This window comes from Euleptes europaea, chromosome 9 (assembly GCF_029931775.1).
Source record: "Euleptes europaea isolate rEulEur1 chromosome 9, rEulEur1.hap1, whole genome shotgun sequence".
NCBI lineage: Eukaryota > Metazoa > Chordata > Lepidosauria > Squamata > Sphaerodactylidae > Euleptes > Euleptes europaea.
In genome coordinates, this window is record NC_079320.1 from 26,668,988 (window position 1) to 26,805,968 (window position 136,981).

A 136,981-nucleotide genomic window follows, 5' to 3' on the forward strand; every position below is an offset into this window, starting at 1 on the left:
CTGACCTACAGAGACTTTAGGCTGCATCCCTAAGAACACTTTCCTGGAATACCGTAAGACTTACAGTGCAATCCTAAAGAGAGTTACTCCGGTCTAGGCCTATTAAAATGAATGGGCTTAGACTGGAGTAACTCTTTTTAGGATTGCACTGTACTTACAAGTAAACCTACTTGGGGTGCCAGCCTCCAGGTGAGGCCTGGAGTTCACCTGGAATTGCCACTGATCTCCAGACTTCAGGGATCAGATCCCCTGGAGAAAGTGGTAACTTTGGATAGTAGATTCTATACCATCACATCTCTGCTTTGCTCCCTCCCTAGGCATTACCCCAAACTCCAGGAACTTCCCAAGTTAGCTATCGTAGGTTGCTTCCATAATTTCCTACAGGGGTATGTTGGCCGTTAAGGCCACTAGGGCAGCCCCACACCACCCTATCAAACAGTAGCAGGGGACAAAGATGCCCACTAGGGTTGCCAACCTCCAGGTAATAGCTGGAGATCTCCTGCTACTACAACTGATCTCCAGCTGATAAAGATCAGATCCCCTGGAGAAAATGGCTGCTTTGGCAATTAGACTCTATGGCATTGAAGTCCCCCCTCCCCAAACCACACCCTCCTTGGGCTCCGCCCCCAAAACCTCCCGCTGGTGGCAAAGAGGGACCTGGCAACCCTAATGTCCACCAAAGCATGTACGGGGAAATGCACATTAAGTGGCCATTCTGGCCACCCTACTGATAGGGCTGGAATGGAATGCAGAGGACATGATGTCTTTGTAATGTCTAGTCAGGCCCTGAGTCTACACATTCTATAAGCATCCACATCATATATTAACAGCCTGGTCTTTCTCAGTTACAAGAACCTGAGACTACTGGTGTTTCTGTTTACCTAATTCTGCACATAACAAGCCTGTAATACTCTGCAATCTGTATGGGACTGGGACACCTTATTTACATAGATGCAGGGAGGGGGTTGTTTGTTATTTTTAAGTCCGGGTCTCTTGATACACTCAGACTCTAGCATACTCTCCAACATTTCAAAGGTAAAAATAAAAACATGCCTCTAACTTCCCTCCTATCATAGCCCGTATCTATATCCTACACTTGTTTCTTCTACAATAGTTTAAACTTTACTGACTTAAAAGCCAAGATGTTCAGATTTTGTTTCAATTTGTTTAAAAATCTATTAACTGTTGTCTGTGTTTCAAAACAGAAACTGCAACAAGCAAAGCATCAGACCATGTACTGCAAAAGGGACTTGAGCATTCATGCACGTTAATGCACATGTGTAGCACAGACAAGAAGTATCCCTCCCATACTGGGAGATTTAACTTCTAGAGCTCAGAGACGAAACTCGAAGCATGACCATACGAGCGAGTAACATTAATGTATGCTCCAGTGCTTAATACAGTTACTTGGAAGCAATATTCACTGCAATTCACAAGATTTGGTGCTATGTTCAGGTTTAAGCAAAAGAAGTTCTTTTCCTGAAGTGCATACAAATTACATCAGAAAGGAAACCACCTGCATTCTTCCAGAGTTTCCTGATAGAATCATGCAATAAACTGTCATGCAATAAAGTATGTTATTGATAGTAAGAATAAAAGCCAATTTGTATTACTTGTTCTGCTAAGACATACATACTCCTGTGATTTATTTTGAATGATGTATTTGTAGTTGTTTACAGATAGACTTGGAGGTGGGCTGAAAATCTGTTGTTTACAGATGGAGTTGGGCTGAAATCATCAAGATGGCGTCCAAATTCCTGCTGATTTTAGCATTAGTTCTTGGGATTTTGCTGGGCAGAAATGATACAACTTTTATCAGTAGGCTTTTATCGAGCCCACACATCATTAATTTGGCAAGCCCTAAATTGTAATGAAAAGGAAAGATGGCTAGCACTCAACACTAATTTACTGTTCACTTCCTTGTTCACCAAACATCAGTGACAGGGGGAATTATTGAGAAATCAGCTGACTTGTTCTAAAGAAAACACAACCACACTGTTTCAGGTCTTTTGTAAGCATACTAGGGTTGCAATATTATGCAAATAGTGTGGGACTGGGAATCAGTTCCATGGAAGGGTTGTGCCCAGGTAACAGAAGTAAATATAATTCAGGTTGCCCTTTAATCCTTATTCAGAGCACACTTCCATGCAGGAATTTTGTACCCAGTGAAATCAACCATTGGGAGATCCACGATCCAAATTAGGACCAAGCATTTTTTACACCTTGGGCAAATCACTTTGCTCCCCTGCTGCTGTGGGGAAGGCAGCACCCCCCTACACACCCTGGGGAAGTCACCCCCACTCATGCTGCCCTCACTGGGGCTGGGGCTTGTTAACTGTCATGGGCAGCCCATTCCTAAAGGGGGTTAGATCTGTGGCAACAGGGAGCAGTGCACTTGCGCCGCCTCCTCTGAGGCTTCCTGGCTGCTGTAGAGAGAAAAAAGTATTAAAAAAATCAAAAAAAGAAAGAAAGAAAAACGGGGGGAAATTCTCCATTGAAAACAGTGAGGCTGTGCCACTAAAAAAGGTGGCGCAGCCCCGCTGCCAATCAAGGGGGTCTTCCCCGGGGCGAACTGAGTTAGGAAGCTGCCCAAAGGCAGCTCCGCCCTTGGGAATGCCTCCCCCATGCCGGCGCAGCTGTTCTCTTCTGGGTTTTAGTTCCTGGACTGACTGCACTGGTGGCAGGGGCAGCAGAGCTCTGTTGCTCCCGGACGCTGCCATGTTTGCCACTTTATCCTGTGATAAAGTGGCACCTATGCCAGCGCGGGATCACGCCGGCTCCTATGGAGATTCGGCCACCCCCCTCAGGATTGCAGTCAAACTCACTGATTCATGAACATTTATGCTGTAAGATGCCAAAATACAATAGCCACACTAAGGCGATCGTATTTTGGGCACATTATGAGAAGACAAGAGTAACTGGAAAAGACAATAATGCTAGGAAAAGTTGAAGACAGCAGTAAAAGAGGAGACCCAACATGAGATGGATTGACTCAATCAAGGAAGCCACGGCCTTCAGTTTGCAAGACCTGAACAAGGCTGTTAACGACAGGACGTTTTGGAGGTCATTAATTCATAGGGTCGCTGTAAGTCGGAAGCTACTTGATGGCACTTAACACACACACAGTGCCAGTGGACTCCTGCTTTCATTTCTAAAACCCTTTTTCGCAATTGCTTTTTAACCATGTTGGTAATTATAATAAATACATAACAAGATATAGCAATATTCCAAGTATACTCTCTTGACACTCTTGGAGAAAGTAATCCAACAGTGCAATCCAAAAGAGTTACATCCTGCTAAATCAACTGAAGTTAATAGGCTCTCATTAAACTGAAACCTTTTTCTTTCCCCCTACCCCAAAGATGAATTAGTGGGGCTTAGTTAAAGCTGTTTTCAGTCTCTCTCTCCCTCCCATCTTCGTGTGTACATGTGAAAATCAGAAATGCAGATTTCCAATGTTTGAAAAACAGGAAACTTCATAGGCAGGTTGTACAAAGTTTCTGAACTGATGGAACAGAATCATTTCTGAATCAAAATTATGTATCTCTTTACTGTATTCATAGTCTCCCTTCCTCACTGAGTCTCTAAGCATCTAACAAGAAACATCTAACAAGCACAGGCTGATACAATCAACATGAAGAGCCATTGAATGAGCAATATATTACCACTAGGATTATTGAAATCTGAGAGAACATAGCAGGTTTTGTGCTTTAGCCCCAACAGTGTCAAGTTCAGATTTAAAGGGCTCTGCTCAGGAGAGAAAGAATCCACCCGATTTCTGATTGGTTAATCATCTACACAAAATAACTTCGTAAGACTAAATGGGTTTTTTTTTGAACGCACATAAGCAAACCTATCTATTTCTTATACCTGGGCTCTGGGCGGTGTAAATGATGGCCTATCCTGACCCTGGGAAGTGGGTTGCCAGCCTCCAGGTACTAGCTGGAAATCTCCTGCTATTACAACTGATCTCCATCCGATAGAGATTAATTCACCTGGGAGAAATGGCCGCTTTGGCAATTGGTCTCTATGGCATTGAAGTCCCCTCTCCAAACCCCACCCTCCTGAGGCTCTGCCCTAAAAACCTCCCACCGGTGGCAGAGGGACCTGGCTACTAGGGTTGCCAACCTCCAGGTAGTGGAGGAGAAAATAAGACACCTCTGTACAAGTATCTGGAGGATAAGGAAATCAATGACCTTCAACATACAAACATGCAACTTGTGTCAGACGCAAAGATTATGTAATAAGATAAGGTGAGTACAATTATCAATCTTTCTTTTTTTCACAGAAGCAGGTATGCATGGACGAGAGGATGTCAATGGACGAGAGTTCATCAAGAGGATACGATCGTTTCGAAGTCAAAAAGTTCAAATCTTCATCAGTCCTTCCTGCACATTATATATCCAAAATTGCTATTTCCTGCTACATCATTTAAAAATTAATAAATACATATTCTAATACTATACTTACATCCCAAAGTCTCATGATTTCATTTGTCATCCTCCATATCATAAAATCCCCATAGGGTAAGCATTCAAATATTGCAATATCCAATATATCCCAAGAAGGGTAAGATCCAGAGTTCCTTCCACCCAGGGTAAGGTCTGAAAAACGGCATTATTTCCATTGCAACAAACATTAGGTAAATACTGCCGACCCAGTGGGTTATTTGAACTGGCGCTTTCACACATGCCGAATAATGCTCTTCCAACCCACTTCCAATGCACTTTGCAGCTGGATTTTACTGTGTGAAAGGGCAAAATCCACCTGCAAACAATCCCTAAAGTGCATTGAAAGTGGATCGAAAGTGCATTATTTAGTATGTGTGAAAGTGCCTCTAGTTCGGCATTGTAACCACCAGGCCACACGAGAACTGGCACTCATCATTACACGGGACGACTCGTCACCCTAAGAGGCAATGTGGGCCACCACAGAAATGAAAGGCTAGAGCGGCATCCCCCGCCGTCGCCTAACACCAAGGCCGATAACAGCTTCCGGTTTAATACCGGAAGTTCAGCCTGCGCGCCTTTATCGACGCAAGAAAAAAAAGGCGACGGCGACCATCGACCGAAACGTGCCGCAATGACTGAAAGCGGCCGTTGAAATCTCCATTGGTTTGCAAGGGAACAATTCAGTGGCCATTACGAGTCCTTTTCCCCCCCTTCTTCCAACGCGGTCTGATCTCGACGATCAGCAAAGCCTCCGTTCGCAACTGTCGTGAAACACAAGCCGCGTGCTTTACGGCAGGCTCCTGACACCCGCGGTCGGCGTTGCGCCTGCGTCTGGAGGCAAGCGAAGGGCGCCGTTTGTGGACGTCATCAGACGTGGCCGGTGCGCGTCCCTGTGGAAGTCCACGTGGGGAAGAGCAGAGGAGTGTTTTATCGGTGAGCGCAGTTGTAGGGGCTTTGGCGGGCGGGCGGTCGCAGGTATTTCGCGCTTCTTCGCCGTGATCCCGGCGGCTTTTTTTTGCCGACTCTGCTTATGAATGGCGTGGGCGAGAGAATTCTCCGTGCCTGTCCGCTCAGAAGTAACTCCCAGCCGGGTCCATGGAAATAAATGGGCGTAGGATTGCAATCCTGGGATATTTCCCTTGACGTTGAGTGGGGTATATTTCTGAGTTAAAAATACAGCGCAGTTCTGTGTGTAGTTACATCAAAGAAAGTAAGGCTTTGTGGGGCATGCTTTCAAGTAAGTGCGCACATGAGCACTGCCTGTCTTGCTTTTGCATCGCCTGGGTGAAGGTAGCTCCCTCTAGGAAAAAAACGACAGTCTGGTCAGATATTAGAGGCACAAAATTTGGATCGTGATTGAATCTGACAATGTTACGTGCCACGATATTTTAAGCTGAGACAAAATACTGCTGGTCTTCCTAACAATAAATGCCCATGCATTTAGGACTGTTTTCACACATTACCTCTAAAAACGTTCTGTGCACAGTAGAAGCTTGTTTGTGATATATATGCAAACTACGTGTCAGAGTTAGACTAATATTCTAGGGATAGGAAATACTGTGAGGGAGATAATGGGCAGGAGATGTTCATCTTCCTCCTTTTAAAAAAAGCCAGGTATATGCTTCCATTCAAGCCTCTTGTAACATTCCTTTAATGCCTGACTTTTCATTCTCTGTATTGAACAAAAGAGAAAGTGCCAAAGCAGCACTACAGCTGAACATCAAGAAAACAAAAGTAATGACTACAGGAGAATTACACAACTTTAAGGTTGACAATGAGGAAACTGAAATTGTCCAAGACTTTCTATTCCTTGGCTCCACCATCAACCAAAAGGGAGACTGCAGCCAAGAAATCAGAAGGAGATTGAGACTGGGAAGGGCAGCCATGAAGAAGCTAGAAAATATTTTAAAGTGTAAGGATGTGTCACTGGCCACCAAGACTAGTGTATGTATGGGTGTGAAAGCTGGACAGTGAAGAAAGCTGATAGGAAGAAAATAGATTCCTTTGAAATGTGGTGTTGGAGGAGAATGTTACAGATACCATGGACTGCCAAAAAAACAAATCAGTGGGTTATAGATCAAATCAAGCCTGAACTGGCCCTAGAAGCTAAAATGACTAAACTGCGGCTCTCGTATTTTGGTCACGCCATGAGACGACAAGAGTCACTGGAAAAGACAGTCATGCTAGGAAAAGTTGAGGGCAGCAGGAAAAGAGCAAGACCCAACAAGAGATGGATTGACTCAATAAAGGAAGCCACAGCCTTCAATTTGCAAGATCTGAGCAAGGCTGTCAAAGATAGGACATTTTGGAGGACTTTCATTCATAGGGTCGCCATGAGTCGGAAACGACTTGACGGCACTTAACACACACACATTGAACAGTATCCCCTTTCTTCCTGAACTCCTCTACTTTTGCTGTTACGCTGAACAGTGTTACACTGAATAATTGAATGGAAAAGCAGAAAGATTTTTTTACTAGTTTTCTTAGCCTCGTGGTGGTCTTTGTAAGTAGATTGTATTATTTATTTGGAAAATGTCCATGCTGCTTCTCCAGGGAATGTGCCTGAGATGGCTTAGAAATAATAATAAAATCTAATAACACAAGAAAAATAAAAGCTATGTTATTAGAACCCAGTGTTCAAAAACAGCAAGAGGATGAAACATGGAGCAGCTTAAAATGGATATTCGACATTTCTTAGGCTAAAAACAGACTAACATGCTGTTTCCAAAAACTCAATCTCTGAACTAAGCCTGGGTAAACAGAAGTGTTTTGGCCTGTCATCAGAATACAGCAGTATAGGTACAGGTGAGTCTCAAACGGGAATGGTGAGGTGCCACCACTTAAAAAGCCCTCTCTCTGGTCTCCACCTATCTTCATGCTTTTTAGGCAAAAGTCATTGCTCCCATACAAACACTGTGCTAGATCCATGTGCCACTCCAGCAGGCACACTTTTTCTCCATCAGGAGAAGTTATTCTGTATTGGAGGAAGCCTTTCTCCCTTAAAGAAAAACTTAGCAGAAGAGAGTCATGGGATCTAATCCAGTGTTAACCTCTCTCCTTTGAACACACATGAAACGCTTATACCAAATCAGACCCTCGGCCCATCAAGGTCAGTATTTAAGGAAACAAATGGCTAGCAATGGCTCTCCAGGGTCTCAGGCAGAGAAAAGTCTTCCACATCACTTCCTACCTGATTCTTTTAACTGTTGATGCTGGGGATTGAACCTGGGAACTTCTGCATGAAAAGCAGTCTCTTCCACTGAGCCACAGCCCCTCCCCTTTGTATCTGGAGGGTGAATGTAAGATGTTGAATTATTTCTATAAATAAGCCCTAAGACATTACTCCAGGCAACTGAACTTCTGAAGCGCCTCCAGGTTTCTTCCACTTTACAGATGTAAAAATTTCTGGAAATTTTGAAGCCATGTTAAAAATAGAAATTTTGGGTAAAATTTGAAATAGTTTTTTTCCAGAAAAAGATGGAAATTTAAATATATGCAATACTTATTTTCCTTTTCTATCAAATCTAAACCTATCTTGCTGTGTTTACAATTGTATTAATTGGCATCTTTATGGAATTTTAAAGGATACATGCCTTAGTTTTCTACAAGCAAAACTGCAGACTGCTGCACTTTATGCTGTTTTAACACATTTTACTAATTCCAGAAAGAAAGAAAAAAGCTTTCATAGGAGATTTTCTTTTCAGTGCTCCCAATATTTCCCTTGGAAAAATTGAAGGGAAAAAAAACCTTCAGACTTCTTAATGCTATACATATTGTGTGAATAATATCTTGGATTAAAAAGCATTTCAGAAAGTCAGCATGGTGTAGTGGTTAAGAGTGGTGGACTCTAATCTGGAGAAATAGGTTTGATTCCCCCTCCTCCACATGACTAATTTAGAGAACCAGGTTGATTTCCCAACTCCAGTTACATGCAGACAGCTCGGTGACCTTGGGCTAGTCACAGTTCTCTCTGAACTATCTCAGCCTCACCTACCTCTCAAGGTGTCTGTTGTGGGGAGAGGAAGGGAAGGTGATTGTAAGCCAGTTTTGACTCCTTAAAGGTAGAAAAAAACAATATAAAAACCAACTCTTTTTCTTCATTCCAAAGAAAAACACCCATAAGCAGTTTTTTTCAGTTCTGCCCAAAATTTCTTAATTTTTCCGTTAAAAACCTGGGGTTTTCCCAGGCTTTCATATCTCTGCTCTGCTTAATAGCCAGTGTGGTGTAGTGGTTAAGAGCGGTGGTTTGGAGCGCTGGACTCTAATCCGGTGAACTGGGTTGGTTTCCCCACTCCTCCACATGAAGCTAGCTGGGTGACCTTTGGCTAGTCACTTTCTCTAAACCTCACCCACCTCACAGGGTGTCTTTTGTGGGGAGGGGGAAGGGAAGGTGATTGTAAGCCGGTTTGATTCTCCCTTAAGTGGTAGAGAAAGTCGGCATATAAAAACCAGCTCTTCTTCTAACTCTTTGATATATTGACTGTCACTAGTATATGGTGTGGTGCAAGCTCCTGACAGTTGTTGGGAAGGCCAGAAGAGCTGTTAATTCCAATGTACACTTTCTGTATTGAACAGAAGAGATGTCATTTCGAGGAAGAGGTGGTGGTAATCGGGGTGGAGGCTTCAATCGTGGTGGTGGTTTCAACAGAGGAGGACGAGGTGGTGGAAGAGGTGGATTTAGCCGAGGAGGCGGCCGAGGGGGCTTCAACAGATATGATCAAGGACCCCCAGAAAGTGTTGTTAGTAAGTATTAATTCTGGATGGATTTTTTGTAAAAAAAATGCTTACATTCGGACCGATTGCGAGATATTAATAAACTTCTCTTCTTATTTATAGTCCTGGGAGAATTTATGCACCCGTGTGAAGATGACATTGTTTGCAAATGTATAACTCAGGAAAACAAAGTACCTTATTTCAATGCACCAGTCTACTTAGAAAATAAAGAGCAGATTGGGAAAGTGGATGAAATATTTGGGCAACTCAGGGACTTTGTATCCTTTAATAGTGTACTTTTGAATGTTTGCAGAACATTTTTTGAATGTTTGCATTAAAAAAAGAGTGGTTAATGCTAAGATCTAAAATAGAGCCGAGCGGTGTAGACTTTAAAGGGACCTTGCAGTTTCTTTTTCTCCTTTGACAAGCTGCAGGATAAGCTGGCGGGTGGTTGGTATTTCATTCTAGCAGGCTAATGGATTGGAACTTTGCATTAGTTCAAAGCCTGGGAGCGTGCTGTGGTAGCTCACTTATCCTTTACTTAATACAGTTGTGCTTGATTTTAAAGTTGGCCATTGGTGTTTTTTTTAATGCTTTGCATTTCTAAGCTTTATTACCCCCTCCTTGCCTTTTTATTTGGTGTGAAAAGAACTGCATTGATTGCCCTTACTTGGACAATGAGACACTGTAGATGGGTTGGAGGGTATTTTGGATACATCTTGAATGTTAGTTACAAGATTCATTTGATTGAATTCTGGCTCTTGACTGTGAATTCTGGCTCTTGACTGTGGAAATCTGTATTCAGGGACCAATATCCAATCCTTTCTGTCCTGTGGACGTTGAGCTGTTATTTGGACAGTTAAAGAATCGGAAAGATGGTCATAGATACGAAATACCATCATATGGTGGCACAATATCCGGGAAAAGAAAAGAAATGTGTAAGTTGAGGTTCAGGCAACAGCATTTAATTCTGATGGTCATGTTTGTTTGTACACTCACAATTCCATGGTACCATGTAAAGTTTTCTAAGATAATTCTGTCTGAATTCTGTCTGGTACAAGCACATGGCTGTCAGTTACTATCATGAATGATAGATGGGGCTACTTATCAGCAGAGATGTGGGATTGGATCCTGCTAGCTCTTGTACTAGTGCAAGAGGGAGAACAAACAATCTTGTCTGATTCCCCTTCTCATTGCAGTCCCACACTATGTGGCTTTTGCCCACATCCCGTTTAGCTAGCCCTTTCAGAAATCCAAAGGGACCCCTTCTTCCTCTCACAGCAGAAAAGCCGGTAGCAGCCAGCCCTGGGTCAAGTACGGCCGACAGTTCCTGTGTATCATCCTCAATGCGGCAAAAGTTGCGTTTGATCAGGAGCAAATAGATGGATTTTAATGATGGATTCTTTCATTAGGTGGCTTCTTTTGAGTACACGTTTTGTGCGCAGGTGTTAAAGTGACATCCTGTTTGAATGGCTGAAGCTCAGTTTTCTGATAGAACTTCCAGACTCTTTAGTGCAGGAACTCCTCAATTTTATTGTCACAGGGGATTTTGACTTAAACTCTTTGTAGACTTTCCGGGGACCTTCCTGGTCAGCTTGAAAGGACAGTTTATCATGGTCTCTTGACTGCGGTCTAGCTCTTCCTCTCTTAGCCAAGGGGATTTGGTTTGAATGACTTCGCAAAGAAATTGATTGGCTCCAGTTGGACTTGGAAAGTCTCTTAAGGATTAAGCAAGAAGTATTTCCAACCTAGTGGAATATAATTACCAAATAAAAATCTGAGCTAAGTGGGTTCTGCAGCCGACTTTCTCAGAGAGGGTTTCTCAAGTGCAACTGGGTTTTGTTACGCTTAATGCTTCTAAAGGGCAGCTGTTCCCATGGTGGCGCTTATTGCCGTTACGTTTTATGATACGACTATACCTTTTCTGTATTAAACTGTAAGAATTGGGACTACTGGCTGAGAATACTAATCCTACCCGAAATGTAAACTGGAAAATGGATTATGGAATAACACATTCCTCTACAGAAACTGTACGGTTTTCTAATATAAATACTAAAAGGACATCCATGTAACTTATGCATTGCATAAATCAAGCAACGGTTACTTTCTTTATTGAGGGAGTTATTCTTGTGATATATATAATCCTTAAATTTCGAACAGTATTTTTCAGTCAAATTGTCAGAAAACATGAAAGCGTCTTCCTTCAAAAAGCTACAGAAGGTGAGTTTGTCTTAATGAACATCACATGCAGCTCTTCCTATGAGAAATTTAGCAAGCAAACTAGTATGCATACACTAAATACTTGTGTATGGCATTAAACACATTGTACTGTAACATAGTCTAGTTGTAATAAGGCTCAGACTGCATGCTACAAGAGGATTTGTGACTGAATTTTCCATTGGGCTGTTTAATCTTGCAAAAGGGTTGGTTAAAACCATGGCTTTGGTGGAGGGTGTTCGGTTCCCTCCCCCCAGCACACAGAGTTTCCTAGATAGAAATATCCCCCCGCTCCCTGCCTCCTATTCCCTCAGCCCATATTTGTCCAGTAGAGGGGAAAGACAGGGCAGTGTGGATGCTAGTCTTTTAAAAATTTCTCCATCTAGGGTAAATAGCAACTGGAAAGGGAAGTATGGGGTTGACTTAGCCTGAGGAAACAGTGTGGGGGAGTATGGTTAACCTCTTCCCTTGGTCCAGCATGGGGCCGGGGGTGTCTCTCACATACGTACATGCACACCATGTTGCTTTTTCATTTTAAGTCATATGTTGGCAAACCCTGTGAAGGATCGACATAATATAAACTTTAGCCCTTAGTCATGGCTAAGGCTTGTAGAAATTGAATGCCACCTTTGTTTGTTCTACTGGAACATAGTTATGACTGTCTTTTTCGTTTGATCAAGATGCAGGGTTGGTAAAGTTGAACTTTTCCTTTTTTCCCCCCTGCAGTTTTTTATTGATCCAGCAAAATTGCTTCCTCTGCAAAGGTTTTTGCCAAGGCCTCCTGGTGAGAAAGGACCTCCAAGAGGTGGAAGAGGAGGGCGTGGAGGAGGGAGAGGTGGCGGCAGAGGTGGCAGCAGAGGAAGAGGTGGAGGTAGGCTGCATTCTTTCAGTGTTTTCAGATGCGTATTGTGAAGCAAGTGAGATTTTTTTGGGGGGAAGTGGAACAGCCAGTTCTGAAAACAAGACGATTTTGGAGACTGCAAATATTTTTCTGTGAAGTTCTCTAAACCATATAGTTTTCTTACCTGTTTGCTGCCCGTAAAATCTAAACTGTCTTCCTATTTACCTACCTGCAGGTGGTTTCCGGGGTGGCAGAGGTGGTGGTGGCGGATTCAGAGGTGGACGTGGTGGAGGTGGTGGCCGTGGATTTAGAGGTAAGGATATTTGTATAGCTGGACATTCAAGTTAATGATGCTGATTGCAAGAATGAATTAAGTAATGTCACATACACACCCTTTTTTGCCACTGTCCCATCCACAGCAGACATTCAAAGCAGTATTCTGGTTTTTGATTTATGGATTTCCAACTGTGTTCCTGGAAACTTAAACTTTCTTAAGCTTATCAGAATGCTTCAGTGGGAACATTGGTAGCAAAAGATAGTCTTCTTTAAAGTGCAGCTTGTCTACTAGCTCTGATCACCTGCAATCTGCAGCCACAGAGGTGTGTTGTGTACTTTGGCACACACTGTGATCACAAAGGGCAGTGGTGAGCAGTTTTTGTAGCCTGATTTTCTCTACCTTTAAGGAGTCTCAAATGGTATTACAATTGCCTTCCCTTCCCCTCCCCACAACAGACACTTTATGAGGTAGGTGGGGCTGAGAGAGTTCGGAGAGAACTGTGTCTAGCCCAAGGTCACCCAGCAGGCTTCATGTGGAGGAGTGAGGAAACCAACCCGGTTCTTCAGATTAGAGTCCACCACTCTTAACTACTACACCATGCTGGCTCCAGAATGCTTAGGGCTTTTTTGGCAGATGCATCAGTAAGCCTGAGCAGTTAGGGCAGTGTAGAAAAGGTCCCTTCTAGTGGATGGTTTGAAGAGTATTATATAGTAGAGCACCCAGCCCAATTCTTACAGTGTTTCGAATTCTCCAGTGCAAATAGTAAAGACACTGCAGGTACTGCTTCAACAGTCTCTTTATAAGGAATTATGCGTTCTTTCCAAGCATCAGGCATAAAGGATTTAATTTGTGTTGTTGATGTTGTTTTCTCTTTCAAATTAGGTAGAGGGCGTTAAATGAAGATCTGGAAAACTCTGAGCTTCTGGCTTCATCTACAGGATGCCACGAGAGGATTTCTTGTAAATCTGAATGCTGTAAATGGGCTTTTTCAGCATTCCAATTGACTAAAAGAGTAGAGTGCTATCTTACCTCTGGCTCATGGATAACTATTAAGAGAGGACCGTTTTTGAAGAACTGCAAAGATCTTACAATTCTGACCTTGAAATATATGTGGACTTCCATGTTTTTATCAGACATGAAATGGAATGTTATTTTTTTTAAAAACAAAAAAACATTAATGATTTCTTTTTTTTAAACTGAAGATCTTATCTTGAAGAGGGAAACTAAATAAAATAGCTTGCAGGTTCGAAATACCATGCACAATGTTTTGTACTTCCCTCCCCCTTTCCCCCAAACTCTGTGTTATGTTTTTTCTGTCAGTCTTAAAATCGTGTTTCATGAACTTGTGAAAATGTGTATGTCAAACTACTTGAATGCATTTTCACAATTATATTTATAACATTCCTAAATGTTGTTTTTGAATGTCTTTTTATACTAGTGTTGAACTTGTATTACATGGGGTGTATGTATGTTTCTCCCATGTCTGATTCTCTCCTCTCATATTGTAATGACGCATACATGAACAATATGCTGTTAAGGGGTGTTTTAACCCTGCACCTGTAAGAGTGTGGGCTAAGAAATCATGCTGTGCCTATGGGCTCCCAATAAACTTAGTGGGTTGGATTCAGTGCAAAATGTCCACTTGTGCTAGAGCTTTTGTGCAAGCGGAAACACAAGAAAAAGACCACATTGTTTCTTGTGCTGAGTCAAGCATTGTAACCCCACTTGCATTTCCACTTGTGCAAGATCTTGTGCAACCAATTTCTGGCCACTATAATATATAGGGAGAAAAGCACTAGGGTCTTGTGCAAGCAGAACTGCATTAAGTTTGTAGTTGTTACCACTTGAACATCACTGGGTCCAACTCTGTTTGCTAGGAAGTTGACCTTGAATTGACCATATCCAATCAGTATTTTCACCACTGCACTGCACAGGTTGCAGATGATACATTACTGTTGGCAGGTTCACATGTGCAGCGTGTATGGCAATCTTGAGAATGCTCACAGCATTTCTCATGATTGTGGTCATTTTAAGAAGTGCATCTGATCACAGAAATGGCTTCAGTCCTAGGCATACTGCTTGCAAGTAAGAGCAATTGAACTTTGTGAGGGTTACTTTTGAGCTCAAGGTGTGATGGTTGGTATTCAAACATTTCTATACATGGTCATTCCTATCTGGGTATAGAGTGAAAGAGGCTTGCATGAGTGAAGCAGCCCAAAAGCTAATGAAGATAATATGCTAACAGCCCAAGTGGGGAGGAAGGGGACTCAGGTTTGTGCAGAACTTCCTGAAGGACCCCCGTCCCTACAGTTTTGGCACTGCCGCAATGGAAGTGTACAGTAACAATGTCTTGAGAGGTTTCTGCTTATCCTACACATTGCTCAGTGCTTCTCCTTAAGCAGGCACGTTGAAGATAATTCCAGTTGAGATTTCACATTAAGATGTCAATCTGGAAAACTCTCTGTATGAGCCACATTGACAAGGTGACATTTGCAACAAAGCTACATGTAAAACTGAAGATCTGTGATCAGCATTGGGGCCACCCTGTTGGTGGAGGAAGGCTTCGTTTTTTCAAACTTGCTTGATTTCTAGTGCAAACCCCCTGTCCTCATGGGGGGAAATGGATAGGAAATGTATGGAGTATACCTGGAGAAACAGCAGTGTCTGTGCATGTGTGGCATTAAGAAAGTGTGGGGGGAAAGGGGTTGTTTTTGCTCCTGACTCTTAGATTTTGACCTGTGTCTTTAAATAGTTGTGTGTGTGTTTGGGGGGGGGGGAGCTTGACTGCACATTGTGAGCATCTTGGCAGTTTTGACAATCCTGACCAAAGCCAAAATCCAGTCTTTGCCTCTTTTTTGTAACATTTTAGAGGGGAAAATCAGTTGCGGTACAAATTGTGAGGACTCTGCAGCTTCTAATCTCTTTAGTAATAATGCCATGACGCATAAGAATCTTGTTAAAAAAACCTGCCCGGCTCTGTGCTGGTCTTTGTCGAGCTAACAAGCCTTTGCCTTTCATAGGCTGGGAATGTAAACCCCTTTGCTCTTTCGTCTAAATCCTGTTGGGAGCCTTTCAGTGCAGAAGGACTGCTCCAGTTTTGCAGAGGGAAGGAATTTGTCTGGAAAGGCTTGCTGTGTCCTTTGAATGGCCTCTTGCAAACTTGATCTGGAGGGGAATTCCCAACTTTCTTTTCCTCGCAATGTTTCTGAATGATTCCGCTAACTCTTCAGAAAAGGAACATGAACCTCATTCAGCTTTTACTCAGACTGAGCACAACATAGTTGCGGCTTATTTGATAACAGCAGGTATGAATGTTTGAATGGGATTTAGGACTTGGATTGAGGCATTCTGTGCTAACGTTGGCACAGTCCTCCCTGTGAAAAACCTGTCAAGATCGCTTTTCCTTTTTATAAAATTTTAAAAACATATGAAGTTGCAAAATATAAAGCTATAAACTCTTTTAACAGCTGTTGGTCACGCATTTTTAGAAAGATGAATTTGTCAGCAGTGTAGAAAGTAATGCAGGATATTCAGAGGGGCTTACATAAAAAGTGCGTATTCCTTACTGCTCCAGTATTAGGGATGTGACACCATATGAATGGTTGAAATTGGCTTAGGCTCACCTTCTGAAGTTGGGATGGCCAGAGAAGGGGTTTGATGGATGAGCAAAGTTCTCAGCCTTATTCATACTGACGGTGGTGGTTCTTAAAGTACCCTGGTCCCAGACCATTTGGGAATTTAAACACAATCAGCATTTTGAGCTTTCCAGAAGCGAACAGATAACCAGTGTTGCTGTTTCAATAACTGAGGTTTGTTCCTGATAGTTCATACCTCTTGGTGGTCTAGTTACTACATTCTGAGGCTTTGAACAGTCTTCAGAGGTGACCCCCTTGTAGAGCACATTACAGGAGTCCAGTCTGGATGTGACGAGAGCCTCAGATAACTAGAGTCAAATTCTGTCTATCAAGTTACACCTGTAGATGCACCCCCCCCAAGCTGCGCAAAGCCACTGCGTATCAGAAGAGGTGAGGTTCCATCTATTAGTGTGCCTTGGTTATGAACCTGCTACTTCCCTGCCCAGAACAGGCTGCCCTCTCTTGTGTAGGAGGGGACCACATGTGGGATATCTCCTTATGATTTGAACCAATTGTGAGAAAAAGGGTCCAGTTATGTGAAAAACAGCTTTTTGCTAAATTTTCTTCAGTGTTGTGCTAGGAATGAAACGATCTCTGCACTGGTCTTCCAGAGCAACATTTTTGTTTATACCCCACAGCAAATCACAAATGAATGGTGTTTTTTTTTTGTTTTTTTTTTGTAATTGCCTATTTATGAATGTGGCACAGGCAATCAATGGCAAACCAGGTCTGTTTGTCTCTTGCCTTGAAAACCCTACGGGATCGCCCCTCTGCTATGACTTGACGGGACTTTCCACCACCGTTTATGAATGTACAGGCTGAGGAGGCATTATAGGAGAACACCAGTAACACGGAACACTGCTACACTTACAGGGATGCCAATGCAAGCTTTCACAGCATAATCCCAAATAAAGTTTCTGGGCATGGTCCAAAGACACAGGTTAATATCCAGAGCCCATACCGCAAAGGGCTTTAAAAATCCAAATGAGCACTTGAATTAGTGGAACGAATTGGTAACCTGCAGAGCACTTTAAAGATGTAGTTCCTCATATGGCTATTGTGTTCCAAACTAATGCTGTTTCTGAAAACTTTCCAAAGTAGATAGGGGCTTTGGTTTGGATAGTACCGTGCAGGTTTCATAAGAAGGGTCCAGCCTGTTGAAAGACCTCTTGCAAGGTGTTAAGAGGACTTTGAGGTGTTGATGCCAGTCACAGAAAATATTGAACTGACGGAATCAGCATGCTGCAGCTTCTTCTGTTCAAAGGTCCAGCTTATTACAGTAATCAGCTTTCAGAGTAATTATTGCATGACCAGCTATAAGTGACCAGAATCTTTGTACGTGCTTCTCATCTCAGGACTTTTGCATTTTTCAGAGTTGAAAGTGTTGAGGAAAATCTGGGTCTGGAAGATCTGTCCATCTGCAAAACCAAAGGCTAACGTAGAAAAGATGTACATATGATAGCAAGATCAGCATCAGTATAAAACCAAGATTGTGTATGTGATGTAACTTGTAATTATAAAGGTAAAGGTACCCTATGCGAGCACTGGGTCATTCCTGACCCATGGAGTGACGTCACATCCCGACGTTTACTAGGCAGACTTTTGTTTTACAGGGTGGTTTGCCAGTGCCTTCCCCAGTCATCTTCCCTTTACCCCCAGCAAGCTGGGTACTCATTTTACCGACCACGGAAGGATGGGAGGCTGAGTCAGCCTTGAGCCGGCTACCTGAAAGCGACTTCCGTCGGGATCGAACTCAGGTTGTGAGCAGAGCTTTGGACTGCAGTACTGCAGCTTAACACTCTGCGCCACGGGGCTCTTAACTTGTAATTATTTTTAAGGAAAAGAATGGCCTTTGATAGCCTTTGTGATGTAGCAGCTAGCCAATGGGACTAGGCCTGGAAAGACCAAGGTTCAAGTTTACATGTGCCATGAAATTTAAAGGATGGCCCTAGGCCAGTCATTCTCTTTCAGCCTAACCTACCTCACAGGATTGTTGAGAGGATGAAATGAAGGGACCACTGAGTTGTTTAGAAGTACTAAACTTGTACATTAATTGTTGATTAATGACTTGATCTGTATGAGAGAAATCAGGCCAGACTGATATTTTCTGAATAAAAAATATCCAGTATTAAATGCTCCTCTGCCCTTTTCTGTCTCTTGACAGGAGTCATAAGCCTCCTGAGCAACTTTGTCGTACTGGGCATCTTTGTCAAATACAGGGAACTTCGGACAGCAACCAATGCCATTATTATCAACCTGGCTTTTACTGACATTGGAGTGAGCGGGATTGGTTACCCCATGTCAGCAGCTTCAGATCTGCATGGGAGCTGGAAATTTGGCCACGCAGGCTGCCAGGTACTGGGGCACTGGAAATCAGGCTTCACCTGTGCAGCTGTATAGGGAGGCTTTAGACCAGTTGGTTTTCTTTCAGCTTAGCCTTCCTCACAGGGTTGTTGGGAGAATAAAATGAGGGAGGGGAGAACCATATATACCACCCTGAGCTCCTTAAAGGAGTTGTGAGAGAAAAAGATGAACAATACTAGGAGGTACCCATTAAACTCCTTGAATGATTGGTTAATATGCCTGTTAGCGGTGGGATCCTCCTAGCAGCCCAATGTGAAAATCACACTGACCTGTGACCTTTTGCTTCTCATTGGAAAACGAACACTGAAAAGCTACAATTATTAATAATGTATGGGTCAATGTTCTTGCAAAGCGTAAGGATAACACACAGGATTTTTTTTGGCTGTATTTAGGTATGCTGATTTCAAGCACACCAGACTGCTGCAAGGCGTACAATGGACTAGGAGGTCTCCTTATGAATATTTATTAATACAGCACAAGCCATACAACAATATATATAAACTCTTATAAAATGCAAAATTAAAAGATGCCTGGGATACTTATAAAAATTCTACCTTGTTATAACAATATAAAATTCCATGCATGGCGAGATGTTAAAAGATTAGTGTTGGGGGGTCTCCATATAGTTTTTTTTTTGGGGGGGACATCTCCAATGTTGTACTATGGAGTTCCATGAACCAGCAATGCAGGAAGCAGGGGATGAGCTCCTCTCAGTTAATCGATGCACAGGGCTCCTTCCATTTCTCAAACTTAGTTAAATACATAAGATTAAGGCAAACCAGCATTCAGCTGATCAGCAGGGTGCTATGTAAGGTTAGGAAGCCCTGCACACAAGAGAAGATCTTCTCTGTCCAGAAGCCACCTGTAGAAAGTCTGGTTAGCCCTTTGCATCACACTTTTGATAGCAATGGTGAGAGGAACAAAAATAAATCTTTCCAACGCTAGGATGTGATTGTCCTCTGAATGAAACAATTGGCCCTAAAGGGACTTTGAAGATAAGCAAAATGCACAGAGTTAGTCTTACCACTAGAGGGTCCCCTAGGGTAGCATTCTTACTGCAGGAAAATGCAGAAAGGATTTTCGCTTCTAGCACTGTGTTGTACTTACACCTGTGAGGGTTATTAAGGTAAAGGTAGTCCCCTGTGCAAGCACTGGGTCATGGGTGATGTCACATCACGGCATTTACTAGGCAGGCTATGTTTATGGAATGGTTTGCCATTGCCTGCACTTGACCCCTAGCAAGCTGGGTACTCATTTTACCAATGACCAGAGGCCCTGATGCTGCCAGAAAAGGGGTTAGACTGGAGCTTGCGAATGACAACGTTAGTGGGTGAATTACAAGGAATTAGGGCTTGATGAGAAGTATGAAGCAGGAGGTCATCCGGAAGATGACTGAATGATACAACTATGGGATATGAAGGAAAAAGGAGAGAGTGATGGTAAAGAAGGGCTTGGGACAAAGGAGACAAAGAAGGCGAAGGCAGTCCAGGCAGGGAAGCTGCCTGGCTTCAGAACTCTTGGATCTAACTGAAGTGAGAGAACATTTTGTTTGGGATGGCAAAAGAAGCCCCCTGATCATTAATATAAATGGCATCTTGGCAACTTTATTCTTGAAAACATTTCTCTCGTAAGTGCAGTGATGGTAAAAATATAAACCTACTGATCTTGGAATACACAGCTGTGGACAGCAGTGCTTGCTTTGTAACAGCGAAGGGAGCAGGATTCCAGACCTTCAGAAATAACATGAATAACACAAATGGCTTAACAATCGTAATATTATCTTCTCAAATTTCAGATCTATGCGGCTTTAAATATCTTTTTTGGAATGGCGAGTATCGGTTTGCTGACTGTGGTAGCAATTGATCGCTACCTGACAATCTGCAAGCCCCATATAGGTACTGTAGTCCTTTTCCTTGCACAGATATGCATTTGTTTCATTTACAAAACTGAATAGAGGTTTAGACCATTTCTTCTCAAGTAAAGCCATTACTTGCTTTTCCATATTCTCTGACTTTGCATACTGCTTGTATATAGTGGCACTAGCCATCCAAGAATTTGTCGTTTATGCTGTCTTTTAGAGTTGTGCACCAGAAAGGAGGTTGCACCATAGCTGCAATACCTATATTGCATTTCCCCGCCTCCAACAATTCCCTCCAGTTGCCAACACTGTCCACCTGTCAGCCCTTGGCCCACAGAACCAGAAATCACCACAAAGTCATATAGAGTCCAAACAGATGGCTTTTACTGGTCAAATAGGCATACAGTGCAAATGAATAAAATGACAGCTATGAGAGACTCACTAGCTGGGAGATAATATAAGGCAGAAAAGGCGGGAGATTACAAGCATAGGCTGAATACAGTTTCCCAGGAGCTGAGTTCCCAGGCCTAGGTATGCGACCTTGAGGGCCAGACAGTACAACGCAGAGACAGAGGCAATAACGAAACCGAGATAGCAGCCTGACATTCTGCTCCCCTCAAGGCCCCCTCCCAGTTCGCAAGGGGGCTGGCTTATCCGGGTAAGCAATGTGAAAGGCGTTGACGAGGTCGGGGGCGGAGACATCCCGTGCGCGCACCCATTCGTCATAGGCAGGGGGGAAATGTTTCCAACGGACTAAATACTGCAGGTTGCCATGGTGAACACGGGAGTCAAGGATCTTGGAGACTTCGAAGTGTTCCTCCCCCCCCACCATGATGGGTTGCGCAGGAGGTGGATCCGGATGCCACTGTGGAGAAGCAACATGGGGTTTGAGGAGGCTAATGTGGAAAACAGGGTGCACACGCCTCAAGGATTTGGGGAGAGCCAGTTCCACCGTGACAGGGTTTATGACCCGGGTGATGGGGAAAGGGCCAATGAATTTAGCACTGAGCTTATGGCACGGACGGGTGGAACGGAGATTTTTGGTGGAAAGGTAAACCAAAGCACCCACTTGCAGATCACCCCCGGGGGAGCGATGTTTGTCAGCTTGCGCTTTGTATTTACACTTGGCCCGGTCGAGGTTGCTAACGAGCCAGGGCCAAGTGGTACGGAGGGCGTGTGCCCAGGAGGCAATGTCGGGGTTCCCCTCCCCCTCTACATCATCTGCAGGAGCAATAGGACTGAAATCTTGTCCATACACAGCAAAAAATGGGCTAAAACCTGTGGATTGATGCATGGCATTATTGTAGGCATATTCTGCTAAAGGTAACAGTTCCACCCAGTCATCCTGGTGGTAGTTAACATAACAGCGTAAATAACATTCAAGTACAGCATTGACACGTTCAGTTTGACCATCAGTTTGAGGATGGTATGCACTAGACAACCCTTGTTCCACTCCCACCAACTTGAGGAAAGCTTTCCAAAACTTAGAAACGAAACCACTTCCGCGGTCACAAATTATCTTACGCGGAAACGAATGTAAACGAAAGATATGCGTCACGAAGAGGTGGGCCAGTTTCTGAGCAGAGGGGATCCTTGCGCATGGAATCAAATGTATTTGTTTAGAAAACAAATCAGTAACAACCCACAACACAGTTTTACCCCCACTGAGAGGGAGATCAGTCATAAAGTCCATAGCAATCACTTCCCAAGGTTTGCTGGGCGTTTCAAGAGGTTGTAGCAGTCCCGGGGGTTTGCCCTGCGATCGTTTCGCAGCGGCACAAACGGGACAGCTGCGGATGAAGGAGTCAATGTCGGAACGCATTCCCCCCCACCAGAACTGTCTGCGCAATAAGTGAAGGGTTTTCAGAAACCCAAAGTGCCCAGCTGTTTTGGCTCCATGAGCTAAATGTAAAACGTCCTTCCGGAGAGCTTTGGGTACATACAATTTCGAGTCCTTGTACCAGGACCCTCCCTGTTCCAAAACACCAGGAGGTAGGGTATGAGCGGAGCGTTCTAAAAGGCACTGGTCCCGAAGGACATTTAAAAAGGACTCGGAGATGGGGATTTTGGAGGGGGCCCCCCCGTCGGCCATGGAGATCTTAGAAACAGTTATGGGGCTAGTGCTTACGTGCGGCGGCGCGCAGACTGCAGGCGGCTGGGCGGCCGGAGGGGTAGGAAGGGCGGGAACGCCGGTCTGTTGCGGTGGCGGCTGGGCAGCCGGTTGGGCTGGCGGAGCTTGTAAGTTGGGTAAGGCGTGCTGATGCTGGGATCGAGTTTGCACAGCCAGCATAGGTAGGGCCCCACGTTGCATAGGGGTGAACAGAGAGTTGGTGGGTCTCTCGAGTTTTACCGGATATTGTGGTAAACGGGAGAGGGCATCCGCGAGAACGTTCTGCTTCCCAGGGACGTGCTTCAGGGTGAAACGGAACTGAGCAAAGAACTCCGCCCACCGTTGTTGTTTCGCCGATAGCTTATGGGACCCCGTGAGGGCAGCTAGATTTTTGTGATCGGTCCAAACCTCAAAGGGGACTTTAGACCCTTCCAAGAATTGTCGCCATAGAGTCAGTGCATGATGAACTGCTGAGGCCTCTTTCTCCCAGATGGGCCAGTTTAATTGAGCGTGCGCAAATTTTTTTGAAAAGTAAGCGCAAGGGTGAAGAAGACCATCCGGTCCTTGCTGGAGGAGAGCCCCTCCCATGGCTACATCGGAAGCATCGACTTGCACAATGAACATTTGATTTGGGTCTGGGTGCCGTAGCACCGGCTCCGAAGTGAAGAGGCGTTTGAGGGCCAGAAAAGCGGCTTGGCATTGCTCAGTCCATAGGATTTTTGCGGAGGGCAAGGCAGCCGAGCTTACTTTTCCCTTAGTTTTCAGTAGGTCCGTAATGGGTAGAGCCACCTGGGCGAAGTTAGGGATGAATCCCCGATAGAAGTTTGCAAATCCCAGAAATTGTTGTACTTGCTTACGGTTGGTGGGGGGAGTCCAATCGAGGACGGCTTGGACTTTGGCGGGGTCCATGCGAAGACCTTGGTGGGAGATGATGTATCCCAAAAACGTGAGTTTGCTTTGATGAAATTCGCACTTAGCTAGTTTTGCGAAAAGTTGATGGTCACGCAGGCGTTGCAGAACTTCCCGGACCAGAGCCACATGCTCGTTCATAGTTTTCGAATAAATGAGAATGTCATCTAAATAGACCACCACCCCACGATATAGAAGGTCATGTAGGATTTCATTGATGAGTTGCATGAAGACCCCCGGGGCCCCTTTTAATCCGAACGGCATCACAAGGAATTCATACATTCCGAAACAGCTAGAGAAGGCAGTGAGGTGCTCATCCCCTTCGCGGATACGGACTCGGTAGTAAGCTTCCACCAAGTCTAATTTAGAGAACACACGGCCTTCCTGTCCCAAAATATCCGATATTAATGGGATAGGATAGGCGTTGGTCTGGGTAACCGCATTGAGCTTTCTGAAGTCAATGCACAGGCGAAGGTCGCCCTCTTTTTTCCGGACGAAAAACGCGGGGGCCGAGTTTGGGGCATTCGAAGGGCGAATGAACCCTCTGGCGAGGTTTTTGTCCAAAAAGTCCCGGAGGACAGTGCGCTCGGAAGCGCTCATAGGGTAAATCTTACTCTTGGTTAATGTGCAGTCCTTTACCACTTCAATCGCACAGTCTGAGGCCCGGTGGGGGGGTAAGGCATCACATTCCCTAAGGTCGAAGACATCTTCAAAGTCCCGGTATACAGCAGGTAGAACCGGTGGTGCTGGGGCAGTAGAGGTTAATGCTGGAACGGGCGGATATAGCAGAGCAAAGTTCTGCCGATGCTGGTCGCAGGTGGGACTAGCGAAGGAGATAGTGTTTGTTTCCCAATCAATACTGGGACTATGTCCTTTAATCCAGTTAATTCCCAAGACCACTTCAAATCGGATAGGGGCTATAGTGAAGTCTATTTGTTCCCAGTGGGAACCAATTCCCATTGCCACCCCTATGGTGCGGTGATCAACTGGACCCCCCTGGAAATGGCTTCCGTCCATTTGGGCAAATTGGACGGGGGCAGGTAAAGCCTCAGAGTCGGCTCTGAGTGCAGCAAAAGTGGCTTCGCTTATGAGAGTGCGACAGCAACCGGAGTCAATTAGTGCTTTGACGGGGAGTTGTGGGCCACCGTTAAGGTGTTGTAAAACTGCATCCACGTAGACGGTGGAGTCCACTTCTTTGATTTTGGTAGGAGCATTCGGTTTGATAGGAAGATCCTGAGAGGTCTGTGGAGACGCTCCATTCACCACAGACCGGAGCCGTTTTTTGACAAGTCGAGGGGAGATTCCAGGTTTAAGGCTGGAGAAATCCAAGGATTTTCCTCATCCGAAGAGGGAAAGTTGTCCCCCAATGGGGCACTTGTAATCCGAGACCCGGCGGGGTCGTTGGTAGTAGGCAGGGAGGCTGGGTCCCCGGCATGGAGTGCAGAGGGTGTGGGTCTTCCCGGAGCTGCGCTGCGGGTGGCCGCGGTGCCTCTGCGTGGTGGACGACCTCGGGCGCGGGTTGTCGTGCTGGGACGAAATAATTCCTGGCGGCGCGGGCAAACGGCTGCAAAGTGGCCCATTTCTCCGCAAGTAAGACAGGCACCCCTCTGAAATCGGGCTTCACGTTCCTGGGGCGGACGTGGGGGATTTCGTGGGACGAGCAGTGGTGCCTTGGGTTGAGGCTTTTGGGTGCCTTTTTCCTTGTGCTTTTGACGGACGAGAGAAATAAAGCGTCGGCGGCTTTCCACTTCCTCGGCTAATAGGATCCAGTCTTCGAGGGTATCAGGATCGCCCCGCATGTAAGACCAGTTCAGAATGTCAGGATGCAAGGCTTCCCTGAAATGATGGATCAGGGTGGTCTCGGGCCAACCTACAATTTTACTTGCCAGTCGTTGAAATTCATCGGCAAATTCTCGAACTGTAGCAGAGCCTTGTTTTAATTGTAAGAGTTCCGTTTTGGCTCTTTCCCCCAGGAAGGGGTCCTCAAACCTCCTTCTCAGGGCAGTCATGAAGTTGTTGAGGGAACGAATAGCACGAGAGCGGGTGTCAAACTGGAGGACCATCCAGTCAGCCGCTTTACCTGTCAGAAGGGAAGCTACGTAACGCACCCGGCTATCTTCCGTGGGGAAAAGTTGTCCTTGTTCTCGCATATAACTGTCCACTTGATGCAAGAAACAAGGCAAAGTCTCGAGAGATCCGTCGTACGTAGTCCTCAATTTGAGTTGCTTCCAAGGGCCGGGCGCAGGTTGGCCCGGTTGCACGGGTGGTCCGGGCGGAGGAACAACAGGAGCTCCAGGAGGCAAGGGTGGAGCAGGCACATTAGCGGGTGGTTGGGGTGGCTGTACGGGTACCCCCTGACCCAGTATCGGAACGGGCTGTCTCTGAGCTATCAGGGTTTGTTGTAATTGCCTGTTCTCCTGAAGCATACGTTCCATTAGTTCCTGGAGTTGATCAACACGGTCGGAGAGCTCCCGATTCTGGGCTCGTAAGAGATGAACCTCCTCACTTGGGCCACCAGTAAGATGAGGTTTACTGGTCCGGAAGCTTGTGGCCCATTGAGAGCTATCCCCATATAGAGCCTCGTCTTCAGACTCTCCTGAGTCTCGACGTCGGTCAGCCAAACGGCGTGCGCGTTGGGTCGCGCGCGACGGGACAAACGCCGGGGAAAAAGACAGACCTGATAGCCCTTGTACATTGTCCTTGGGGCGCGTGTCCACGTTCGCCCGATCCCTAATCCTTGCTGCAGCCGCCCTGGCTGCTTCCGCAGCTTCTCTCTCTCTTGCGACCTTAGCCGCTTCGGCGGCTTGCTGATCCGCAAGAACTTTGGCGTTCTCAAGTCTTAGGGCAGCCTCTGCCGTAATGCGCGGCAAAAGTTCTGTCTCCAGGAGTGAGAGTATGGGGTCGGGTTCCCCGCCCAGCAGAGGTTGTACTCGAACCGCCAGTGCGGGTGCCTCGGCTCCAAAAGTCGAGGTCAAAACTTGAGCCAAGGTGGCTACCGGGGTGTCCTTTGTACATTCCACAAGGAGAAGAGCGGTGCTAATAGCGACTCGCTTGGCCTCAGCCTGACAGCTGGCTGCGTCCGGGATCAGGGAAAAACCCTCCGGCGGGGCTCCCGCCATGGTAGAAAGAGTTTCTCGAGAAATAAGATTATCCAAAAGTCCAGTTAATATTTGTAAATCCTCAGTTGCCAACCGGGCATCGTCCAGTAATTGATCCAAGTCTTGAAGATCTAAACGAGTATCAGTATCCTCCGACGTCAACATCCAGAGAGTTCCTTTAAGAGATTGCCACTGTTCCTGTACCAGTCCCCTCAAGCGGCAAACCTCTCGGGTAGTCCGGAAAAGTTCAGCGATTAAGTCTTGTAACAGAGTAGGATCCTCAGAGAAGGGCTCCAGGGTAGTAGATCACCTGGAGAGCTGCACAGCTCCCATCCAAGTGGCAGGCGAACCCCCCTGGGCTCCAGCCTGGCTAGTAGAATGGTGAAGAGATAGCTGTCATAATGTCAGCCCTTGGCCCACAGAACCAGAAATCACCACAAAGTCATATAGAGTCCAAACAGATGGCTTTTACTGGTCAAATAGGCATACAGTGCAAACGAATAAAATGACAGCTATGAGAGACTCACTAGCTGGGAGATAATATAAGGCAGAAAAGGCGGGAGATTACAAGCATAGGCTGAATACAGTTTCCCAGGAGCTGAGTTCCCAGGCCTAGGTATGCGACCTTGAGGGCCAGACAGTACAACGCAGAGACAGAGGCAATAACGAAACCGAGATAGCAGCCTGACACCACCCTACCTGTATAAAAAAGCAGCCACCCCAAACGTCAGCTCTATAAGGACTCACAACTCACCAGAGGGTTCCCATTCACAAGTTGAAGGCTTAGGGCAAGGTTTGTGGTAACCATGTTCCTTTACTCCCCCCTTTTAGTCAAGTATTAAAGCTTTAAATGTGGATTAAACTTTGTTCTGAATTTTAAAAGTTACATGTGAATAAACGGAGGTAATGCTGTGTATTTTACAATAGGTAGAAGCCTCTCTGCTCGCAGCTATACATTCCTGATTCTTGCTGCCTGGATTAATGCAGTTTTTTGGGCCTCAATGCCTGTAGTGGGTTGGGCAAGCTACGCCCCTGATCCAACTGGAGCCACCTGTACTGTAAACTGGAGAAAAAATGACAAGTATGTTTTGAAGTGTGGGATAGTGTCTCTGTTTGCATTGCTTCATAATTCTTGTAGTGTGCCTTATCTTGGGGAACATCACATTTGCTGGGAGGAGGGGGAGGAAAGAGATGAGAGAAGCAAATGAAAGATACCTCTGTCCTCTGCCTTCCCCTCCAAAAATGCACAGGCCAGATTCTCATTCAGAGGTTCATGTGCTTTTTCTGTCTTGTGGGGGAGAGAGGAGGAGTCAGAGAAAGAGCATAGGTCACCCCACTGACTTCATCTGTTTTGGAGAGAAGAAGCTTACCAATAAGGCAATGGAAAGGATAGTTATGAGTCTATCCCAACATAAAGAGGCATGTTGCCTCTCCCAACATAAAACTGAAATCATGTGGCCATGTGGGTTGTATCTGTTATCTGTATTCCATTTGAATAGATAATTAGGGTTGCCAGCCTCCAGATACTAGCTGGAGATCTCCTGATATTACAACTGATCTCCAGCCTATAGAGGTCAATTCACCTGGAGAAAATGCCGCTTTGGCTTTTGTGGGGAACATTCTCCCTTGTTGGCCTAGTTCAGACATCCCATCACTACCTAGTTGCCAAAGATCGTTGGACATCCAGGAACTCAGACTTTCTTCCTCCATCCAGTTTGGGCTTGCATGCTTCCCTTTCCAATTAGGTTTATCTATGGGGTTGCCAGGTTCCTCTTGGCAATGGGCAGGAGGTTTTTGGGGTGGAGCCTGAGGAGGGCAAGGGTTGGGGGAGGGGAGGGACTTAAATGCCATAGAGTCCAATTGCCAAAGCGGCCATTTTCTGCAGGTGAACTGATCTCTATCAGCTGGAGATCAGTTGTAATAGCAGGAGATCTCCAGCTAGTCCCTGGGAGTTGGCAACCCTATTTACATATTCTGTGGAACAATAGGAGCATGGGAGCCTGCCTGGCCTCCTCAGGATGGCCATTCCACCAGGTGGGAACCACATTAGAAAATGATCAGGTACGGGCAGCTGTCAATGTTGCCCTTTTGTAGGGTGGCACCTTCAGAAGGCTTTATACAGATGGTTGCAGCTGTCACAGTGCGGCGCCACCGGGTACACAATTCAGACATTCATCAGCCCCATGTGGGAGAGGTCCCCTGCATGGAGCTGCTGGGCCACACAGTTCATCTCTTGATGTGATCTCAGATGGGTTGCATACCCTGCGGCAGCCAAATGGAGCCGAATGGGTGTCTGAACTAGACCCTTTAAAATGCTGGTGGTGTTGTGGGTTGTGTGGTATCAAAAGGTCAAAATTCTGTCAGAACATCTGACATGTCAGTTCTAAACTTACAATAAAACCAGATTGGACAGCGTTTTCCAGTTACTTCCATCTTGTTCGTATTTTTCAACTTTCAGATCCTTTGTTTCCTACACAATGACAGTAATTGCTGTAAATTTTGTCATCCCCTTATCGGTCATGTTTTACTGTTACTACAATGTTTCACACACCATGAAGCAGTATGCCAGAAGCAATTGTCTGGAAAGCATCGACGCAGACTGGTCTGATCAAGCTGATGTAACTAAGGTATGGTCATTTGGACAGTTCCTGGGTAGGGCATTCCTGCATGGATATACCTGCATCGAGCCTCACACACCTGTAAGGTCACTGACTCCCCTCAGTCTCCCTCTGAAAATTATTCTTATCATCCCTGCCTTCCTCCCTCTTGTATTTCTGACAGAGTTTATAAGCCCTGTGTTCTTGTGGCGTGATGCTTCTATGATTTGTACCATTCCCAGCTGACTGAATAGAAACATTACAGCGGAGGACAGACTTGTTCTATCCTGGGGTCCATAAGGCTGCCACTGACCTCAGAGCACCTGAAAAATGATCCCAAATAAACCTTGAATAGATTCCCCCCCCCCATTCAAACTATATTTTAGATCAAATACATGACAGCCTTTTCTTGTTGAATTTTGGCAAACCAGCAAATTGCATTTGACTACAATGCAAACCAGCAAATTTGGTATATATGTTAGACTTTGTCAGCATTCTAGTAAATTATATAAATTCTGAAAAGCTGTCAAAGAGAAAAAATATTAAATTTAATATGGCCTGTTCAAGCACAGATGATAATAAGTATCTGAAACTGCTGGACCTCTTAAACTCATGCTAGAATTTAATGTGAATAATTCCATTCTCTTTTTAAAGTTCTACATAAAGGCTCAAATGCTTAAGTATTTCTATATCCCAAATCCTAAAAAACCTCAATTCTTAATATGTTCCATTGAAATTAATGCTAATTTAAGAGCAAATAAAGGGGATTAGAAATAAAAGGGATTAGAGATGAGGAATGAGGAACTGATTTAAATATATATTAAAAAAGCAATACAAATATCTGTGACATTATAACAAACTCACTTTCTCTTCTACAGATGTCTGTTGTTATGATTTTAATGTTTCTTCTGGCTTGGTCTCCATATTCTATTGTGTGTTTATGGGCATCTTTTGGAGACCCCCAAAAAATTTCTCCGGTCATGGCGATCATAGCACCGCTCTTTGCCAAGTCATCCACATTTTATAATCCCTGTATTTATGTCATTGCAAACAAAAAGTAAGTGGTTCCTTTGACTAGATAGTTCATGACAGATGGTGGAAATCTTGCCCCACAACCACAATTTATGTGCTTGTTGATTCTTGGTAGTGTTGCCAATTCTGGATTGGGTTATTCCTAGAGATTTGGGGTGCTGCCAGGAGTGGGTGAAGTTTGGGAGAGGGGAGGGAGCTGAGCAAGGAAGTGATACCATAGAGTCCACCCTCCAAAGCTGCCATTTTCTTCAGGGAAACTGATATCTGAGAGCCAGCATGGTGTAGTGGTTAAGAGCGGTGGTTTGGAGCAGTGGAGTCTGATCTGGAGAACACTGCTGATATTAGGGTTGCCAGGTCCCTCTTCACCATCGGTGGGAGGTTTTTGGGGTGGAGCCTGAAGAGAGCAGGGTTTGGGGAGGGGAGGGACTTCAATGCCATAGAGTCCAATTGCCAAGGTAGCCATTTTCTCCAGGCGAACTGATCTCTCTCAACTGGTCACCAGTTGTAATAGTGGGAGATCCCCAGCTACTACCTGGAGGTTGGCAACCCTAGCTGATATGCACTTCTTACTCAGTGTGGGACTTCTGCAGGAGTAGTTACTACCTCTTTTCACAGGATCCTCAAGTTGTCTTAATTGTTGCCTGTTCTACACCATGCTCCTTCTCCATTATTGCCACATTCTAATCTTAGAATTGTGCAGTTTTACTGCCCTGTCTTTTCTCTCTTCCTCATCCATTTACCATCATAATCTGAGGATCTTTAAATACATCAGTATTCGTAGCACAGTAAGGGACACTGTCTTCAGAGGGCCCCACTGGTAGCTATGGTTTTGTTTGTTTTTTCCCTCCTCTTTTTTTCTCAGTTGAAGGACCCCCTTATTATTCTGAGGAAATATGTAGGATTTATAGTTATACAAATAGGAAGGTCAAGAGTTGCCATTTCTGAGGAACAGCTTAAGCAAATGATCATACGCAGTTCTGAGGGATTGTGTTGGAAATTGTAAGAATGTACCTTAAATTCTTCTGACCACATGAAGTGGCTTTATACGGACTCTGAGCATTGACTACTCTGACTGTTAGCAGCTCTTCAGGGTATCAGGCAGAAGTCTTTCTCATCACGTACTCTCGGAGACTTAGAGTTGGAAGGGGCCATACAGGCCATCTAGTCCAACCCCCTGCTTAATGCAGGATCAGCCTAGATCATCCCTGACAAGTGTTTGTAACTTGTAACTGGAGATGCTGGTGATGGAGCCTAGGACTGTCTGCATGCTAAGCAGATGCTCTACCACTGAGCCATGGCCCTTCCCTTAAACCTCTGAATGGATTTCCATTGTCCAAAACCAAAAAAACATTTCTCCTTGCTGCAGGTTTCGAAGGGCCATCCTTGCAATGGTTCGATGTCAGACTCAACCGGAGATAACCAACAACAACGCTTTGCCAATGAGCGTGTCTCAAAGCACAATCGCATAAGGAAGCTGCTGGAAAACACTTCCGCTCCCTTTACTTGCTCGTATCTTTTGCAAGCAGATTTCCTGGAAAGAAAAGTGGGGCCTGTTTCACAGATAGCTTGGCTTCCCATCAAATGAACAGACTTCATAGATGATCAGATTAAAGTATGAAGCTGCCTTATATGGAGTCAGGCCATTCGTCCATCGTGCTTAGTATTATCACCAGGTTGACTCTTTGGCAGCCGGGGGGATACAAGCATCCCTATCTGTTGCCACACGAGAAGCAGGAGTTCTTGTTGGTGTTGTGCCGGCTGTTACCAATAGTAGCATTACGCCAACAAAGGGACCTTTTCGCTTGACCCTTTGTGCAACTGCTTAGAATTAAGCCATTAGGAGGCATTTCTACTATTAGGATCAATCTGTTAGAATGCCATTTCTAGTCTTTAAATGGCTTCAAAAGGGTTTGGACAAGTCTGTGGAGGATAGGTTCATTATACTGCATTCAAACATGGAGGCTAAATGGAGCCTCCATGTTTGAATGCAGTATATCCTTGAAAATCAGTTGATGTGGGGCAATGACAAGGCAAAGTTTGGCCTCTGCTTGTAGACATTCTACTTGGCAACTATAGGAAACAGGATGCTGAACTAGATGGACCTCTGGTCTGATTCAGCAGGGCTACTGTAATATTCTTAGCATATATAATAAAGCGAAATCTACATTGGTAAGTGCTATTGTTTTACTTTTGTTCTTTCTCACAGTTATTAATATCTAATAGATTTTGTACCTGTCAGGTGAAAGGAATTATGATCAAGGCAGAGAGGAAAGAAAAACGAAGCAAGCATATAAGCTGTACTACAGTAACAAATGTTATTTATTTCTTATAACTTTGGATATTCATGTCTCCTTTTTCTGAACGCAGCCAAATAGTGGCATTGATTATTGCTTTCTGTTGCTGCGTCTTGTTGGTTTCATTGTTACCAAACACACTGATCTCCATCGGAAATAATACTCAGAAATGATGTAATTATAGCTGATAAAGTACTCTGTGCTGAAAAGTAAATGTCTGGTTGTTTTGGAAGAAGAGCAAAGGATAAACTGGTTATGTTTCTGACCAATCAGAGGCAACTTTTTGAGATTATTGTACTCAATTGCTTCTGTGTGCCATCTGCTGCTGATTTTCAGTACACATTAAATGCTTATTTCTACTTATTTAAATGTCATGTGTTATCATTTGTATATTCATAATGCTAATTTGATTCAGCCATTATTTTGAAATAAATAAGGTTTTTGAAAATAATGTGTGCGCAAATCATGCAAATTATTTCTGTATCTGGGTCGCTGATCTTGAGTTTCTGCAGCTACATATATGTGGCTTTGCATTGTATAATTATTCAACCTATAGAACAGATGCTTCAAAGATAGAAAGGATGCTGCTCTCACCATTTTATTTGTTGTATGCCACACTTCTAAAGTACTTTTTATTTCAGTATTTAATTTGCTGTTAAAAGAATCCTGCTTCAAAAGGATGCAATTTAAAGGCGATGTATTCCACTTTGGATACAGTATAGAAGAAGCTGTGTCAACTGATCCACCGCAGTACACATTTGAAGGTTAAGTAACAGCAGATCTCGGCTAATCCGGTGTTATCTGCTCTTACTGAATGGCTGTCTACATTCACCACCATCGCACACAGTGAGTTTAGGAACAGAAGATTTTAGAGTTTTGGAAATATCCACTGTGCTGAAAGGAAGTCATGTATCTGATTGCTGCTGTCTGCCTCATGATGAGCTTTTGGGAAGAAGCAGATAGTTTCTGTCCTTCTCAGTGCACTTGCATTTATCATGGCAGGAGTGACGGCACCGGGACAAGGTAGGTTGTTTTTCATGGCAAGCGTTAGACAGATCAGTTATCTAGCTGACCAGATTTAGAATGGCAAACTCTGAAGTACAAATTGAGCACTTAGTTTGGTTAACAAATTATTCTTGTACTGGACTGGTATATCAGGAGAGGGATTTGCATTTTTGCCGCAACCTTCTTGTGAGCGACGTATGGACCAGGGTAGGTCGGCATGCAATCTTAATTGACAGTATACAGCACTTAAGAGGTCTGAAATGGCAGGGAAAGAAATGTGCCTGCAACACATACCTTTGAACAATGCCAGTACTTTGAAGCCTAGCATCCATAGGCTGATGATGTAGATCAGTGGTTCCAAAAGTGGGCAGTACCACCCTGTGGGGGGCAGTGGTATTACCTAGGGGGACACTTAAGAGGCAAGGGGGCAGCAGGGGGGAACTAGAGGTGGCCCCCTTCAACTGTGTTGTTCACTAATTAACAATAGATCAAGCTATGGCACCATGCTGGCAGATTGGGTGGAAACTATCAGAATTTTTGCCAGACTTTGAAGAGCTGGTACCAGTGGATCAAGTTCATCAGTTTTGTTGAATAAATTTCAACTAAAAAGTTTTAATTTGATTTTGAATAGATGTGCAAATAATTGTTACTGTTTTGAAATTTTATTGTTATTATCTTCTTTAGTGAGTCATGCAAACCCCTATTTTGAGTAATGCTTAGGATAGGGTGGGAGGCGCTGGGGTGGTATTTGTGGAACCAGAGGGGCGGTGGCCCGAAAAGTTTGGGAACCACTGATGTAGATTATGATGATGATGATTACATTTATATGCCACTTTCCCCCAGCCAAAACTGGGCTCAGAGCGGTTCACAGCTTTAAAACAACAGCAGGTAAAAATCAATAGTACATTAATACATAAATTACATTAAAACCATCAATTCCTAATCTAAAATCCAACTTGCACCTGATTCGTAGCACACAGAACATAAGAACATAAGAAAGGCCCTGCTGGATCAGACCAAGGCCCATCAAGTCCAGCAGTCTATTCACACAGTGGCCAACCAGGTTCCTCTAGGAAGCCACTAACAAGACGAGTGCAGCAGCACCATCCTGCCTGTGTTCCACCGCACCCAAAATAATAGGCATGCTCCTCTGATACTAGAGAGAATAGGTATGCAGCACGACTAATATCCATTCTAACTAACAGCCATGAATACCCCTCTCCTCCATGAATATGTCCACTCCCCTCTTAAAGCCCTCCAAGCTGGCAGCCATCAACACATCCTGGGGCTGGGAGTGGCAGTGGCCACCCTGGAGAGGAAGGTCAGGATACCCCAATTAAAACCCAGGCAGAATAAGGAGAAGGAGAGAGGAAAGGAAGACCAGCTACGATGGAAACCGTTGCCTTTGTCAACCATAGGCCTGGTGGAACATCTCAGTGTTACAGGCCCTGTGGTACTGCATAAGGTCCCACAGGGCCCTGATCTCACTAGGCAGAGAGTTCCCCCAAGTTGGGGCCAGGGCCGAGAATGACCTGGTCGAGGACAGCCTGACACTTTTTGGGCAGGGGATTACCAAAAGGTTGTTATTTGATGAGCATAAAGCTTGTTTCTATTGCACATTTTTGTAGAACAATTACATTATCCAGCAAAGTGCAGCATTCAGATGAACCCTAGCTGCTGTACACATGTTGGGACATTGGTGGAGCTCAGCATTTCTTGGCACAACTCTGGGCAGAAATTCTGCCAAAAGAGCCCCAGTATCTAGCCAATTTTTGAGATTTTTTTCTGGCCAGTCATTCAGTAGAGAAGCCTCATTTGACAAGGGGAAAAATGAAGGGGCCATGGCTCAGTGGTAGAGCCTCTGCTTGGCATGCAGAAGGTCCCAGGTTCAATCCTCGGCATCTCCAGTTAAAGGGACTAGGCAAGTAGGTGATGTCAAAGACCTCTGCCTGAGACCCCGGAGAGCTGCTGCCGGTCTGAGAAGACAGTACTGACATTGATAGACCAAGGCAGCTTCATGTGTTCATGTGTTCAATATATTCTGAATTCTGTGGAAGCAGTTATGTTCACTAATGTTGCTATTTCTTCCTTGGAAATGCATAACTGGCAAGAGGAAGAGTGATGTAGCACGGAGTCCCCTGCTGTCAACAAATGAACGGGCGGGTTATTCTCCAGTTTCTGGGTCAGGGCCAATTTTTCTAAATTGGTGCCAGGCAAATTTGGGTGGGTTGATGGGTGGGTTTTGTGTCTTCACAACAGCTAGCTGCAGTTGTGATATGGACAGTTTGCAGAAGCCAATTTCAGCCTGTCGGTTTTCCCTCATTGGAGTCAGTCCAAAGACTTCAATTTTGTTTTTTCCACATTTTTGTTGATGTTCAGTTGATTGTACCCATTTTGTGATTGAAAGGATGGAGGGGTGTAGTTGAGGTTAAAAACCCCCCCACAAAACAGATTTTTCCCATCTGTCAAAAAGAATGCTTTTAAATTCACAGTTCAACACTTGAAGTAAAACTTCCTTGATCCCCCAACTTCAGGGAAATAAATGAGAACATTGCTACTTCCAGAGCATGTGAAAATCATTGCTTTAGGACTCTGTTGCATTTTCTCCCTCTAAAGCCAGCTCTAAAGAATTATGGAAGTTTTGGCTTTATGACTATATTCTTCATTTTTGCACATTGTGTCTCATCTTTCCAAACGCACTGGCTGGAAAGAATAAAATGTGACTTCAAGTCAAAACAGAAGTATGGATATCTTCCTTCCAGAAAATGCTTGTAAATTCATATGCTGTTGTTCCTAATGTACATTTTAAAAGTATGTATTCACATGGCCATAGTTTTTATAGCCATAATTTTTATAGCGGCTCTTGTGTTTGCACAGAACTACTGTTAAGGTTTCATTTCCATCATTTCTTGAAATAATCCTATGGTGACCTTATTAGGATTTCTCTGGAGCAAGTGGGGTGAGGCTCATGTAATTAGTCTTGTACACTGAACCTGGCATGCGTGCAGCTTCCATAGGAAGCTACTATAGCCTCCTAACCTCAGAGACCTATGTGGGAGGCGTACAGCATAATCCTCAGCAATATGTTGAGAAGATAAAATTTAATGCCTAGCTGTTGCTTAAATGTGTGTTTTGTTGCACTAACAACAACAGATGTCCTAAGGATGTGGCATGCAGAGAAACATTTCTATGAAAATTGGATTAAACTGAGCTGCCTTCGCTACTGAATTCCTTGCTGGAACAGCAATCTAAGGCCAGAGTAATAAAGGAAAGTAACAAGCAGATCTGTAGGTTGGGAGTCATGGGAAGACTTGCTCAATTCTGCTTGCCTGCCTGTTTCTCTCTCTGTCTCTCTGTCTGTCTCTCCCTCTCTCCCTATACCCCTCCATCCCTCCATCTTCTGTCTTTCCTCCAAGGAATTTAGGATGGTACATATGATTCTTCTGTTTTGTCCTCATAATTCCTAGCCTGGCTCTAACCACTATACAACACTGGCTCCCTAGGTGCTTTTTCCTGTATCTTGACTCTGCTTTCAGCAGGATAGTCATGCTGTTCTTTTGCTGGAAAACAAAAAAGAGGTCTCATGGGCACCATTAAGGCGGCCTCTGCTTGGGGCATTTGGTAGGCTGAATTTGCACAAATAGTGTACGAACATTTATTTGTTTATTTATTTGTAGTCTGCCTTTCTCAGTGGGACTCAAGGCTGAGTACACAGAGTCAATTCAATCAACAAGATGGGACATTCAATAAACAGTGAATTAGGATTAGAGTTGCCAGACCCCTAGCGGTGGCAGAGGATCCCCCAATTTGAGCCCCCACTTCCCAGCGCCATCCAGCTGGCTGGTGGAGGTCTTAGTGGGCTTAAAATGAGGCCCTGGCAGCGTGATGACATCACTTCCAGGAGTGACGCCATCACATTGGTGACATCGAAGGGGACGCTCTGGTATTTGGGCAAAACTCTACGGTAAAAATAGCCTCTACCATACAGTTTCTGCCCAAATACCAGAGCGTCTCCCTCGACGTTGCTGATGTGATGACATAACTTCCAGAAGTGACGTCAGCGCCAGCCTCCCTCTGCAGCTGTTAAGTCCCTCCATTGGTTTCCGGGGGGACCCAGCAACCCTAATTAGGATTTGGATTGTAGACCCAACCAGAAGTCTAAAAAACAGAACTGAAGCAAAGCATAAGTGTCAACATGACACATTAAATTATGCAAAAATATATAGCAGAATCCATCTTACAGCAAACTATACACAGTAGTATAGACCAAAGCTTCTTAACTGGGGTCGCAACCCCATATGGGGTTGCGTAACTGAATGTAGAGGTCATGAAAAATTTGATTTATTATCAGTAAATATTTGATTAGTATACCTATTTTATATACCCATATACTCGGGGTCGCATAAAAAATTCTCGGCCAAAAATGGGTCACGAGTGAAAAAAGTTTAACAAGCCCTGGTATAGACCACAGTCCCTAATCATTTATCCAAGTAACTCGTGAAGCATTTTGTACAGTGCTACCCTATTACCTGCGCAGAAAATCCCTCTTGAATAGTTCAGTTTTGCATAGTTTATGGAAAGCCAGGAGTGTGGGGGCCTTCCTGACCTCCTTGGGCAGACCATTCCACAAGGTGGGGGGCCATAATGGGAAAGGCATGTGTACGGAAGTTGCCAATTTTGCCCATTTGTAGATGGGCACCTGTAGAAGGCCCTGCTCAGGTGAGTGAAGTTATTGTGATGGAGCATAGGAGAAGAGAGAGTCCTGCTGGATCAGACCAGTGGTCCAGTATCCTGTCTCATCCAGAAACCAACCAGTTACTCTGGAGGGCCAACAACAGGACATAAAAACCAAGGCTTCCCTATGACGTTGCCTTCTAGCACTGGGGTTCAGAGGTTTTCTATGTATGTACACATGAACACATGAAGCTGCCTTATACTGAATCAGATCCTTGGTCCATCAAAGTCAGTATTGTCAACTCAGATTGGCAGCGGATCTCCGGGATCTCAGGCTGAGGTCTTTCACATCACCTACTTGCCTAGTCCCTTTAACTGGAAATGCCAGGGATTGAACCTGGGACCTTCTGCATGCCAAGCAGATGCTCTACCACTGAGCAACAGCCCCTCCCCAAGTGCTGTCAAGTCACATACTCAAGCATATACTCACTTTGTATTTCACATTGTTGTTATGAAAAAAAGTTTATTTTTCTCATTATGTGTATCTCTTCAAACTATCAACTTTCTTGTTGAAAAGATAGTCATAGTGAGGCAAGTTGTTCTTCTAAGAAGATGAAGAGTTGGTTTTAATACCCCTACTTTTCTGTACTGAAAGGAGTCTCAAAGCGGCTTACAATCACCTTCTCCCCCCTAACAGACACTTTGTGAGTAGGTGGGGCTGAGAGTGTTCTGAGAGAACTGTGACTAGCCCAGTATCACCCTGCTGGTTCTCCAGATTAAAGTCCGCTACTCTTAACCACTATACCATGCTGGCTTATATACCTGCCCAATGATATCCCTATGTCTACATCGAATTGTTCTTATTTCATCCTTTGAAAACATATTTTCCTGATTCAGTGTCATTAATCCCGAGGCATTGCTAGCACGATTCCTTAAATGCGTAAAGCCACAGTGTGACCGAGGGACCACATCAGTCCACCAAACATTTCAAAGAGTATTTGTAGGGGAGCTACATATACAGCTATAACCTGTTTATAGATTATGACACAGACCTTCCTGAGGCTAAAGACAAATCCTTTTAAACTGGCTTCTCTCTTCAGCAGTGGCAACTCTTATGAATAACAAACAATGTTGTTTCCTCCCATGCAGGTACATTACTTGTTAGGATCATGGCACCAAGTCTTTACTGCAGGGTTGCTGAACAGATTCAATGTCTTCATTACAGTCCCAGTCTTCTAGGTTCTAAAGGGTTTGGTCAGGATGGAATGCAATATAAGGGCCATATGTTGCTTACCAGCCTTTATTAGTAACGATTAACGGTTCTCTCCTTGTTTGTTATTAGGTCTGTGCTGTGTAATGATCCTGATATGTTTGAGATCCCTGTAAATGTTCCTGTGGACACCATAAAACTACGGATAGAAAAAACAGTGATACGAAAGATTCCAACAGAAGCGTTTTATTACTTGGTGGATCTCAAATACCTGTGGCTTACCTACAACAGTGTGGCTAGCATCGACACCAGCAGCTTTTATAACTTAAAGCAGTTGCATGAGTTGCGTCTTGATGGGAATTTGCTGTCAAGTTTCCCTTGGGAATCTTTGTCTGAAATGCCCAATTTACGAACCCTTGATTTGCACAACAATAAAGTGACCAGCATTCCGGCCGAAGCTGGAAGGTATCTGAGAAACCTCACTTACCTGGACATATCCAGCAACAAATTAACCACCTTGCCATCAGACCTCATGGATATTTGGCCTCCTTTTTCTGAAGCAGCATCGCTCAGAAACATCGACTCAACAACCCAGAGGGTCATTTTAGGTAAGCCTGTGAATACTTTCTTCCTTTGAACTTTGCCAGCTGAAGAGTACCTAGGGGAATCCCTGGCCTATGGGATGATACAACTGCCCATACTCTTCCTCTGTTGAACGACAGTGCTGACTATACTTTTATTATATTTATTTAGTTTTATTGGGGTGGATCCTACCCCTCTCCCACCACTCTAATGAGCCTTCCTCCAGCCTGAGTTTGAAGGCTTCATCCAGCACAAGGAGTCTTCTGTTGGAGAAAGTGCCACTTAAGTTGGATAAAGGGTTCTTGGAGGATGGCTGGATCCACCCCATTTATTGTTATCACTGTTGTTGTTGATGATAATAATTTATTTAGTAAATCTTTATTGTGCCCCTGCTCTAAGGATGGCATATATCTCAGGATAGCATATACTTTTCTCCCTTCACGCTTTTATCCTTGCAACAGTTGAATGAATCTCTAACCACTATACCACACTGGCTCTCAAGCTTCTCTTTGTGCTAATTGGGTGTCTAAACACTACACTGGAAGTATGAATGATGAACATGTACATCATTGCTCTGTAATGTTCTGACATACTCAAGGGAACCCCATGATTCCTACAGTTTATTTTATTTACTTCATTGATATCTAGCCTTTGACTCCAATGGGGACTCAAAAAGGCTTACATCCTTTTCCTCTCCTCCATTTTATCCTCACAACAAGCCTCTGAGAGAGATTATTTATTTTATTTTTTTCCAAATTTATAGCCCACCCTCATTCCCAGTCAAGCCGGGCTCATGGCGGGTGACAACCTCTAAAATCACATAACAACCCTAAAAACATCATGAATTAAAACACAGCATCAAACAACTATAAAACAAGATGGCATTCAAACAAATCAGTAGCCACCATGGAACCGGATTTTGAGCAGAACAAACCCCCACAGAGAACAAGAGTGTGGGGGGAGATGGGGAGGCCTGCAAATGATGGACAATTCATGGCTGCCCTCAGTTATAGGCCTGGCAGAATAGTTCCATTTTGCAGGCCCTGCAGAGCTCCTTAAGGTCCCGCAGGGCCCTGATGTCACTAGGAAGACTATTCCACCAGGCCAGGGCCAAAAAAGCCCTGGCCTGTGTCAAGGACAGCCGCACATTCTTCGGGCCGGGGACCACCAGTAGATAGTTATTTGTAGAGCGCAAAGCTCTCTGGGAGGGCATACCAGGAGAGGCGGTCCCACAGGTACAATGGTCCCAGACCATGTAAGGCTTTAAAGGTCAAAACCATCACCTTGAACCTGATCCTATGCTCCAGCCGGAGCCAGTGCAGTTGTTTCAGCACTGGTGTTATATAGTCTCATGGTGAGGACCCTGTGAGGAGCCTCACCACAGCATTTTGCACCAGCTGGAGCCTCCAGATCAGTCTCAAGGGCAGATTAGGCTGAGCATCTGTGACTGGCCCAAGTTTACCCAGCAAGCTTTCATTGCAGAATGGGGATTTGAACTGGGGTTTCCCAGATTCTAGTCTCTAATCACTCTAAGCACTACACCACACAAATGAAAAGTCAGTAAAGGGCACTGTTCCTTTAGAGTCTGAATTGAACACCAACGTTGACAGTATCCCATGTTTAGAGGACTTTAAATGTCGTCATTTCAATGGTAGCTTGATTATTCTCTCCAGCTGCCTTGTTATAATTTACTGCTGATAATCTGGATTCAATATTAAGTGCAGTCCTTGCAAATTATGTGGCTTTGCATGAACTTTTGGAAATGCTCTTGTCTAGAAAGTTCATTTGTTTCTAGTTCTCAAATAGAGATCAACAGCAGAAGTTTGGGACGTAGCCCATTTCCCATGCAGTATTTCACGTCTTTCAAGGTATTAAGTATTTCAAGGTATTATGGCTAGGGTGGCCAGGTTCCTCTTTGCCACCGGCTGGAGGTTTTTGGGGCAGAGCCTGAGGAGGGCAGGGTTTGGGGAGGGGAGGGACTTCAATGTCATCGAGTCCAATTGCAAAAGTGGCCATTTTCTCCAGGTGAACTGATCGCTATCGGCTGGAGATCAGTTGTAATAGCAGGAGATTTCCAGTTAGTACCTGGAGGTTGGCAACCTCTATTATGGCACACAGTCCCCTGTTAAGAACTCAGTCATTCATTTAATTGGGAATGGCAGGAATTCATGACTAGAGTATCCTATCTCTCTTATTTCCCTTATTGCTTCTGAATTATTCTACCCGGCCCTTTAGCAATACCCTGCCCTGCAAAGATTAAAAGCATTACATGAATGCACTGACTGATGCCAGTTCCTCTTCTTGATTTCTTTACCAAAACCATTTCCTTCAGTGCAAAGGAAAGGAAGGGAGATGTCTCCTCATCTTGTCTTCCTATCATGCACCCCTGGACATTTCAAATTAAGAGGAGAGCAAAGGTAATATGAGGACAGAGCTACGCAACTGCCCTACCAGGCTCTTCTACTGCTTGTAGGCTTTTTAGAAATGTTGGAAGGATTTGTTGGTAGGTGATGCCTTCACATGTCATTCTCCCTCCGTCTGCCTGAGACCCTCATGAAAGTGGTCCCCTGGTAAGGCTAGTTACAGACTACGGGCATAGAATCTGGCTCCATTGCCCTATATCATGCCCCAGCCTGACCATGAACTTACAAACAAGGCAGGATATGAAGTCTTTGAGAGGAATGGTATTTACTTTCCAAACAATTGGAAACATTTTATTTATTTATTTATTTATTTACTGTATTTATAGCCTATCTTTCTCACTGAGATTCAAGACAGGTTACAGAATGAGAGCAATGTACTCATATAGCATAAGACATCCAATGAACAATACTATTTTTTAATTTATTAATGTTATTTATAGTCCGCCTTTCTCACATGGACTCAAGGCAGATTACACATAGTGAGTCAGTACATTCAATAACTAATGCATTAAGACAGGGGGTGTCAGACATACAGCCCGAGGGCTGGATCTGGCCCCTTGAGATAGGGTTGCCAACCTGCAGGTACTAGCTGGAGATCTCCTGCTATTACAACTGATCTCCAGCCAATAGAGATTAGTTCACCTGGAGAAAATGGCAGCTTTGGCAATTGGACTCTATGGCATTGAAGTCCCTCCCCTCCCCAAACCCTGCCCTCCTCAGGCTCTGCCCCAAAAACTTCCCCCCAGTGGCAAAGAGGGACCTGGCAACCCTACCTTGAGAGCTCTTATCTGGCCTGTAAACCAGCCACGGCAACCAGCACCACCTGCAGTCCCAATCTGGGCTGGTGAGGCATGGCCCAGCCCGATCAAGTGATTTGTGTCATATCTGGCCCTCGTAACACATGAGTTCAACACCCCTGCATTAGGATATTAGAAGTCCGGAAACCACCAGAAAGAAACAGAAGAACAGCATAAGTATTAACATGACACACTACTCAGTACAGAAATTACATAATAGGATCCTACTTACACTGTACTATATACACTAGTAAAGATCACAAGTCCCAATAATTTATCCAAGTAAGTTTATGAAACCATCTTGTACTGTGCAGCCTTATTACCTGGGCAGAAAAGCCCTCTTGAATAGTTCAGCTTTACACTGCTTGTGGAAGGCCAGGAGAGTGGGACCTCCTCAGGCAGGCCATTCCACAAGGTGGGAGCCATGGTGGAGAAAACATGCCTACAGGCAGCTGTTGGTTTTGCCCATTTGCAGGTTGGCACCTGTAGACATTTCTGTTGACATGAGCGGAACTGTTGTGGCAGAGCATAGGGAGAGAGATCACGATGGGTTGCTGTGTCCGTCTATCCGTAGCAGTAGAAAAGGGCAAGAGTCTGGTAGCACTTTAAAGACTAACAAAAGTTCTGGTAGGGTATCTGAAGAAGTGAGCTGTGACTCACAAGAGCTCATACCCTACCTGAAATTTTGTAAATAGTGTAAATTAATGACAGTAAAATCAATATAAAATCCTAAAAATATCAGTATCATGTTGGAAGCCCCCCCCCCCCCCCAAAAGGTTAAAAAGTGACGGGGAGAAATAACAAAAGCTGAACAGAGTCTGGCTGATATAAACACAGTCAGATGAAAGTCTGCTGAAAAAGTTCAGTTTTACATGCCCTGCAGAACTTAACTAGTACAGAATTTAAAAGACAATTTGAACAACAAACCACCAGGCAAGGTATCCTATAAACAATGTGGTAAGTGGAATTACAAAGGCAGAGACCAATGCAGGATAATAACAATTGCAATATATCTAATCCAATTCCATTACAAAGGCACCCTTGTGAACTGTTCCATTGTGCTACAATTCTAATCTCTTCTTTAAAATGCCCTCTTGAACATGTTTTGCACATGCTGTGGAATGACAGAGATGTGGGAGCCTTCCTGACCTTGTTCCATAAGGTGAGAGCCACCACTGGTCATTCCACAAGGTAGGAGCTACCACACAGAATGTGTGAGAATGGGTGGCTGCCAGTCTTGCCCCTGGTAGGGTGGCACCTTCAGATAGGGTTGCAAACCTCCAGGTACTAGCAGGAGATCTCCTGCTATTACAACTGATCTCCAGCCGATAGAGATCCGTTCAGCTGTAGAAAATGGCCGCTCTGGCAATCGGACTCTATGGCATTGAAGTCCCTCCCTTTACCAACCCCGCCCTCCTTAGGCTCCGCCCCACAAACCTCCCACCGGTGGAAAAGAGGGACCTGGCAACCCTTCCTTCAGAAGGCTTTGGTCAGATGAGTGAAGGCATTACAGGTGGGTTTTTTTTTGGTCTTTATCTTCTCCTGTTGTAATTGCTGCATGTGTCATGTGTACAGTGGTGCATGCTAAAGATGGATACATGTTGGAAGAAAAGTTATTTTTAGCCTCTTCAGTCCAAACTCCTCAGCATGTTAATAGGCCACAACATAGAGTCTGAGGACAGCTTGCTTATAAATATCAGCGCCATACCCCTTGGTAATAAACACAGATTCTGATAGGATACCGATTACTGGGCAAATGTTTGCTTCCTATCCCAATCAAGCTGCTTCTGACGTGTTGGATCCTAAAACACAAAAATATTCTGCCCCCACCTCACATTATCTTTCCTTTTCTTTTCCTCTCTCATTTAACCCTCCTTATCTCATGTTCTTCGAAGACATGCACATATCCACACAAGTCTCTCATGGACTAGACATGAGTGAGACATGGTTAGGCATTTTAACTACCAAAGATTTTAGTAACTCTTGAATTAGGACTTACCAAAATACATATCTGAAATATTTTGTTTTGACTTGCCATTTGCTTTGATTGCCAACTGCCTTTTAAATTTTCTTTCTGTCTTGCCTTCAATCTATCCATTTATAGTTAATAAAAGTTAACCCCCTTTAAAAAAATTCTGCCGCTGTACTATCTAAGTGCTCAGTGGAAGCGCTGCCAAGACTATGAACGTACTGTTTTTCTGTTTAAGGTTTGCAGGACAATCCATGGTATTGTGACTGTCGGATTTCAAAGCTTATTGAATTTTCCAAAATTATGGATACCACCGTTGTGCTTTTGGATCCTTTTGTGGCTTGTAGCGGACCCGAGAGCCTAGCTGGAATCTTGTTTCAAAGAGCAGAGCTGGAACAATGTTTAAAACCATCAGTTATGACTTCAGCCACAAAGATTACCTCATCTCTGGGAAGCAATGTTCTGCTACGCTGTGACGCGACAGGCTATCCCACTCCTCAACTTACCTGGGTTAAATCAGACAACATACCAGTAAACTATACAGGTATTTAATTGTTCTCAAGGAAAAAAATGGGGGTGGGGCAGAAGTGGTTCTACTTCATGTTTAGAAATGTAAGACCAGCAGTGGAAAACCTGTAAGGCCGTACATTCTTGCCAGAGATGTTCTCGGTTTGGTCCAAAATTTATGAAAACAGATTTATGATATTTTCATCCATAATGCAAAGTAGTTTTGAAATGGAGGGCATTTTCAAAGGAAGTTTGGGACATGGTCTGGGTGGATGGGTGGTCTATTGTCCAAAGTAAACTAGTCAAACATCCCGCATGGCGCACTGGTGCATGGTTGTAAACCACTATTTACAGACTATTGTAAACCACGTTGAGACTCCTTAAAGGTAGAGCAAAAGTGGGTTATAAAACCCTCCTCCTTCTCCTCCTCCTCCTCTCTGCCTGGTTTCTTCACCCCTCAAATTCGGACATGCCCTGACTAAAAAGGGAGTTGCTTGGGGGAAGGGAGGGTTCTCTGGGCCCTATCTAATAAAACCCTAGAACCAGAGTGGTGGCAGATAGTTAAGCCCCTTGCCTGATCCAGCCTGAGGGGAGCAAAGGGCAAGGAAGAGGTGTGTGGGGAGGGAGAGATCCCTGGAAGGGATGACCTGTCTGCATCAACCCTGACAGCTCCACACCATCCTGTGACACCTTATAAATGAAAGTTGATTCTAAACATCTCATTTTCTCTATATTAAATGGGGAGGGGGTTGCCACAGCCTAGGGTGCCCAACACACTTGGGCCAGCCCTGCCTATGAAAAAGATGCTTCCCATTCATTCAAAGCTGATAAATATATGGTGGCTTCTTTGTGTTCAGGTTATCATTCTGTTGTGCATTTCTTTCTTTTCCAGTTATTCAAGAAAGTCCCGGAGACGGTGTCAGATGGTCCATTATTAGTCTGACAGGCATTTCCTACAGGGATGCTGGTGACTACAGGTGTAAGGCCAAAAATTTGGCTGGACAGTCAGAAGCTTCCGTTACTGTCACAGTTGTCGGTGTTGTCACCACCACACTGTCTCCACAAAAGTATGGGAAGAAGACTGAAGCAGAGCCTCAAAATACAACACAGGAAGATGTCGTCCAGGAATCCTTAATTGCAACCACTTTTTCTCCTACGACATCGACTCTTTCCGCCATGACAACAGCAGTGGCTACAACTGAAGGCCTTACCACAGAAAGAGCCACTGACAAAAAACAGCCCAAGTCTACCCCTGATGGAAGAAAGAATTTCAAGGCAGCTATCAATGGAAACAACAAGAAGATGGGTGACTTTGCTAAGAAAGACGATGGTACGGTCACCGAGCAAACTGTTGCAATAAAAAACCTAAGAGTGATCTCTGAAACTGATGAACGAGTAACCTTAACGTGGAAAACCGTCAATGCCACAAGCAGCTCTGCTCTGACTGTCCTGTACTCCAAGTACGGGGAGAAAGACATGCTGCCACTGAGCATAGACCCCAGCAAAAACAAGATCACAATAGACGGTTTGGAGCCCAGTATACAATATATGGCCTGTGTCTGCCCCAAAGGGATCCCGCCCACAAAAGACCAATGCATCATTTTCTCCACTAATGGAACTGGCCTTGAAGATGAGTCTCAGATTTCCATTTTACTGGTGACTGGTGGTGTGGCCTGTGTGGTTATTTTACCGTTGATATTTTTCTTACTATATAAAGTCTTAAAGCTTCACAGGAAGCCAAAATCCACCAGGGAAGCTGATCTTGCTAAAGAGACCTATGTCAAATTTGAAACCCTTTCCCTTAAACCTCGGTCCGTGGGGGCAAGTGGAGAGCTCTGGACTCGTAGGAATACAGGAGAGTCAGAAAGGCTCCTTTGCTCTCGATCAAGTATGGATTCTCAGATGACTTTCAAAAGTGAAGGTTCAAGGTCAGAGTATTTCTGTTGACTCTGGATATTCAGTGAACCTTCTGAAGACCCCTATGGGGGAAAGTATATCTTCAGTTGTGTGTGACGCTGGACCAGTGATAGTTACAGAAAAAAAGAAACAATGAATACAACATAGGGTAGATAGACATCAAAAACTCTTTTGATGTGCCGTGGCAAAAACAACAGCAACAAGGAAAAGATGCCTCTTTCCAAAACTAACATTTTGTGACACTTTGTGATTTTGAAGCAACTCTGCCTGATTTATATTCTAATATCTTTCTATTAATTTGCTATTTTTTGTTTGTTTTAAAAAAGATTTTGTGAGCAAAATGTAACTGTCAATTGCTATGTTTTTATATGCATTAACTTTAGGTAGGGTAGGGTTTAACATCCAGTTTTTGTACAGGTGAAATGCTAGACTGCTATGCTTGAAAATATTAAATCACAAAAGCAGCAATCCTTTGAAACCAGTGGGCCACTCATTGGTTAATTTTGTTCTGGATTGTGGCCCAGATGTTTTGATGACCACATAATAAGAATGTGGTCCAAATGACAGAACACATTTTATGACACCCGACTGCAATATGCAGTTAACCAAGGCTCAACTTACTTACCTAAACTCATGGATGTTTTTATTGCTTGTGAGAAATGATGCATAAGCAGTTTACATGGATATATTTGGAAGAGACTTTATCTACATCACAAGTTTAAGGTAAGGGTTTGAATTGAACATAATTTTTAAGGGTCTTTCACAAGTAAATATGGTACTGTGTAGGAGTATGAGGCAGCCACAACAGGTTTTACCTTCTACACAATGTCTAGAATCCAGGTTAGAAAAAAAAAGAGAGAAGAAGACTACTTGATCTGACCCAAAAGTCAATATATAATTTAGGAGTTGTCTCAGATAATATTTATACAGATTAAATTTTCCCATTGAAACCAATAATCCCTTCTGTTCTTTTGTATAGTGCTGTTGAAGTCTTACATGCTTGAACTTATAATTTTACAGTTCAAAATGGTGTAGCATTGTAATTGCACTGCTGAACCATTCTAGAGTACATCACAGTGATGGAACTCTAAAAGTCCAGGCATAAACCAATCAAGGAAAGGAAGCTTCCAGAACATTCTGCCTTTGGATAGACTCTAGTTTCCAAAGGGTATCCATTCTTCCTTGGAAATGAGTTCTGCATGCATGTGGGGAAGAGCTTATTAAACTTCAGCCTAGAAGGACAGGAGAACTTGAAGGTGTATGGAGATGACAGAGTCTAGTGTCCTTAATGATACCTTCCAGTACCCACTATTTCCAACTTCATCCTTACAGTTATTCATTCTTTATACCAGCTTATAAAACTTTTTTTTCTAATGTAACTGGGTAGGATCCAACACTTCTATAAATGGAGCAAGTTCACAGAAGTTATTTTTGCTGTCTTTCCCTACCTCTAGCACACCACCCCTTCAAAAGGAACAGTATAGAGTCATGGGACTCTCCTGAACAATATTAGGCAAGAAGAGTGACTCAGTATTAATCTTTGCCCCTTGATTCTCGTATGAGAAGCTTACAAGCTTGACTCTGCTCCAAGACTGAAGTCCCATGATTTTGGCTTATTTTCCCCATGATGCAGGCCTCAATTCCACATGACATACCATTCTGTAGAGTCCTTCTACCTCCAGCTTTTTAGAGTGCAGCTGTTGGAGGAAGAAGCCAATAAGTATATTGAACTCAATTTGTAGAACTGTTGGATCCAACTCACTGTCTAGGACCTGATTATGTACACCTTTATGAGTAATGCATTATGCATGTTATGTGTTTATACCTTAGGAGCAGCATAAGACTTTGAAGAAAGAAGCACGGACTTTTGAATGTTACTAACACAGGGGACTCTACTGGCTGTGGTACTAGGCTGACTGAAGTCTTGTAAAGGAATGCTGGGCCAAGAACCTCAGAATATTCTCTTGGGCTGTATCAGTAGAAATGAATATGGTACTTTGGCTGGGATAAATAATAACGTTGTAGTCAAGACATTACTAAGCCTTTCCTTTTGTAAACAATATGAATGCAGAATCATACTTGTGAGGAAGTGGGTGGCTTATGGTTAATATGTGAGGAAGTGGGTGGCTTGTGGTTAATACTTGAAGACCAGGCTAAAAGCTTATAGCAAAACTGCCCAGAGAATGACTTTCAAAGGAAACTTAACCACATGAGGAATCAAGTGACTGCTGGGAACAAAGATGCCAGGTCCTCCTTGGCCACTGGTGGGGGATGGGGGTAAGGTAGCCAGATCCAGGTTGGAAAACTCCTGGAGATTTGGGGATGGAGCCTGGAGAAGACAGAGACCTCAGTGGGGTACATTACCATAGAGCCCATAGGATCCAATCCACAGCTATCCTGGTAGCCTAGGGATCAACCTACTACCTCTTCATATAAGTAGTTAAATATGAACAGGAACACAGTAGTTGCTTATTTATCTGGAGAGATAATAAAGACAATTGTCTGGGCTTGACAATAAAGGAGGAGCCAGTCATTCAGGTACCCTGGTCTCAAGCCATTATTAGGGCTTTAAAAGTAAGAACCGGTACTTTCAGTTGTGCTCAGAAACAGATGGGCAGCTGGTGCAGATCTTTTAGCATAGGAGTGATACAATCTCTGTATCCCATCCTTGACAATAGTCTGGCTGCTGCATTTTGGACCAATCAGAGTTTTTGGACCATTATCAGTGGCAGTCCCACTTAGACCACATCATAGTAATCTGACCTGAATAGAATCACAGCATTGGTCACATTTAAACTTTTACTGCATGTCTGTCAATACATTACCAGAAAGGGATTGTAGCATATATGATAATATCAAATGTTGGCTGCTCCTGCACCCTGGCTTCAGGGATTCCTTCCTGAGTGAGATTCTCATTACAATTGAGTTGCCAACCTCCAGGTGGTCACTGGAGATCTCCTGAAATTACAACTGATCTCTAGTACAAAGAAAAATGGTGGTGGACTGTATAGCAGTATACCTTGCTTAGGGTTGCCAACCTCCAGGTAATAGCTGGAGATCTCCTGCTATTACAACTGATCTCCAGCCGATAGAGTTCAGTTCTCCTAGAGAAAATGGCCGCTTTGGCAATTGGACTCTATGGCATTGAAGTCCCTCCCCTCCCCAAAACCCAACCTCCTCAGGCTCCACCCCAAAAACCTTCCACCGGTGGAGAAGAGGGACCTGGCAACCCTACTGCTGTGGCCTCTCCCTCACGCAAACCCCACCCTCCATCCCCAAATGTCCAGGAATTTCCCAACCTGGAGTTGGCAACCCTACAATCCCATCGGTCTTAATGGCATTTTGCTGCTTGCTAAAGCCAGTCTCTTTTTAAGGGCATTTGTTAACTTTGCTGCTGTTTAGTGGATGGGTTATCTTATGGTTTGAGTGATGGTGGTTTTAAAAGGTGGTAAAAAGGAGAAACTATTGACTGCATTGTTGGCTGATACTTTCGTTTTTCACTCTAATGTTGTGACTTGTGTCTAAACTTGTAACTTACCCTGAGGGTTAATTTTTTTTGGATGGAAGAGGTAGGGTATAAACGTTTTTAATGAATAAATCTTTTAAAATACCTACCCTATGTATCAATTGTCAAGTATTATAAAATGTTGACTGCAATGCGTGTCATATACTGTCAAATCATTCTATTCTGATAGATTTGTCAACTGCTTTTAATACTCGTGTAGTGGAAGTGGAGCCCATAGAGGGGGAGGATCACCCAGAGAGCCCCTTTTCTGGACTGCTATCCTGCTCCCCTTTATGTTTCCTTTCCACCCACCTCACTTAACCACTGGGCAGGCTGAGATTTGTAAACCAGGGCCACCAACCTGACTTCTGAGAGTTTGCCTTTACTTAAGAGGAGCCCAGGTAGGGATGCCATTTGCCCACCTTTGATAGACAAAGTCGAAACAAAGCACCCCCATTCCCTGCTGGCACTTAATGGACTGGTAGGAGGAAAATGAACGGAGACCATGGGTGACGAGACTGTGACATCATTTTCAGCTGTACAACTGGAAATGATGTTACTACATAGCTGAATGTTATAGCATTTTCCCCAAACTCTATGGTTTTACCATAGAGCTTTAGGAAAATACTACAATTTCCCATGACATGGTGACATCAGTTGCATTTATGCAGTAGGAAATAATGTAACTGCATTGCTGGATGCTGTTCAGGTGAGTCTTTGTCCCCCCAAGTCTTCCAGCAACTATTGGTCAAGAACTAGAAACCCTAGGCCTAGTTCACCCCCTTCCCCCTGAATTCCCCTGGTAGCGTTTTGTTTGTTGCCAGGGAGAGCTACCTGTATTTACCACTGAGTCTGAGGTATACAAAGAACCCAGTCCAGTTTTAAAGTGTTTTATTAAAAGATTGCGCTCCAAACAGAAAAAGTCAAAAAGTATAAGGAACTGCTCGTAATTCTTTTCATGAAAAGAAACGCATCCCAAATTGGAGGTTTTGGAAAAAAGCTAACAAATAAGCACTTTTCAAGGTTGCCAGGCAAAGAAAAACAATAAAAGGTTCCCAAGTGCATCAGAACTGAACATATTCCCTAAAACAATTTACATGCACCTTAGGGCCAAGCTATTTTGGGGAGTTTTAATCCCCCAATGTACCTTTTTTATATTTCAGATTTTTCTGCAACCATGGGACTTCTCCTTAAGGTTGTTAGAGAAATCCTACCAGTCTGTCCTGAACTCAATTTTGCATTTTTTGTTTTGGTCCACACACTATGGCCTGGTTCAGAATTAGATATTTGTGAAATCAACGTTGGGTGACATAAGGAAAGCAACAGGGTCCAGTGGATACAATCTGGGGAGACTTGCATTCACAAAGCCATGAATTCACAGGTTCTCATCATGTGTGTAATGAGAAAACTTGCCGGGGGTGATACAATTAATTTCTCTTACTGGCCTTACAGTAATGGAGCAATTAGATGAAGCAAACAGAAGGTCACCATGCACAGATGTAAACACCAAGTCAACAGTTGCATGCAGTTTGCTCTTCCAGGCGAGGGGAGAGAGTGATGCACTTAATCAGTATTTCATGCTGTTTGTTTCTAAAAAGTCAAATCCAGTTGTTTTTGTTAGTTTAGGTAAATAGAGCCAACATTCCCAGAGATGGCTGCCTGTACAGCTGTGGCATCTTCTGGGTGCTGCTGGGGTCACCAGCTGCTGTGTGATTCCAATCTAATTCTCTTCATAGTAAACAACATAGTAACACATTAATTTAACCACCTATTTAGATATAAACAATTCAAGCCAGCCGAGACCTTCAAGTGCTATTCCGGTTTCTGGTGCTATTCCGGTTTCTGGTGGAAAGTTTTATGGATTCTGTTCATGCTCTGGTTTTTAATAGCTCATTTTTTATGCTGTTGCGTTACGATGTTTACTGCACTGTTCTGTTTGTGAGCCGCCTCCAGTGGGTTTCTGGAAAGGCAGCAAAAAAACATTTTCTAAAGAAACACAGGAAGGATCAGGTGTCAATCAGGATACATGGGTTTTCGGAGGCTCAAGTGTATTGTGTGCGTTATGTACCGTCAAGTCGCTTCTGACAAAATGTCCTATCATTCACAGCCTTGCTCAGGTCTTATATTAGTAAAGGGGTATGGAAATCCCTTATATGTTCTTCTCTCTTGGCTGCAGTATGATTTGCCTATAACTCTTTGAGCTACACTCACCACCATTTTTAATGTGACTTATAATACACATATTATATAGCTGTGAGTAAACAGACCACAGCAGAGTTGCAAGGCACATGACTTAGCACTGATAACAAAAGTTTGCCGCATTGCCCACTTCATCCCAAACCTATTGTTTGCTTCAATGGAGAAATATACATATTTTCCCCAGCATTTCCAAGTGGGTGCTTGAGGTCAGGAAAATGGTACAGGGGAGAAAGGTATCTTGCACAGTAAGCCTCATCAAAACTGAGGGTCCAACAGCTGATATTTACAAATAAAATAAGCTCTGGACCATACAGTCACAGATCTTCTGGTGTGTCATCTTATTTAACTCGTGAGTGTGTGTGTGTGTGTGTGTGTGTGTGTGTGTGTGCAAAGTGCCATCAAGACACTGCTGACTTATGGCAACCCTATAGGGTTTTCAAGGCAAGAGATGTGGTTTGCCATTGCCTACTTCTGCATGGGCTGAGAGAGTTCTGAAGGAACTGTGACTGGCCCAAGGTCACCCAGCAGGCTTCATGTGGAAGTGTGAGAAATTGAACCTGGTTCTCCAGATTAGAATCCGCCGTTCTTAACCACTACACCATGCCGGCTCTCTATTTAACACATAGTTAAATTATAGAACTCCCTGCCCCAGGATGTGGTGATGGCTTCCAACTTGGAAGGCTTTAAGAGGGGAGTGGACATGTTCATGGAGGAGAGGGGTATTCATGGCTACTAGTTAAAATGGATACCAGTCATGATGCAAACCTATTCTCCCCAGGGTCAGAGGAGCATGCCGAATATATTAAGTGCCGTGGAACACAGGCGGGATGGTGCTGCTGCAGTCATCTTGTTTGTGGGTTTCCTAGAGGCACCTGGTTGGCCACTGTGTGAACAGACTGCTGGACTTGATGGGCCTTGGTCTGATCCAGCATGGCTTTTCTTATGTTCTTATGTTCTTATTTAACCCTTAGAAATGCTTAAATATTGCTGGAATACTCCCCCCTTCTGCAGGTATCAAATTCTTTTTCTTGCACAGTGTATTTGGGGATTCAGATAATGCAGTGATCACAGGTTCCAATCCCAGTTCATCCAGAGAACTCTCTGGGTAGCCCTGGCCCTATAAATTATCCTACCTCCTAGCCTTCTTAGGATTGATGAGAGCTAAAACACTACTCTACATTTCTATGTAGAATTACCCCTAAGCCACTAACTCTTCCTGTGTGTGTGTGTGTTAAGTGCCGTCAGGTCGCTTCCGACTCATGGCGACCCTATGAATCAATGTCCTCCAAAATGTCCTATCTTTGACAGCCTTGCTCAGGTCTTGCAAATTGAGGGCTGTGGCTTCTTTTATTGAGTCAATCCATCTCGGTCGTTGGGTCTTCCTCTTTTCCTGCTGCCCTCAACTTTTCCTAGCATGTCTTTTCTAGTGACTCTTGCCTTCTCATAATGTGACCACAATATGATAGCCTCAGTTTAGTCATTTTAGCTTCTAGGATCAGTTCAGGCTTGATTTGATCTATAACCCACTGATTTGTTTTTTTGGCAGTCCATGGTATCCATAACACTCCTCCAACACCACATTTCAAAGGAGTCTACTTTCTTCCTGTCAGCTTTCTTCATTGTCCAGCTTTCACACCCATACATAGTAGTAGGGAATACGATGGCATGAATTAATCTAGTCTTGGTGGCCAGTGACACACTCTTACACTTCAGAATCTTTTCTTGCTCCTTCATGGCTGCCCTTCCCAGTCTCAATCTCCTTCTGATTTCTTGGCTGCAGTCTCCCTTTTGGTTGATGATGGAGCCAAGGACTAGAAAGTCTTGAACAATTTCAATTTCCTCATTGTCAACCTTAAAGTTGAGTAATTCTCCTGCAGTCATAACTTTTGTTTTCTTGATGTTCAGCTGTAGTCCTACTTTGGCACTTTCTCTTTTAACTTTCAGCAGTAGTCATTTCAAATCTTTGCTATTTTCTGCCATTAATGTAGTATCATTGGCATATCTCAAATTGTTAATGTTCCTCCCTCCAATTTTCACTCCGCCTTCATCTAAACCTAATCCAGCTTTCCTAATTATATGTTCTGCATATAGGTTGAAGCGATAGGGAGATAAAATACATCCTTGCCTAACACCTTTGCCAATTGGAAACCATTCTGTTTCTCCATGTTCTGTTTTAACTGTGGCCTCTTGTCCAGAGTACAAGTTGCGCATCAGCTGTTGTGGCACACCCATTTCCTTTAAAAACAGCCATAGCTGGTTTAAAACCAGCCATAACTCCTCCTAGGACTGCACTATAAATTCACCTGGAGGCAATACAGAATATATATATATATATATATTTTTGCCATCACGTTATAGCTGATTTATGGTGACCCCATAGGGTTTTCAAGGCAAGAGACGTTCAGACGTGGTTTGCCATTGCCTGCCTCCGCATCAGGACCCTGGTATTCCTTGGAAGTCTCCCATCCAAATATTTGCCGGGGTCGAGGCTGAGAGCATGTGACTGGTCTAAGGTCACCCTGCAAGTTTCCACGGCAGAGTGGGGGTTCAAACCAAAGTTTGCCAGATCCTAGCCTGACACCTTAACCACTACACCATGCTGGCTTTCACAGGATGCATACAATGCAAAGAATACATTACATTGCAGAACATGCAGATTAAATGTTGCTCCAGGTGCTCAAAGGTGTCAGAACGCCCAAAGCATTATGCTGATACTTACAGATATCAGGATTATTTAAAAAAACAGCTGGCTATTAACTAGGGGTGATGAAAGAGCTGTACTCTGGCTGGCTTCCCTGGGAGCCGACAACATTTCTGTTTGCAAACACAAGCTTCACTCAAGCGGCACTAAAGAGGGACTGAAGAGGTGGGGCGAGGAAAGCTGGGGAAAGGGAAGGAACCTTTCTAATACGTATATAAGAAGGGCTCTATGTTTGGGGTTGAGGAAAGTCCCCACTACAGAATGCAAAGCATTATTTTCAAATGTTTCCTGAGGGATTTTAAAATTATTTTTCTTAATTGGCACTCTTTTGTTTTAAGCATTTATTCAACCACTTTGTTTCCTGCATAGTAATTTTGCAGTCAGGCATATAAACTTTGGTTTTAAGCCCTGTTAAAATTGTAACGAGAGGGTCAGGCATTTCATACTTGGCTTCCAAAAAGAAAAAAAACCTTTAAAAAAAGTGTGTAAATGAGCACAGAGGAGATCACCCTGGAATTTCTTCAGAGGTCAGAGATGGGGCCAGTGAGCACCTTGGTGCTTCAGTGGGAAGCAAGTGTGTGACCAAGCCGGGAAGAGATGTCTCTCCGTTGGCTGTTACAGATCCAACTCCAGGATAGCGCACACTTGTTTGGTCCTGACGGTGACTGAAGTCATGCAAGTCATTCTCTTTTAGTGACGCTGAAAATAACCTTCAAGACAATGTTTCACTTACTCACAGCTCTTGTGGTTTTCAAAATCACTTTTGTCAATGTCTCAGCTCTGCAGCACTGGAATTGTCCCAGGGGACCTCAGATTCAGCATGAAGATTCCACTTGTACAGGTAAGTGAATTAGTTTTTCAACATCGGATCAAATTGTTAAATAGTTGGAACTTCTTAATCTGTATTTCTTTCTCTGAACTGTGCCTTTGTTATACGGACAATGTATTAGTCACTATACAATTGGTATACACATATTCGGAAGCTAAAAGCGTATGTTTATTTGTGACCCATTCTTGGTAAATTTCCAGGGGAATAAAAATAAGTGTTTCAAGCATTTACCCAACTGGTAAATTGAAAACTACTGCATATATGATAAATATCTGTGTATTACTTTTCATAAAAAAGTTCTTACTGCACTTAAAAAAATGTGTGAGAATGTTCATGCCTACCCATTACATTTACTAACTATTACTTGAGGGATTGCTCAAACTTCTGAGGCTATAGCTATTCTACAAAGTTATATGGGTTATATAGTCATAGTTCCCCCAAAGAATTCTGGGAACAGTAGTTTGGCAAGGAGATCTCTAACCCACACTCACAGAATACTGTTCCTGGATTTGTTGTGAAGAAGAAATGACTGTTAAACTGGTTTAAGTCTTTTGTGCAAATATAAAAGATGTAGTACCTGAACTCTCCCTAGAAGGTAAAATGACCAAACTGAGGCTATCATACTTTGGTCACATTATGAGAAGACACGAGTTACTGGGAAAGTAATGTTAGGAAAAATTGAAGGCAGCAGGAAAAGAGGAAGACTCAACATGAGATCAATTGACTCAATCAAGGAAGCCACGAGTCTCACTTTGCAAGACCTGAGCAAGGCTGTTAATGATAGGACATTTTGGAGGTCATTAATTCATAGGGTCACCATAAGTCTGAAGTGACTTGATGGCACATGAGACACACACACAGAGAGAGTGCCACCAAGAGTAAGTACACTGATATAATAACAATGTACTAAACAGTTTTCTGGTAGATTGTCCCTACTTCCTTGACATAATTAAGGATGGCAATTGGATATGGCAGAGTGCCAGGCATCATCCCTTTGTAGCTGAATAGGAAATGATCCATCAGCTCCAGTTCCACAGGGAATAGGGCATAACTGCATGGTCCATAGCCCTGTCTCCATTATAGATGTTACACAAGCTCCTTGTGGCTGGGATGTTTTTATGTACTTGGCTGAGTTCAACATCCAAAAACTGGATGGTCCTCAGATTCTGGTGTGGCAAATGAGGTCTAATATATGAGCAAAAAACTGCTTTATCATGTGGGTTAGTGATGGGATTTCCTACTTCCAACTGCAGACCAGTAGTGCAGATCCCAGCCTCATTCCAATCTAGGATTGCCAGGTCCCCTATGTCCACTGATGAGGGATAGGGGAAAGGGTTGCCTGATCCAGGTGGGGAAACTCCTGGAGGTTTGGGGATGGAGCCTGGGGAGGACAGAGACCTCAGTGGGGTACAAAGTCCACTCTACAAATCATCCACTTTCTCCAGAGGAAGTGATTTCTGTAATCTGGAAATGGGCTGTAATTCTGGGGGAATCTCCAGGCCCTATCTAAAGGCTGGCATCCCTATTCCAATCTACCTTCTTCTTTTCCTATCTCCATAGTGGCAATGCTATTTCTGCTGATCATTTCAGTCAACTAATAGTAACCAGGTATCTCTTAATGGGAAATGCCCTGTTTTCCTTAGGAATTTTTTTTTTTGGCCAATGTGAGAAAATTAACAAATATCAGACACCACAAGCAGAAATAACATTAGATCACAAGCAAGGTCATTAAAATTTGATTTGCATGAATGTGACTGGTTGTGTGGAGGTCTGGTTACTAGAAAGCCCTTAGGATTGTTGGTGAAAGAATTTCCATTTCCACTTTCTCTGCTGCAATGTTGGCAGCCCATCTTCATGTGAACACCAGTTTTGGGAACAATACGTTTAATCTGATCCCTGGCCTCTTTTCTTCACACAACGTATAGTTAAATTGTGGAACTCCCTGCCCCAGGATGTGGTGATGGCTGCCAACTTGAAAGGCTTTAAGAGGGGAGTGGACATGTTCATGGAGGAGAGGGGTATGCATGGCTACTAGTTAAAATGGCTATTAGTCATGATGCATACCTATTCTCTCCATGATCAGAGGAGCATGCCGAATATATTAGGTGCTGTGGAACACAGGCAGGATGGTGCTGCTGCAGTTGTCTGTGGGCTTCCTAGAGGCAGCTGGGTGGCCACTGTGTGAACAGACTGCTGGACTTGATGGGCCTTGGTCTGATCCAGCAAGGCTTTTTTTATGTTCTTATGTTCTCTTTTCCAAGTCCTTCCTTTCTAGTTTCTACGTATAATGAATATGATATTTAAAGAGACAACAAATTGTCATTGGTTTCTTTTTACTCAGATTTGTTTTATTATACTATCCAATAATGGAATTGATTCATCCCTAGCATAACAAAAAAATTCCAAGGAACTTCAGTGAGGTAAGACATATATGAAGGCAGACTCTGACTCCAGAATACACTGATTTGGTCTCTGCTTGGCTGCCATGCATGCTAATGTTTTGCTCTCTTTAATCAGGACATTTTTTCGGACTCTCAGTAAAGGAGTCTGCTTGTGTATAATGGCACTAAGAACTAACTGCCAGCATAGCAATGACATGATTCATCGTTTTTACTCATTCTCAAGACAGTCTCTGCTGAGAGGGCATAAAGACATCTTTGAGCCTTCAGCAAAACCTCATTCTTCCATTCAGTGCTGCCTGTCAGGGCATTGTAGAAAGTCTTTGTGTTCCTTAAGAGGATTTATTTAACACAGAGAAAGTTCTCATTACAGGGGAATAGTTGCCAGGGTATGCAGAACAGCTGCAGCAAGATGGCCGCTCCCCTTTACTTTGAGTGTAAAGACAGATGATGACTAAGACTTGGTTGCACCTGATGAACAAAGTACTTTTTAAAAAACTTGTCAGGTATTAAGGGATTGCCTTTTCTTTTTGCCAAGAAATTAAAGGAGCAAACCTAAGCAGATCTACTCAGAAGTAAATCCCATGGCGCTTACTTCCAGGAAAGTGTCTTTAGGATTCAAATCTAAAAAGTTTATTCTGTGCTTTTTTGTGCTGTCTTCTTCTGTTGTTTAAAATTGGTGGCCCTAGGACTGCCTGATCAAATTTGCAAGTAATTCTGCGGGTGTTTGTAGCCTGCAGAATTACATGGAGACCCTTGGGCTGTTCTCACAGCTAATCTATCATAATCAGTATGAGAAGTCTATAAAGGGATCTACATGTTAGATGCTGAAGTTTTCCATGACCGTTGAGTTGGGGGAGAAAGGAGAGACAAGTGGATATAAGGAAGGATTCCTCCCATATCCCAAATGAAGATACCAGACAAATACAAGGATTAATCTATGGTTAATTAATCACAATCTGTACTGTGCAACTAATGAAACTCATCCCACCCATTTTGTGGGTTCCCAAAAAGTCTGGCCCATTGGGTTTGCTAGTGTTTGGGCAACCCTGCCATGGCCCCAGACTGGCCCTTGCTTTTCATTGCCTGCATGAAACAGGTGCACAGAGATACTGCCCAACCCACTCACCATACAGTGTCAGCCCCTGGAACCATTCATTCATGAGTGGCTGGTTTGGGTGCCTCTTCCCATCTGCCAGTGCCTCGGGGAGCTCACCAAGAAGAGTTGGTTTATATATGCCGACTTTCTCTACCACTTAAGGAAGACTCAAACCGGCTTACATTCATCTTCTCTTCCCCTCCCCACAACAGACACCTTGCGAGGTAGGTGGAGCTGAGACAACTGAGTAGCCCAAGGTCATCCAGATGGCTTCATGTGTAGGAGTGGGGAAACCAACCTAGTTCGCCAGATTAGAGTCCACTGTTCCAAACCACCACTCTTAACAGGCTCTCAATCCCTCTGGGCCTGTTTATATAACCCATCCCATCACAAGTGTGAAACAGAAGAACAAGTGTTGCTTTTCCAGGTTGGTCAAATAGTAACCCAACATATTCCTTCTTGGTCTTGAAGCAACTGGCTAATTCAAAAAGAGAGAGAGGTGGGAGCTGTGCACTGCAGTAAAAGTATACCAGGTAAGGAGGGACAGCTCTGAATATTTCCCTTTCCTGGCCCCTTCATTGGCTATACAAGTGGCTGTCACTATTCCTCACCTCAAAGTCTGGCACCTGCCATTCTCTGAGGATGGGCTGCAAAATTATCCTCCAGTACTGAGCAGCAAATGTGTATCTCTTGATGGCAGTAACATCAATTGATAGCTTGCAAGGGTGAACCATTACAGATATAACACCATTGCTAGATCTTAACAACATCTAGTTCCACTTATGACATTGACATAAGTAGACTGCATTGACAACATCTAGAAGAAGAAGAAGAGTTGTTTTTTATATGCCGACTTTCTCTGCCACTTAAGGGAGAAGCAAACTGGCTTACAATCAGTTCCCCTTCCCTCCCATATCATGGTCAAAATTGTGTCAATATTCCAGAATCCTTCTGCTCCCATATGCCAGACTCTAAGTAAGGTAATGACAAGAGGTCTTGCCATGTAAGCAATAAGGTTTTTCTGCTCTATTCACAGTTAAAATATAACTCACAATAATGAGGGAGATTCCCATTGGATGATTACACAATGATGTTGAATCATGCATAATTCAAGTGTAAACTCAGTGCCTGGTAGTAATTTTCTCAATTGAAGATCGTGGTGGTATTTTAGTGTCCTGCTGTAATAAGCTTGGAGGTTTTGTGGTTTGGAAAGGAAGCAGGAATTCCTAAAAAGAGAGTCCTTTCTACTAAACACAGTCCTTCATACTCTGTTGCTGCATTTGCCTGTCCATGGATTTTCTACAGAAGGAAATGAAAACTTTCAATCTTGGGAGCCAGTATAGTATAGTCTCAGTCTAAGGTTCAGGAGACCCAGAATAAAATTCTTGTTCTGTTGTGCAGCTCACTGATTTTGTGCCAGTCAGTCTTTCTCAGCCTAAACTAACTGACAGATTTGTTGTGAGGGGCGGAGAGAATCCTATCTCTTCAACTCCTTAGAAGAAAGGTTGGATAAAAATGTAATAGGTGAAAGAGACAACTAGCACAACTTATTTATTAAAATACATATAGCCTGCTTATCAAAACAAGTCTTCAAAGTGTCTTAATAATCACAGATTTAAAAAAAAAACTACAAGAGAAAAATAGTACAGCAATAAATTAAAACAACACCAAATTCCCTTCTTTTTCAGCAGCCAATGGTTTGATTGACCTTGGGCCAGTCACAAACTACTCAGCCTAAGCTACCTCATAGGAGTGTTGTGAGGATGAAATGGAAGAGAGGAGAACAATGTAAGCCACTTTTAGTCCTCAATGGGGAAAAAGTTGGGTGTGGTCTGTTTTCCTAGTAGCCATTCTAAGGAGGATCCTATCTTCACTCTAGAGCAGATAGGAGAACATGACCAAAGATAAGTACATCTCATCCAGGCCTTAGAGTAGGCTATGCTAGTGGGAAATTCCTTGTCTGGACATCATAGTAGGAAAATGTATGTAAGTGTTTGAAGTAACTTGGAAAAAACAGCAAGTGGAGCAGCTGTCAGATTCCTGGGACAAATCAACTTTGTTGCAGTTCATCTTTAATTTTGCAGCACCAGCCCAAATATTTTGAATATTTTCACATGCAAACAGTGGAAAACAGCTTCTTTGTGAATGCAGAAGTTGCTCCTATAAACTGAACTTTCCGGATATTTTGCAATGTAAATGAAAAGAGTAATCAGCCTCTCTCTTGTATTGTAGCAAATCAAGTATTAGCCACGACTTAAACAGTGCTATCTAATGTGGTATTGATTTACCAAATGAATCAAAACATATCACGGGTATTGAGTTGGAGACAGAACCACATACATCCAGGGACATCACAGGAATTACATGCTTTGAGCTCACATACCTATAGAAAGTGGGTCAAATATCAATCTGTATGAGACCCCATTTATCCTCATATAATTTAATATTTCATTGTGTTCCACTAGGGTTGGATCCAGACCAGGGGTGGATCGAAACCATAGAGTTTTATTGGTGTCCAATCTCCTCATATAACTTGCACATCTGACAAAGTGGATTCTGGCTTATCTATGAACCTACAGTTATGTCTTTGTTAGGGATGCTCTTGGCTGATCTTGCATTAAGTAGGGGGTTGGACTAGATGGCCTGTATGGCTTCTTCCAACTCTATGATTCTATGATTCTTTTGTTCTCTCGCCTTCTCTCTGTGTTTTAGATCTTACACCATTCCTAGTTTTCAGCCAAGGGAATGCAATCTTTAGAATAGATATAGAGGGAACCAATCACAAGAGATTGGTGACCCATGCTGGCTCATCAGCACTGATAGATTTCCATTATGAAGAAGGAGAAGTTTATTGGATTGACATTCAAGAAGGTCTTCTCCAACGAGTACACCTGAATGGCTCGAATCAGCAGGTAATGGCATTCTCAAAATTCTCTGTGGCACAATGACATTCACAATGTCGAATAAAGAGCCCCTCTCTCCCTACTGCTCAGAGGAAAGAGATTTATTTTTACCTGTATTTTGTGTATCCTTGAGGATGATGTTGAAAGAAGTTTTGAGTTATAACTGCTCAGTCTGAAAACTCAGGCAAAGTAGGGTCATCATGGCATGGCAAAGGGTCCAAATTAGTCTTCTCAACATATAACTGGTTAATAATGTATGGCAGATAAATATTGCTGAAGTTCTGCTCAAGAAACATTTCTGCCCCAATAAGATGAGCTTACTTATAAGAAAACATTTATATTTTATAGTGTTTGTGTTTTTATGGTGCTATTCTAAGCATTATTACACACTTCTAAGCCCATTGACTTTGGGGTTATCCACACAGGGACAGGCCTGTGCAGTTTCCCCATTGCTGGCTGCCAATACAGCAAATGACAGTGGGGATTCTTCATGGCAGGATTTCCCATGGTTTCCCTATCCCCGTCCCCCAGCAGTGGCCATTGCCCCCCGCCAGGGCTTTTTTAGTTTTTAAAAAATTAGCAACTGAATATTTTTATGACAATACATGTAAAGGATTCCCTGCTTTCATTTTTTAAAAGTAAACCTCTAACCTATTTTATTGTAGAGATATGCCTTTCCCCTTGTATGCCTTGGGTAGTGCTTAGAGTGTTGGGTGAGAATTTGGGAGACCCATATTCAAGGGTTTGTGCTCTTATGGGTCATACCTATAAGGAATGAACAAGGAAGCCACAACATAAAAACTCAGAAAAAAAAGTTCTTCTAGCATGGGAACATGAAGTACTGGGTTGGATTCCATGTATCAGTTCTGCTGACATTGGCTCCTTCCCAGGGCACAAGACCTAACCTCATCTGTCAGGGGAAGATGCCTTGCACTGGAGCAAGATGCCACCCATTAGCAGAACAGATCTTAAAGGCCATGGTTTCCCTTTTAATGGCGCATGGATCATACAGTCCTTGGACTTGTGAAACTACCTGTGAAGGAGATACACAAATCATTATGTATTGCACATGGCAACCATCTGCCTTATACATATAAAAGATTCTCTATTTCTTCCCTGAACTCAGTGGTGAACATTTAAAGATATAGCAGACTTAAAGGCAGACTCAGAAAGGTTCCATTGTGAGCCATTTGGCTCATCATTTAGTTAAGTACATGAGTTCCAATGCCTTATAACACTCAAAAGAGTGATGCAACCTGCAATACAATATTTTAGTGATATTTCAGTTTAATTTTTTTGTTGTTGTTGTCGCAGACAATTTGCTATACAGGAAAAGATATTTCTGGATTCGCTGTGGATTGGATAAAACGAGGCATTTATTTGGCCCACTACCAGAAGACCACCATTGAGGCAATCAGCTTGGATGGAAACCATTCCCGGATCCTTTTCAAAGATGAACATCATCCCACAAGCATTGCAGTTGATCCAGGCAAAAGGTAACTGAGATGGCTCTCAGACAGATGCTGCTTGGTAAAGAGAGCATTTCAAGGTAATATCTGAATGGTCTGAGACAGGATGTTCATAGCATGGTGTAGTGGTTAAGAGCGGTGGACGTAGGACTGATGATTCGGTTTGGCCCGAACTGAAAAACAGCCGAATTTCTCCTGATTCGGTGGTTTTTAGTTCGGGATGAACCAAACTAAAAAATGGCGGGCAACCGGGGAGCCGAATTCAGCGAGTTCGGGAGTTCACGAATAAATCCAGCCAATTCGGGGCTGTCAGTAAGCAGAATAACCGTCAGTAAGCAGCATTCTCCTTTCCCGGCCAATCGGTGGCCAAGCTGGGTCTTCTTCTGGCCAATCAGTCAGGATTGAGTACTGGAGGAATCAGCTGATGTGCGGCCCGGCTGGGGAGAGAGAGAGAGGGAAATCCTCGTGTGTGTGTGTGTGTGTGGGGGGGTGCTTGTGCACATTCGCTCCTTTCTGTGGCTGCAGGGGGCGTATTTTTTGGGGTACAGACCCCAAACCTTCAGCGGAGATTCAGACAAGCCTTCTTAAGAGACCACCCAAGTTTTGTAAACATTGGGTCAGGGGGTCCCAAGATATGGGCTCCCCCTTTTTTCTTTCCATGGCTGCAGGGGGCGCATTTTTGGGGGTACAGACCCCAAACTTTGAGTGGAGCTTCAGATGAGCCTTCTTAAGATACCCCCAAGTTCTGTAAACATTGGGTCAGGGGGTCTCGAGATATGGGCTCCACCTCTTTTCCCTCCCCCCTTTTCCATTTCCGTGGCTGCAGGGGCGCTTTTTTGGGGATAAAGCCCCCAAACTTTCAGCATAACTTCAGACGATCCTTCTTAAGATACCACCCAAGTTTTGTAAAGATGGGTTCAGTGGGGGCAGAAATATTGGCTCCCCCTTTTCTCTTTCCGTGGCTGCAGGGGGCACATTTTTGGGGGTGCAGATCCCAAACTTTGAGAGGAGCTTCAGACAAGCCTTCTTAAGAGACCACCCAAGTTTTGTAAACATTGGGTCAGGGGGTCCTGAGATATGGGCTTTCCCCTTTTCCCTATTGGGATGAATGGATCAGCCGATCCTGTATGCATCTCCAGAGCAAAACGTCCCGTGCCTAAATGGAATCGTCTTGGATTACCCAGTCCTCCCCAGCCCCTCCTGATGGAACAGAAGACAGCCACAGTAAGACCCCTTTGGGGCTTTAATCTATAATTTTTCTCCTGTGTGTGTGTGTGTGTGGGGAAGCAGAGTCTGTGTGTGTGGGGGGAGGGAACAGTTTCTGTGGGTGGGGGGGAAGCCAAAGGGGGCTTTTGCCGGTTCTGCCTGGGGTATGTGTTCCCCCTCGAGTCTCTCTCTCCCTGGTTTGAGGGGGGGGGGTTCAGTTGTGTGTCTTAAGATCGGTTAGGTCTATTTGGATGCTTGCTCAAAACTGGTTTTCAAATGGTGACTTAAAGAATGCATTTGCCTGGTCCCGAGTCCCATGCAAAAGGGGAAATTCCACCCCTCCTGCTCATTATGCATAGCTAGCTGCCTCTGTCCCTTTCCATGGTTTGCAAACTCCCAGGTGTCAGGTGTTGCTTTGCACAGTTGCAAAGGTGTTGCTTTACAAGGTTGTGTTGCTTTGCAGTCATGTTGCTTTGCAGTTGTGTTGCTTTGCAAACTTCTCAGCTGTTTGTCGGGGCTGGGAGATTTGTGCGTGGGCGGCAAGCTCTGCTCAGAGATGCACATTAAGGGTGGGGGGACCCCTTTCGGGGCCCATATCTCAGCCCCCCCTGACCCAATCTTTACAAAACTTGGGGGGTCTTTCAAGAAACGTCCTTTGAAACTCCGCTGAAAGTTTGGGACCTCTACCCCCAAAAATGCCCCCCCGAGCCACGGAAAGGCGCGGTTGTGTTTTTAATAGCTTTATTTGGCCAATTTTCCCCCCCGAACTTTGAATTCCCACCGAATTGCACGGACCCGAAGTGGGGGAGTTCGGACTTCGGCATATCCCGAATCTAAACGGGCCGAATTCAGCCGAATCCGAACTATACCGAATTTTTTTTAATTCAACAGCCCTATGTGGACGTTAATCTGGTGAACTTGGTTGGTTTTCCCACTCCTACATATGAAGCCTGCTGGGTGACTTGGGCCAGTCACAGTTTTCTCCAAACTCTCTCAGCCTCACCTACCTCACAGGGTGTTTGTTGTGGGGAGGGAAGGGAAGGAGATTCTCCTTAAAAGGTAGAGAAAATCGACATATAAAAACCAACTCCTCCTCCTCCTCCTCTTCCTCTTCCTCTTCTTCTTCTTCTTCTTCTATCTAGAGCAGAATCGTTATTGCCACTTTACAATTTTACAAAAGCACAAGCTGCCTAGAAACCTCCAGAAACTGAGAAAAGCTTTTAAAGGACTATAATAAGGAGTTTACTGGTATTTTTTTTAAGATTGGTGGCCATCATCCTGTGGCAGTCCCCGCCACCCCTGCCCAGCAGAGCAATCCTAAGCAGCGTAACACCCTTTAAGCTCTTTGACCTCAATGGACTTAGAACAGCATGATTCTGATTGGACTGTATTGTAAGTAGGCTTTAAAAGCTCTTCATCATCTAAATGACAGACACCTTTTTTTTGGGTGGGGGGGACCAGTAAACTTTAAAAGCATGACTCAGCAGAAAAAATATTTAGTCTCTTTTTCAGGGTAATTTTCTTCCAGAACAAAATAATGGCCAATCAATTATAAACACTTTTTATTTTAAAATTATTTATTAAAATATATTTTGTATAACCTGCCTTTCTCATTGAGCCTCAAGGCAGATTACCTAATGCAAACCAGTGCGATAACAGGGGGAAAAAATGGGTAAGTGAAGTTATAGGACTAGGTACCAGGATTTATAAAAGATTTAAGTGATCTGTTGGATTGCCATTGAAATAATTTTATTAACAAAAACCATTTTTTCCCTACAGGCTTTTATTTTGGGCTTCCAACGGTGATGTTGGCAGCATCTACAGGGCAGTCTTGAATGGAAAAGAAGCATGGAATGTTTTCAGGAGCATGAGAAAAATCAAAACTATTGCACTGGATTTTATTGACGAGAGGATCTTCTGGATCCAGTATGGTGATGATGTCACTTCCCACATTGGAACCTGTGACTATGACGGTGGTTCTGTCCATTTACTCAAAGAGGCTGGGCGGTATGTTTTAGAAAGCAAGTGTCAAACTTCAAAATTCCCCAGTCCAACTCAGGATGGTATATGCTTGGATTCAAATTTCTGCCCACGTTTCCCTAAATCGGATGAACAACTGTGTGTATAAACACACTATATGTGCGTTCCAACTTCTGATCCAGCTGCCAGAGCTGCTCAGAGAGCCAGTGTGGTGTTGTGGTTAGACTAGGATCTGGGAGACTTAGACCTGAAGCCCCATTCTGCCATGGAAGCTTGCTGGTTGACCTTGGGTCAATCACATACTCTCAGCCTAGCTTACCTCACAGAGTTGTTGTGAAGTTCAAATAGAGAAGAGGAAAACAATGTACACTGTTTTAGTAGTCCATTGGGGAGGAAGGAGGGTATAAATGAAGTAAATAAATACACACATGGTTTCCAGTTTGTAAGAGTGATTCTGTCTCTCCCCACCTTTTTCTCTTTCTCTCTCAAGATAACATTTATTGTTCTGTTTGAAATATAGAATATGGAGGATATTAGAGGGGTTTGGACTACAAGAATGTTCAGGCTCTGTCTACCAAAGTTAGACTTTTCAAAAATTGAGCTGCTATCCCAAAGGCAGTGATTACTGTCAGTGTTGGCCACAACATTAAGAATTTCAATCAGAACTTCAAAAACTTTACAAGCAATGCAGTATAAATTCAGAAGTCATAACACCATATAATGATCTGTACCTTTACTATTTAAAAGAAACGTGTATGAAACACTGCAGTTTTAGAGCAAGTCATGCCCCAAATACTTGCTTTTGTTCATGTAAATCAGCATGATTTTATATATATTGAATGTCAATTGCTATTTGCTTTGATGATGAAATGAAACAACCAGTTCCAGTGTACCTCAAAATGAAGTGTCTCTGATGAAGGGAGCTCTGATTCACAAAAGCATACGCTGAAATAAATTTTGTTAATCTCTAAAGTGTCATTGGACTCCATTTGATTCTAATGGATTTAGGTGTTAACTGTCTCTGGATTGTGGTATAAATACATGGCTAACATATAGGGTTGCCAGGTCCTTCTTCGCAACCGGCGGGAGGTTTTTGGGCCAGAGCCTGAGGAGAGCGAGGTTTGGGGAAGGGAGGGACTTCAATGCCATAGAGGCCAATTGCCAAAGCGGCCATTTTCTCCTGGTGAACTGATCTCTATCGGTTGGAGATCAGTTGTAATAGCAGGAGATCTCCAGCTAGTACCTGGAGGTTGGCAACCCTACTAAAACAACAAATAAAAATAAATAAATTGTGTTCTTTTATGGGCTTAAGTAAATTACAGCCTCACCTATTTGATTTATGTCTCTACAGAAACCAACTCTATGACATATATCTCTTTGCGGACGATATGTACTATTCAGAATCAACTGGTACTGTCTGGAGAGCCAATAAATACACAGGAAAAGACAGAGTTGCAATTAACCTGCAACCATCATTCCCCTCACCTACTGAGATATTGATAGTGCATCCATTAAAACAGCCCAACTTTAGAACAGACCCTAAAGCATTTGGTAAGTTTCCTGGACATGAACATGAACAGCCCTGTTTGGACTATATGCATTTGTCAATTTAGCCATTACATTCATATTACAAATTCTCTGGAGCCTGTTAGTCATTGTAGCCATATTCTTTTTATTTATGTGCTATTGCTATTTGCACAGCTATTTAGATATTCAGGAGTAATTACTGATCATAGTTCCAAATTACTGATCATAGTTCCAAATTAAATCTTTCAAATGCCTTCATAATGTTTTTCTGGGTTTTTTATCATATTAATATCTTTTTTTATTTCTCTAGTTACAAAATCTCTTAGCTATGTATAGTATTATAATATCTGTATTGTTAAACTCACATTTCTAATATCGACTTTCTAGATTTGTAGAGATTTTTATCTGGTGATAAATACCGTTGGTATACCATTTCCCTCTACAGCAGGCCTTTCAGTTTATTATTCTGTATCATTCTGTATTATTCCAACAATCCGATGAACTAGATATTCCCCCCCTTTGTATTTTACGTATTTCAAGAATCTCTTCCTCAAAGGGTGAAAACTTTTGATTAATTGGATATCTCCAGCCACCACCTGTAGGTTGTCAACCCTAGCATCAACCCACTTGGCTGATGCCATCAGTTGACTTACATTTTGAAGTCATTGCATAATTTCACCTCAGCTGGCACTGACAGAACACATTCAGTGTGTGTACACATCTACCAGGAGATAACAACCAGCTCTCTAAATATGGGGGCATTGCTGATAATAGAATGCCTGGGCAGTGGTCCATTAAAGTGCAGGTACATATAAGACCTCTCCTTATTGAATGATTGTCTTGCCTGATAATTTTTCTTCCCCTTCCCACAGTGTTTAGTTTAGCTTTCCTTTTTTTCTTGTTAGCTTTTTAAAGATTCTGCTTGTGGACTCCAGAACTTTCCTTTCGAAGCAGGATAGTCTGAAGAGTAGACTGATTCTAACACATAACTGTTTCCTTCCCGTTTTTTTCCTTCACATGACTTCTTATTAAACATTGAGGTGATGGGAAAGAAGCTTAAACTGCCCAGTCCATATGAACCCTTTGGACTTGGCATGTGCATTGCTTAGTTTATCCAGCACAAGAATCTGGATTAGCCTAAAGTACAAATGAGATTTATAAAGAGATCGTGCACCAAGGGAGATCTGCAAATGAAACCATGCAGGAGCTAATTAAATGCCCTGCAGATGGAAGCTTAAAAGTCCACAGTCTGACGCTGTCTTAAAAAGAATATGGCATCAAAAGTTGCTTTTCATGTACATTACAGAAACTATTTAATTGTTAAATGTTGGCAAAGGTCAGGTTTGGGATATTAGCTACACGCTTGGTCCTTCCACTAGATTAGCGCTCTGATTGCAAGTGCAACAGGTCAAGTCAGGATGCCTCCCACTGCATTACCTGCCCTACCCTCTGTACACAGCCTTATGTTTGCTAAGACTGCTTGATGGTCTACAGAGCATTAAAGTGGTCTCTGAACCCATACAGTGTATTTCCGCAATGTGAACAGCCCAGCTTTGTGATGTAACAATTGTATTCAATGGGCAGTCTCTACCACTGGGCCGTGGCTCAGTGGTAGAGCCTCTGCTTTGCACGCAGAAAGGTTCCAGGTTCAATCCCTGGCATCTCCAGTTAAAGGGACTAGGCAAGTAGGTGATGTGAAAGACCTGAGACCCTGGAGAGCCACTGCCAGTCTGAGTAGATAATACTGACTTTGATGGACCAAGGGTCTGGTTCAGTATAAGGCAGCTTCATGTGTTCATGCATTCAAAACAATTGTATTCAATGGGCAGTCTTCACACAACACAGTTAAACTGAGGAACTCCCTACCCCAGGATGTGGTGATCGCTGCCAACTTGGAAGGCTTTAAGAGGGGAGTGGACATGTTCATGAAGGATAGGGCTATCTGTGACTACTAGTCAAAATGAATACTCGTCACGATACATACCTATCATCTCCAGGATCAGAGGAGCATGCCTATTATATTAGGTGCTGTGGAACACAGACAGGATGCTGCTGAAGTCGTCTTATTTGTGGGCTTCCTAGAGGCATCTGGTTGGCCACGGTGTGAACAGACTGCTGGACTTGATGGACCTTGGTCTAATCCAGCATGGCTTTTCTTATGTTCTTATGTTTTTAAAGCAACTTTCAACCATGCACTTTATTATCTAAAGAACTCAGGAGTAGACTCGCCCTTTTATTTACTGGGGCAGGTCCTGGTGGGCCCCTGCCCTGGAGGGCCACTGGCAGCTTGTCCAATGGATGACCCTACAATTTTTGCCTTTATCTCTGTGTCCCAGGTCCTAGTGGAGTGGACCTTCAGTGCTACCAGTATTACAGGGGTCACTTGCCTCAGGACGTTTTTCATTTCCAAGTCTGCTCCTAAAAGAACTTGATATTTGATAGGTATATTTTTTTGTAGATACTTTTGTCCTCAGCTTGCCTTCATAATGAGGTCTAGGACCATCTTTGCAATTAAAAAATCTTTTTAAAGCAATCCGTAAGGCAATGGGGAATTCATGTGGGACCGGATCATATTATGGACAGATGTTGGAAGCCAGTGTAAATTCAACACACCTAATTTTAAGGGTTTCACAAACTCAGAGATTATCGTTCCAATGCAATTCAGCACCCCACTTGCAATCCAGATTGTGGTTTATGCAGGCCAAGAATTTCCTTTCTGTTGAACAGACACCTAGGGTTGCCAAGCTCCAGGTAAGGCCTGGATTTTCCCTGGAGTAATAGGTTATCTAGAGACTACAGAGTTCAGTTCCCTTGGCAACTTTAAGAGGCCACCTCTGTGCTATATAAGGTTGCCAGCTCTAGATTGAGAAATATCTGGAGATTTAGGGGGTGGACCCTGGGGAGAGTGAGGTTTGCAGAGGGGAGGGACCTCTGCACTATACTACACTACTGCTGCTGCCTGCAATTAAAAACATAGAAAACAGCCCAATTCATACAGGAGATGCCAGTTCTTTTTTTTTTTTTTAATAAATTTTTTATTGGTTTTATATCTTTTCCATTAGACAAGCAACAATTTAAAAATATAACATTTAAATGTCTAGGTTTGTTGCTATTATTCTAAGTACATAATAATAAAAAATTAAAAAAGGAAAAGAAAAAGAAAAGAAATTTTGACTTCCCCTTCACCTCCGTCTGCCTCTTAATAAAATGGTTAAATTCCGTCATGATGAGTTCTGATCCTAATTCTTTCCAGTAAAACCATAACATTTTCACTCCTAAACTATATAATCTATTCAATATTAATTATTAACATTAATATTATCACATGGATCAGATTAATAAGTATTCTTCCATTTTCCCCAGTCCTAATTCGTGTTTACAGTATTTCAACCAAACCTCCCACTCCCCCATAAATTGCTCATTGTCCTTTTGATTTAAAGTAGCTGTAAGTTTCGCCATTTCCACCAGTTCAAACATTTTTATGATCCAGTCTTTTTTTCCAGGAATATCTGCCCCTTTCCATTTAGCTGCATACAGCAGTCTTGCAGCTGTTGAAGCATAGATCAAAAATGTCCTTTGTATTATCACATCATCTGGGATCATGCTGAGTAGCATCAATTCCGGTGTTTTGGGTAAATTTCTTTGAAGAATTATTCTTATTTCATTGTAAATCATATCCCAAAAGTCTTTAGCTTTATCACAAGTCCACCACATATGATAAAAGGAACCAATTTCTTTATTGCATTTCCAACATTTAGGGGAAGTCACCTTATATATCCTTGTAATTTTCTTAGGTGTTAAGTGCCATCTGTACATCATTTTATAAATATTCTCCCAAATTGATTGTGCATTTATTCCTTTCAAATCCTTTGACCATAGTCTCTCCCATTTATTTAAGGCTATATTGTGCCCCACGGTTTGCGCCCAGTAATCATTGTTGGTTTTATTATTTCCTGCTCGCAATAAATTGTCAAAAGAAGACTATACATTTTAGAGATCAGTTGAGTCTTATTATCTAACAAAAGTTTGTGAAACACTGACCTATCCTTAGCAAATCCATTCTTCATATCTTGCAAAAAAACAGATTTAATTTGATAATATTGGAGCCATTGCAAGTCTTCTTTTAAAAGTTGAAAGTCTTTTAATGAATATTTTGTTCCATCCCAAACAATCAAATCTTGATAGGTTAAAAACTTGTCTGGTCTAAGTGGGCGCAAAGTTAACATTTCTTGAGGTGAGATCCATAACGGTGTTACTGGTTCCAAAATATGTTTGTACCTCATCCAGACATGAAATAAGGAGGACTTGATTATATGATTACGAAATGATGCTTGTATCTTAATTTTATTGTACCACAAGTAGCCATGCCATCCACTTATATTGCCGAATCCTTCTAAATCTAACAGTCGTGTATTAGATAAATTAATCCAGTCTTTTAGCCATACTAAAGCAGCCGCTTCAGCATATAATTGAAAGTTTGGTAACGCAAAACCTCCTCTAATTTTAGAGTCCACTAAGTATTTATATGCAATCCTCGGTTTCTTCCCTTGCCAAATGAAATTTAAGATATCTTTCCTCCAAATATTAAAGTATTTGATATGTGAAATTATAGGTAGATTTTGGAACAGGAAGAGTATTCTTGGTAGAATATTCATTTGGACTGTAGCTATACGTCCTAAAAGTGAAAGTTTTTTATTAGACCAGATGATCATATCGGTTTTTATCTTTTCCCATAGCTTAAAATAATTATTGATTATCAGTTCTTTATTCTTTGCCGGGATCCAGATTCCCAAATACTTGACCTTGGTAGTCTTCTCCCATCCTGTGTAAAAAGTAAAGTCTCTCTGTTCCATTTCTGTCAAATTCTTAAATATCGTTTTTGTTTTTTCTCGATGAACTTTAAAACCTGAAACTTTCCCAAAAAATGTCCAAAATCTCCATGAAAACCTTCATTGATTGTGTCGGTTCTTCTAAAATCAACAAGAGGTCATCTGCGAAAGCTCTCAGTTTAAATTCATGTTTCTTAATTCTTAGTCCGCGGATGTCCTCCAGATCTCTTATTTTGCAACATAATGATTCCAACACCAAAATAAAGAGTATCGGAGATAAGGGACATCCCTGTCTAGTCCCTTTTCTTATTGAACAATTATCTGACATTGATTCATTTACTAAAATTTTTGCATATTGGGATGTATATATTGCCGATATGCCTCTCAAAAAACGGTCTCCAAAGTTTAATTTCTCCAATATCTTTTTCATAAAGTCCCAAGAGACCATATCGAAGGCTTTTTCTGCATCCAAAAAAATAAAGGCTGCTTTTTGTTGAGTATTCTGGTCATAATATTCTAACGAATCTAGTAAAATTCTGATATTATCTTTAATTTGCCTTCCTGGAACAAAGCCCGCTTGGTCTTCATGTATTAGGTCTTTAATGAAATGTTTTACTCTGTTCGATAAGACCGAAGTGTAAATTTTGTAATCCACGTTAAGCAATGAGATAGGTCTATAATTGGAGTTTTTTTCCGGGTCTCTTCCTTCCTTAGGTATCAATGATATAAATGCATGGGTCCAAGTCTCTGGGGACTCCCCCTTATCCAAAATTGTGTTACAAAGTGATAAAAAAAATTCCACTAAATTGTCTTTAAATGTTCTATAAAATAACGCGGTTATTCCATCTGGCCCGGGCGTCTTGTCCGTTTTCTGTCTCATTATTGCATCTTGTAATTCATCCTTGGTAATTGGGGCATCTATTATTTGTTGTTGGGCCGTTGAAAGAGATTTCATTTGTATTGAGTAAAAAATTATCCATTTTTCTTATTTGAGATATTATCTCTCTGATATAACTTAGTATAAAATTTGACAAATTCTTTTTGTATATCTGTAGTTGTATACACAGGTCCTTTAGATGATTGAATTTTTGTTATTATCCTTTTTTGAAAAGAATCTTTCAGCTGAGATGCCAAAAACTTCCCGGGTTTATTCGCATGTTCAAAATATTTCTGTTTGGCAAATTTTAAATTTCTATTCATTTCTTCCATCATTACCAGATTCGATTGGTGTTTTGATACAGATATCTTCATTAGAATGTTCTTTTTTTCATCATCTTGTGTTGCTGTAAGAAGATTCTGTTCCAAATTTTGTAAATCCCAAAGAATATTATTAGTAAGTTGTAGTTGAGTTTTTTTCCATATCACATTTTTCTGTATCATAAATCCTCTTAGTACTGCCTTGAATGCATCCCAAGCTGTATTTAGGGATGTTTCTCCATTGAGATTTATTTCAAAAAAGTCTTTGATTAAATCCTGTAATTGTTTTTGAATCTTTACATCCTTTAAAAGTTTGTCATTCAATCGCCATCTAAATGCCTGCTTGTTGTTCCACTCAAATGTAACTGGGTTATGATCAGAAAAAGTTCTAGGCACAATTTGAACTTTACGTAATTGCGTAAAAATTGATTTGCTGGCCCATATCATGTCTATCCTGGAATGTGAGTCATGTCTTGCTGAATAAAAAGTGAATTCTTTGGCTGTAGTGTTCATGGTTCTCCAGATGTCCTGCAATTCCAGTTCAGAAGCCATGGAGAAGAAGGTTTTAGGTAAACATCCTTCATTTTTGTCTTTTGCTTCCGATTTTTTATCCATAGTCGGTAACACAACACCATTAAAGTCTCCCATCAAGAGGATCTGATCATTCGCATATTGAGAAATTACTTCGTGTAATTGTTCATAGAACTTTGCTTTCCCTTCATTGGGTGCATATATTCCCGCCACAATTGTCTTTTGCCCCAATATTTTTGTTTTAATAATTACAATTCTTCCTTCATCATCTTTATACAGTAGTTCAGGGCTCAGGCTAGGATGTGCATATATCACTACTCCCTTCGTTTTTGTTTTAGCTGAAGTAACAAATGCTTGTCCAAGCACTTGCCTGTCCAAATATTTTCTGTTTCTTATTGCAATGTGAGTCTCTTGTAAACAAATTAGGGAGTATTTATATTTCTGTAACTGTTTAAAAATTCTGGCCCTCTTAATTTTTTCATTCAGTCCATTCACGTTCCATGAAATTACTTTTGCCATGTTGTAATATTATACAAAACAAAATGTTAAATTTATTGATCAGCACCACCTTCCGCTCCCTGTAGATCCTCCTCCTCTTCTTCGTCCTCTTCTTTTTGTTCCGAAGTTAAGCCCATAAGTTCTCTCTTATATTTTCTCAAAAATTTCCCAACATCTGTTGGCGATGTGATTGTTGTCTTTATTTCTTTGTAGGTAAAGGCCAAGCCCTGTGGCATTATCCAGCGGTATTTGATACCATTAGCTTTCAGAACAGACACAAATTCTTTGTAATTACTCCTCTGAGAAAGCAGATGTCTTGGTATGTCCTTAAGGAGTATCAAGGAGATGTCTCCTACTGACACTGGGTTATCATAATGGATCTTCATCATCTTGTCTTTAATCCTGGTATCATAGAAGACTATCATAAGATCCCTTGGTTTAGATCTCTTCATTCTTGCCGGTAATGGTATTCTATAAGCTCTGTTTATTGCTTGGCCTAATACTTCTTCCTCCATATTAAATAAGTAAGCCAAATTAGGAAGAAGAGTCTCTTTATTTTCACCCATCGCCTCTGGTAAATTGCATAAACGAAGGTTGGTTTCTCTGACCTTCATCTCCATCATGGCCATTTGGTCCTTGGCAACAACCTGGTTACTTTGTATTACTTCAATCTGTTTTTCTTGAGATTCTATTTTTTTCTTTGTGTCTTTATGCTCATCCATCACCTTTTTAATTGATGTGTCCATAGCCTGCATATCCATCTTCATAGTTGACATTTGGGCTTTAACATCTCTTACATCTTCAGTGGCAACATCCAGTTTCTGATTAATGGCTTGCGTCGATTGACTAAGCGTGGTCATCATAGAAGTCAGTTGTGCCATCTGCGTGGACATCTGTTCAAACTGCTTGGCGTTAGCCTCTGATTGTTTGGCTAACATATCTTGTAATTTCTTATCCATGGTGTTCTGTGTGGTTTCTTTAAGTTTAGTAAAGGCAGGGCTGTGTAATGAACCAGAATGAGGGCGGGATCCAGACATTTACATGTGTTTGTAGCTGGAAAAAAAAGTCACATCCGGCAGGGTCCAACACGCAATCGATAGAAGATGAGCCACTGATTAGCTTTTTAAAAGAAATTTTGGGTCAAATAGAGTAATTTTCCACATAGAAATAGTCTTTTAAAGTTTTAAAATACCAACGAGTTTCCGGACGCTCTAGGTCGGCAAAAGCAGGAAGTGGTCCGGAAGTTCCTTGCACCGCGGACCTTCTACCGCCTCTTCTCGCTGATTGTTTCCATCAGGAACTATAACTGTGTAACGCGAGTGGGACGTGTTTCCGGTCCTGCGGGTTGGTTTCTGTTGTTGCTCAGATGATAGAGAGGGAGTGAACAATACAGAGTGTCTTCCGGTCTTAGATATCCCCTGTTTTACAACGTGGCTGGAGGACTCTTTAAACCAGGAAGTCCATAGGTTATTCTCCCTCCCCTTCCTCTAAAAAATATGCATCTTATTGGCAGAGAATTCAATCCATCACAAGTCTATCCGTCCGGCTCGTTGTTTTGGTTATAGCTGATCAGTTTGATAAGACTCCTGCCGCTTATACTGGTGGATCTTATAAGCCAAATTCATCTGGTTACATTGGGGGGGGGGACCAAGGCTACTGGGAATATTTCTTCTACCCCCTCAGTTATTCGGTACGCCAGTAGGAAGACGAAGAATTCTTATGTACCACTTGGGCGTCTGGAGGTGAGGTGCTTATCTTGATATTATCCTTATGTTGTGAGTGAGGTGGTGGAGGGTAGAGTCTTCAGCCGAAGTTGCGTTTTGGCGATTGTATTCCCTTGGTGCCCACGGGACCGGCATCTAGATCTCTGGGGGACTTAAAGAAGCTCCCTCAGAGTATCTAGGAGGTCAAACCGCTCGGAGGGCTGCAGGGAGTTCCTGCTATCCAACCCACTTGCAAGGGTTGGGTTGGGGTGAAATAAATCACCCCTATTTAACGTCAACTTGGATTCCCCCCAGGAGCTCTGGGGGAACGTGGCACTCACCCCAGCGTCACCACCGGAAGTCAGGAGATGCCAGTTCTGATGAAGGATTTTTATAAGGGAGAAGGACTGAGAGGTTTTTCCAGATTTATCGATCAGTTTGAAAAAGGCACAGAAGTGATAACAAAATTATAACGTTATATGATGCGTTATCACATTATAGCTTCAGCCTTTTGAGCTTTTGTAAGTAAGTGGTTTCAGGACCATGCTCTGTAAATACAAATAAGAACAGAGTACATTTGGAGGCACACTTTATCCTGATCTAATCCTCTTTTCCAGAAGTAAGACCTTGTAGTGCAAACAGAAAAAGCTGCAAGGCGAGACTCTGCAAGCAAGGCTCCCGGACCAATCAGTGCAAATGTAGTAGAGGATTTACCTTAAGTAAAAACAGGCAACACTGTGAAGGTAATGGACACCTCCGGAATTCTGAGAGAGGGTGGGGAGCGCAGCAACAAATTGGCTGCTGTAGGAGGTGGAGCCAACTGCAAAATGTTAGGGAGTAAAGTTGCACATAACTCTAATAGTAAGTCTTCAACATTTCCAACAGAAGCTCTGTTTAACAGGGTCTATTAATTTGCACAGCCAATCAGATCTCCAGTGGCCAGTCAGAAGCCCTGATGGGCAAAATTATCACCTGGCCCTGCCCACTTTCTAAAAACACTTGGCGGGTGCTAGGAAAGGGGTCAGCGGGTGCCATGGCGCCCACAGGCACCATGCTTGGGACACCTGCTCTCATCTATGAAAGCTTATGCTGGAATAAATACTTCCAGTCTTTAGAGGTCACAAGACTCCTGGTTGCTTTCAATGATAAGAAATGAGCATGTGCTTATTTCTTTCTAGGGTTTCCAGGTGGCTTGGATTGCCGTACAATTGCCCACCAATCCATTGCCCGGCTCAGGAGCGGGAATCGCGTGCATGCGTGGCCACTCTGACACAATCACGTCACTTCTGGTTAGCACCCAGAAGCCACGTATCACGACAGGGCTTTTACCACTCAAAGTCCCAGGGTTTGAATGGTAAAAGGCCTGTTGTGATGCGGCACTTCCGGGTGTCAACCAGAAGCGATGTGATTGCTGCCACGCGCACACATGATTCCTGCCACAAAAACCTCCCACCAGAAGAGCAGGGGGACCTGGCAACACTATTTCTTTCCCACTAGGCTATTACACTGCACCAAGTATCTTAAATAGCCAGTATCAGAGATATCACCTTGCTCAGGACATGCAAACTTAATATGATTTGTTGACTTCTGTTCTTAATAATTTTAGCATGCATGCTATGATTTTTCCCTTCATCAGATGTCAATGAATGTGCGCTGTGGAACCATGGGTGTACTTTGGGCTGCACCAATACCCCAGGCTCTTATTATTGTACATGTCCAAGAAATTTTGTTCTACTGCCTGACAAGAAAACTTGCCATGGTAAGTAGTGGGCAAAAACACTTGAACGCTTGTTTCTACTGTCCAGTTTCCCATACACATCTGTGGGACTTTTCCTGCAATACCTCACTTTTCCAACTCCCTTGTTAAGTATGTATGTTCGATGACTGATGTTATCTGCATTTTGTACCATCGAAGTTGCCACCATTAGCACTCGCCATAGCTGATTTCTGCTGTAACTGGGAAGAACGTTGCTCCTCAGCTTGATTCAGTTTGGAAGCTTGTACATGTTGGTTATGTATGTATTTTTAAATCTGGGCAAATTATTTGCCCCACAAGGGAGGCTCACACACACACACAAACCCCCAATTCAAACAAATAAGCAGGAAAAACAAATAAGCAGGAAAAAAAACCCAAAGTTAGCTTTGCCAACCTCTAGGTAGTAGCTGGAGACATCCCGCTATTACAACTGATCTCCAGCTGATATAAATCAGTTCACCTGGAGAAAATGGCCACTTTGGCAATTAGACTCTATAGCACTGAAGTCCCTCCTCTCCCCAAATCCCTGCCTCAGGTTCCGCCCCAAAAATCTGGTATTTCCCAACCCAGAGCTGGCAACCCTATCCAAACTACAATTAACAACAACAAAGGGTACAACGAGGATTGTAAAGACAATAGTAGATTACAATAGACTACATGCTGGACTACATTTGTCCAAAAAAGAGTGAGAATAGAGCCACTGTGAGCTTTGTAGCTATGTACAGCTGTCTCTCCCCCCCCCCACACACACTAAGTTTACATGTCCACTTTCTGAGTTTAACAATCCTGTAATTATGATGTGAATGTCTTTCACCACATGTCATGGATATCAGCATGAGCTGATTTTAGACATCTTTATAGGACCCTGAAGTGATCAGACCTGTTGCCTTGTATTAGGAATATTTACCAATTTTGTTATGCACCGAGGAAGCCAATACCACCATGGATTCCAGGAAACATCTGTAGTCAACCCTAATTAGTTCTACACTTATTCCATCTAAGCAGATGTTTCCATATGGTACTTTGGGTATGAAAGGAAACAGGTGGCAGCATAGAATACAAAGTAGAAGGAGGCTGTCTAAAGCTGCTGTTGTTTCCGACTGCTGAAAAGGCATAGGAATAGATAGTTGTTGTAATATTGACCAGGGGATAAGAAATGAAGGGGGAAAACCCCAATGAAATCCATTAATGGAAAACGTCTGCCATTATAACACCATGAAAACCTTCTAGAGTTATGGAATACTACATCAGGCATTATGGCCTGACAAAGAATTCTTCACACCCCAAAAGTGGTATTAAGTAGAGGTGATTTCACTCATCAGCTGCTATAGTCCCCTTTCAATATTATTCTTAATTAGTACCTGAGCCATGAATCTTCTCTGCGTGGGACATAAGAAACTGAAACATGAAAGGCTAATATAACCTTCCCAGAAATCTGTTGTTGTCATAGCAACCAATTGATGGACCCACTATTCATATTCCTATATGTACAAATTCCCAGACTTTTAAATTTCAATCTTGTTCTGACTAGGAGGTAAGGAGCCCTGACCTAGGTAGCTCCAGGCTAGCCTGATCTCATTAGATCTCAGAAGCTAAGCAGCTTCGGCCCTGGTTAGTATTTGGATAGGAAACCTCCAAGGAATACCAGGGCCATAACACGGAAGCAGGCAAAGTACCCTTGAACGTCTCTTGCTTGAAAACCCTATGGGGTCGCCATAAGTCTGCTGTGACTTGATGGAACAAAAAAACCGGTGGGGTAAGGATGTGCATTTAGAAGCCTTGTGGACTTGAAATAAATGTTAATCTATCACCTGTATCTCTGATAAAGATTTAAAATATTATGCAGTGAACATGGGGGATTTTGCAAGTGTTGCAAAATGGTGCACAGAAAAATGAAATAAAAACATTAAAACAGCAAAGAAACAAAACCAACCACATAGCAATTTAAAAACCAGTGAGAACAGGGTAGGATCAAATAATCACAGTTCTCAGAGTTTGAGGCTTCTCTGAAATGTCTGGATTTTGTGATGGAGGGCAATCTGCTGTTCTTTCTTGCAGCTTTTGGAATTCCTTTAATTAGCGCCTCCAGTTCCTGCCAACCATTTTTTCTTAATCCCTTTTCTACTCATTTTAAATTTTAATTTAGAACTAATTTCCTGTTCAAGCAATTACCTTCACTGCAGCCATGGCTGTGCTGAGACACCTGATGGACCTGTTTGCGTTTGTCCAGAAGGATCTCTTCTCCGACAAGATGGAATAACATGTGTGGGTAAGAAAATAAATATTTTTAAAAGTTTTAACTCTTGGGAAAATAATGTAATTCATATTAATGTTAATTGTTTAAAGAGCAAAGGCTAGATACAGAATAATAGTATTTAGGTAACATTTTAGAGTTTACAAATTACTTCACATACATCAGCAGTCTTTACAAGAATCTTGTGAAGTAGGTTTGAAGAATTATTCTCATATTGCTGAAGGAGAGTAGCTTTTTCAGTGCTGCCTAGTGACTTTTTGTCTGAGGCAAGATTTTTTTTATTTATGTATTTATTTATTTATTTACTTACTTACTTTATTTACCGTATATACCCGTGTATAAGCCGACCCGCGTATAAGCCGAGGTGCCTAATTTCTCCCCCCAAATGGGGAAAAATTAGGCACCCGCGTATAAGCCGAGGGTCGGCTTATAACCCCTCCCCCCCCCGCAGGCTTACCTCAATCCAGGTGCGCAGGCCGGCGCCGGCCGGCAGGATCCTCGCTGTGCCCGGCAGGGGCGGCGCCGGGGCCTCCAGAGGCCTCTGGAGGCCCTTCCAGGCCGGCGCCGGCCGGCAGCAGCCTCGCTGCGCCCGGCAGGGGCGGCGCCGGGGCCTCCAGAGGCCTCTGGAGGCCCTTCCAGGCCGGCGCCGGCCGGCAGCAGCCTCGCTGCGCCCGGCAGGGGCGGCGCCGGGGCCTCCAGAGGCCTCTGGAGGCCCTTCCAGGCCGGCGCCGGCCTGCAGCAGCGTCGCTCCGCCCGGCAGGGGCGGCGCCGGGGCCTCCAGAGGCCTCTGGAGGCCCTTCCAGGGCGCTCCTGGCCGGGGGAAGCCACGCGGGCACGGCAGCAATGGCGGTGGAGGCAGCGATGGCGGCGGCGGTAAGTTCCCCCCTCCCTCCTCTCTCCCTCCCTCCCCTACCGTATTGACCCGCGTATAAGCCGAGGCCGGCTTTTTCAACCCTTTTTTTGGGCTGAAAAACTCGGCTTATACGCGAGTATATACGGTATATCCCTGCCTTTCTCCCTAATTGTGGAAAAGGCAGGTATGAATAATCACTGTAAATAATAATCCCTGTAAATAAATAAATAATAATAATCCCTGTAAATAAATAAATAATCACTGTACAAGAGGAACAGATAAAAGGTTTGGTGGCTGGGAAAGGAAGCACGGAAAGATGAGGATATGGGGGCTGCCAGGGGGAGGAGGGAAAGATGAAACATAGTGGGGAAGGTGAGGAACCTCCACCCAAATCCTTTCAGGTCCCCCACCACACAGCTGGGCCTGGTGCAATCTGCATTGTGAAATGTAGCCGAGTTTTCCTGAGGAGAGGCTGCTTGGGGTTAGGAAGGAGGGAGAGCTGAAGACAAGGGGGCAGATAAAGGTAAGTTGGCTGGTGGGTGGGAAGGAGAGAAGGAGGCAGGAAAAGGGAAGGAGAGACATTCAACGCATTACTTTTGGGGAAGGAAAGAGGGGAAAGAATGAGAGAGGAAAATGAGATGCCCCCGTAAGTCCCTTCAGATTCCGCTCTGTGCTACTGGGCCTGGCTGGGCAGACAACACCACACAACTGGGCCTGGACTGCTGGCCAGCACCATGCAACTGGTCCATAGGGTTTCTAGGTAGAGACTGCCAGGAGAGGGAAAGAGGGAAAGCTGAAGATGAGAGCAGATAAAGGTAGGTTAGCTGGTGGGAGGGTGGGAAGAAGATAAGTAAGCAGGGAATGGTGAGGATAAGGGGGTTGCCAGGAGGAGGAAAATAGTGTTGGGAGGGGGATAGAGGGGAAAAATGAGATTGCTCCCCAAGCTCTTGTGGGTCCCTGCTTGTCAAAGTCTATTAGCCATGATGCCTAAATGAAATCTCTATATTCAGAGGCTGGTAAGCACAAATCACTAGAATGCAGCAGTCTTTGTGTCCTGAACCTCCCAGAGAAATCTGGTTGAGAAACAGAGTTTTGGAATTGATAGACCCTTGTTCTGATCCAGCAGCGGTGCTCTTAGGTTCTTTGGCAACTGCCTTGAACATCAGGCATTCTTTTGTGGCATTAGCGATGTACATTATGGCTGATATAATATTACAGAGAAAAGGGCTGAATTCGAATGGAGTATAAAAGAACCCAAATAAGTCTTAGTTTGTGTCAGACTAGCATCTAGGAACTGCAAGTGCATATCCTCACACTGCCTTGGAGGCTCACTGGGTTACTTTGGGCCAGTTTATCCCCACTGATTAGAAGTTTTTATAATTAATTTAGTTATTCTGATTGATGGTAATTAAAGAACTGAAGAGTACAGAAAAGGGGAGATCCACAGAAGGAAAACTGCCTTTTCCCATGTGTAGTTTCTAAACTACAGATCATTATGGGGACGGGAAGAATTAACATTATATATCTTGCTAACAGGGCCCAAGCCATTTCTGTTGTTTGCAAGCAGCCGAGACATTCGGCGCATTAATTTTGATGGAACTGATTACTCAAGTTTACTCAGCTGGCAGATGGGAGTAGTCTTAACTCTGGACTATGACCCAGTTGAAAATAAGGTAAGGCATTAAAAGAGAGGATTGTAAAGTGTTGCAAGGACACACAGCTTTTGCTTCTTTGCATTTTGTGGTTCTCCATAATACGAACGACGTGCTATCTTTTTGCCAGATGTCCTCAGTATAAGTTGGTTGTTCTTTGTAGAATGGTAAGAATCCCTCAGTGATGAAATGAACTCTCCCCCCCCCCCCCCCGTAGATATTAACATAGTATATCTGTCAGCCTTAAGTGGTACCGGATTTGTTTTGAAGATGTCAGAAGTGCTTATTAAACCTCTCAGATTTCATGCTTCACAACCTGTGTTCCATATGACAAGCTGGCTGCCTAAAAGGGAAAGGCAGGATACTGGGGAGGTGGTATATAGGACAGCTGGGATTTACTTGCTAAGATTTACTTACTGAAGAAATCAGTCTCCTTGAAGGATAAATGTCTGCTTATTTGATCTATAATCATAGACTGCAGTTTTGTAAATAACTCCATTACGTTTCTCTGAAAGAAATTTCATTGCTAGAAGAGCCACTAGATAAGAAAATCCTACTCCCAAAATAAGAGGTGCAGTAATCACCTACAAACCTTCTGTTTCCTCACCACAGATTTATTTTGCCCACACAACACTGAAGCAGATAGAACGAATTAATCTCGATGGCTCAGACTGTGAAAAAGTTATCCACGTTGCAACAGAGAGACCCGAGGGGCTTGCGGTGGACTGGATTAACCGTAAATTGTATTGGACTGACAAGGGGTAGGCTTCTCCCACAGATATTACATGCTGCCTAATGCTGCCATAAGACATTTTGAGAAATAAACAACCCGCCAGACAGAAGCGGTTGAAAAGTTGTTCTAAAATACTAGCGTGTTTTGTATGATTATGGCAAGTCATCGTTGGAATTCAGCAGTAGGAAAGCCAGTTGCTGGATGTCAATGAATCAGAGCGACCTTTCACTTAATAAGATGTCAGATGGGTCATAGAAAGCTAGGTTGACCTGTGAACCTGCTTCTTTTTGGAAAAATAAGAATGGAAATTGGGTTAGAAGAATCATAATGCAACTGTTGCTGTCTTTTGTCTTTGTGTTATTCCTGTTCTCCTCAGTCTTTATAGGTTTCCAGTTCTGGAGAACCATTAAAATAGAAGGAAAAAAAATTAGCATTAAATCTGGAAAATAGAAGTAAGGAATTTTTGTCTTGCTGAGCCAGTAACAAGCTGGTACAACACATTACTGTCAGATAATAATTATGAGGAGAAATGTGGAGAGCTCACAGGAAGTTGGACAGGGCTTCAGGGAAGGGTGATGGTTAACATTCTTGAAGGTACATCCAGGGAAAGCAGCACTGAGGAGGAAAACGACCAGCATTTCCAGGAACAAAAGAAAGAGCCCACATGCAAATGGGGGTGGGTGTACAGATGCAAGACACACATACTATGAATGGCCAAAGGACCAATATTTATACCCCAAAATGGGTCCTGAGGAGGTATGAGGTAACCTGGCAGGAAAGCCAGAGACCAAGAATTGATTGCTTTTCTGGGGTTCCAACAACAGGATAGGAGAGGCTTGATGGGTTGTCAGGACCCAAGATAATGCCTGGGGTAGGAAGGAGAGGTCAAGATAGAGCTTAGGGGGGAGGGGGTGAAACATAAACTAGCAGCAGGGGAGCAGTTAAAATGGACCTAGTTGCTGTCATTCCCTAAAAGACCTGCCATGTGTTTTGACCAAAAGAAATAATTGCGCTGACTGATCCATCTGCATTGCAGGATGTCCCACATTGAAATGAGTGACCTAAATGGACTGCAGAGGAAAATAATCGTCCAAGAGGGTGTGTCTCAGCCTCAAGGGATTGCTGTTCATCCATTTGCTGAGTAAGTCGCCAAGCATAGTTTGAAAGCAACAGTAGGTGGTATAAATTTTCTAAAGAGTAATACCTCTTTTTTACTCAGAGGAAACTAGTGTTCAGAGGATTTATTCATTTATTTAGAATATATTTACGCTGCCTCTCCAGGGAAGCTGACCAAGGTAGATTAAAAAAATAAAACATAATACAAATATAAAACGTTAAAATTTATTAAAACAATCCAGAGTCTGTCTGTCTGTCTGTCTGTCTGTCTGTCTGTCTGTCTGTCTATCTATCTATCTATCTATCTATCTATCTATCTATCTATCTATCTATCTATCTATCTATTATATGTGTGTGTTAAGTGCCGTCAAGTCGCTTCCGACTCATGGCGACCCTATGAATGAAAGTACTCCGAAATGTCCTATCTTTGACAGCCTTGCTCAGATCTTGCAAATTGAAGGCTGTGGCTTCCTTTATTGAGTCAATCCATCTCTTGTTGGGTCTTCCTCTTTTCCTGCTGCTATCTATCATATATCATTATCTATTAACAAAAATCCAGAATCTATCTATCTATCTATCTATCTATCTATCTATCTATCTATCTATCTATCTATCTATCTATCTATCTATCTATCTATCTATCTATCTATCTAATAATTGTCCTGTGATTTAGGATAGGTTTTATCAGTGATCTGCCCACAGTGTGTCTGTCCCACCCTCCCACCTAAGCCCTACTACGTTTTATGCATTCTACTTTGTATTGCTAGGGAACAAAAAAATATGCAATGATTATATTTGTTTTTCTTCACCACCAGGAGACTCTTTTGGACTGAAATAGGGATCCATCCTCAGATTGAAAGTTCTTCCTTGTGTGGCACCAATCGCCTCATTATAGCTGATTCAGACTTAATTTGGCCCAGTGGCATAACGATTGACTACCTAGCTGACAAGTTATACTGGTGTGATGCAAAACAGTCTGTTATTGAAACTGCAAACTTGGATGGATCTGAACGGCAAATACTCACACAGAATGATGTAGGTGAGGCGTTGAGGTTGATAGTTTTATGACTGTAGATGAAAGGGTTTAAGTACTCTGTATGCACATGTGAAAAGTCCAGCTTTTGTGTTAATAAGTGCACTGACAACTCTACAAAGAGACCAACTAAACTGAAACAAAGCAACGAGGACAGCAAAAAGAATCTCAATGTATCTGTGCTTAAGTGAAGATTAAGCTGAGTAGCTTAATGAGCTCGGTGTTGCTGGTATTTTTGTTCCCTGATTATTGTGAGGTTTTATTGATTTTTAAATTGGGATTGTGAACCATCTTGAGAAAACTGGGATAAAGACGGATATAACTTTATAAACTAATAGAAAAGCAAGTTGAAGTTTAACAAAGAAACCTGTGGTAAAATGGAATGGAGTAAAGTTCTCCTTTAAAAAAGAGAACTATTTATTAACTAATAGGTAGACGAGAGAATGATTAGCACAGGTGGTTTCTAGAAAATGGAAATATTTATAAAGAACCTAAACTATCAGTGCAGTCCTAAGCAGAGTTACACCCTTCTAAAACCATTGACTTCAATGGACTTAGATGCAACACTGTTTTGGACAGCACTGCATTTGCACTAATGAATGCGGTGCAAAATCTTGTGAGGTTCACTTTTCATTGCAAAGTGGCCATTAAACTACTTCACAAAACCTTGACTTCCACTCTTATATATTTTTCCCAGTCTTCTTTGCATTTGCGATCTTTGTTTTCCTGACCTGATACTACTTTTGTGCCATTTTTGAACCTTGAAAGGATTCCCCCCCATTGTTTGAACACAGCAATTATTAAATGAACGTAATATTATGGGGCCACATAGCGAACCAGAGTTGGTTCTGTGTTGATGTCACAAAGACTTCTTGCTTTGACTTGGAAAGGTGGGTCAGAGATGATGGAATGCATCACTAATGGCTAGGGTTGCCAACCTCCAGGTACTACCTGGAGATCTCCTGCTATTACAACTGATCTCCAGCCAACAGAAATCAGTTCCCCTGGAAAAAATGGCCACTTTGGAAATTGCACTCTATGGCGTTGAAGTCCCTCTCCTCCCCAAACCCCGCCCTCCTCAGGCTCCGCCCCAGAAACCTCCCACCGATGGTGAAGAGGACCTGGCAACCCTACTAATGGCCAGGCTGCTGGTAGACACAATGCCTGCCAGGATTGTGCAAAGGACTTTAATCCTAATATAGATTTAGTTGAGGGTAGTTATCCATGATTAAATGAGGCAGTGTGTGCTTTCCAATGTACAGAATGCTGTGTGAATGAACAAGACTGACATTGGTGCATAACTGTATGTGGATGTGGCCTATACTTCATTGCTTGCAATACAAGTCACATTTAGATGCACATCCGAATGCACGTCCCCATCCCCATCCCGCCCCATGTAGTCCAATAACATGTGTGGAGCACTGTGAAGCAATGCTGGCACATTGCCTTTCCCCACTGATGCTCATCCTTTGTGTACAGTTTTGCACCCTTTTGAAACAAGCACAAACTCACTCTAAAGAGGAGATTGCAAGGCCAATTAAAACACCGGTATTTTGGTTCTGCCATAGGACTATGTATGTGAGCAAACTTTCTTACTGTACTACTACTGCCACCTAGTGTTACTCCTGCTGCTGATAATCTATGCTTCACAAAAAGGATACTCCAGCATCACTTACAAGAAGTAGAACTGAAATATGACACAACGTTAGAAACCCAGGCTCAGATGAGGAAATTATCAACGCATGGTCTCTTTAGCTTCTTTTATTCCCTGTTTCAGCCAGGATTCAGCCAGGATCGAACGCACATTCGGCAAAACGCATGCGTTCGATCCTGGCTGAATCCTGGCTGAAACAGGGAATAAAGGAGGCTAAAGTGACCATGCGTTTTCGCCCAATATCATCTTGGAATTTGTCCATATAACAAGAGCGCTAAAACCACTGCTGATAATTACAGGGAGATAGCATTGTTTGTCTGTTGTAGGAAAATTACACAAGAAACCAATACCTCCTTAAAGACTAACACACTTTATTCCCACATAAACTTTCATGACTAAGAGTTCATGTATCTGAAAAAGTGAGCCCTGATTCACAAAAGTTTATACTGGAAAATATTTTGGTAGTCTTTAAGGTGTTATTAGATTACTGTTTAGTTTTAGGACAAGTGAATAAACCTCTCAAGAACACCAAAAGAATATGATCATGAATGCCATCCAACTGAACAGTTGTCCCCAAGGCTTAGTTCTGTACATATCACATATTCTTATGATGCAGACGAATCCAGGTAACCTCCATGTCCTGTGGGTAGTACAAGTAGTAACGGTTTCGAGCTGCGGAGAAGCCAATTTAAGCTAAACATTAGCTAGAATTTTTAACTGTCATTTTAAAATGGAACAAGCTGTGCAGGAAATTTGTGGCATCTCATTCCGTGGAAGCATTTAAACATTGAATAAGTATCTCTTGGGAAGGATTGAGGGGTAGGATGACCTCTCTCAGGGCTAGAGGCTGGACTGGGTCAAGAACAGGTTTATTTCAATTCTGTGACAACGGAATAGTCAGCCTATTCATTCAGTTGTGTCCGATTCGACTTCTTACTACATGCTCCCATCCTACCTGGTCTTTGACCATGAGGAGGAGGAAAAGAAGAAGAAGAGTTGGTTTTTTATGCCGACTTACAATCAAACTGGCTTACAATCACCTTCCCTTCCCCTCCCCACGACAGATACCCTGTGAGGTAGGTGGGGCTGAGAGAGTGTGACTAGCCCAAGGTCACCCAGCAGGCTTCATGTGTAGGAGCGGGGAAACAAATCCAGTTCTCCAGATTAGCCTCCGCCACTCATGTGGAGGAGTGGGGAATCAAACCCGGTTCTCCAGATCAGAGTCCACCGCTCCAAGCCACTGCTCTTAACCATGCTGGCTCTCCCCAGTATCACCACTTTGGTGGTCAAAGGGGCTCCCTCTTCCCTTTTTCATTGGAAAACTGGTTGGTCCAACCTTTTGTGTTGTATTTGCATACAACATGCTAGGAATAGATGGTTATATGCATAATAAACCTGTTCATTTAATGTATATTTATGTAAAGGGGTTATAGAGAATATATGTATATTTGTGTAAAGGGGTTATAGAGAATATATGTATGTTTTTAGGACATCCATTTGATATAACAGTATTTGAGGATGACATTTGGTTCTCTGACTGGGCTAAGCATTCATTAATGAGAGTGGACAAGAAGACTGGACAAAATAGGGTACGTCTTGGAGGCAACGTACTGAGGCCGTCCTCACTGGTGGTCATCCATCCCTTAGCAAAACCAGGTATGTTTCAAAAGTCACACAGCTGCTTTCTTATGACATCTCTCTTTGCTAATCTGTTAGGGAATTTTATTTGAATGTCTCAAAAACAGAATTATTGGCCAAGCAGTACGGGGTGCATTGCAAAGCAGGAGAAACTGCTGGCATCAGATTTGGTGAGACAGGAACTGGATGGCTGCACATACAGTCTTTGAATTAAACACTGCAAATGCTATGAGTGTTTACACAGATTTCACTTCGGGTAGATTTGAGGTAATGCAAGTCCCCATGGCCATGAAAGCTATCATTCTGCCACGGGTGTATGCCTTGCTTGCGTCCCCGATGGTAAAGTTTGATACATCTGGAGTTTTTTTAAAAGTAAAAAATTCTATAATGTCACGTTTACATTGTTCAAATGTCTGCTTCTTACGTAATAATTGATCATTTAATTTCCATCTTCTTAGACCTGACCTTCCTTGTATCCAGACCAGTTTAAGTGGATTGTGGTCTGATAGTGTTCTAGGAGCAATGTTCATGGAATCTATTTTTGTCAACATTGACCTGGAGATCCAGCATATGTCAGTTCTGGAGTGCGAGCCATGCCAGTCTGAATAAAATGTGTAGTCTCTTGTTTTGGGATTTTTTGTTCTCCAAACGTCTGTCAGGTTGAGTTCCTTCATATATTTAAAAACATTTCTCAGGTAGCTTTCCTGAGGCACTGTTGTGCGATTTATCTATAGCTGGATTGATAACTGCATTGAAGTCTCCCAACACTACTATTTCTCCTTGATGACAGGCTATTAGATTCGTGAATAGGGTTTCAAAGAAGTTTTCTATTGCTGCATTAGGGGCATAGATGTTTGCCAAGGTAAAACAGACTCCATCCATGCCATGTATTATTAGGATTTGGTATCAACCATCTGGATCTGAGTGGTGGTTTTTAACTGTTAGTATCCTTTCATTGATGTAGGTAACCAACCCTCTCTTCTTTTCTTTGGCTGATACAAAGTAAGGAGTCCCAAGATGTTTAGTTTGAAGAATCTTTTCATTATCTTTTTTGACATGGGTTTCCAGTAGGCAGATAATATCTCTTCCCTGCTTTTTTAAACTATGAAAGACTCTTTTTCTTTTATTGGGTGAATTAAGACCATTTATGTTCAAAGATATAATTTTTAGATGGTCCATACTAAGTCCAAAGGCAGATCTACAGTGCCTAAGCTTGTCCTAGTTTATCTTCTTCAGTTGTTTTCTTCCTCCCCGTGGATCTTGCTTTTTAGGTGAATGTTTTTTGTCCTTCTGTCTTGGGGGTAAGCTGCTTGGACCTTCTCCTGGATCGTCTTCTTGATCCTTGGGAGGAAATTCTGTAGACGTTTTAAGTTCCTCGAGTAATTCTTCTGCTTGTTGTTGGTTATGAATTATTCTTTTTCCTCGTGACAGTGAAATTTCCAGTGAGTACGGGATGAGCTACCTAAACCTGATTTGTCTCTTAATTAGTTCTTGTTTTAAATCTTTGTATTCATTTCTTTTGGGAGATCTGATAGAATTTGTATGGGATTTCCTTCCCAAACTAGTGGATTGTCTCTTTGTGTTCTCAAGAGCAAATCCCTGGTTCTTTTGTGGAAAAATCTCACCAGTATGTCCCTTGGTTTGTGATATTTGCTGGCATAGGCTGAGTTTATTCTGTAGCAATACTCCAGTTCAGTATCGTCTTCGCCAAATTCATAGTGTTCATGAAGAAATGCTCTGATGTCTGATTCTAGGCCAGTTTTTCCAAATTGTTCAGGAATCTCGCGAAATTTAATGTTCTTATCTCTGAGTTTAACTTCATGGGCACCTGATTTAACAGACAGGTCTTGAATTGTTTTGGAGTGTTCCTGTAGTTCCGAGGTATGTTGGCTCACTGTTGTCTCTGTCGTTTCTTGCTTCTGGTTGATTGTGATTATTTCTTGAGAGTTAAATTCTAGTTCCAGGAGAGATAAAGAAAGGAATTATAAGGACCTCCTGATCCAACTAAGAAAATTAGAGAAAGATTATCAGACCGTACCAAATAAAATTATCTTATGTAAAATTAAGCTGACTAAACACAAGATAGACGCCGTGGAGACAGAAGAAGTTCACGAGAAGATCAAATATGCCAAGCAAAGATTCTTTGAGAAAGCTAACAAACCCGGCCGATTTTTAGCTAATTAACTTCGGCAACAAAAAAATGAAGAGAAAGATTTAGGAGCAAAAAGTAATGGAACAACATACAACAAACAAGAGGAAATTGAAATTTTTTTTGCTGACTTTTATACACAACTTTACGCAAAAGACGACCTACAAGAGCAAGGGCTGCAGATGTATCTATCACGGGCTAAACTTCCTAAGCTATCAGAAGGAGAACAAGAAAGTCTTAACCAGAAGATGACTACACAAGAAATCGTAGATGCCATAAATAATTTGAAATCTGATAAAGCACCAGGCCTGGATGGGATTACTCCAAACTTTTATAAGCTCTATGAGCAGCAACTCACACCTGTTTTGTTATCACTGTTTAATGACGTAATAGAAAATGGGAAGATTCCAACATCCTGGCAGGATGCACACATATCTCTATTACTGAAAGAAGGTACTGATCCATGTCTCCCTCAGGCCTATAGACCAATTTCTCTGCTAAATGTTGACTACAAATTATTTGTCTCCATACTAACCAAAAGACTTCAAAGGTGCACCACTAACTTGGTGCATCCAGACCAAACTGGGTTCATCCCCAAAAGACTTATGAGAGACAATGTAACACTTGTTCTCAGTGCAATTAAACATATCAAGTCAAAATCACTGAAGGCTGCCATGATCTTCCTCAATGCAGAAAAAGCCTTTGATAACGTTTCCTGGCGTTTTATCTCAAAGACATTAGAACAAATGGGCTGTGGAGACACTTTCGTTAAAGTATTTAATACAATATATTCAGTCCAAAAGGTACGACTTTTAGTTAATGGTTCTTCGTCAGCAGAATTCAATATTGCAAAAGGCACCAGACAAGGCTGTCCACTTTCACCACTTCTATTTGATTTATCAATGGAGGTCTTAGCGAATTATATAAGAAATGATCCTAATATCAAGGGACTCAAATTTGGAAAAGATGAACACAAAATCAAAAGTTATGCAGATGATGTGGTATTGATCTGCCAAAACCCAAAGGGTACTCTTCCATGCATACATCATATTACAAAATTTGCAAAGTACGCAGGTTATAAATTAAACAAAGCAAAGATGAAGATACTGACATTTAATATTACAAAAATTGATGAAATGCATATCAAAGAAATCACAGGATGCCAAATAACGAAAGACCCACTTAAGTATCTAGGCATCAATATATTGTCACAAAACAAGACACTCTTCAAAATTAACTATACAAAGATCTGGGGAGAAATAGAAAAAGACTTGAGTCGATGGTCAAAGATGAATATTTCCTGGCTAGGAAGAATAGCCACAATAAAGATAAACGTACTTCCAAGAATAACCTTCCTATTCCAGTTTTTACCAATAAGTATACCTGACAAAACAATAGACAACTGGCAGAAGCAAATAAATCGCTTTGTGTGGAATGGCAAGAAGCCAAGAGTTAGGTTTAAAGTACTACAGGACGAGAAGAAAAGAGGCGGGTTAGCGTTACCGAATTTTAAATTATATTATCATGCAGCCTGCCTGACTTGGGTCATAGATTGGATCAAGCATCCTAAGAACAGAAATATCACATTGGAAAGAGCGGACCTCTTGCAAGGCTTTCATAAAGCCTTATGGAACCCTATGACACCATCGCAATTAGGTAAAACCTCCAAAGATTGTGATATCAAGCTGGCGATCTTAAAGGTCTGGAAAAGATGCAAAAAGAGAATCAGTCCTTCTCTGCCATCTATAATGTCTCTGATTGAAGCCTTCCAAGAAGTTATAGTATTAAAAAATGAATCGCCACTAATATACCGTGATATGGTAGATCCTACAGGAGAGATCAAAAGTTTATCAGCACTCCAAGATAAATTCGAAGATATAAACTGGCTGACATATCTCCAACTTAAAAAGAGACTGTTTAAAATCTGGGTTGTTCTGAGAACTAACAGAATTTGAGGCAATTATAACCAAGAATGATGATCATTTGTTAGGAGAAATCTATAAACTACTTCTGAAGTATGATTCAGAAGAAGAACAAGTTAAGATAAACATGATTAAATCGATTCAAAACTTTGGTGAGATGGTCACGATGGAAACATGGGAAAAGCTGCACACTTGAACTAAAATACACCTCAAGTCAAGAAGTGAAGGAAAATTGGTATAAGACATTTTACAGGTGGTACATGACGCCCAACATGATTGCTCAGATGACCACTTCGAAGGGAAAGAAAGGGGCGTGTTGGAAATGCCAACAGACAGATGGCTCTTACTTTCATGTTTGGTGGACTTGCCCGAGGCTACAAATCTACTGGAAGAAGATCCAATGTGAACTACAGAACAAAATAAAAATAAAAATAAGATTGGACACCAAATACTTTTTACTGAGTATAATACCATCTGATTACCTATGAGATTCAAAGATCTGTTCAAATATGCTACAACGGCCGTAAGAACTGTGTTGGCAAGAACCTGGAAGCAGTTGTCTACACCTGACATAGAAGAATGGAAAGACAAAATGCTCGACTATGCAAACATGGCCAGAATGACTTTTATGATGAACACAACCCACGATGAGTCAGTAGAACAGTTTAACGAGAAATGGCAACCATTTTACACTTATATGTTAGTGAACTAACAGATAAATATATTATAAGAAACCAGAAAATATAATCAGTTAAATGTAAATATATTAGATTAATTGAAAATGTTTGGTAACTATACTCTGAAAATGTAAAATGCTTTTGAACTTATCAGACCAAAAAATGTGTTTGTCTACATCAGACGGATTCCCCTTATTCTCTCCCTTTTTTCCCTTTCTGTATCCTGAATTTAAATTAAAAATAAAAACATTTTAAAAAAGTCCCTATGGCCGTTAGACTTTGATTTTTAACTGTACTTTTCTTTTGACAGACTTCTAGGACTACATTTTGATTCCAGTTTTGAAATGCTAGAGTGCAGCAGTCTATCCCCACTCATTTATTCCTTATTGTTTCAGGCCATACGAACAAGACATCAGCACTAGATGTTCCATACCAGCATCCTTTAAGGAACAATGCATGTGGCGACAGAAGTGGAAAGAATCTACAGATGTTGACTGCAGAAATTGTGGTGTCTGGTAAAGACTGCAGTCTCCTATTTCCAGTGGCAGGGGTAGCCAATAGATTCCAAAACAGAGTCCAGACACAGTTTGCCACTCTGATATTCCATGATAAGGTGCTGCCTATGCCAGCTAGGGTTGCCAGGTTCCTCTTTGTCACCGGTGGGAGGTTTTTGGGGGCGGTGCCTGAGGAGGGCGGGGTTTGGGGAGAGTTCAATGCCATAGAGTTCAATTGCCAAAGTGGCCATTTTCTCCAGGGGAACTGATCTCTATTGGCTGGAGATCAGTTGTAATAGTAGGAGATCTGCAGCTAGTACCTGGAGGTTGGCAACCCTAATGCCAGTGTGGGGGTCACACTGGCTCCAAAGGAGCTTCGCCCCTCCCCTTCAGGAATGGGCTACTCGTGTTGTAGGATAGACCTAGATTAACAAATGAACAAATATGATTCGTGGGCTAGAAAAAGGTGTGAAAGAGCTGTAAAGCATACAGAACAGTTTATTGAAAAGATCTGAAAGATGCAGATAACAGTTTTCAGAAACACCACATAGAAAGGCATATATCTGAGGGCATGTTTGTCTGTTGCAAGAAAGTGAGTGGGTGAACATTTTATGCTAGTTGACATCCTGTCTAGTGGGATTATGTTTTGAAAAGTTGATTCTAATTAATTTGTCTCAAGCTATTATTCTGAGTGCATGTGTTATGAGCTTAATTGGAACAATATTTCTTTCTTATGTGCCACAGGCCAGGATGACTGTACATTATTGTGCTGTGATGATGTCAATGCTGAGTGCATTTCAAATGAGGATGGTCCCACTTGCCTGTGTCGGACAGGTTTCACCAAGGAAGACAAATTGTGCTATGGTAAATGTCCCCTGCCAACAATCAGAAATGCCATGCTCAGAGCTCCCAGTGATATTTTAAACTTAATTTTCAGGTGCGTGGAGGCCCGATGCCTCCTCAGTCACCGACAAAATGTCAACCTAAATGCATGTTGTTGGAGCCCCGTGGCGCAGAGTGGCAAGCTGCAGTACTGCAGTCCAAGCTCTGCACACGACCTGAGTTTGATCCCGACAGAAGTCGGTTTCAGGTAGCCCGCTCAAGGTTGACTCATCCTTCCATCCTTCCGAGGTCGGTAAAATGAATACCCAGCTTGCTGGGGGTAAAGGGAAGACGACTGGGGAAGGCAATGGCAAACCACCCCGTAAACATAGTCTGCCTAGTAAACGTCGGGATGTGACGTAACCCCATGGATAAGGAATGACCAGGTGCTTGCACAGGGGACTTTTACCTATACCTAAATGCATGTTGGACATGGTTTTCTCCTCTCCGCTCTGTCTTCACTATGGCCTGTGAGGTGGGTTAGGCTAAGAGAGAACAACATGGATTTGAGTCAGGGTCTCTGTTCCTAGTCTAACAGGCTAACCGCTATACCACAATGGTTCTCCCAGTGCTGTTTTTCCCCCTTCTGTTTAGTTCTGTCAATATATCTTGCCTGAACCTTTCCCCAATTTTCAGCACTGTTTCTCTTGCAGACATCGACGAGTGTGCTTTTAACATGGACCTCTGCAATCAAAGCATGTCAAGGTGTGTCAATACAGAAGGGAGCTACCTTTGCAGGTGCCTTGAGGGGTATACTGAAGATGGGCTTCATTGTTCTGGTGAGCCAGGGAGTTGGAGGCTGCTACTGTTTTCCTCTTGAAATCTTAAATTTGGAATGATTTCATCATACATAAAAGAGCGATTTAAAAAAATGTTCAGTTTCTGCATTATAAGCATACTATTAAGGGGTACTGTTCTTACCAGTTGAGAAATGCAACAATGCAGGCTTAGGTTTTGAATTTTGCAATAATGCTCCATTTATTCTACTCTTCTTGTTGGCCTGCTAGTTAAAAGTCTGTTTTTAAGTGATCTTTGAGACGACTGTAGACAAAGAAAGAAACTGATTTTGTATCTGCAGGATCAATGATTAGTTATGGCCGTAGCCACACAGCCTAGTGTGACAGTGGTAGCGTATTATAGTACTCGAGCATTTGTTTGATGTCTTTAGACCCTGAAAAGGTATTGCTGCATCATTAGAAAAGGAATTATGTTTGCAAATCAGCCCTGTTAAAAATGATGGTGCAATTGATTTGTGTTAGTTAATATTAATTTGGATGTAAACCGACCTAGAGGGCCTTTGGGGCACTTTCACTTCTATAAGATGTGCACCGCCGGCATCTCATCAGTATGCAAAGCCGCTAGTTGCCAGTGGGGGCATTCTCCTCCTTTTGCTTGGCAGCCCTAATGGAACCAGGGAGAGACAGATGACCCAATAAAGATTTATTGGAAATCATTACCATGCATATGGTAATGAAAGCAAGGATTGAGTCAGTTGTAAGACTCATCAGATAATCTGATGTTAGTTTAATAATCATGAGATTCAGAGTGCTGACATTTACAGTCCAAGTACATTTCAAGCCATGTTCATAATCAGATTTGCTGATCCTCATAGACAGCACTTGAGGCCTGATGTTCAACTATCAGTATACTGTCTTCTCTCCCCACCCCCAATCAAGTATTTTCATAGACCCGATGACCAGCATTTTTATTAGTTTCCTATTTTTCAGTTTAAGCACCTGTACCATGTGCAGAAGTAATGGTTTGCAAAATGGGAGTTGGTCTTGAGATCTCGCGCATTATCTCTATCCCTCCTCTCCTCTCCCTCTAAGTGGAATGTCCCCCCTCACTTCCCTTGTTAGTGTTACTCGTGATTTAGAGTTTCTTTGTACAGTTGGCAGGGGATAAAGCTCATAAAGCTGAATGGGGTCGCTTGAGAAGCAACTCGAACCAAGTCCTGTTTCGCCTGATATCTGACGAAAGGAGCTTATACCCTGAAAAATTTGTTGGTCTCTAAGGTGCTACTGGGCCTTCTGAAAGGGTGTCTCTGTTTTGATTACAGTTTTGAAATGTGAGATTACTAGGGTTGCCAACCTCCAGGTAGTAGTTGGAGATCTCCTGCTATTACAACTGATCTCCAGCCAATAGAGATCAATTCCCCCGGAGAAAGCGGCCACTTTGGCAATTGGACTCGATGGCACTGAAATCCCTCCCTGCCCCCAAACCCCACCCTCCTCAGGCTCCGCTCCAAAAACCTCCCACCGGTGGCAAAGAAGAACCTGGCAACCCTAGAGATTACCGTTTCGAAATGCAAGAATGCAGCAGTGTGCTTTTTTTTACTCCTGTCCCAGCTTCCTGATTTGATACTATTGTAATTTATATTACTAATTTTTCTCAGATTGTTACTGCTGATTTTGTTGTTGCTAATGTTTTTATTGATGGTCATTAGGGTTTGTTTGTGGTTCTGAATTGTTTATTTGTTAGGACGTGTTATAACTCTTCTACTGCAGACAACACGACTACCCTCTGAAACTATCTTTTTGAGAAACAAGTGAGAGAAGTCTCCGAGTCTACATATTGCCATCTTAGGCTGGCTTACTAGCTGCTGCCCATTCTTTGGAAGGACTGACTGAGCGATATGTGCCTTGGGCACACTGGATTACTATCCCGCACTCTACATGGGACTGCTGTGGAGGAGTAGCCGGACACTTCATGTTAGCGTTGCCAACTCCACCCTGGGAAATTCTTGGAGATTTAGGGATGGAGCCTGAAAAAAAATGGAGCTTGGGGAGAGGACGGAGCACAACAGGAAAGTAATGCAATAAAGTACACCCTCCAAAGCAGCTATTTCCTCCAGGGGAGCTGATCTCTGTCGTCTGGAGATCAGTTGTAATTCCGGGAGGTCTCCAGGCCCACATTAGGTTGCAGCATAAATTGCATGTTTGCCCAGCTGGTTTATATCTTGTCCAATACTGTGTTTCAGAGCCTCCCATACCACCTGCTGTGGCAACCAGCGAGGTGTCCACTTTGTCTGCCCAAGATGATACGGTTGGCTGCCCCCCCTCATTCTGCCTCCATGAGGGAGTTTGTGTTTATTTTTCCAATCTGCAAGCTTATGCATGCAAGTAAGTACTGAACTCTGCAGAGAACAGTGAGAAGCAAGCTTAGCAATATTTTTTTAACTCAACCTAATCACATCTGCATGGCCTTCCATTTCCTGAAATTAGTATAGTGTGGTAGTTTAAGTGTAAAGCTAGGATTCGGGAAATCCAGGATTCCCAATCTGCCATGGAAGTTTGCTGAGTGATCTTGGGCCAGTCATGTGCTCTCAGCCTAACCTACCTCATATGGTTGTTGTGAGGATAAAATGAAGGTGAAGGAAATAAATAATTGTATAGTATCATAAAGTTCGGTAGCAAGGGTAAAGGGGTCTGGGTGTATTTAGTCCATCTAATGCATTGGTTTATCCCATGTAGGATTTTTTTTTAAATGAGGCTTTTAAATTTTTTAAAAAAATATATTCCTGCCTTATTAAGCCAGCTAACAGGACTCCTAGATCCTAGCCTGACACGAACCACTACACCTGGTTGGCGCTGAGTAATGTAGGTGTGTGTATTTCCCCTTTGTTATGAAACACTTTTATAGCTATGTATGTAGTCTTTGCTACAAGTTGTAGATATTAGCCACTCCATATGATGACCCAGATGCAAATATATATGGACAAAATGTGTGGGTTTTCCCTTATCCCTATTGTTCTTACATTGTACACTAGGTGGCAGTGTTTCATCATCCACCAGCAAAGCGTACTCATTCTATTCCAGGTTCATGATATACTATACCTTATACAGCATCACTATTGCATGTCAAAATATATGACCTGTATTGAGTTGTCAGCATATACATTTTTTGAATTGTGACACAATCCATACCATAAGATTAAAATATGTATGGAATGATACTTCTGAGTAAAAATGTTCCAAAGAGTTTGCTGAAATTTACCATTGCCTATTTTCCACAACAACTAAATTTAAAATGCTGCTAGCTTCATTTGTATTCACAGTTTGTAGTTGACTTTAACCTTTTCTACGTAGCATGGTGAAAGCTGGTCCCATAAGATCTTACAATTGACCTTGATCAAAAGAAGCACACTAGCACAGCCAAAGAAGGCTGAGTTTAATACTTGGATTCACTTTATACTTTTATTTCATTCTATTCTCTATGAGCTAGAATTACATTTTTTCCATTTGATTTCTTTTCTCCCATAAGTGTAGAAACAGGTTAGAAATTTTTCATGAAGCAGATCTTCATTAACTAAACTTACAAATAATTTTTTTTAAAAAACTAAATAAAATGTGATATTTTCATTTAAGGAGTTGAATAAATGCTCTTTATTAAATAAATGATCTTTATTAAATAAAGTTGCAAATATTGTTTAAAAAACCAAATAAAATGTGATGTTTTCCTACAAAGAGCTGGGTATTTGGGTATTAAATGCTGAGCCATAACACAAAATGCTGAATTGAGAATCTCTATGGATTATAGACAAGTTGTTCACAACACTCTGGAAAAGTTTCTATCATTTTAAAAAAATCCACCTTAAGATAAGAATTTCAGCCTAATTAAAAGTGATCTTTTAAAAACCATGTTATTTTAAATACCCAAATAACTTTGCACAATTTTAGTCCCCTAAGTTTTTTACTTCCTGTCGAAGCCAGCGGCCTTCATGGTTCTGGATGGTCCCAAACATGACAGTTTCCTCAGAATAACATTGGGTGAAGTCGAGCCAAAATGGTGACATTTGCTCTCTTCATTATTGGCTACTGTATTTGCTTCATTTGTTTTTGACAGCTGTGCGAAAGGCTATTTGGGAGAGCGCTGTCAGTTCAGCGACTTGGAGTGGTGGGAACAGCAACATGTGAAGCAAACCAAGAAGTGGAATCTCACAACTGCTGTTTTCTTGGCTCTGCTGTTCCTGGTCCTCCTCCTTGGAGTTGGATCTCTCTACTCCTACAGGTAGAGCTACCTGAAAAGCATGTCTGAATTTCTGTGTTTGAGATTTTTAGTTATTCTTGTGGCTGCTTTTAAAATGTATTTTGCTTATCATTTATTATAATCAGTCTGGGTGGGTGTCTTCCTTTGGCTGGGGTGTATGTTTCCCTGAACAACCTGATTGCCTTCCTAGTTATCTACAAATAATCTGCCAGATAATTACCCCAGGATGGTGAATTCCAGCATGTACCTAAGGTTCCCCCCCACCAATGAACTATCAGGATACATTTCACATGGACACATGAAGCTGCCTTATACTGAATCAGACCCTTGGTCCATCCAAGTCAGTATTGTCTCCTCAGGCTGGCAGTGGCTCTCCAAGGTTTCAGACAGAGGGCTTTCATATTACCTGCTGCCAAATCTTTCAACTGGAGATGCCAGAGATTGAACTTGGGACCTTCTGCGCCTCAAGCAGATGCTCTATCGCTAGCCATGACCCTTCCCCTTTGATTGTAAATAATTGGGCCATCCCCATCATGTTTTTGATCATCTAAAAGCACTCGTATAAATGGTGGCATCCTCACAACATTTTAGATCCCCCCTTGGGTCAGTGGTTCTGCATATGCTTTCCTAAGGATACGTGGCACAAAATGTACGCAGGAGCATGTGTCCGCTGGAAAACAGATGCACCACTCTGTGTTTCTAAATTAGAATCCAAAACAATGTATACCCCTGATAAATGAAAGTGAGAGCTGCAGTACTCAATTTCAGTTGTGAGTTTTTGTGCTGGGCTCAGACCCAGACCCACCAGAATCTGCTGGGCTCAGAGCCCAAATCTGCCAGAAAACCACTGGCCTCTGTTCCTTGATCCTCCGTCTGCCCAGCTTCACCAGTCTGAGTTTCAGCTTCAGGCTTTGCCCAGGTACCAAATATTTTTATTTCCTTTCCTTTTCCTTTTTTTAAATTTTCAAGTTGGCACGACCTACTTTGGCCGATAGATCCCTTTCCGTAAAAGGCACGTCAGATTCTCATTCCAAGTTTCTATCTGGCAAAGATTTCTTAAAAATTGGCTGATGTGTAGGGAGGGGGTCCTTGGAAGAAAGGACTGTGCTAGAGGCCAGATGGAAAACTTCTTGAGGACAGATTGGGCTTCCAGTTGTGCCTTCCTAATTTATGGTGTGTGAAGTATTTAGACTGCGTGTTGGGAAATACTCAGAAATCAGCAATAGAGGAGTGCCTTATTAGGGCTGAATGAAATCTTGCAAATTAACAAAAAGGCTTACAAGTCCCCAAGAACTCGACATTGGGCAGGATGTTAGTCAAAACAAAAACTAGGGTGGTGATGGAGAAAATGCTGTTGCTGGGCATGATGGGAAAATCCAGACAGTTATAGATTTCAGTGGTCCTCAGAGGAAGTGCTGGTTTATTCAGATTTGATTTGATTTAATGAAACCCATTTGACTAGCTCAAATGTTCATGCAGCTATTTTTGTTGTTGTATTGAACTATTGTTGTTTTAATGATGTTTTAACTTTGTAATACGGGTCAAGGACCGCAATAAATTATAATGAACTGGTTTGATTTAATGCCAAAAAAAATCTCAGTTGTATCGAGGTTCAGAGAAATGGCAACTGTCCCTTAGAAAATATAAAACCAACATTAGTAGGGGCCAGTCTTGTGTGCTAACCGGAACCCACGGATCCTTTGTAAGGCTGAGTGCAGATGTAAAGGGAAAAAATGCAGTCTTTCTGTTACCAAAGTTGGAGACTGATTTGAGCTAGAAACAATAGGTGCCAAACCGGGTGGTGTTATCCAGTGGCTGGGGGTATGGATTCTCTGTAAGCAAAGTCTTGTTATTAAGTAGAAGCAGTTTTCCCCACTTGTTAGAGCCACCTGTACACAGTTGAATTTGTCAGAAGTGGCAAAAATTGTAGGGAGCTCTGTTGGTCTGTTAGAATTTAACAAAAGCAATATTTTAATAGTGTTTTTTTAATTAGGATCGACTAAAATGTCACAAATTAATGAGCATTCCCCCCCACACACCCCCTTGCTTGTTTTGCTTAACAAGCAGCCTTTTGAAGAACTCGGGGGAAATCAAAAGCTTGGTCACAATTTGGCGGCATTTAATTGGTTATGTTACTGTTCTGCATTTTGGTAATGGATTGCCATGGTTACTCACAGTTTTGATATCTGGAAATGCTGAAGTTATCGTTCACAGATCCTGTCGTATGGTTTGGAATCCCACATTTAAAGCCAATGGCAGATTGTTCTTCTTCTCCCATTTCCCGAGCGAACGCACTGATTTATGTGGGGAAAGTACGTAGGGTAGCGCTTTCAAATCTCACACTAAAGCTGTCATGTTAGCAACGCTGGAACTATTGGTGGGTTCCATCATTAGGGCTTCCTGATTCACAGACTCTTATTGATTTTTGTTTTTGTGACGACCTGTTCCCATTTACAATCCAAACTTCAAAAAAGGGGTCATTGTTTTGCCCTGATTTACTTTCCTCCTTTTCCAAATGGTTTTGATCAATATAACTGTTTATCTTGAAAGCAAGTTTTCAATTACACGCTTGGCTAGGTTTGTACTACAGCTATTAGTAGCCCCATACGATCAAAATGAAACCACTGATCTAAATCCCCCTTTAACGGGAGCCCAGAAACCAATATTTGGATTAGAGTTGCTATTTCATTTTTACTCCTACTCAGCTATATTTAAGACAAATTGATTTAGTTCCATGAGCAGGTCAGTAAAAGACTTTCTCTTCATCCATAAAACATAAACACATATTGTCCCTTAATGTGGGACTTTCAGGAATTAAAGGAAAAAAACCCAGACAGCTGTGATGAGGCTTTTTATTAGACCTCCTTCAATCTCTCCTACCTCCAATCAGCTATATTTACCCACTCAGAACATTTATCATGTAGAGTGTGGAAGGGTAAAACTCTGTGTCAATTAGGTTAATAAATATGTTAAAAAGTAATAATAATTATATAACGTTTTCTGCTTGTCCACAGTAATTCGCACACATCATCTTGATTATCCTTACAGGCAAACCTATAAAATAAATCAGTTATACTGTAATTCAGATGGAGCACATTTGTGTATCTAGGCAGAGGGACAGGAGCAGCTAAACTAAACCAAATGGCCCCAGTCCAGAGGGAGCAAATAACACTTATTTCTACACATAATTATTTGAGAGTAAGCCTCACTGAACCCAGCAGTGTGGAATTCTGTAAACGTTCATGGGATTAGTAAACGTTACTTTGAATTTACCAGGACACCCTTCTGTAGTTGTAATATAAGAATGACCAGTCTTCCGTGGACTGGGGCCCAGATGAAGGAAGGATATACTATGGTATACGTCAATGCCATGGCTAGGATTAGAGAACTTTTATACTGGTGTTGGATAGTTGTGTAGTGATTAAGAGCATCGGACTCTAATCTGGTCTGATTCCCCACTTCTCCACATGAGTGGCAGACTCTAATCTTGAGTATCAGGCTTGATTCCCCACTCCTCCACATGAAGCCTGCTGAGTGACCTTGGGCCAGTCACAGTTCTCTCAGAGCTCTCAGCCCACATGGAGGCAGGCAATGGCAAACCACCTCAGAACACCTCTTGCCTTGAAAACCCTATGGGGTCACCATAAATCAGCTGTGACTTGACGGCACTTTCATCCACCACAGTATAGTGGTAAAACGGATAAATGAAAGGCCGTGGTATTTTAGGCAACTACATTCTCTCAGCCTCAGTCCTGCATCTGCAATATGGGTATAATATTCACCTAATTTTCAGGCCTGTCTTTCTGTGACAATGTATGTGAGGCACATTCAACACTGAAGGTGCTATATAAATGCACAGCTTTAAATTTATTCTCTAGCATTTGTAATCTTCCTTCCTCAAGATGATAAATTATCAATTAATTAATTAACACCTCAGCAACGTCATCCTCATCCATTGTACCTCCATCTAGGTGTGATGTGACTTCTGAAACTGGGCATAGATACACAAGAGGTACGACTAACATGTAACTGTGAGTTTAAGCATGACACATTTGAAAAGCATGTACTTTCCTAACTGTGCGGTCCTAAGCAGAGTTATCACCTTCCAAGCCCATTGACTTCAATGGACTTAATAGGGCACAACTCTGTACGGTAAGCTGTTTCGCTAGTAGCGTCTCTCAGTGTGACTTGGCGTAGTGTTCGCCACATCGTGACCCCATGGGAATCCTTGCTACTGCTTTACATATGGCTCAGCACAGCTTCACTGTTCTTCTCAGGCGCTGCTGCCTACATCCGGACGGGGTCTCCTCTGAGGTTTCGGTTTTGTAACGATGAAGCAGATCTCAGCTGTCCAAACAAATAAGGCCTTTGAACCGAATTGCCTGGACAGTGTCCCTTCCTCCGGAGGAGATTTTATGTCTGTGCACTTTTCCTTTCACAGTAGACAGCAAAGGTTTTGCAAGAAGGATCCCTGCGCTGAAGTAACGAAAGATGCCAGAGGCAGCGGCGACAGCACTGACAGTGAGAACACGAAGCCCATAAGCGACAATCCATTGGTAATTCCGGAGAAATGTGGAGTGGTGAGAGAAGTAGGAAGGATCAAAGGGCATTAGGGATCCACTGGAGATTATCAGGCACATAATTCACATCTTCAGTATATTGAATAACTGCTGGGGTTGTTTGCTAGGAAGCCCAGTTCCTCTTACCTCACTGTTATGCCATCCTTCTGAGTTCACAGCTGCCTGGCGGTGTCGCAAGCAGGAGATGGTGTTATTGTTAGCTCCGAACACAACAGTTGGAGGGATGTGTTCTAAATTAAGGAATACCAACGTGATGACACAGGGATATCGGTGACTGAGTCTCCCAGCGGAGATGGAAACGGGGCTTCGTTTCCTAGAGACCGGGGGCTGCAGTCCTTCAGCCAGTTATGCCTGCTTGCTCCCGTCCTGGTCGGGAGGCTTCCGCACGCATGACAAGGTGCAGAATTGCAGCCCAAGCGTTCTGCATGCTACTCAGGGATCTTTGGATTTGTGGAGGGAGGAATGCCTTTGTATCAGACACAGCGTTGTTTGTTTGGGCGTCTAAGGAGTGCAACACAGGGAATGACAAATGACCCAATGAGATCTCCTTATGTTTACGCATCATCTTTTACATGAGACCCAACTGTGTACCTCCCTGTCAGAATAAAGTTGTCTTCACATTATAGCTTTGCATTGTTGGCAGTCTGCTGTCTCTCTGCTGGGCGATAGGTGGAACACATCATTTGTAAATGCCTATAGAACTTTTCAATGGAGAAATGTGCATCAGAACCTCTATCACCTTGTGCATTCAGGCCTGATTGGAACTGATGGGGCTGCGTCAGCTGTTACTACAGTTAATCCCAGCCACTAATATAATTTTCATTGAATACCAAGGTTAATTAAATATCTAAATAGTAGACTGAGACAATTAATCGAATTTAGCCTAATCTGTTGTGGTATGCTTGTTCATTGTTGATTCTGTTTGTCTGCATTTGCTTTGCCTGGTGTTGTATAGATGTGTTTTGTGAAGTCATGGGTTGCAGCTGAAGGACTCCAAAACTGTGAAATTCTAAGCTGAAAGAAAGGAGGATATGTTAATTTGTTTAGGAAATGTATATGCCACCTCTCCAGAGATCGGCTCAAGGTGTCTCACAGCTAAGCCAATACAACCAAATCAAACAAGCCATTATTTTATTCCAGAGGGTCCTTATTGTATATTGGTTTTTAGACAAAAATAATTAAAAAGTAAAAATACAAAGGAACAGAATATTACTCCTGGATTTAAAAGAAGGAAAATGTACCAATTTTAAAATAGGCTAACTTAAAATTCACTGAAAAGTCAACAGACTTGCTTCTTTATTATCCTGACAGTAAGCTGGTCTTTGACCGTAATAAATAAATGATGATGATTATCCTGACATTGAATTAATGGCAATGGTTTGGAATTTTAAGAGTAGCTGAAATTTATTTGGCAACAGTCTAAGTGGTGCAAATTTTATTCGTAGACAGGAGATAAACCATGTGATCATCATCTGACTGGTTGGAGAATGTTACAAGAAAGGAGGTTATCAGGAGAGCTCTTGAACTACCATAGAATTTGCAAGAGAAGAAAAAGTGTGCTACTTTTTCAGGGACCTGAAACTCACATGGACAAATCCTTTGGCCATGTGGGGTGTTGGAAGACCTAACCATGTAGGTCTAAAATTGGTAGGGTTGCCAGGTTCCTCTTTGCTATCGGTGGGAGATTTTGGGGGCGGAGCCTGAGGAGGGCGGGGTTTGGGAGGAGAGGGACTTCAATGCCATTGAGTCCAATGGCCAAAGCGGCTGTTTTCTCCAGGTGAACAGATCTCTTCTGCTATTACCTAGAATATTTGTAATTATCAGTGGCTGTGTACTGAGTATTATTTCCTTTAGGATTACCTAGAGCCTGGCAACCCTAAAAATTAGTAAATTTAAAAAATGGGCCAATGAGAAAAAATGGTGGCACAAGGGAAAACTAAGTAAAAATGTTTATTTTGGGCAAAGGAGGTTGAGGATATAAAGCTTGAATGCTACAGAGAGCAAATTGTCTGGTGTCTGTTATAAGATATTCCTCATCAAGTAATTCAAGCTGTTTTTTTCCTTTTAAATAAAAATACAAGCTTTAATATGCCCTAATTCAGTCAAGCCTGGAATAGAAAAACCTAGTTCTGCAATTTTGGAGCCCAACAGCTGGCTGCAAGCACTAACAAAAGAATCAGAGCACAGACAGAGCAAAAGAGGCGGAAGAGATTCTGAGAGATGTAAAACTAATCTGAATTTTATGGCAGCAAACCAGGCAGAAGCAGTAAGCTGGTCTATACCAGCTTCTAATCAAAGAACTGTTGATGATACAGATCCGAGAATACAAAACAATGTTTGAAGAAAAGAAAGTTGGATATCTTCCATATTGTAGAAGAAGAAGGTTCTTCCTCCTCCTCCTCCTCCTCCTCCTTCTTCTGTGCCAGGTGAACCTCAATGGGGAGTGCATTTCAAAGGCAAGGTGCAGCCACTGCAAAAGCCCTGTTTTAGTCCCCAGCCACCAACCACCTCCCCTCTGAAGGTGGGGGCATAGAGAGTTGGCCTTGAGAAGAGAATCTTTGGATGTGCAAGAAACTCAATTGGAAAGAGGGTAATATTTGGACTGCACTGTTCGTATGAGTTTTATGGATAAACCTGAAACAAAACAAACAAATTTTATGGACCTTCTGAAACTGGAGGTGTTAGAGGGCATGCCGTAAACTTAAAGGTTCTGTTGTGCAAGTCTCAGCGAAACAATTGACTGGAAGATTCCAATGAAATCCTAAACAGTTACATTCTTCTAAGCCCATTAGCTTCAATGGGACTTAGAAGGGTGAAACTTTTTTTTATGATTACATTGTTAGTTATGCAGCTCCCATACATTTCAGTAAAGTCTGCATATGTAACCTTTAAGTAGATATGACTCTGTCTCTCACTTGTCTCTTTCACAGTTAATAGTTGTAGTGGAATGTGATGACCACGTTAAAGAGGGACCTGTGGAACTGAAAGACCATGAGGCAGAAGATCTTGGCTATTTCTGCCTCTCAGAACCATGTAAGTGGGATTTTCTTTATCCATAGTGGAATTCCTTCCCTGGTAAATTCATCAGTAAGGAGAACAAGGCAACCCTTCCACGTCTCAGCAATGAAGTGTCATGAGCTACCTGACGGTGGAATATGAATGACATGTGAAACAGTGTGTCTACAGTGGCATACATCTGGATCAGAATGGTTTTGACCAAACTGTTGGTTACTTACACCTTAAAATCAGGCCAGTTGAACCACTTCAGGCAAACTGTTTCCCATGTAGTTTGGTTTCTGCACAGTTTAGCAACTCTGTCATCTCCACTGATGGGCCTTTCAAAAATTACATAGTCTATAAGGTTGGCAAAAACGATCACCTTGGAGAGCCACCCCTTTTATGCATTCTCGGAATTCCCCCCATCCCAAGCACTGTTTATTCCTGCCTAAGTTCAGGAGAATACCGATTGCCTTTTGATTCCACATAAGAACATAAGAAAGGCCATGCTGGATCAGAGCAAGGCCCATCAAGCCCAGCAGTCTGTTTACACAGTGGCCAACCAGGTGCCTCCAGGAAGCCCACAAACAAGACGACTGCAGCAGCATTGTCCTGCCTGTGTTCCATAGCACGTAATATAATAGGCATGCTCCTCTGATATTAGAGAGAATAGATATGCATCATGACTAGTATTCATGTGACTAGTAGCCATGAATAGCCCTATCCTCCATGAACATGTCCACTCCCCTCTTAAAGCCTTCCAAGCTGGCAGCCATCACCACATCCTGGGGCAGGGAGTTCCTTTCATACCGGGAGCTCAGGGCATCATTCAGGGTTCTCCCCTTCCCCATTTTATGATCACAACAATCCTGCGAGGTAGGCCAGGATGAAACAGAACAACTGGCCCAAGTGAGCTTCATGACTGAGTGGGAATTTGACCTCCTCCAACACCAGCAGCTACATCACTACACTGGTGTTGTAAGCTCCCTTCTTGTCCTCCTTTGCAGGCTTATGGATTTAGTTTGCTCCATGTCCCTTTTTGGCTTTTGTTTTTTGTCCAGCCTGAGCTACAGAAACCTGGACTCTCCACTGCCGGCCAAGGAAACAATTGAACAGGCCTCTGTTAAATCAGAGGGTGACTTGCAGCGGCTTCAGTGGCATGCCTGACGGGTAAAGCCCCTTTTGGAAAGCAGCTTTCTCTTTCTCCAGTCTTGTGCAGCCAGCAAATGCAGGCAGTTTAGAGAGCCTTTCAGCTAAACTGGACATTGTGAGGGATCATTAGGTAGGGGAAATGTTTAATCTCTGGAAACAGCATTTGAAAGGACATGGAAGAAGCACCCAGTCAAATGCTACGCTGCTCACTCGTACTGTGCGTGCTGGAAGCACTGGAAATATCCTCGATTGGCTCTCCCTGTGTTAATACATTCTTGATACTACTTCAAAGACCAGCCACACTACCTTCAGCCAGCAGGTAAATGGACACCAGAGAGAGAACTTCAGCTCTGGAGGTTATGATTCATTTGAATTATCATCTGAACTATGTTGAGATAACAAACGACTGCATATATAGTATAGGAAAAAAATATGGCAGCAAGCAGGGAAAAATAGTCCAGGTAATGGGGAGCTATAATTAAGGGCTCTCCAAAATCTGGTCTGAAATAATCCAAATAAAACAGCATACTATCTCAGAATCTGATGTAGGGTTGCCAGGTCTCTCTTTGCCACCGGTGGGAGGTTTTTGGGGCGGAGCCTGAGGAGGGTGGGGTTTGGGGAGGGGAGGGACTTCAATGCCATAGAGTCCAATTGCCAAAGTGGCCATTTTCTCCAGGGGAACTGATCTCTATCGGCTGGAGATCAGTTGTAATAGCAGGAGATCTCCAGATACTGCCTGGAGGTTGGCAACCCTAATCTGATGGGATCTGGAAAATAAATCTGGACCCTTCAAGAAATGAGCACTTGAGCTTCTTCAGTAGCAATTCAATCTGTATTCATGCAGTCCTTTTTCGTTGTTGCAAGGTAGCCTTCTGAAATGGGTTTGTTCTTACCACTGGCCACCACGAGTCTGACAACTTCAGCGATAAAATTTCCTACTTTGGTGAATGCTGGGAACAGGAGTTCTTGTCTAAGAGCACAATCCTGAAGGGGGGGTGTAGATCCATGGAGGCCGGGTGTGACGGAGCCATGCCGCTTCCTTAGAGGCTTCCGCTCAAGGGGGTGTTCCCAGGGCAAAAGGGCTTTGGAAGCTGCCAAAATTAGCTCCACCCTGGGAACGCCCCGGGAATCCTTCCCCCCACACACCCTACATCAGATTCTGAGATAGTATGCTGCCGGCATGGCTGTGCTGGGGCGGGGGCTGGCATGTTTACCCCTGCGCCGCTGTAGATAAGGTGATAAGGTGGCACCTATGCCAGTGCAGGGTCACGCTGGCTCCAAAGGAGTTCTCCCCCTTCAGGAATGGGGAATTAAACAAACCAGTAGACTTTGAACGAAGGACTCATCTTGCAATGAAAATAATAGCGTTGTTTTGTTTTTGTTTTTTTAAAAAGATAGACCATTTCACTGGCATTGACTGTTCTCCTCCTGAACCAGGCAGATGGACAATTCTGATTTTTTTAAAGGGAAAAATATTGTTAATTAAAGTCCATAAATTCAAGGCACATACCCTGAAAATGTTTCTACATATTTGTAGCACCACCTATCAACATGATACAGGGCACTAGTAGGTTGTTAGGTTGTAGTGATTAGGCCATCCTAGGCTAGAATCCCATTTCTTGCAATAGTCAAGACGTGTTCAGGACTAGGATGGAAGCAGCCATGTCTCTCGTAGCAACTGCTTGAACCACTCTACTTGAGGCCAACTTGGAGAACTGGTTGCATGCATTTACATTGTACTCTGCAGAGAGAGAGAGAGAGAGAGAGAGAGAGAGAGAGAGAGAGAGAGAGAGAGAGAGAGAGAGAGAGAGAGAGAGAGAGAGAGAGAAACCATGATCCCTTATTGGCTGCTAAAAGAGAGAAACTTCCCCAATCTCTAATGAGAGTTTATTAAAAAAAAAAAAAAACTAGATGAAAATGAAATTTGGAATTGATCATTATCCCATAGAAATGGTTTGCCTATATTGCAGCCATGAAATCCGTAAGTTTGCTTGTATTAAAAAAAGAGAGACTTTTTAAATATAATTACCGGATAAAGATTTCCAAATTACTTTTTAACATATAATTAAAACTAACAGATTTCCGAAACTTGGCATTATATAGGGAGTTGCTGTTTAGTCTTTTGCCAGTTATTGGGATGGTATTATTTTGTAGTGCTGTATTTTTAAAGTTTACTTTTTTACTAGGACCCTAATGTTTAGTCAGCTAAAAATCTTTTTATCAACTAACAATGCAATCCTAAGGAGAGTTACTCCAGTCTAAGCCCATTGAAATGAATGAGCTTAGACTGGAATGAGTTTAAACGTCTTAGGATTGCACTGTGAATGAGACAGCAGATTTTAAAAATGAATTGGAATTATTTTTGGCACAAAACCAGTGGCTGGCTGGTGCCACCATTCCCTCTAATTTTTTAATTGTGTCTTTCCTCCACCAGGCTCAAAAGAAGACATACGTGGTCTCTCCAGTTCCTCATAACAAACCCCCTGAGTATATTTGGCTGCGAGATGTTATCAAAACAAAACAGAAGTCCAGTGTGGCGCCTGAACGATGAACAACACTTTTGCCAACATGAGATTTCATGAGTCATCGTGCATTACCTCCGACAAAACCGAAAGGAAGACAATAATTTTCCTTGTTTTTATTCAGACAACTGCAGAAGTTGGGGGGAGAGGAAACTCCTTCCATTTCTGTTTAAAAATTAGGGAAATGATTTTCTTTCTTTCTATTGCATCTGAGGAAGTGAGCTCTGACTCATGTAGGCTCATGCTGGCTCAAATACGGTTCATCTTTAAGGCGCCAGTGGTCTTCTGTTTCATTTTGCTACAGTTGACTAATACTGCGGCCTCTCTGGAACAACCAAGATGATCAAACTAGTTTGATGGCAGAGTAGGGATTTGAGCCCAGGGCTCTCCGGTCACTGTTCAATACTGCACTCTCCATTTTATCCCTCATGTGAGAGAAACTGTCTCTTTTAAAACAGTGCCTGCTGTGGCACATGTATGCGTCATCTAAAAAGAAAGTATACTTTTTCTTCTGGTATATTTTATTCATAAGCAGATGTGTGTAGATATAATCCATTGATTCTTTAACTGGGTGACAACTCCACTTTTTATTATATGAAATAACATTGGTCTAAGAAGTTCTACTGACACAATTTGGATTACATAACAAATGATATTACAAATGTTTACTTAGAAGTAAGCTTCACTGATTTAATGTAGCTTGTTCCCAAGTAAGTGTCCACCATAGGATTGAAGCCTTATTTATATTCTAGTCTCCTAGCTTTCCAGGCATGTCACCACTCCTTTCAGGCCAGTAAAGGTAAAGGTAGTCCCCTTTGCAAGCACCAGGTTATTACTGACCCATGGGGTGACATCACATCCTGACGTTTACTAGGCAGACTATTTTTAACGGGTGGTTTGCCATTGCCTTCCCCAGTCATCTTCCCTTTACCCCCAGCAAGCTGGGTACTCATTTTACCGACCTCGGAAGGATGGAAGGCTGAGTCAACCTTGAGCCGGCTACCTGAAACCGACTTCCGTCGGGACCGAACTCAAATCGTGAACAGAGCTTTTGACTGCAGTACCACAGCTTACCACTCTGTGCCACGGGGCTCAGACTAGTACCTGATGATTATCTGAGAAGCTCAAAGCAGTTCCCCATTGGTTTAGAGTCTCATCCTTTATTAGTGAGGGACTCATTCTGTTCTTATCACTGACTTGGTTGTCACTGAGATACCTTATGACTTCCGTACTGAAGATCTTCACATTGATGTTCAAACATATATACCATTTAGCCTCTTTAACAACATTTTTAAAAGTTGGTATTGCTGTTCATTTACTAATTGTTGGGATCAGAAGCTTTTGGAAATAAATGCTATGGAAACTAACTGGATATCTCTTCTTATGCTACAAACCTTGTTCGTAGAGAAAGCAACTATGGTCATTTATGCATGAGTACTTGGACTCACGATCACTCCCTGTCTGACTCGGTTATTCCTTGGAGTCCTGCATGAGTTTTCTGTCCATTAGAAATGACCTTGCTGCCAGCCCTCACAATGTCTGCATCTTCCCATCTCTCTATTAACCTGATTCTTCCCTTTCCCCTGAGCTCAGCTTGGCTGAAATATTCGTGCAGAAGGCAAAGCACTGGACACAGAAGCTTGCTTTCTATCACAGCCAGTCACAAAGCAGCATGTAAAGAGGCACGGATTAAAATGCTTCCTGCTTCCTGGGAGCTCTTTCTGAGCAAAATAAAAGCTTTTTAAAACCGAGGCTTGCTTCCCCCTCCTTCAGATTGCTCAATTTTTTTGTTCTTAAAATGCTTTTTTATGAGGCATTTGGGGTTTTTCGGGGGGGGATTTCGTCTCACAGTGAGCACTGCAAAGTAAGCTAATTACAAAGCAGCATTTAAAGGGGTGGGACTTGATTTGAGCATGGAGACTGCTGGTGCATATATTCCCAACTGGAAAGTATGGGTTCAGTTGCAACCGACTTATGGCAACCCCAGCTAGGGGCTTTCAAGACAAGTGAGAAGCAGAAGTGGTTTTCCATTGCCTTCTTCAGCAGAGCCTTCTTTGGTGGTTTTCCTTCCAAGTACCAACCCTGCTTAGCTTCTGAGATCTGCTGAGATCAGGCTATACCATGCTGCCTTCTCTCCCCAAATATGTCCTTACTTATATGATTATAGGTTTTGTGATATAAGGCTAAAAAAAAAAAATCTCTTACACAAATGTTTACTTAACAGAAAAAAATCAATTTATAAAACTAGGGTGCAGCCCATTCCACTCACACCAAAACCGGTGTTCAAGTTCTGTTGAAGCTATTGATATAGCCTTTTAACTGGAGGTGCCAGGGACTGAACTTGGAACCTTCTGCATGTCAAGAAGACACTATCATTGAACCACAGCTCCAGCCCAGCAATGTCTTCCACCTTTGGATCCAGCCTCTGAAGATTCAGGTGAGTCAGGAGGAGGAGGAGATCAGGAACATTGTTCCAAGTCAACAGCGCTAAAGTTTCTGACTGAACCTAATATAAGGATTTATAAGGTCAAAAATACCCTAGGGAGCAGGGGAATTGCAAACTTCACCCGCACCCACGCTCCCTGAAGTGTGATGTCAGAATTGGAGCTGCAGCTGTGACCACCCAGGAGCAACTACATGCCACCCTGGCCATTAAAAGTACTGAAAGAAAGGCGCTGATTGTGGATCAGTTCTTTAAGCGGTTGCTTCTAATGAATAATTCATTTCCGAGAATGTGTATAACAATACAGTAACTTTTCAACAAAAGAAAAGTGAAAAGATTGTAGTGAAGGGTTGGCAGATCAGTCCTTGGAATATAAAGCAAGAAGGAACAGAGAGTTAGAAGGTGAAACGATATTTGATCCACATGTATTCATACAAAAAAGTGGAAAGTTCCAACCCTTTCCATTAGGAACTCTCTTTCCCATCCCCTTCTTGGCTGCATATTCTAATATCAGTGTTTCAAGAAGTCATTCAAACCTGGAGGAAGCAAAACCATTTGCTATAATTTCTAAAAGCACCATTTCAAAAAAGGGCATGTAAAGGCTGCTTCAGTTAGAAACTGTGAACTTAATGCCCCTTTTGAATACAGAAATATTCATGGTAGCAATGAGGGCCCCCCACAAAAGCATTTTCCCTGCTTTCCCCCCACCAACACCAGAGTGCTTTTTGCTAGCTTAAAAACAACAACAACGGACGGTTGGTATATTGCTATGGTCATTTAATACTATTGCATTATACCTCCTGCCGATTTTTTTTCAGGCCTGCAAAAATACTGCTGCTAGTGGTGGTGAATGATGGATAGGATAGTATCATGAGAAATATGCAATGTTCTTATCACATCCAAATTTTGTGTGTGTTTCTTAACAGCTGCCCAGTTCCCCATCCCATTCTCAGGAACTTCACGTTATCATCCGGAAGAGGGAAACAGTCCATATTTCCTGGTTTGTGCCTGTATGAAGTTCCATCTTGTAGAAGAGAGTGTTAACTCTTTGCACATGTGGGGGCTGTGTGCACACTACAGAGCTGATCAATCACAGCCAGAGTATTTCAGAAGAGTCTTGTTAGGAAAGAAAAGGCAACCTGATCCCACCACCAAGAAGGGCAGAATACAAAGATTTCAGCTGGTTTTGTTCAAGTTTAGTTAATGCTAACTAAACAAAAGCAGCTTAAATCCACAAGCCCCGGTTTAGCTGATCTTCAAAATAGGCTTCTGTCCGATAGGCCACATGCCATAAAAGGCTTGGGGGCCCACCATCTCAACTGGCAAAAGGGAATTGTTCACAATTCTCAAAGAATTACATATCACATTCACAATGTGTTTTTTTTTTAAAGATGACCAAATGCATATAACTGTCAGACAATTTCAGTGAGGTGTTATGGTTGTAAACCAGGGTTGCCAGGTCCCTCTTCGCCACCAATGGGAGTTTTGGGGGCGGAGCCTGAGGAGGGCGGGGTTTGGGGCAGGGAGGGACTTCAACGCCACAGAGCCCAATGGCTAAAGCAGCCATTTTCTCCAGGGGAACTGATCTCTATCGGCTGGAGATCAGTTGTAATAGCAGGAGATCTCCAGCTAGTACCTGGAGGTTGGCAACCCTATTGTAAACACATATCCCCATCATTGTTTCTGCTGAGTGGGAACAATGTTGAGATATGCTGGGACTCGGAAAGAATGGAATTTTTCACAGTGCCTCACTGAAAACAGATGCCCAGTATTGTTAAAGGAATGGGATTTTATTGGCAACTGGATCAATGTTTTATATCCTTGATGTGTGCTTAAAACTGGTGAGAGCAGTAAAAGAACACCTTGTAAAACTGGTATTTTACTACCTAGATTCTATACATTTCAACACCAGGAGCCTTTTGGCCCGCAAGAATAAGCTGCAGTGTGAATCCTTGTTCTGTGGCAGTCTGTAAATGCAGAACAGATGTCACAGAAAGAACATGGGCCACACTCTCTTGATGCTGTTCAGGACCCAGATGCCACTTCGAGCGAGGCTGCTTTGCAGAGCAATTTCTCAAGACCATAAAAAAGTGTAAACATTCTTGTTAGAATCTGTTAGCACTTGAACTGCTGTGTCATACATAACTTTTACTCTCTCGGGGCATGGGTAGCATTTGCTGGATTCCATTAGACTTTGCCACTCTGTCAGCCATCCCCAGCCCCCCAAAACAGAATAACGTGATGACCCAAACACAATGCAAGGACTGTGTAACATGTAGTTGGGTCCTGTTATCAGAAAGTACCTGGTATGTAGCACTGGATTGTCTCATCATAGGGTTTTCAAGGTAAGGGTTGGTCAGAAGTGGTTTACCAGTGCCTTCTTCTGCGCAGTATTAACCAGGGTTAGCTGTAGTGGCACTGCCGATGTCTATGAAAGATCCTCTGCCAGTGTCACCTTCCACTACTGCTGCTGCCCAGTAGCTAGCCTTCAAGGATTCCTCTGCCCTCATCATCATAGGAACTGCCTGTTCTCTTCTGCGGATGAGGCCGTTGATCCCTGAAGTGGGTGGTTGTGTCTTTGTCTGGTGTCTCAGCCGTGACCATTCTGCCTTGAGTGACTCTGCTAGGAGTTTAGTCTCTTGATAGAGTCTAGACCCCTTGCAGACAAGGAATAAAAGTGGAGGTGTTCCAGCATAGTGCTTTTATTGCTGAAAGAAGTGAAAGTGGTGGAGGGAAAGAGATAATTTGTTATCCACCAGAGGGAGCACACTTTTTACAAAGGTTACTGGCTCTGAATTGGACCTTTCTCTATTTTTCACAAAAACTCAAGCTGGAAAAAATGTTTTTCACTTTAAAAGTGCCACTGTATTAGGCCTGCACAGTTCATCACGTATCAAGACCTTTTAAAGTGGGAAGGTAATAAATGCTCACTGAAAGATTATGGCAGATTATTTTTGTTAGTCTTTAAGGTGCTACTGGACTCTTGCTGTTTTCTAGTACTGCAGACAAACACGGCTACCCACTGTGAAAGATTATGATGAAATAAAGGATCTTTTGACCTGGTTTCAATACCATCAGATAAACTCCGTTTATATTCAGGACTTGAAAACAGGGTTTTCTAAAAATAAATCAACTGTTCAAAAACTTTTATTGGATACAAATGATCATCTAATATCCAAGATGTATAAACTATTATTAGAAATGTATTGTGAGCAAGAACGGATAAAACCTACTATGATTACCTGGGCACAAATGCTGGGCCACGATATACTGTTGGATAAATGGGAAAGACTTTGGTCTCGAGACATGAAGCTTATTCTTGCTCAATCATTAAGAGAAAACATTTACAAAATGATGTATAGGTGGCATTTAACACCCCAAAAATGGCAACGATTTACAAATCAATGTCCCCAAGTGCTGGAAGTGCAATACAGAAATAGGTTCATTATACCATATGTGGTGGACTAGTGATAAAGCAAAAAATTTTTGGGACATGATTTATAATGAAATAAGTTTGATTATACAGAATAATATACCCAAAACACCTGAGATGATGTTACTTAGTATGATACCAGACTCTATTTTAACTCAGAGATCATTTTTAATTTATGCCACCACTGCTGCAAGATTGATCTATGCAGCCAACTGGAAATCAACGGACATTCCAGACAAAAAAGATTGGATACAAAAAATGCTGGAACTGATGGAAATGGATAAGCTTACGGCACTGATAAATCAAAAAGACAATACACAATTTATGGGTGAATGGGAGGCATGGAGAATCTATTGTGAAGAAGAACTTCAAATGGGGGAATTTAAGGGTTATTCACTGATCTAATCCATTTTGTACTATTACTAGAGATGTTTTTTAGATTAAAATATATAGTTGTTATAACAAGATCGATTTCAAGATAACTAATAATTATATATGCTTTGATACCATGAATTCATTTTATTTGTTTTTGATAAAGAAATTTACTCACATATATGTGACAATATTAGGATTAGAACTTTATACAAAAGGGTATATAACTTTATAATGAGATAGAAGGAGATGGGGGGGAAGTCTATTTTATTTAATTACATTTGTATTTTCAACAATAATTCAATGTTTTTTTTTACCTTTTTCGATGATTTCTATTAATTGTTTAATTGTTTGATTATATCTTTTGAAAAATAATAATAAAAAATTTAAAAAGTGCCACTGTACTTCTGTTCTATTTTGCTACCATAGACTAATATAGTCCCTCTGCAAGCTTCTTTGTAGTCACCATGGCTAGTAACCATGGATCTGGCTAATCTCTTGCTTAAAACCATCTATGCTTGTGGCCATCACTATGTGCACGGATAGTGAATTCCAATATTTAAATACTCATTGAGTAAAGAACCATTTCCTTTTATCTGTCCTGTATCTACTGTCCATCAACTTCATTGTGTGCCCCCATGTCCCAGGATTATGGGAGAGGGAGAGAAAAGTTCTTTCTATCCATTTTCTCCACTTAATGAATAATTTTCTAAATGGAAAAGTCACAGGTTCTTTCATCATAGAAAAGGCGCTCTGTGATACCCTTTCTGAGATACAGTGACCAGATTCGTTCACAGTATCCCAAAAGAGGCCACACCATAGATATATGGAGGGGTACTACAATATTGGCTGTTTTATTTTGATCCGTTTCCTAATAATCCCCAACATGAAGTTTGCCTTTTTCACTGCTGCTGCACATTGATTCTCACACCAATCCTGTGAGGCAGGTTTGGCTGAGAGAAAATGATTGGCCCATTTCCACTCTGTGAACTTCCTGGATTAAGTGAATTTAAACTTGGGTCTCCCAAGCCCTGGGCCAGCAGTAGGATCGCCAGCTCCAGGTTGGAAAATACCTGGAGATTTTGGGGGTGGAGCCTGAGTAGGGTGGGGTTTGGGGAGGAGAGAGACTTCAACCAGGTCTCATGCCACTAAGCCCACCTTCCAAAGCAGCCATTTTCTTCAGGTGAATTTATCTCTGTCGCTTGGAGATCAGTTGCAATAGCTGGAGATCTCCAGCCACCACTTGGAGGTTGGCAACCCTAGCGAAAAGAATGCCTATTTTATTTGGAAAGTAGGGTTTACCACTAAAATGGGTGACCTGAAGAGGGCTGAGTGATGTCTAGAATTATGCTGGCAACGAACCTGTACCAGATCTGATAGATTACACTACAGAGCCCATCGGAAGACCTATAAAGCAGTGGTGATGACAGCAAAGAAATATTTGCCACTCTGCTACTATAGCATCCGCTAGCTCGCAACCATCCCGATTGTTCAAGCTACCTTAGCAACTGTCGATGCCAAAATCCTAGCCTTTGTTGTCTCAGGAAGAGACAATTAGCTGTGATAAAATATCACAAATATGTTCTGCCCTGACCTGGATAGCCCAGGCTAGCCTGATCTCGTCAGATCTCAGAAGCTAAGCAGGGTCGGCCCTGGTTAGTATTTGGATGGGAGACCACCAAGGAAGTCCAGGGTTGCTGTGCAGAGGAAGGCAGTGGCAAACCACCTCTGTTAGTCTCCTGCCATGAAAACCCCAAAATGGGTCGCCATAAGTCGGCTGCGACTTGAAGGCACTTTACACTTTACACACACACACTATGCTCTGGTCTGGATGTCAGTTGAAACACAGACGCATCAGAAGACAGGACTAATATACCACCTGGTCTATTCATGGATCATTTTGTCCCAGCTTCCGTGATACATGTCAACAAGATCTTGGAATCGGTGAAGGCCACTACTTGTGCGCTGGCTCCTTGCCCATTCTGGCTGCTCAAACTATGTAAGGACCACACCAACAAACCTGTAGTGTCGTAAATCAGTCACAAGCTCAGGGCCCTTCCCTCAGCCACTCCAAGAGGAGGCTGGAGAATGGTGTTGTGGCTGGTAATAAATGCGGAGGAGACCCTGCAATAATTACAAGATGATTTGAGAATTCGCTGGAGCCTGAAACAAACTTTCTACTCTGTGTTCTCCTCTGAGCATACTTCTCTGGTGGTGTGATGGATGCTTAACTATTTATACCTGCATAACCTCAGGAGGGATTCCTTTGGAGCAGTAGGTAGCACTGCAAATGCTAGTAGCTGAAGTGAACTTTCAATTAGCCCAAGTGGTCCTTAGATACAAAAACCCAATTCCCCCCAATATGTTTTCACTAAGATGACTTGTGGAAAGACAGGGGACGGGAAGGCCTTTCTTGATCCCTAACACATTACATAGTTGTGTAAGAAGAAGAAGAAGAGTAAGAGGAGGAGGAGGAGGAGTTGGTTTTTATATGCCAACCTTCTCTACCTTTTAAGGAGAATCAAACTGGCTTACAATCACCTTCTTTTCCTCTCCCCACAACAGACACCTTGTGAGGTAAGTGGGGCTGAGAGAGTTCAGAGAGAGCTGTGACTAGCCCAAGGTCACCCAGCTGGCTTGTGAGGTAAGTGGGGCTGAGAGAGTTCAGAGAGAGCTGTGACTAGCCCAAGGTCACCCAGCTGGCTTCATGGGTAGGAGTGGGGAAACAAACTTGGTTCACCAGATTAGAGTCCTCCGCTCATATGGAAGAGTGGGGTATCAAACCCGGCTCTCCAGATTAGAGTCCACCACTCTTAGCCACTACACCACGCTGGCTCTGAGGAGACAGTTGTAGAAGTTCTTATAAGTAAATGAAGGGTGGTTTGAGAGTTGGTTCTCAGTGATGCTGTGGAGACTGTTGTCCTTCCTTTAGGCACAGTCCCAGAGCAGATGCTTAGCACTACTTAGTCAGTAGATCCAGAGACATCTGGCTCCCATGCACAAGCTGACAAGGCTTTTAGGTGGTTTTCTGGCAAAAAATATATATTGCTGTGTTGGAGGATAGACCAAGAAGATGTTTGAGAATGTTCTCAAAGGAGCTTGCCAGTGCAAGATCCATTTATAGATTGATGATAAAAACCATGGCAGAAAATACTTCCTCTCACACTATAAGTATTTCGTTCAACATCTATTTTTAGGTTTAGCTTGGCTGTTCCCCAGCTCATAACCACCATTGCCTGCCATCTACAGCCCATGGTAGGATATTTTTTTTAAAAAAAATCCTTTCAAGCAGGACAGATTCACCTGGCTATTAGCCAGGGTTGTTAAATGGAACCTTTGTATTCAGAGAATATGATCTGAATACCAGTTGCTGTGGGAAGGCAAACAGAGGGGCATAGCTATGTCCTTCATGACCTACTTGTGTGCTTCCTGGAAGGTTCTGGCTGGCCTCTGTTGGAAATAGGATGCTGGACTACATCGACTCTTGGTCTGCTCCAGCAGGCCTGCTCTTATTTCTCTTATGGAACACATGAATTCATAGACACCGTGTACTCATTTTCTAATTGCATGTATGGGTTGATTATGTATAGCAAAACAGCACTTGACATAAAATACATACATAGTAAGCAATCAATTGCAAAAAAATCCTCACATGTGTGAAGCATTCAGTAATTCAGTATCCAAGAGTTCCTCAGTTCAGTACATAAAGTATCATACAAGCACTAGATGTCAAGGGAGAAGCTGATCAGAAGGAAAGGTGGCATAATTAGAGTGGTGGGAAAGTTAGAGCGGTTCCTCAGTGGAACAGGCTTCCTCGGGAGGTGGTGAGCTCTCCTTCCCTGGAGGTTTTTAAGCAGAGGCTAGATGGCCATCTGTCAGCAATGCTGATTCTATGACCTTAGGCAGATCATGAGAGGGAGGGCATCTTGGCCATGTTCTGGGCATGGAGTAGGGGTCACTGGGGGTGTGGGGAGGAGGTAGTTGTAAATTTCCTGCATTGTGCAGGGGATTGGACTAGATGACCCTGGTCGTCCCTTTCAACTCTATGGTTCTATGATTCCATAAAATGTTTAAAATATATAAATTAATAAATGTCTGGGGAAGTCAGATATGTTTTGACAAACACTTCCTTCAAGAGCACAATCTGCTGAATGTGCAATAATATGGTACAATGCACCATATACCTGTATGGGAAGAAGGCTCCACTCCTCAATCTTCCTTGCATGTCAGTGTTGACATCAATGTTATTACTTTATATTAAGCACACATACCAACATTTGTATCAGCAGAATTTAATACAGCAATTATAGACATTAATTATTATAAGGAGACAGTATTGAAGATACAGGAGATAATTTTGCAACTCCTCTGAATAGAGTCATAGTGTTGGACATGGATGGGACGGTGGAGATCACCTAGTCCAACCCACTACTCAGTCCATGAATACACATCCTATCCAATTGGCCATCCAGTCATTGCTTAATGATCTCTAGTGAAGGTGAATCCAACACAACCCAAGGCCGTCTGTTCTACTATGGAACATCTCTTACCATTAGGAAGCCAAAATGAATACTAGTCATAATGCATACCTATTCTCTACAGTATCAGAGGAATGTGCCTATTATATTAGGTGCTGTGGAACACAGGCAGGATGGTGCTGCAGTTGTTTTGTTGTGGTCTTCCTCTAGAGGTACCGGGTTGGCCACTGTGTGAACAAACTCCTGGGCCTGATGGGCCTTGGTCTGATTCAGCATGGCTTTTCTTATGTTCTTAAATTTCTTTTACAATTTAGTTGAAAGCTGCTTCCTCATAATGTCTGCCCTTTAGTTCTAGACCTGCCCTCTTCCATCATCCCAGTTTGAAGTTTCAAATGGAACAAGCAATGCTTGTTGGGCACTTTTGAGATCTGGTGGGGGAAAGTGCTGTCAAGTCATAGCCAACTTATGGCGGCCCCATAGGGTTTTCAAGGCAAGAGATGAACAGAGGTGCTTTGCCATTGCCTGCCTCTGGATGGCAATCCTGGACTTGCTTGGTGGTCTCCCATCCAAGCACTAATCAGGTCTAGGGTTGCCAACCTCCAGGTACTAGCTGGAGATCTCCTGCCGATATAGATCAGTTCACCTGAAGAAAATGGGCACTTTGGCAATTGGACACTATGGCATTGAAGTCCCTCCCCTCCTCAAACCATGCCCTCCTCAGGCTCCGCCCAAAAAACCTCCCGGGACCTGGCAACCCTAACCAGGTCAAACCCTGCTTAGCTTCCCAGATCTGACGAGATTGGGCTAGCCTGGGCCATCCAGATTTAGTCCTTGGCAATCAGATGCGCGTTTGTATGTTTAGCTCATTCAGACTGATCTTTTTGGGATTCTGTCAGAATCCAATTGCCAACCATACCTATTTTGGACAATGTAGACCAGCTAGTCTGCTGCCTCATTCTTTAACAGGATCAACTGAATGTTTACATTTTTTGAGCATTATAGTAGACAGGAGTTGGGCATCTTTTGACTATAGCAATATACACATATATGATAACTAAAGTGTGAAAAATATGTATTCCCTGTTGTAGGGAAGTGCACATTTAGAAGATAATATTTCAAACATTCTTTGTCAGGGCATGTTCTCAGACCATATGGAAATGCCTCACTCGTTTGACTTGCTTGCTATCAGTCTATAAATTCCTTGTTCGCTTAATGTGAAACATACAGGGTGTATGTGTTTTCCTCTCAGAAACGTTGGAGGGCGCGAACTTGATGTTTTAGCCAAACCAAGATCTTTTCAACATGGTTTTCATTTGGACTTAATGAATAATATTTAGAAGTATCACATCAATCTTCAGTGCTGTCACAAAGCAGGAAATAGTGAAGGTCTATTCACGCTCTTAAGGTTCAGTCATAATCCCTTTCATCTGGATTTCAATAAAAGTTGTAGTAGGCTCTGATGCAGGGTGTGTGGTCCACAGGTCTCTTTTGGACTTGCATGGTTCAATCACCCTTGACAATGGCAATATTCATGGCCAGTGTGGTACGTGGTTAGAATGTCAGACCAGGATTTTGGAGATTCAGGTTCGAATTCCCACTCTGTTATGGAAAGTTGCTGGGTGATCTTGGGCCAGTCACACACTTTTAGTAGGGTTACACAGGGTTATTGGGATAATAAAATGGAGCGGAGGAGGACAACGCTAACTGCTTTGTGTCCCCATTCGGGGGGGGGGGAAGCAGGTTATAAATCAATAACATTCATTATCAGTTGAAGGCATTTGAAAATCTTAGGAAGTGGATTCATGAGTATGGCTTGAACTGAAGGCAGAGAAGTAAATCTGTCATCAGAAAACCATCTAGTATGTCCTTCTGTGATTGTTCAATAAATATCTAAAGTTAGCATTTAAAAAGGCAAGAAAGATTTACTCCTTTGTAGGGCTGTGCAGCAATTTTTTTGGTATTTTTTAGCTTCAAGTTTATCAAACCTAGAAATGTTTGAAAAATCCCGAAAACCTGGATTTTTTTTGAAAAATTTTGAGTTAATAAACCCAAAGCTGAAAAATACACCCCCCCCTTGAATCTTTTAGATCTGCCCCTCCGGCCTTCTCCAGGGTTCAGAGGCCAGTGGGATGGCTCTAAAAGCAATCGACCCCTTGCCCCTTCTCTGGAGCCCGGAGAAGGGGCAGGGGGTGGCTTTCTGTGAGATCCCCCCTGCCCGCTTTCTCTGTGGTCCGGAGAAGGCCAGCAGGGCAGATCTCAAAGCAATCCAGCCTTCACCACTCCTCTGGAGTCCGGAGAAGCAGCGCAGGCTGGATTGGTGTCAATGGCAGGTAAGTAAGGGAGAGGGAAGATGCGGGAAGATGGGGATATGGTGCCCCCCCCAAAGCAGCCCAAAAATTCAGCTTTATTTGGGAATCTGCTTTTTCAGCTCCCTGTATTGATGCCAAATTTCATAATGGTAAAACAACCCCCCCCCAAATACCGAAAAGGTATTTTTCAAGTTTTTAGAAAATTTCAGTAAACTGATATGCACACCTCTACTTCTTTGGTTAAAGCAGCAATCCCCAGCCTGGTACCCAAGGGCAACATGGTGCCTGCCAGTGTATTTTCTGGAAGCCATTTGCTTCTTCTCTAAAGTAATTCTTTCGCAAAGCAAAAAGCCAGTCCTACCTTTTCTCCACCTCATTTGAACAGGAGGTGCTTCAGAACAGAACCCAATGCATCATCACCTTTGTGTCTACAGCCAGCATCCATTCAGAAATAGCGGTCTCCATGGCAGCCATGTTGTGATTGTTCCCATCGCCTCTGGAAGATATTTTGTGGCAGTGCTCTCTACTTGTTCTCGAAATTCCAAAAATTGGGGCCACTGGGTGAAAGCCACACGTAATTGCCTTACACGGTGTTATCAACAGTTCAAAATATGCCTCAGCCATTACAATCCGTGATATGGAAGGCTTTGCATTACTTAAAGCCAAGTAGTTCACATGCATGTCTTTTCATGCGTATGCACTACGAACAAGATGCACTCACCCTCCTGCTCAGATATTTAATTTATAGAGTTGCACCCTAAACAATACATCAAGATGATAAAACGTTAACAAAACAAATTTTTTAAAAAAATGAAACATTGATTTTAATTGATAACCATCAGGTGGGGCCTGGTATTACAACTGATCTCCAGAACACAGTGATCAGTTCCCCTGGAGAAAATGGCAACTTTGGAGGATGGACTCTATGGTATTATATTCTGCTGAGGTCCCTCCCAAACTCCATGCTCTCCAAGAACCACCTCCAAATCTCCAGGGATTTCCCAAACTGGAGTTCGCAACCCTATGAGATTTACCAGGAACAATGACAAAAAAACCTGGAATTGCCTCTGAAAAATAAGGACCATTGGAACATATGCATAACTAGCAGGAAAAAGCCCGCTGCACACGCATACAACATGTTCCAGAAACCTCCCCTTTCCTATGAATGATTTTATTAAACTGCCAGTATAGTTCCACACTGTTCTTGCTGGTATATACCACCAATGTCATCACGTAAAGCAGCTATGAACCATCAAACCGCACAGAGCCGCCTGCTTCACACCTTGCGCTTTTGAAATGCACGCTTCTAATGCACACAAAGAACATCTTTCAGCAGAGGGCAATACTGGTATTAGTCTTTGTTTATTTATCAAATAAGCTGTTCCAATTTACCAATTAGTCGAATTTCCTCAGTAATGGGGTAAATATCCTTGGCTGGTGATTTCATTTTATCATAAAGGTTGATGGGAGGGAATAGCTGCCAGGGCACTGAGAAATGAAGGGCTTTTGGTGTTCCTTCATGTTTAGATACCTAACTATATAACTGGCTCTTTTGCTAATGTTTGCAGCTGGCCACCTCATTAATAAAGAGTTTATAAAATACAAAAAAGTTCTACAATATGGGTTGGATCCAACCAGCTTTTCTGCTGTTGAAAATGCAAGGAGGTGTCCTCTTTGAACACCAAATGTGGCTTGGCTGGGGATCATGGGACCTGCCCAGAGAAATGCCATGTGAGATAAGGAGAATTGGCCAATATTGAGTGGAAAAATTGGTGGGAACATGTCACTTAGAACCCCTGCATTCTCTTAGCCTGGGAAAACAAAGTCTTGTGTATTTATTCAAATTTCTAGCTTCAAGAATTTTTCTCCAAATCAACGGTTTTGCGCATTTCTTCTGATTTCCCCTCTCTTGGCATGTGCTATATGCCTCCTTACTTCTCTTGCATATGTAAGTGCTGTCAAGTCGCAACCAACTTAAGCCCCCTAGCAAGGGGCTTTCATGGCAAGTGAGAAGCAGAGGTGGTTTGCCATTGCCTTCCTCTCCAGAGTCTTCCTTGGTGGTCTCCTATCTAACTACCGTACTGACCCAGCTTAGCTTCCGAGATCTGACAAAATCTGCACTAGCCTCTTTGTTGCTTTGTCAAAATATCCCTTCATAGCTGTTTGTGTGTGTGTCATTGCCTAGACTAAGTGTATGCTCTTCAATTAGGTGTTAAAACCTTAGCCAGCAGCACAAAGGAGTGAGGGATGGTGGAAAAAGGTATTTCTTCCCTATCCACAGGCTACCCTAGAGTGAAGCTGAGACCAAGTTTTTCAAGAATTTACAATATTCAGTATCCATATTCAGTTTAGGCTGGGTTACAACTATAGCTAGGAGCCCCGTGGCGCAGAGTGTTAAGCTGCAGTACTGCAGTCAAAAGCTCTGCTCACGACCTGAGTTTGATCCCAACAGAAGTTGGTTTCAGGTAGCCGGCTCAAGGTTGACTCAGCCTTCCATCCTTCTGAGGTTGGTCAAATGAGTACCAGCTTGCTGGGGGTAAAGGGAAGACGACTGGGGAAGGCAATGGCAAACCACCCTGCAAACAAAGTCGGGATGTGACGTCACCCCATGGGTCAGGAATGACCCGTGATTGCACAGGGGACCTTTACCTTTACCTTACAACTATAGCTGTCAAAAATCAGATTTCCCCACATCCCACTGCTTTCAATACTATTCCTTTACTGAAGAGTTGCCTTGACTTCAGGTGATGTGAGATGTTTGTTGCTACAAATTTCAATCACAACAAATTTGTAGATCATGCTGTGCTAAGGTTACTCTCTGTTAGTCTCCCACAGCACTTAGAAACAAGATCGATTAGTACATTTTCATCCCGCCCTTCCCCCAAAGACCTCAGGACGTTATATGTGGTTAGCTCTTCCTCCATTTTACCCTCCTGACAACCCTTTGAGATTGACTTTGCGAAGACGATTGCTTAAAGCCACCCAGTGAGATTTGAACCTGGGTTGCCTGCTGTAGTCCAGCACTGTATCTTCTACTCCAAGTTGGCCCCCAATGTTAGTAAATAGGCTTGGAATAGAATGTTAGGGAAAACAGCATAAAGTAATTAATTGCCCATGTTACTATCATCTGATGGGCCCGAGGAGATAAATGACCATGCTGGCAGGTGGGACCTGAAAAATGGCCACTCATGAAATACAGGAGGAAATTAGTTGCAGTTTGACCGCTTCAGGTGCCCCAAAGGCAGTTCTTCCAGACACTAGCCACTTACATGTACACCACAACCTAGCCCCATTGAAGGGAAACCTTCCCCCACCCAATTGTAAGTGAAGAAGACACAGGCATAGCTATCATTTTAAACCAAAAATTAACATTTTATTTTGAATATTCATATACCAAAAATAAAATAAAATCAAAATTCCTTTTGTGTAATTAAATATCCATTCGAAATGGGAAAAAAAATAAAGCTATCCCTAGTCATTATCTCATAGATATTGTACAGGACTACTTGAATCTGAACGTACACCTAGCTCAAGCTTTAAGACACAGAAGAGCCTAAAGCACCCAAAAAGGCTTCAGACAAAGCAGACAAGGTTAGCGAGATGCATGTTTTGGCAAGAAGGCCGGCGTGTTGCTACCCAGCACTGGGGAACAGGTAGGGCGTTGCCAGAAGGATCCGAGTCCACCTTTGACACCAACACAAACAGAGGTTCTAAAAGAAATGAGCAGCTCTGAATGTCATGGAAATCTATTGCTGATAAGAGACAACTTATATCTCGGTCCTAGACGATATGCTGAAGCACCCGGACCCCCACCCAGCGCAAGGGGCCGGGGCCACTGTCCACAGAGATTTGCTAGTACTCCAGCCTAGCCAAAAAAAAATAAAAAAATAAGACCATCCAATCTGAGCAACCATATTTTTTGGAGGCACCAAAGGTCCATGTAGTAATGGCAATGAACGACAAGCAGGACAGGTCACGCCTTTTCCACGCCATCGGTTACGACTTTAGCAGCACCGGGTGCAAAACAGCGTTTGTGCCACTAGAGCCAAAGCTGATCCACAGGACAGCTGAGCAAGTGTTTATTCCTCAGCAAAGCTGCTCAGAGTAAGCTGACATAGGTGGCTGTACTTACTAGGTGGTATTATCTGCTGTAGAAACATAACATACGACTATTTGGACAATACAACAATATATATGTTATCTCTATATATACACATACATGGACCTATGTAACATTGGCTTGGTCTGTCAAAACAAGGCTCCTTACTAAGAGGAAGGGAGCTACTGGATAAAGCATATTGACTGTTGAACTTTTCCATAACTAGTTGCGTAGGGCTCCAACCATCTCAACTTGTGATATGTCTCCTGTAACATGGATGAGAATGCGTATCCCCATCTGCAACAACCACATGTATCAAGTACAGTAGATGCTGGTGAGCATTGGGGATGCACATCTATATCAGCAACATGTTGGATGAGGACAACTGTCTATGAAAAAGAAAACTGAGTTACTACAACACACCGTTGCGATCCTAAGAAGAGCCTCAGTTCTCAAGCAGGTCACTGGAGAGGGAGCGAATAAAAATGTTCTACATCAATAAAACAAATTCAGAAGACAAGTTCACTATGTGGAAATAATGGGAGATGTTCACACCCAGCTTGGCCTTGCTTACAGAAAAAGCAAACTTATGCATCTGCATTCAGTATATGGTAAAGCAGTGGTTCCCAAAGTGGCCAGTACCACCCCCTGGGGGGCGGTGGGATTATCTAGGGGGGCACTAAGAGGCAAGGGGGCAGAAGAGGGGCGCTAGAGGTGGGCCCCTTCAACTGTTTGTTCACTAATTTACAATAGATCGAGCTATGGCATCATGCTGGCAAATTGGGTGGAAACTATCAGAATTCCCCCCCCCCCCGACTTTGAAGAGCTGATACCACTGGATCAAGTTCATCAGATTTGTTGAATAAATTTCAACTAAAAAGTTTGAAGTTGATTTTGACAGATGTGAAATTGTTACTGTTTTGAAATTTTATTGTTATTATCTTTAGTGAGTCATGCAAACCCATTTTGAATAATGCTTTTTATAGGACAGGGAAGGAGGTGCTGGAGTTGAGTTTGTGTGGAACCAAGGGGGCGGTGGCCCAAAAAGTTTGGGAACCACTGCTGTAGAGGATTCTAAAGCCTAGAGACCAGGGCAGCAGTTCCATGTGTTTCCAATACCAAATTTCCCAAGCCCTAAAAATAGTAGAGCAGGGGTTAAAAATTTTAACAGCAACAGGAGAGTGCATCTGAGAGGTGATGAACTCTTCTTGCCTCAACCATTCCCCCCCTCCGAGAATCTATCTCCTGGGTCTGATTTAAGTGAGATCCTGGAAGAATCCCTGTGGTGCAGAGTGGTAAGCTGCAGTACTGCAGTCAAAAGCTCTGCTCACGACCTGAGTTTGATCCCAACAGAAGTTGGTTTCAGGTAGCCGGCTCAAGGTTGACTCAGCCTTCCATCCTTCCAAGGTCAGTAAAATGAGTACCCAGCTTACTGGGGGTAAAGGGAAGATGACTGGGGAAGGCACTGGCAAACCACCCCTTAAACAAAGTCTTCCTAGTAAACGTCGGAATGTGACGTCACCCCATGGGTCAGGAATGACCTGGTGCTTGCACAGGGGACCTTTACCTTTTACTTGGAAGAATGATCAGGCATCCATGCAACCCAGCATCACGATTAACAGATCCTTATCCCATGCGCTTGCTGCCACATATGTACCATTTATCCACCAGCAAGGCTTCCCTCTGGGCCACAGTCATCGATGCGCAGGCACACAATGTGTAGGAGAATGTGCACTGGAGAAGAACTCTATAAATGCAATGCCAGGCTGTATAGAATCCTGCACAGCTAAATGCTTTGTGTGTGTGACAGCAGCCTCATTTAAATCAGCTGCCACAGACAGAAAAGCACACAGAATCTGGATCACTAAACTTGACTTCAAGTCATTTATCACTTTATAGGATTCAGCTTGAGCCAAATATTTTCATTGATTTCAGTAGGCTTTGTACGAGATACTTGAGACAACACCTATCTCAGGTTTTCCAATCTATTCATTTAGATGCCCTATCAAAGCCATTTTTACTTTACAGTACAGAAACAGAGAGTGAAGCAAATATGTTGTTATGATGCTGACACCCAACTTAAAAATATGTGTCTCAGACATAGTGTGCATATGTATGTATATATAACATCACAGGAGAAGGCTATTCTGTTGATATAGCTACCTCTTTTCACTTTCTAACAGTTGCAAAGACTTAAGCTAAGCATTCCTGTTCAAAAGCAATTCAATGATTCTCAAATAATTCTGAAGTGGAAAATAATTTTTCTGCAAAGCCAAGTTCTACTATTGATGAATAAATACCATGGAATGTTTGAGTTTATCAACAAATTATTCACAATGCTTGATAGGAAAAGAGGGCTCCCATAATGCATTGTTCTTGTACCCTCTACTTCATCACTTCTGCAAAACACATGCCAGCCACGGTGGAGTGATTTTTTAAGAGTATTATTTTTTTTTAAAAAAGCCCAATCCCACCTTTTAACAGCCACATATTAACGTGTGCTGTTTTCGCACTTGCAAGTTATTGACTTTCAAGAGCAGTGTCATGGATACTGCTGATCAGTTTGAGATCTGTGAACATGTCTGCACAAAAATGAAAAGTTTTGTGAGAAAAAAACTACTCATCCTCCCTATTGGGACCCAGCAATGAATAAAAACAGACACACGCAACCCATCTTTTGAAGTGTTGTAATGAGTTGGATCCAACCAGCTTTTTGTGCTGGTGAAAAAAGGGAAAGAAGGGACCTTTGGACTACCAACAAAGGCTATGCTGGGGAATGATGCATAAAAGCCATGGGGGTCAGCGGATGTAGTAAAAAGGGGAAGTGGATGTGATTCAGTGGAAAAACTGGCTGGATCCAATCCAGTGTGTTATTCCAGATATGGTGTTGGCCCAATCTTTGTGTGTTCAGGTCATTTTTGTAATGCTGACTTTTGAAAAGCTGTGGCAACAGAGTCCAATTCCTTCATGCAGTAAGCATCTCTGAACTGAGAGATGAACATACAGAGAATTCATGCACAAAGTCTTGCCACCACAGAACAGTTTAACAATATATACCAGACCTGGACAGAACAGCTAAGAAACCCATATAAATATTTAAAGGCAAAATCCCTTTAGGTGCTTGCTTACCCCTCAGAGTCCTGTGGGTTTGCAGAAGATTCTTCAATAAGAAAAAAAATATGGGGAATGCCACAAGTCTGTGGGTTCAGAACTTGAAATCACGTTCTAAATGAATAATCCCACTGAATTTGGCATAATATTGATAGACAGGTGGGTACAGGATCCTGCTGCTAAGCCCTGATTCCCATTGTTTGGGAAGCAAAATGAGTTTTAGAAAATGTTTCCTGTTTGTCTGGAAGTACTGAACTGACAAAGGAAACAGGCAGAATCCAAGCCAAGCACTTTAAAAACCCATTGGATTAGGGTTAGGGTTCATATTCCATGGGGTTGGAAGCGATTAGCTAAATCCAACCCCATAGTGTGACCCCCCCCCATCCCATTGATTTCAATGGGAAAATTGTGCTTAAGTCCTATTATTTAAACCTGTGGGATTGAAAATTGGGGTGTATTGTGCCTTTATTATTTTTTTAAGATCCACATGCTAATATTCTCCTGTAATATTAATTTTGGAGCCTTGTATAAATTGTTGGTCCAATTTGCAAAATAGTGTCCAGTGTTTAACAATAAAGCTATCTTAATAACTGAATTAAAAATGCCGGCTATTCAAGAAGAAGAATTAAGACATTTTCTTCACAAGGGATACTAAGAACACCTTTTATTTATGTCTCCAAAGTAGTGTCACTGCTACTAATGCAACTCTCAAAGTGGGAGAATATTGTTTTTTAAAACTAAATTTATGTTCTAACCAATACAGTTGCTTTCTTTTGCTTACAGCAGCAAAAAAATTATAAAGCAGTTCTTAGATTCCTTTGTGAAACTTTTTTTCTCCTTTATTTTAAATTTAGATTTGGGGGAGAAAAATCTGTCTTTCAGCCTACACAGAAAATTAAATGAAAAGTGTGAGATATGGAAATGAACGGCACAACTGAAACAATAAGAACATGCTTGCAGTTGCTTCCCAATTGCATTGTCTTTCTCTAATACTTGATCTTGGTTTGCTTCAAATATTATAGAAATGAAAAATACTTAAGAGTGAGATTGTAAAAAAAAAGAAAAAGGAAAGACTTATTGTGAATATAATCTGCTCCCAAAGCTGTAAAATAACATTGTTTACATTTTGTAATGAATAACAGTACCAAAACATCAATAACTTAAATGACACAGATATATTTTTTTCATTTTTTTCACAGTTATGACAGCTCTGGAGAGCTTTTGGATTCCTTGTTGTTAAAAAGACTATCCACATAATACAGAATGTAACAGGGTTTTTTTTCTGCACATAGTGAAACACTGAAAGCCCTTGTTATTTCTAACAAATATCACATCAGCTCTGTGTCATGAATGACAGACAGCACAGTTGAAGCAAAAAAAATACTTTGTATTGTTCAGTCTCGGATTAAAGGAAGAAAGTTAATGGAGATCCTTTGCATTAACCAGGAAAAAAAATAGCTGATTCTTTCCCTCCCCTTCCAACTTCTTTGTGTTTTGACAGCTCACATAATGGGCGTTATGAGTATAGTTATAGGTGTGGATGCATTTTCTACATAGAACAGCGGTTCCTAATCTGTCCCCTCTAGTTCTTCTAATTGTTAAGTTCAACTACCAAACTGATACAATTGAGAATACTATGTTAACACACAGTTATAACATTAAGTTTACATACTTGTTTCTTTGAAGTACTAGGAACGCTTAACACATTTTATTTGGCTTTGTAAAGACTGAAATCTTACAGATAATGCAATCTACTTTTTTTTTTCCCTTGTAGAAAATATGGCTCTCTTCAGCTAATTCTCTGAGTTTCAGAGTGGAATAGTTTGTCCTTATATCTGCAGCTGACTGAAGAACCAGATAGTCTTTTTAAGTGATCAAGAATGCTACAGTATATTTTTCTACAGATTTTTTTTTTTAAAAAGTAAAGACAGACCACACAATGCGCTGCAGCAGAATCACCCCATGTAGTAAAGCTTCCAATATGACAATTCCAATACTCCCAGTTGTAGAATCTCCAAGCGACCAGAGGAGGGCACTTTAAGCATCCTTGCACTGCTTTAGAAGCAAATGCAAAAGCGCAGTGTTACCTAAAGTCACATACAGTCCTGTAGAACACCATTAAGGTTGCAGATATCTATTCTTTGAAGTTCATAAAAATATAAAATATGTACCATACCACAGGTTTCTTTGTTCCTGAAGTTCCCATCTAACCCTAACCACCACCTTCTAAAAGGCGTCTAGATTTTCTTTTGTTTTTGCACCTTTCACTCAAATTGCACTTAATGCTGTAATTGCAGGGCTCTGCTGTGCTTGTAGCAGCTGCCGGCTTCTTCTACCCGTGTTGGCTCCTTGTTCATAGTTAATGGGTCCTCTGATGCATTTCCTACATAGCGAGCCTGCAAATATTGCAGGCCGGAACAAACCTCATCAAGTTTGGGTTGTAGGACAGGATGCACAAAATTGCATGGTTTTGTGTGTGTCTGGCAATGGCTATGAACTTGGAATCACAGGTGGAAGGAAAAAAGGACAGCCACTACAACAAGGGCACATGTGCACTGGCTCCTGTTCCAAAGACCACACTCACCCTCATATTTTGCATTCACAAAATGGCTTTTGGGATGATTCCTTTGGCCGCATGCACAGGAACACGTTTTTTTCAGCAGAAGAGGTTATCCATTCATGAACTGGATTGACCTTAGCTGATGGAACTGACTTTGGACAAGAGACGTGGACAATCTGTTTTCCACTTAAACTCACCCAGTGGCACCTGTGCTGAAGGACATCCTGTGCATCTGAAATAGTGTGCTAGAACTAGCCCTGGGGGGAGAGGACTGTGATCCTCAAACTCAGTCGACTGAACGAGACAAGGATCTGCAGAGCACTTTGAGAAATGGCCAGATCTGATGTACTGTTTCTTCCCTTTCCTTCATATTCCTTTTCCCTGCTTTACTCTGTTTTTAAACCCAGGTAATTCAACTAAGACTAATCAGCTGCACATTAGCCTGTTCTCCTTCATGCCTAACTTTCAACTAAGAAATGCACTTGAATAAATTTTGCTGACATGTGAATCTCAACAGGACTCACTGATGGTGACATCAATATCTCAAGGAACAACCAGGCCTTTAGCTGACCTCCCAGATCTGTTCACAACATAGTGACACAGTATGGAAATCAACCAGTTCTTCCCCTTTTATTATTTCAGTGGCATTTAAATTACTTTTCAGCAGCATTCAGCCCTTCATTTCCTCATCTGGGCTTTTAGGGGCCAATCCTTTCAAGAAAAAAAAAACTATTAAACTTTGCAAGAACACTGGTATCATTTGGGGAGGGGGCCATAGCTTAGTGGTAGAGCAGAATGCTTTGCATGCAGAAAGTCCCAGGTTTAATCCTGGAATCTCCAGTTTTAAAAGGATCTCAGGTTGCAGGACATCTGCTTGAGACCTTGGCAAGCAGCTGCCAGTCAAACTAAACCATATCAGGCTAAGTGGACCAATGCTCTGATAGTACAAGGCAGCTTCATACGTTCATGTGAGACAAACTGTCTTTCCTCGGCTTACTGTTGTTCAAGTTTTGCATTTTTTTTAAAAAAAAGTTTATAAAGGATATAGAAATAATTAGTTTTTTTAAA

At 42.6% G+C, this 136,981-nt stretch overlaps 4 protein-coding genes across 4 annotated transcripts; all 4 read left to right on the top strand.

Annotated features, from left to right (window-relative positions):
• Window positions 1-5,343: 5,343 nt before the first annotated feature.
• On the top strand, window positions 5,344-13,441 carry GAR1 (GAR1 ribonucleoprotein). Its single transcript, XM_056855709.1, has 7 exons — window positions 5,344-5,384; window positions 9,027-9,194; window positions 9,288-9,442; window positions 11,325-11,384; window positions 12,108-12,246; window positions 12,458-12,535; window positions 13,382-13,441. The coding sequence occupies exons 2-7, from the start codon at window positions 9,032-9,034 to the stop codon at window positions 13,393-13,395; spliced, it is 609 nt and encodes a 202-aa protein (XP_056711687.1). The 5' UTR covers window positions 5,344-5,384; window positions 9,027-9,031; the 3' UTR covers window positions 13,396-13,441.
• A 2,130-nt stretch (window positions 13,442-15,571) lies between these two features.
• RRH (retinal pigment epithelium-derived rhodopsin homolog) lies at window positions 15,572-31,594 on the top strand. The gene is made up of 7 exons (XM_056855800.1): window positions 15,572-15,804; window positions 18,299-18,489; window positions 20,294-20,393; window positions 27,401-27,554; window positions 28,932-29,100; window positions 29,949-30,127; window positions 31,469-31,594. The coding sequence occupies exons 1-7, from the start codon at window positions 15,699-15,701 to the stop codon at window positions 31,569-31,571; spliced, it is 1,002 nt and encodes a 333-aa protein (XP_056711778.1). The 5' UTR covers window positions 15,572-15,698; the 3' UTR covers window positions 31,572-31,594.
• A 1,706-nt stretch (window positions 31,595-33,300) lies between these two features.
• On the top strand, window positions 33,301-47,510 carry LRIT3 (leucine rich repeat, Ig-like and transmembrane domains 3). Its single transcript, XM_056855808.1, has 4 exons — window positions 33,301-33,419; window positions 39,418-39,893; window positions 45,295-45,600; window positions 46,456-47,510. The coding sequence occupies exons 1-4, from the start codon at window positions 33,304-33,306 to the stop codon at window positions 47,508-47,510; spliced, it is 1,953 nt and encodes a 650-aa protein (XP_056711786.1). The 5' UTR covers window positions 33,301-33,303.
• Window positions 47,511-56,419: 8,909 nt separating this feature from the next.
• Window positions 56,420-110,566, top strand: EGF (epidermal growth factor). The gene is made up of 22 exons (XM_056855024.1): window positions 56,420-56,459; window positions 56,580-56,726; window positions 62,925-63,124; window positions 64,430-64,611; window positions 67,570-67,797; window positions 69,122-69,321; window positions 78,673-78,798; window positions 79,692-79,814; window positions 81,958-82,080; window positions 84,455-84,591; window positions 85,183-85,331; window positions 86,340-86,444; window positions 87,235-87,458; window positions 90,595-90,762; window positions 95,888-96,007; window positions 96,731-96,850; window positions 97,522-97,647; window positions 99,849-99,990; window positions 101,714-101,878; window positions 106,299-106,413; window positions 109,368-109,470; window positions 110,496-110,566. The coding sequence occupies exons 1-22, from the start codon at window positions 56,420-56,422 to the stop codon at window positions 110,498-110,500; spliced, it is 3,048 nt and encodes a 1,015-aa protein (XP_056711002.1). The 3' UTR covers window positions 110,501-110,566.
• Window positions 110,567-136,981: the final 26,415 nt, after the last annotated feature.

Excerpts from the sequence above, each read along its gene's own strand:
- GAR1 (XM_056855709.1), top strand. The coding sequence starts at position 9,032 with ATGTCATTTCGAGGAAGAGGTGGTGGTAATCGGGGTGGAGGCTTCAAT. Across the intron at positions 9,443-11,324 it reads TTGGGCAACTCAGGGACTTT|TATTTTTCAGTCAAATTGTC; the intron begins GTATCCTTTAAT and ends AATTTCGAACAG. Across the intron at positions 12,247-12,457 it reads AGGTGGCAGCAGAGGAAGAG|GTGGTTTCCGGGGTGGCAGA; the intron begins GTGGAGGTAGGC and ends ACCTACCTGCAG.
- RRH (XM_056855800.1), top strand. The coding sequence starts at position 15,699 with ATGTTTCTGAATGATTCCGCTAACTCTTCAGAAAAGGAACATGAACCT. Across the intron at positions 18,490-20,293 it reads TTGGCCACGCAGGCTGCCAG|ATCTATGCGGCTTTAAATAT; the intron begins GTACTGGGGCAC and ends CTCAAATTTCAG. Across the intron at positions 27,555-28,931 it reads AACTGGAGAAAAAATGACAA|ATCCTTTGTTTCCTACACAA; the intron begins GTATGTTTTGAA and ends TTCAACTTTCAG.
- LRIT3 (XM_056855808.1), top strand. The coding sequence starts at position 33,304 with ATGTATCTGATTGCTGCTGTCTGCCTCATGATGAGCTTTTGGGAAGAA. Across the intron at positions 39,894-45,294 it reads AACCCAGAGGGTCATTTTAG|GTTTGCAGGACAATCCATGG; the intron begins GTAAGCCTGTGA and ends TTTCTGTTTAAG. Across the intron at positions 45,601-46,455 it reads CATACCAGTAAACTATACAG|TTATTCAAGAAAGTCCCGGA; the intron begins GTATTTAATTGT and ends TTTCTTTTCCAG.
- EGF (XM_056855024.1), top strand. The coding sequence starts at position 56,420 with ATGGGGCCAGTGAGCACCTTGGTGCTTCAGTGGGAAGCAA. Across the intron at positions 96,851-97,521 it reads GGAAGACAAATTGTGCTATG|ACATCGACGAGTGTGCTTTT; the intron begins GTAAATGTCCCC and ends TTTCTCTTGCAG. Across the intron at positions 97,648-99,848 it reads AGATGGGCTTCATTGTTCTG|AGCCTCCCATACCACCTGCT; the intron begins GTGAGCCAGGGA and ends ACTGTGTTTCAG.